The sequence below is a fragment of the Euprymna scolopes genome, chromosome 7 (genome assembly GCF_053919585.1).
Source record: "Euprymna scolopes isolate OS-2025 chromosome 7, ASM5391958v1, whole genome shotgun sequence".
In the NCBI taxonomy this organism is placed as follows: domain Eukaryota; kingdom Metazoa; phylum Mollusca; class Cephalopoda; order Sepiida; family Sepiolidae; genus Euprymna; species Euprymna scolopes.
In genome coordinates this window covers 138,269,080-138,413,258 of record NC_136488.1, presented here as the reverse complement: position 1 = coordinate 138,413,258, position 144,179 = coordinate 138,269,080, and the positions used below count along the sequence as shown (strand labels likewise).

Here is a 144,179-nt window from a genome sequence, read left to right as displayed (position 1 = left end):
GTCAGGAAGTGTGGGGGGGGAGATAGAAAGAGAAAGGGGGGATGGGAAGGAGGAAAAGGTAGAAACGGCAGATTGTTGTTTTTGTTTTTTGGTTCTGCGGAACATATTCAGTTTTACAAAAGGAAATAGAAAAAAAAAAGCATCAATGTTAGATGCATTTCATCTCAGGAAGCCAATATCTTCAGACAGCCTAATCTGGTAGCACCAGCTTTCACACAGGCTATCCTCAAATAATTCTCTATTATTATTATTATTTAGGCTTGACTCTCTCTCTCTCTCTCTCTCTCTCTCTCTCTCTCTCTCTCTCTCTCTCTCTCTCTCTCTCTCTCTCTCTCCGTAAACGAGGCATGGTTATTTTACACGTGAGTCTACTGTGTAAAAACGTATTTGTTTATTTAGAATGCCTCTATTGAATAACAAGAATTAAAAAAAAAAGTTTATACTAAATTTTGGTTTTGACTTGTGGTGGAGGTGGCGGAAAATCGGGAGGGGGGGTTAGAAAATAAAGGTGAATAGAAACAATGCTTTCGAGCCAATAAGTATTCACCCCAATTCAGTCAAGGCCGTTCACATAAATAGCCGAAACACTTGTCGACGGGTAGAGTCAAGTGACGAAGCTCGATCTACAACGATGACCTACTGACACATTTTTGTTTCTTTTCTGTTTTGTTTTATTTATTTGTTTTTTACTTATTTAAATTCTTTATTTTTAGTTAATTTTCTTCTTCTTCTTTTTCTTCCCCCCTTCTCTCTCTCTCTCTCTCTCTCTCTCTCTCTCTCTCTCTCTCTCTCTCTCTCTCCGGAAGCCATTTTGAATGATAAAGAGTTAACATCTTCTAGCTGATTGGTCACCAGCCGATGACGTCATCTCTTTGACTCTAATGAGAAATGGCGGCCCACATTTTTTTTTATTTGAGATACAATAACGCATCTCGTAAGAGAAGGGTTACCCTTTTTTGTTTTATTGGTGGTGGTGGAGAGGAGTTTTGTGTGTGTGTGTGTGTGTGTGTGTGTGTGTGTGTGTGTGTGTGTGTGTGTGTGTGTGTGTGTGTGTGTTTTATTTCATTTCAGTATAATTTTAGGACCGCCCTTTAACAAAAGTGATAAATCTCCGTCGTGCTTAGGTCACGTTGATCTTTCGGTGCGTTTTTGTTTTTATTTGAATTTATCTCTCTCAGAAAACAACAGCAGCAATGACGAAGGCGGCGACGTTCGATATACCAACACTAAAAACTGACTCTATCTTACCAAAATTGCTATTTTCGTTTCAAAGAGAGCACATGAATTTGATTCAGTCTATAAAAAAACATTGCTCTCTCTCTCTCTCTCTCTCTCTCTCTCTCTCTCTCTCTCTCTCTCTCTCTCTCTCTCTCTCTCTTTCTCTATGTATATATATATATATATATATTATAATATAAAGCTGAATGTGTGTGTGTGTGTGTGTGTGTGTGTGTGTGTGTGTGTGTGTGTGTGTGTGTGTGTGTGTGTGTGTGTGTGTGTGTGTGTGTGTGTGTGTGTGTGTGTCGGGTCACGAATAGACTCCTATATGGTTGACTATTTTAAAAAAACGGATTACATATAATGATAAAAGATGTATCGAGACACAGGAATGGGTATGATTGATCTGGCATAATGATGATTTATTAAAATTGTGGGGTTTGCGTAAGCGCCTGGTCCACAAAGTATGGAAATAAAAAAATTTAAAATTTAAAAAAAGACATTTACAAGTGTTTTAGATATAGATGTAAATAATAATACTTTGATAAGTATGTTTTAGCTTAAATAGGGATGGTATAATAAAATTGTGGGGTCTGCGTCCGCGCCTGGCCTCCATAGAATGGAAATAGGCACAAACTTTAATAAAGACTTTTTATATCTACCTGCGGAAGTATACTTTGATAATTATGTTTCAGTTTGAAGAAATATGGTATAATAAAATTATGGGGTGTTCGTTCGCACCTGACCTCCATAGAATGGAGATATGTCACAAAGTTTAACAAGGATTTTAATATAAATCCACAGAATATTGTGATAAGTGTTTCAGTGTGAACAGGTATAATAAATTATGAGGTTTATCTATTATATTTTTTATTTTCATCATATTTTGCTTTGGTTTTGATACCCCCAAATTCAACCCAAATTTACAAGCCTTCCTTTTCATAACCTATCATACTTTCATAAATCAGAGTCCATTTTCTGTAGGCTGTTTTTGAACCCAGTCAACGACGGGTACTTTTGCTAGTATATATATATATATATATATATATATATATATATATATATATATATATATATATATATATATAAACATATCCAAATTTTCCAATAAAAAATTATAAACCTATAAGCAAGGTATACAAATTTTTAATTATGCAACAAGACGTATAAATAAACAAGAACAACCTTATTCAATGGAGTTCCGAAAAATGCAATTCTTCTCATAAGAGAGAAGAGTTTTGCAAGTTAATGCATTAAAGGAAACTACAATTATGAAATTAATCATTCTTTCATCCAAAAAGTTATTTAACAGTTAGTGACAGTTTATAGGGATTCAATGATATTAAGAAAGCAAGAAACGTGAAAAAGGGAGAAAAAATGAGAAAGAAGGTAAAATTCAGAACAGGATAAATCCGAAATGAGTCCATTGAAAATCCATTGGTAATCCATAAGAAAATAGAACTATCAATGTCCAGGGTAAATTACAGATCCCAGAAAAAGCATCAGATCACTGAGAAGTGAAGTTCCATTTTTTATATAAAACTTTTTTTTTTTTTAATAACGGATAAGGCAAATGGAAGTATTAAAGTGAAGATTCAAATTGAAATTGAAAAACGGTGTGGTAAGAAAAAGAGAGGGAAAATGAAAAAGAGAGATAAGAACAGTGAAAAGGAAGAAAGAATATTAAGAAGTCGAAAAAGAGGTGAGAGAGATAGACATAGCTGAGATAGGAGGAGAGTAACAAAAAGGGAAAACATCGTTCTAGTCAATTTTTAGAACATAAATATAGGTCAATTGAGGTCAAGTTGACCCAGACAGGAACATAATTGAGTAAGGACGATAATTCAGATTTATTTACTTTAAATTTGGAAATAAGTTGAAATGGATGAGACGTTTACTGATGGTTAAATAAATACATGTATAATCATAATTATAATTGCACGCATACACATACATACATATACAAATGTATAAATATATATACACACATATATCGTCTTGGGGAGGCTCCATGTTTTGACAAGCTTCTGGGTTTGACCTTTACTCCTGACCTGAAATGGAACACGTACATCAAGTCTGTTGCCAAGGTCGCTGGGAAAATGGTGGGGTCCTTCTACCGCCCCGGAAGATATCTCACTACTCATGCAATTCTCTATCTATATAAAAGCCAAGTACACCCAAAGCCTATCCTGCCTTGAAAGAGTACAAAATAGACTTCCTGGCTTAGTGGGGGGTGCCCTTTTCTCTTCCCTGCAACCTCTCTCCCACAGAAGAGACATTGCGAGCCTGTCTTAGTTTTATCGTTATTTCCATGGCATGTGCTCGTCTTAGCTTCAATCTCTGCCCCCCTCACCAATCTTTCACGAAAAACACCTGTCTAGCTGAAACCACTGTGAATAATTTTCCCCACTCTTTATCTGTGCCTAAATCAAAACGTAGATTCCATGAACAAAGCTTCTTTCTTAGAAGCGCACGGCTGTGGAACTCTCTTCCGTTTGCCTGTTTCCCACCTGACTATAACTTGGATGTCTTCAAGTGCAACATAAACAAATTCCTGATGAACCGCCTTCTTAAGTAAGGCACTTTATCAAAACTCCAATACTAACGATTGCTACGATACTATCCCATTGATTACTGTACACGCAATAACACATATCCCCAAGTGGCTTCCGGGCCTTGATAAGTTGTGACCTCCATGTAAAAAAATATATATATATAAAAAATAAAATAAAATAATTTAAAATAATATAGGATAAGTAGTGTGACTAAAGGAGCCAACTCAGTCACAAGCGACACACACTTGCAATTATACAAACGTACAGACGCATGTATAGATGCATATCTATACATGCATAATGCACATATACACAGAGTGTATATAATGCATACATACAGGAGTCTTGAAGATGAGGTGAATGACCGAAAAGGATGGAGATCAAGGTGTTTTGATGATCTCCAGAGGTTTCAATCTGAAAGCTTAAGGCAACTGAAAGAAAACAGAGTAAGAGCAAAACGACTAGCAGCCGCACCAATATCTTCAGCGTTAAATCCACATTCATGTTCTATTTGTGGCCTTGTTCGCAAGTCCCTTGCTGGAATAAAAAGTCATCAGAGGCAAAAGCATAAATGAGTTTTAGAAATATGGGTTATCCGAACCTCATACGTCGAAATCGACGGGAGAGTCCATCACACAGATATATGCATACATATACACACATACATTCACTCACACATTATGTATAATGTTGGAAATATTCTTAAAATAATTTTTAGGGCAATTTGCATAAGTGACTTTATGCAAATTGCCCACTGTTACTTGAGGGGAGGCTATATATAAACACTAAAAAAAAAAAAAAGAAAAAAAAAGAACCTTGGCGAAGAAAAGGTCGAAAAGGAATGAAAACAGTTCCTCTTACCTCTGTTACCTAATTTTTTTTTCAACAAGAATGGACGTTCTCCAGAACAACCGTTTTGGAAACTATCAAACTTCAAACTGACATAAGTTTTACCTTCAAACTGACATAAGTTTTACAGATTTAATTTTCTTTCTCTTATAATAAGCTCTACTCTCTATTGTGTATTGAGCTTTTTTATTCGGTTGGAATTAAATTATCTATATATAAATACTGTTATTTATATTAGATTGAAGTTTATATCAGGTAAACACTACATCTTTTGAATTCTTTACTATATATATATATATATATATATATATATATATATATATATATATATATATATATATATATATAATGCTGAAATATATTTAATAAATTATATTTCATCTTTTATTTATACCAATTCTTTACTTTATGAAGTCCGATGTAATTAATAAATAAATGATAAAATCTATATTCCAAATTTCCAGATGTAAACCATCTTACTGTTTATTTCTTTAAGTAAGTTGACCATATAGAATAAACGGTAAGATGATCAACATCTTGAAATTTGGAATATAGATTTTATCATTTATTTATTAATTACATCGGACTTCATAAAGTAAAGAATTGGTATAAATAAAAGATGAAATATAATTTATTAAATATATTTCAGCATTATATATATATATATATATATATATATATATATATATATATATATATATATATAGTAAAGAATTCAAAAGATGTAGTGTTTACCTGATATAAACTTTTGTCATCTTTTTATAAAAGGGATCTTCAATGAATATGTACTACCTGTCATGATCTACGATATTGAAACATGGGACCTGGCAACTCGCCAAAGTGAAATCTTGGCAGTGGCACAAAGGAAGATTAAGAGGATAATGTTGGGCATCACTCTACAAGACAGAAAGACAAACATCTGAATCCGCCAACAAACAAGGGTTATTGCCATAAATGCTGCCATCAAAACATCCAAACACAGATGGGCAGGGCACATAGCCAGACAACATGACAACAGATGGTCCATCAGGACAGTGAAATGGACACCTCGTAAATATAAGAGGCCAAAGGGAAGACCAAGAATGAGATGGAGTGATGACCTGATACAGCACATGGGTCCCACATGGCAGCGGATAGCTCGGAACAAAGTTAGAAGGCTAAAGTCCAAGGAGTCCCGGAACAGTGTTTCATGATAAGCAATTGATGATTGTTTCCCTCTTTCCCTTCCTAGCTCATCCCTACCATCCCTACATGCATTTGTGTTGTGGTGGCACCCACTCATTTACATATGTGGATAATATTACACATAAATAACAAGACTTGGTTAGTCTGAGTGTGTGTTAACCAGAAGCCACCGAAGGCCGAGCCGAGAGCAGATATGTTCTCCAGCCAAGACTCTCTTACCTGACAACCATTATGTAAATATACTTTTCCTAATACACTTCTTATTGATCTACCATTGTTTGTTGAGTCTTCATTTGTATTGCCTTATACGTTATTTGTTTCAATCTGCAAACATAACAGTTGGCGACGAAGATGATCGTCAAACATAATAATTTGTAAAGAGATGGGGGGGTGAAAGACGCAAGGAAGAAAAGAAGAAAAGAAAAAAGGAACTACATGTTTTTATTTTATTTTTTACTCTGATTACATTATTATTATTTAAAATTTCATTGTTATGGATATTTTCTTATTTCTTCCAAGTTATTATAGCAATTATAGCTTAAATTAATTGTATTTTTATCAAATATTTTGTGAAGGATATTGTTGGAGGGAAAGTGTAGCTTAATAAGATTTAAGAATTTCTTCATTTGGTTGGTTTTAACCATTTGAGTGAAGGGGGAGTAAACCAAATGATTTTCCTTTTACGGGATTTTTTTATGTAGGCGTTTTCTTAACAGGCTCTATATACACTAATTTAGTTTTTTATATCCATTGTTTACTATGAAATTATTGTAAAATAATTATGTTTATCAAATATTTCTTTGGATTATGAGTTAAAGCTAATTCTTCTGCTAATGGATTTGGAGATATGTTTAATGATAGCTTTAGGGTGATTGGAGAGAGAATGGACATATATAGAGTTACTGTTATCTTGTTTAGATTTAGCGCAACATCTAGGAAGTGAACTATTTTTATGTTCGTGGTAATTTCCACCTTAAGATTTATTCTTTTGAATTATTTTATGATAATTTTTTGGATGGCTTTCAGCATTTTTTTTTTTTTTTACTGGAAGAAAACTATCATCTCTATATAAGCCAATCGTGCCAACTTCTATATCTTTAGTAAGATTGTACAGGATATATATTCCGACTTAGTCCCTAATTTCTGCAGAGTCCAAATTCCATAAAAATATCAAATGATTCAGCTTGATCTGTCGTGCACTGTTCAGGAGAGTGTTTCTGCGTTTTCTAATGATATTAATCTCGTTCTTGCAGACGTCAGTAAGGAGAATTCATTTCAATTTCATTGCGTCATTGAACAGTTCTTTAATAATAGATGGGTAGTAATTTGCGATATCAAATGGTATGAATGAACGTTTATCCTTGTTTTTTATCTTAGAGAACCAACTAATTGCATCAGCCGTATTGATCCATTGGTTTAGATTATATGTGTTCTTGATCTGAGAATAAATCCTTTCCAAGATTCTTTTACTGATTTTTTCCGATTTCAGGTTTTGTATGGTTCATGAGTCTTGTGGTTGGTTTGTTGTTGAAATTTTGTTTATGGTCCTTTACGAGAAAGTAGGCGTCCATATTTACTAATATGTTGACTCTATTACTAATTTCTAGTTTATCACATATGGATTTGCTGTCCGAGTTAATTTTTTCTACTAAATCAAAATTTTGATATAGTTACATATGTATATCTATATATATGTTGTAATGTAAATTTATAAATTAATTTTAAGAAAATTATAAATTCCATACCATTTTGTAAATCACACTTTTAAACCATTGTACATTTATTTTAGTCAGGTTCTTAACACGTTAAAATGTATTTTTTACACACAAGACTCTTCACTATTTTAAGTAATTTAAATGCAATTTGAACTGAAGCATATAAAAGCATACAGATTTCAAAGGAAACAATAATCAAATACTGCCTGAAGAAGAAAATCAGTTGAAAGTACTTGTAAAATAAACTAAATGGACTAAAACGACTATGGAACTTTCTTACACAAATTCAACTGAAATATTAGAACGACCATACGAAAAATAGAGAAATTAAAAAAAAAAGACGATTAAGCAGAAACACTTCGTACTATTCAACAATGTCTGTCTAATATATATATGTGTGTGTGTATGTGTGTGCGCGCGTGTGTGTGTGCGTGCGTGTGTGCGTATGTACGTGTGTGTGTGTGTGCGTGTGCGTGTGTGTACTAATAAATTACAAAAGTCTATCTTCCAAATTTCAAGATGTTGGCCATCTTACCGTTTATTTCTTCAAATATGTTGAAATGCATTTCACTAATCTTACAAAGTGTGTGTGTATGTGTGTGTGCATGCGTGCGGGATTTACCTACGTATGTGGGGGGGGGGCGTTGCGTTTTTTGCCAGCTATATTTCTGTACGACGTATCCAAGCTCCTTTATTCGCGTGATCTAATTTGCCTTGAAGTCGGGAGTCACGACAACAATTGAACGGTCGGCGTCTGGTCACTGCCGTTGCCATCCAGGCGACTTCATTTCTGACTGCATTCGTTTCACCCGGCTTCATTGGTTTCTCGATAGTTACCGAAGAGATAAAGTGCCACCAACGCGACACCGACCGACACACCAACAAATCGATTTACGCTTGGAAATAATTTTTGGGTTTTTTGTTTTGTTTTGTTTTTTCTTGTTTTGTTTTATTTTGTTGTTGTTTATTTGTTTGTTTGGTTTTTTTTTGGGGGGGGTTAATACTCACGATCATGTTTACTTTTGGGGCGATCGAAATCGGTACAATGATTTAAATGGAAAAGGGTCGCTTTAAGGTGTTGCGAGAAAACGAACTGAACGACAATGTTCATTTATCAGTTCTGTCACAAAAGATATGACACAACCAAAATCAACGGCCGATATTGCGCTTTTGTTAATATGACATGTTCTTTACAAGAATTATCAGAAAAACATATCGTTAAATGACTCAGCATACATAATAGCAATATATCACCTTATGGTAATGTCTTAAATTAGCGTCGCTAAGAATTTTTCAATTTTAGGAAGGGCAAATAACTCCTACTCTATCCTAAAATAGCGTCGTTATTTTAAATCAAGTATTGTAATACTAATATATAATTTATTATTTTTCTTTTCTTTTTTTTTTCATTCAAAATATAAGGTAGACTTCATTTGAAAAATACTAAACTTTTCAGTAATCTATTATTATTACTGACGAATTATTTAAAAGGAAATATCGTTCAGAAATTATTTGTAAACAATTTTGTGTAACTTATGCAACTTGTTTTTCCTTCCCATTTGTGACCTATTTGTGTTCAAAAAAATGTTTTATCTCTAATAGTTAAAAGAAGTTTTACGCATTGAATACAAACTTTTATTTCTATAAAAAGCAATCACAAAAGTTTGAACAAGATTGTAGCAAAAAGTTGACTATAAACATTAATTTCTATAAAAATCAACAAAAAAATGTTTAAACAGAATAGGATTGTTTAATACAACAAATAAACCGTCCAAGAATGTTAGCATTTTATACATATTTCGCCATAAAAACTCAATTATGTAAGATTGGAACAGATCGTCTGAGATTCCATATTGTCTTTCACTATCCTATTTCAACTTTACTTTGCTTGAATTTAAACCCGATCCTAATTTAGGACAGACAGAGTTATCTGCCCTTCGTAAAATTGAAAATGCCTTAGCGACGCTAATTTAGGACAATACCTACCTTATTCAATGAGTTTTTTAAACGGTGGTCTATTATTATTATTATTATTATTATTATTATTATTAGCAGGACCCGTGGAAATTCCACGAATGAGAAATATAGTTAATCAACAAATCTGTTTTGATTAAAGCAGATATTTTTCTGCTAGGGCAAAACGAAATAGTCTTTTGGACAGAGAAAACAATAACACGTAGCCAATAAGTTCGGTAGCATTTCGATGCAACTAGTGTCCATTGTATTATAAAATATACAACTGACCCAAATAAGATAAATTGTGTTTTTGTTAATATGACATATTCTTTACAAAGGATAGAGAATAGGTTCTATAATAACAAGCCGCGCGTGTGCGGTCCCCCTCTGGTGCTGCATGTGAGATGACGCCACAAATAATAGTGAAGAAATGATGAATGTGAGAAGTGTGAAGGGCCAACGTTGCCTTCACATTTTCGCAAGTTTCAGAAAAATCTAATGAAAGGGGCAAAAGTTATGGGGATAAAAGGTGTCATTTTTTTGCAATTTGGAGGCATGTGTGACCCCTTTTGAGCTCCTGGGAATGCCAAATCCAGTGAAAGTGGACAAACGCTGGAGTTTCACGCCTTAATACATGTATATTTGAATTCAGCACTATGGAAACCCCTCTGTATAGACATACATATCAAATTTTTGTGTAATATGAAAAAAGAGCTCCAAAAAGGTATGTTTTTTAGCCCTAAAAGTCCCAGAGGGGTGCGAAGCAGAATTTTGGCAGGCTATCTGCATTTATATTAAGCACAATGGTCTACACATTTTGGCCAAGTTTCAGGAAAATCTAATGAATGAATCAAACGCTGTAGTGCAAAAAGTGTCATTCTTTGCCATTTGGGGGCATTTTTTACATCTTTTGAGCCCTGGGGACGCCAAATCCCAGTGTAAATGGATAACGGTGCAGTTTCACGCCTTAATACATGTATATTTGAGTTGACCACCGTGGAAAACCACTATATAGTCAGACATATCAAGTTTTTGTTGAGAAATATGAAAAAGAGCCACAAAAAGGGGCGTTTTTAGCACTGAAAGTCACCGGGGACGCGAACCAGAATTTAGCCAGGATCACCAATACTGGATTTATATTAAGAACAATGGGATCTACATTTTGGCCAAGTTTCAGAAAAATCTAATGTATGGATCAAAAGTTATGGGGCAGAAGGTGTCATTTCTGGCCATTTTGGGGTATTTTTAACCACCTTTGACCTCCTGGGGACACAACGGGAATTTTCGAAAAAAAAATTTACTGTGCACATCTATTTAATGAAATACAATTTGTGGTAAAATTTTGAAAAAACTAATGGACAATTATCTTGCAATCGTTCGGAATAACGGACGCACGGACGGACGGACGGACGGACGCCACTGAAAACATAGGTCCCTCTCCGATAAATCGGAGGACTAATAAATACATTCTGACTAGAAAAATATCGGAGAAACTAATGTTAAACGACGTTTAATACTTCAATAAAATAACTTTTTTATTTTATTAGTACCAATAAATACTCAGAAAGTAATATTGTGCTACATAGTTGGTGCAAAAAATAATGTCGTTTTTTTTACGTGAAAGTCAAAAAACGACATTATTTTTGCACCAACCTAATAGTTCAACGTTGTGTACTCCTGCTTCTTTTAATTCGTACTTGAAAAATTCTCCTTGTACGAGGTACCTCCAATAAGTTTCCATACTTATTTCGTATAGGCACTTTTATTGATAGTACATACATGAAATTCTAGTCCTCTACCAAGTAATCTCCTCCGGCTGCAATGCACTTGTACCGTTCCAACAACTTCTTGAAGATCCAATAGGAAGTCCTCTTGTGTGAGCGTGTTAATGACCCTCATTACAGCGTCTTTCATCTCCTCGATTGTCTCATAACGACAAGACTCTAAGGTTTTCCTTGAGTTTGGAAAATAACCAAAAGTCACAGGGAACAAGGTATGGACTATTGGGAGAGTGAGGAACCGTCTTGATGCTCATCTTGGTCAAATAGTCTGTGAAAAGGATGGAGTTGTGGATTGCACCCTTGGGACAAATTCGCGCAAATCTTCCGCATCTTCACTTCCTCACGAATAATTCCATGTAAAGTTCCCACACTGATATCAAACTGTGCACTTATTATCTCTATAGACACACGACATCCATGAAATTATTTATTTGGTAAATCAACTCTGGTTCTCTGACTTCCTTACTCCTCCTCTCATTATCCCTCACAGACTCCCTGCCTCCCTTGAATTTCTTATGCCTCTCAAAAATTGATGCTCGATTCGTGCAAGATGGTCCAAAAGCAGACTGAAGCATTCCATACGTTTTTTTTTTTTTAAATTTAAAACAGAATTTTATTGCATATCGTTCTTCTAAAGTGTCATCATGTCCAGATAGCATTTGTGAAATTCACCAGCTGTGACAATCAGGCTTTAGTAGGGTGTATTCTAATTCTCACTGTAGCTGTTCATTTGAACCTGAAATCATAAAAAATTGGTCCGTCATCTCTTAAGATGTATAGCAACAAGAGACTGGATTTACAAGAGTCTACGACAATTTTAAATGCCAATACAAAAAGAAAAGTCTGGAAACTTATTGAAGACATCTAGTACTTTGTTTATATCAGTTGTTTTTATTAAGTCCCAAGTTCGTAATAAAAACATTAGAATATGTTCCGAGACAGATTCAGAGTTAGTTAAAATCAACAGAGCTTAGAGCATTCCTGTAATGACTTGTTCCATGTTGATTGCGGTGTAATGCTAGTGTCCTGTTCAGTTCTAGGAGGTCCACCTTCACATGCGTTGCCTTCTCTGATTGAGAAGGGATTAGTTTATTGCTAATCGCCTGAGGAACCTATGTCGCCAAATGCTGATGAGGTATCCAGGCATCATTTGCAGTGTCAGAGTGCCCTTCCTTCAAGAGCGCTGACTTGTCACTCCCACTTTCCGACCCTTGTGTCACATTTCTCGCGGTGGGAGAAAAATAAATACACCAAAGTTGAATATATGAATGAGCTTGAAGTATTTTATTAACTGAAGCATTTCACACCACTCGTAGGAGTCTATCATCTTCACTTCAGTGTCAGTATTATCGGCAGTAATGTCTCTAGCATTGTTCCTATTCCTTTCCACGAGGACAAAGTGAAACATAAGGATGAATTTTTATGTGTGTGTGAAGGGGGGTCCAGCTCCTGGAAAGGGACATTTTTTGACAGGACCAAAAATTTAAATTGCTTCAGTCTAGAAAGATTTCTCTTTCATTGATTGGAGACAGACGGACTGACGACCTGAGGATCCCAAGTTCGAATCCAGCTTGTTCCACAAAAATCACTTGCACTGAGGATGTTGGCAACCTTCATGTGGTCTCTCTCGGAATCTTCAATGTCTTTCCAGAAAGAATTCTGACAAGAAAAATATCGGTGAAACCAATGCCAACAATAGAATATTTAGGTACATTCGATATGATGATGATTACAAAGGAGTAATTTTCCTAGTAATTCACTCCTGTTCCTCTGTTCATCCGTTCGCACTTTTCTCAATAACTAATCTTTGAAAATCTTTTTAAATTTTGCACAAACATTAGTCATGGTGAAAGTAAATTTTTGCCAGAACGGATTTTCCGGGATAACTCTGGTTGTCCCCCAAGATGGCGTTATAGGGGTACAATTGCCTCCAAGTCGTTCATTTGTTCGTATTTTTTCTCAATAACTACACTTTGGATTTTTGTTTTCAATTTTGCACAAACATTAGTCATGGTGAAAGTAAATTTTTCACTCGGCTTGTTTTTTGAAACGCCGTTTAATGACGTGTTTATAAAGGGGAATGATACACTGTAGGGTTTTTATCTGATATTTCATCAACAGAATATAAATCCATCCCTTCTATCTAATAAGAAACCGAAGCAGTAAATGGCAACGGATGCAGAAGTACGAAGAAATAAAGACATTACATGGAAGATGAAACGAATCCTACAGAGAGACAAGGTAAGATAAGAATTACATAAATACAAATGTACCCTCCACCTCCAAACGAGGTCCTGCGAGTGATGCTAACTGACTTGTCTGCTCTGGTCTCGGGTGTCCGCTGGAACTATGCTCTCTCTCTCTCTCTTTGGCGAGGGTCCTGGCTAATAAGACGATTCAGTCGCATATGTTGCCACTCTCCCCGCATTGCTTTTGATAGAGTGTTCAATTCTTTCAGCTCTGGTCTCCAAAGTCAGCATCACTGGAAAATCGAGGACATTTCAAAACAAAGGAAGAAAAGAAATACAACTCGACAACTCGGCTTATTGTATAACAAAAACAAGATAATTATTCAGGGGCAGTTACAAATTCTGGCCGTTTCTGACTCCACGTACAAATACTCGGGGACTGGTGGCTTTTGTAAGTAAAGTCGGGGCGACAAACCCTAAGTCTGAGGGGTATGTCTCTTCACAGTGTGGACTCAGTAATTTGATGCAGAGAGAGGCCCAAGTGAAATATGTTTTCTCTCAAAGGACCGGGTATCCCAGCGGTCGGGCCGAGGTGTCCTCGAGGCTATTGTTGCCTTTCATTATATTCAGAACCAGATAGGCTTAGTCCGCCGCCTCCTGATCAACAGAACTTTATTTCACTATTCTCCATAAACCAATCTCAAAAAGGATTGTATTTCTCAAGCTTTGAGGTTTCCCCTCCCTCTTTTTTTATCCATACATGGGAGATGAAACGAATCCTACAGAGAGACAAGGTAAGATAAGAATTATCTAAATACAAATACGGATTTCTGTTTTTCATTGATCCATCCGTCATAACATCCAGACTCGTCCGGACATGATGTTTTTCGAATTTAGTGATAAGAGGTAGTATTAGTAATTATTTTAAATTCCTGGAATTTTAAAATTGTGGAATTTTCTGTCGAGAATCTTTCTGTCGAACCTCGGAAAATCTGCACGGAATTATCTTACCGACAAGTAAGAGGGGGAGGGGGAGAGAAAAGGCGTTTAATCTTGCAACAAAATGGCGTCGCTGCTTAAAGCAATCTTTTCTTGTAACGGTAATAAACTGGTAACGTAGACGAATTTAATACACACGTCTTCTGTCTAAAAACCAAAGAAAATCTTACCAAGAGAAACCGAGTGTAGTGCGTGCTATGTACTCAACTTCTCGTTGAGCGAGATTTGACGAGACTAGAGACTATAATCCGAGCATTTTGCCCCCAAAATCGTAAGAGCAATTTAATTTGAACCTTAACGCATCGTGTCCTTATGATTTATTCAAAATCAAAATTGGATGAGGAATTTAATATAATTACTAATACCCTACACAAGAAGGGGTACCCTCTTGATGTGATTAGGTCGGTTATGCAAAGGAAAATAACTGTCAATTCAAACAGTAAATAAATGTCCAATATATCTTCGTTTACCGTGGCTGGGGACAGTAAGTGAGAGAGTCGACAAACAAATCAGCTCAACGGTGCAAAATGTTATTTCGCTTCAAATGTGCGTGTTGCGTTCTCTACAAAAACTTTCATGCAATCCGCTCGAAAATATGTTCTACTCCCCTCATCATTATAATAATGTAATTTAGAATTTTGAATGTAGTTGCGGTGCCAACTTCGTGAGTTGAACAACATTGAGATTGGGTGGAAGAGTCCAACAGCACGTACCTAGCAAAATCATAAATGGGGCATACCGAGCAACAAACGTACTTGCCAACACACTCGGGTCATCAATAACTGACCATCTCGTTAAAAACTCGTTATGTGCTGCGAACTTCAGCGCGAACTCATTTTCAATTCTGCGTCGTGCTCACTCAATATTCCATTTAAAGATCTCGGGGACCGTTCACGTTCGGTGAAGAAGACCTTCTCTCTGTAAACAGAGGGAATGTCTCTTAGGTTTGAGTGTGATTAGTCTCTAGAATCTTCGAGAAAAATATCATAATGTTGCTTTATTTTAATCGTTTCCCCTCCCTCTTTTTTTTTTTTATCCATATCGAACGCAACGTAATTTTATTTTATTTTAAATGTACATATTTTCGATTTCACCTTTTAAGTCCCTCGATGCAGCTTTGGGGGGGGGGGGCGAGGGCGAAACCGGTCAGCTGATTCACCCCCTCCCTTTATTTTTCTTTCCTCTTCTTCGCCTCTTTTTCCTTATTTTAAAATGCATTTTACTTTTAATTATGAATCATAAATTATAAAAGTCTTCTCTTCATTGCAATATTTAAATTCTGTAGCGCCATAGAATCATGAGATTTTGGTTTCGTTTCCTGAAACAACATGTGTCTACCAAAAAAGTGCTCAATGTGTTAACAGCGATATTCTTGGCCTGACGACGTGATTTCTCTGAAACGAAAAAATTACAGAAACATGTATGCACATATGTAGCCGTTTGTTTGATCTATATATATTATTTGTGGTCTGATGGTGAGAGCTACCGACTGTCAATGCGACGGTTGTAGGTTCGATCCACGACTGGGGAAAGGTGTCTGTCTAGCCGCACTGATGAGTTGTGATACAACGAAACAGCAATGATGAGTTGTGATACAACGAAACAGTACTGTATGTGGATGACAATTAAAAAAAAAAACCCTCTTTGGGTTGAGCACTTTGTAAATATATTTTCACCCGACGCGTATTTAAACTATTAAGCGAAGCCCACTATTAATTTGTTTGTAAACAAACTGATGGTTAGAGCACTGTTGCGACGGGTGGGTGTGGATTTAATACACACTGGAGGAGAAATATTTATAGCACTGATTCGTGGCCTCATGGTGAGAGCTGCCGACTGTCAATGCGACGGTTGTAGGTTCGGTGCTAGGCATTCTGTGGACGTTCAATGTGAATGGAGATTACTGATATTATTGTAGCTCTTTTGTTAAAACCACAAAAGTATCTAAGCTAAAAAATCATCTAAGCTAACATAGCATGATTGTAAAATACGCTTAAATATGATATTTTAATTCATGCAGATTTCGTATATATTATTTTAAAGTCAATATATATATATATATATATTATATATATATATATATATATATATATATATATATATATATATATATATATATATTGAGGTTTTGAGAGTTGAGCACGCCACTATAAAGCGAGCCTTACGAAAGCGAGAGGATACAAGGGACTTTGATCTCGACCCCGCGTACTCGTGTGGGATATGCGGCAGGGTGTGCCTGTCAAAGGCAGGCCTCAAGAGTCATGGAACTACGCACGCGGGACATGAACTGGGAGCACGGGAGGGAGGGGGGCGGTCACCAACAAGGTTATCCTGCAGAATATGCGGCAAACTGTGCAGGCCGGGTGGGGCTATGTGGAATCATATGCGAACTCACTCACACGCCATCGCATCGTGAGGGTTGGCCGTCTTCTGTAAAGAAGTGGCAGTCACCATATATATATATATATATATATATATATATATATATATATATGGTGACTATATATATATATATATATATATATATATATATATATATATATATATATATATAGGTGTCGTAAATTAAGGTTTTTATTATGAAAAAAATAGAAACTTTTGTTTTTGTTTACTTTCAGATATGGGAAAGTTTCTAGAAAACAGGGTGACAACAACAGTAATTCTATATCTTTATTAAAAAAAACAAAAAAAAACGGTCCAGTTGTATAGAGATAATTACTTAAAATTTGAAAGAACCCGCCATGAAATTTCCACACGTTCCGCTAGTAAGAAGAGTAATTTACTGCAGATACCGAAGTATTAAGAAACAACAATTTACAGTTTTGAATGATCGGTTACCTGCGTTGGAAATTGCAGCAACCGGGGATATGGTTCGAATGAATTTAAATGCAATACATGCAGCAAGATGAAAGCTTCATGGGATCGGAATCAAAGAAAAGAATTTGTACAGCAGAGCGCAGATGCAACAGCAGCAATAGCCAACGCATGAAAATGACCGAGCCGTGTTTGAGGTGACGTCACAACGGGGGAGAAGGAAAGAAAAAGATTATAAAAAGACAGATGGAGAAAAATAACCGCGTTACACACGTGGCCCGAAAGCGTCAGGGAAAGATGTTCTTAAATATGGCCGGACAAAAACAGAGTACCATTGTTCAACATGGCACTCTCGTTAAGCATATTACAGTACGAAAAGACTCTTGATAAGAAAAAAAGCGTTGTTCTGGAAGCACTTGTAAATAAATGTCTGTTGTTTCAAATGAAAAAAAGTGAGTCGAATTCTTTCCTTGTTGTTTTCTTGCGACTGTCTGCATACAACGTGTGGGTCCCGAGTGTTGACATGCAGCGACTATGTTATATTTGGAGAGCATTGAGATATAATGTAAGGGTTTATGCGGATGAACGGGTTCGTGACAGGTGACTGTGTCTACTATGGACAACAAAACCACAAATGATGGCGTGGCCCTGCTAAAATGTTGGGTAAAAAGGGTCAATGTGTATTGATCAGATATGGAGGATCCGTTTGCATAATGTTTGATGAAGGTAGATAAAGAATTGTGAAGTCGAGAGAATTAAGAAAATACGGGGTGGAACGATAAAATTGTCGCCATAGAAAAGACGACGATTCAATTTCCGTTTGATGAAAACCGTTTCTTTTTTGTTTTTGTTTTTTTGTTATTTTGGGTTTTTTTTTTGGTTTTTTTACACAGTGGTCACCACTTATCAAGGCCCGGAAGCCACTCAGGGATAAAGGTTATTGCAAGTACATTACGTTAGTGTGGAGATTTGATGAAGTGTTTACTTAAGGGGGCGGTTCATTAGGAATCGGTTAACGTTGGACTTGAATACATCCAAGTTGTAGTCAGGTGGGAAGCAGGCAGACGGAACAGAGTTCTACAGGCGTGCAGTTCTAAAAAGAAACTTTGTTCATGGAATCCACGTTTTGATTTAGGTACAGATAAAGAGTGGGGTAAATTTTTCACAGTGGATTCAGCTAGACGGGTGTTTTTCGTGAAAGATTGGCGAGGGGGGACCAGAGATTGGAGTTCAGACGAGCACCTGCCATGGAAATAACGATAAAACAAGGATAGGCTCACAACGTCTCTTCTGTGGGAGAGAGGTTGCAGGGTAGAGAAAAGGGCATCCCCCACTAAGCCATGAAGTCTATTTTGTACTTTGTCAAGGCAGGATAGGCTGTTTTTAGCAGCTCCTGCCCAGATATGGCAGCAGTATTCCATCCTTGGACGTACTTGGCTTTTATATATGTTTTGTTTGTTTTTTTGTTTTGTTTTGTTTTTGTTTTGTTTTTTTGTTTTGTTTTGTTTTTGTTTTTTTTGCAGACGATCTACTAGTTGGCGAGTTGTGTACAAGTCCTAAGAGCGATAGGAGCCTTCTATCATGTCTGAAAGTGTTTTTTACCTATCCAAGTTATGATAACAGGGCCATTGCTCAGAATGTATCACTGGATTGCCACGAATAACAGGGACGTGCCCAGGGTTATGAAAACAAGGTTCCGGCTACGATTATGATCTTTGGTGTGGTTTCAAGTGAGGGTCACATCATGCCACCTCACATCTTCAAAGTCAGCTTGAAAGTCAATACCAAAGTGCTGAAGAGTGTGGTCACCCCCTGGTGCAATCAAATGGCCGCTGGCAGATTCTGGGTGTAACAGTAAAATTAGGCACCGGCCCACAAGCCCTAAAAATCCCAGGCTTGGCTTCAGAAGTGCTACGACTTTGTACCCTTCTCTCACTGGCCCCCTCCTCTCCCGACCAGAATTCGTTGAACTACTTAGTTTGGTCATACGTCAAGAACATCACCAACATGACCTCCCACAACTCCAAAGCCAGCCTAATCATAGCCATCCGCCGAGTATTTGCTGAGCTCCCGCCGGCGCTTGTGAAAAAGGCATGCTCCAAGTTCCGAGCCCGTATCGAGGCGATGATTGAGGCTGAAGGTGGCTACATTGAATGGATGTCAGCTCTACTGCGTATTCAAGTTACCTGAATTGATTTTTTCAATAAAAGTTTTAAAATAAAGTTGTAATGTTGTTTTCTTTGGGGTGACAATTTTATTGTTCCGCCGTGTACAAATTCTTCAAGTGAGATGAATGAATTTAGAGAAGGAAGATGAAGGGCAATGCAATAAAAATATCTAATAGCAATCGAAAGGAAGTGAAAAACAACAGTATAAAGTCAAGTGCGAAGTTGTAGAATATAAATTGAGAGAGAGAGTAACGAGTTGAAGAAAGGAATTGTTATGAACACACAACCAGAGTCAAGGGGGAAATATGATTATTGGCTGAATATTAAAACCGGAAGCAGAGGATGAAGATCATCTTTGTATCAATTGGGATCATGGTGATCAATAGAAAATAATATTCTTGCAGTTCGGTTCACTTATAATGAGGAAAAGATGTGATGGGACTCTGTCTTATATTTACACCTGTTTTAATTTCATGAGTCGATGATTTGAATGGATTTTTAAGGGCCTTTTAAATGGTCAAAGTTTAATTCAAATCAATGAAACCATGATACGTCTTTGAAATATGTAGCATAGTTTTTCTTTGGGGGGGGGAGGTTGTTTGTTTGTTTGTTTTTACCTCACATTTGCAGTCGAGCACTTTATTGATTTCTTGACGCTAATCTCTTTGTAGCCTAGTTTTCGAATAGATGAAAAGATGTAACGCAAAGAGAGAGAATTGGAAAACATGCAAATTCATGAAAACATGCAAATTCATGAAAATATGCAAATTCATGAAAATATGCAAATTCATGAAAACATGCAAATTCATGAAAATATGCAAATTCATGAAAACATGCAAATTCATGAAAATATGCAAATTCATGAAAATATGCAAATTCATGAAAACATGCAAATTCATGAAAACATGCAAATTCATGAAAACATGCAAATTCATGAAAATATGCAAATTCATGAAAATATGCAAATTCATGAAAATATGCAAATTCATGAAAACATGAAAATTCATGAAAACATGCAAATTCATGAAAACATGCAAATTCATGAAAATATGCAAATTCATGAAAATATGCAAATTCATGAAAACATGCAAATTCATGAAAACATGCAAATTCATGAAAATATGCAAATTCATGAAAATATGCAAATTCATGAAAACATGCAAATTCATGAAAATATGCAAATTCATGAAAATATGCAAATTCATGAAAACATGCAAATTCATGAAAATATGCAAATTCATGAAAATATGCAAATTCATGAAAATATGCAAATTCATGAAAATATGCAAATTCATGAAAACATGCAAATTCATGAAAACATGCAAATTCATGAAAACATGCAAATTCATGAAAATATGCAAATTCATGAAAATATGCAAATTCATGAAAATATGCAAATTCATGAAAATATGCAAATTCATGAAAACATGCAAATTCATGAAAATATGCAAGTTCATGAAAATATGCAAATTCATGAAAATATGCAAATTCATGAAAACATGCAAATTCATGAAAATATGCAAATTCATGAAAACATGCAAATTCATGAAAATATGCAAATTCATGAAGTATATGAATGTGTACCCGAAATGGGCGCAAAAAATGTATGTCTACATGCACGAGTGCGTATTAGGTTTACTTTTTTCGGACTACTGTTCTCATCTTGAGCATTATTTTGTCAACATTACGCCCGATGTAACCTCAGGCCTACTTCAGGTATATCTTGTCGAACTCGGGAATCTGTCTCTCAAACTCGAGAATCTTTCTGTCGAACTCGGAAAATCTGCACGGAATTTTGAACAAAACCTTTTTATTCAATCCGCAGCAGTAGCATGCTCTCATTTCGTCAGCCATGACCAGGTAGAAGTCTTAAATACTTCGTAATTGTATTCTTAGTATCGCTTGCACTGAGGATTGAACATCCAATTCCCCAAAAAGCATTACTCAGAACTGAATTTTACTAAGTATTTTATCCGTTGCGCCTCGGCTCCCTGCGAACAAGATATAGCTGAAGAAAATTGGAGGTTGCACCGGCGGAACGCTGGGAGAAGAGCACTCAGGATGAGAACAGGTGTTCGAATAATCCAAATAATACGATTATCAATTCTCATCCCAACATTTCAGAAAAATAACAAAATGGGTTCCATTATAAGGTTATCATGAAAGTTCTTGTGGTTTTAATTATTAAATTCAAATGAACATATCTCGGTTCAAGCAAAAATATTATTGCTCGAAATAAGCACCATCAGAATCAACACACTTTTGCCAACACAAAACATATGTATTTACACCAGTAACGTGAAAATCTTGCGTTCTGGTGGCGATGAAGTCGCTGAAAGCGTTTTTTTTTTTTAATTATTTCGTTTATGTTTTTAATGCATTTCTTACGCAGAAAGTTGTCGAGATGCTTAAAAAAAGTGGTAGTCAGTGGATGAGAGGTCTGAAGAGTATGACAGATGAAGCAGAGTTTCGTAGCTCAATCTGTTCAATTTCTACAGGGTCGGTTTAGCAACGTGCAGTCGTGCATTATCGTGGATGGGAATTGGGCCTTTTCTGTTGACTAATGCTGGGTGTTGTTGTCGAAGTTTCTGATGCATTTCATTTATTTGCTGACAGTACTTCGGCGCTGTAATGGTTTCGTCTGCATTAAAAAAAAATGATGGATGAGACCGGTTGCAGACCACAAAACGATCAGCATGATGCAATTTTGGTTTTGGAAGTGTCGTGAGGCTTCGTCGACATCTAACCACTGAGCTGAGCGTCGACGGTTGTCATAAAAGAACCCACTTTTCATCGCAAGTAACAACCTCGTCGAGAAACGGGTCATTCTTGTTGCATAAAAGAAGGGACGAATGCACTTCTTTTGGTTGTTATTCAATTCGTAAGGCGCCATCTATCAAGTTTTTTGTCTATCCAATCTCTCTCAAGTGGTTGGAAATCGTTGTATATGTTACGTCTAATTAAGAAACAAGTTCTTGAACAGTTGTGCATGGATTGGCTTAGACTAAGGCTCTTAAGTGATCATTGTAAACATCTGATGGTCGATCTCTTAAATCACCATTGTGCTGTGCGTTCAGTAGTGGTTCCTAGGTCAAACGCTTCGTTGATATTGCATGCTGCTTCAACAGCTTTTCGGCCTAGCTTGAATTGAAATAAGAAAATTATGCGAATTTACTTTTTTTTCTATCTTGTATTAAATGTTCTGAAAAGAAGACAGAATTGTTTTAAAACGATTGTCATTTAAAAGATTAAATAAGGCGAAAAACGCTCTTTAAAATGATATATAAAGTAAAGGTATTATAACAAAAACTAATTTGAAAATACATCATTTGAAATCAAAATTAAAAATTGCGCAAGAACTTTTTCGTCAACTTATATATATATATATATATATATATATATATATATATATGACAGATATGCTATATACATACATGCATTACATAATACAAGCTATAATCCTCCTATATAACAGAGATCATTATAGCTCCCCCAAGCAGCCTCAATATTTTATTTCGCTCCTAATGTAACTATCGCTAGACGTCGCATCCCTATTATGCTACCTAGCATCTTCTCCACTCTTCTGTTGAGAAGCATCAGGCTTCAAAATACCATGATATAAAGAGTCCTCACTTACCCAACACTCCTAATAGGTGTATAATAGCCTTATTGAATAAATAAATAAATAAATCTCTATATATTAATATATAGTTTTTATAACTTTATTTCCCTTTCTTATTTACTTTAAATTTAATAAAAACCCTTCAAAATTTGCTGACGAGGAGACCTTGCTTATTAAAAAACTATATGTAATAATTATTTTACGTAACTTGATGTTTACCACAATAAAAAGCATTGTTTTCCGAAACGATCGTACAAATAATTGATTTTGTTGTTGTTCCTTCTTATGAAACGGATTTTTAATCTAATTATAATTTGATTTTTAAATTTTAAATTATCAATCACATTACTTAATATTGAATTAGCTCTAGGATATTTACCTATCGAGCTTATTATATATCTAAATTACAACGAGCACTTTCTCTTTCCTGTATTTTAATTAAACTAGTAATTTCAGTTACATTGAAATACACTCAGCTCTTTAGACTATTGTTCTAATCTCCTTTAAATTATATAAGCAGTGTTATAACTGCAGTTGCCAATAGAAAAATACATGCTTCATCGAAGACAAAGTGAATTATTGTTGGCTGTAAGCATACTCTCTCTCTCTCTCTCTCTCTATATATATATATATATATTAGTCATCCATATAAGATAGTTTCGCTGTATCACAGCTCATCAGCGCGGCTAGAAAGGCAACTACTTCAACCCAGGATCGAAACCCGACCGTCCAAATGAGTCAATGCTTCTTACCATTACGCTATTCGGCTGCTGCTGTGCGAGTAGTGAATTATGGTGTCTTGACATCGACATCTGATACTGGTGCATACGATGCTTTCTTATCCAAATTAGATTATCTACTGGATTAAATATGGAAATCGGCAAAATCGATCAGAATTTTTTTTCTTTTAGAACATCGTCGAAAAGAGATGAGAGGTCTATATCAGAACACATTTAAATTATAAGCATTGTATGAAAAAAAAAAAAAGCTATCAAAACGCATTAAGTTTTTAAAAATGACTATCGGAGGTACCCGGCGTTGCCCGGGTGAGAAACACGGGGGGGGGAGATAAAAAAGTTTTCGTATGTAGGTAGGATCGAACCCGAAGCCCTGAGGTGAAGAAGTTGAAAAATAAAATGTGAAAAAAAAAAATGACACGTTAACCAATCGACCAGCAAGAAAGCAATACTGAAAGATGTTTGAATTTATTTAAGTAGGAAGAGAATTGACAGGTGCCCACACTTAATGACTTAATGAGATCAAGTGGAAATCGTGGAGTTAACATATTCTGCGAGCGTTATGACGATGTAAACAATAGATAGTCAGCAGTTAACATTTTCTGCGGGGCAGTTTTTAATGAGGTCAATAACTCGGTTTGTTTGTTTTTACCCAACTTTGGGGAAAACCAGCTCCCCATTTATTAGAGGAGTGTCCAGACGAAAGCAATTATTTGATATGACGCTCAAAAGCCGACATTGACCAAACATTAACATCGCTTTCCGGAGACCACCGAATCCAGTTTTGCTTTTTTTTTTATACTGAAAAGCGAAAGATACACGCAACAATCTAAAAATCTGGAAAAAATAGCACGTGAAAGTCGGGCAAATTAAATACACATGCGACCCCCGTTCGTAACTCTTAGATATTATCATTTAGACGTGATATAAAAAGTTTTAAGAAGGAATGAGCCAACCGAGAAGTCCAGCGAAAAAAGCCTTTTACAGACATACACTAAAAGCGAACATACATACATTTTCGCTTTTATATATATATATATAGATGATATCTCACGCACAGTCCGCATGGGGAGACAAGTAAGTAATAATTGTTAGAAGTGATTATTACTGATGTGACCGTGTCGTCGAAAGTGGCGCCATCAACTGTTTATTGCATAATATTGTATCACATATTTTTTAAGAAGAATCATTTAAAGATTTCATTTTCATTTTCATACAATAATAACTACGATAAGGATCTCCGTTATTTTTGTCGAAATTAGAAAGTTTTTCAAATTTTTACCAGCTAGGGGCAAACAGCTCCACTGCCTTGCGGATGCCTTGGGAAAGACAAAAGCTAAAGGGAGTAACCCTAATTGGAATTCATTATTGAGATGAGTATTATTTATTAACTTATTTTATTGCGGAGTTTTATTCTCATCTTTCTGGGATGTTGTTTCATGACGTTTCGGCAAACTATTCCTCTGGCCTTTGTCAGGTGGTAACCGCGACGGAATAGCCACCTGACGATGGCCAGAGGAATAGTTGGCCGAAACGTCGTGAAACAACATCTCAGAAAGATGAGGATAATAGTCTGCAATAAAATACATTTTTTAAAAATCCGGTTTCGAGTCCCAAATGATGAAGGTGAAGCACTGCAAAACCGGGTTTAGTATCATTATATCTTGATTTAAATCTTTATAAAGGGACTTAAGTGATGCAAAAATGTTCAGGGAAGTAATTTTACTCGTTCTGTCGCAGATATTCTTTCTAGTGATTAACAGTAAAACCCACCAAAAAAATACGGTTTGGAGTCGCGATGGGCAGACAGTGAAGCATTACAATACCTTTCCAGCAACAAAGTTGGATGGTCACATTCAATGCTGTCAAGACTAAGCTTGTTTCCTTCAATAACTACAAAAAAACCTTCTCTACCACCAATAGCAATGGCCAAGAACACATTGCCTTAAAGTACTTCTTTTAAACTTCTCGGCCTAACGTTTACAGTGAACATGAACTGGAATAGATACACTGAGAGCACTGCCAAGGCTGCTGCAAAAAAGGTGGGCTCTCTCTACCATGCTAGAAAATTACTTACACCTGAAAGTATCCTGTACCTCTATAAGACCACCATTCGCCCATGTATGGAATACTGTTGTCACATTTGGGTTGGTGCATCTGCTACTAGTCTCTCATTACTGGACAGAGTTCAAAAGAGAGTCGCCAACCTGATAGGTCCTGAACTGTCATCTAGGTTCCAGCCTCTGTCCCATCGATGAAATTTTGCATCCCTCTGCCTGTTCTACAAGTACTTTAATGGTGAGTGTTCTGACGAACTGCAAGCACTTGTGCCTCCTCGACGTGACTACCCCCGACAAACCCGACAAGCAATTAAGTCCCACCCCTTTACAGTAGAGATCCGTAGGAGTAAGAAAGCCTTTTACGCCAATAGTTTCTTCCCCAGAACTGCAAGTCTTTGGAACTCCCTTCCGGGATTCTGCTTTCCCAACTGTACTGATATGCAGAAGTTCAAGTGTAATGTGAACAAACATCTTGCTACTCATCTCCTTTCATAATGCCTCTGCAACTTATGTCCCCGATAGTAGCCCCCTACTTCAAAGTGGATCTTTGCCTTGTTTGGGGTGAAAATTGAATAAAGAAATTTTTTTTTAAACTCCTGGACTTGCTCTTGCTTTGACTGTATAGGTTTGCCTTTCCGTCGGACTTTGTCTGCAACACCAAGAGGGGGATTTTGGTAACTGGGCAAACCTAAGTCTCCTTATCACCCGCCTAGGCTTGCATCCAGAGAGCAAATTCCAGCTTCGAACTGTATAACCATAGTAGCTGCTGCAGTGCACCAGACCAGATGCAGAATGCTATTGTCTCATTAGACAAGGTGGCCATCAATTGTATAAGAAAAATGCGTTTATTTATTTTTTATTGCTACGGTTAAATAATGTCAACTGATTAGTCATGCACTATCAGGTGGAAGTTTGTAACAACAACAAAAAAACAGAGAATGACACTAGTAAGAGAAATCACGTAAAAGAGAATTAAATGCCTACGACTTTTTTAATCAAATTCGCTGGAAAAAATAGTCAGTGCTTGTTTACTGTCATATTAAAGTGGATTATTTTTAATATATCCCTTTTAAGCAAAAGCAGTATTAATTACGTAATTGTCATCTCGAAAAACTAGCTATGCATCCAAAAATTACAAAATTGGATCAAACATTTACTATTAGTATTTTTTGTGCATGGTTATTATTGTAAGAATCGATGACCGCCATTAACGTTACGAGAACCGCTGAACTGTCACACACGTAAACCCAACACGTTGTAGCAGAGTACGTCGCAAGGAACATAGGACAAGTAATGACTTGACTTTTTTTTTTGTAACAACATTTAGATCCTCATTCTCCAGCCACGTGTGACTTCTCCTTATGGCCGTGGTGTCACCCACGTCTCTAACATGATCTCGGAGGTCATCCACATCTCTAACGTGATCTCTAACATCACTCACGTCTCTAACGTGATCTCGAACGTCGTTCACGTCTCTAACGTGATCGTCTTCTCTAATCTGCTCTTTCTCCTTTTTGTAGTCTTTTTCTTCATCGGCGACATCATTTCGCGTCCACGCTCTGTTACACTGTGAAAACAAGGGAGATAATTCAATTTTTCTGTTTTCAGCGCTATTCTGTTTATGAGTATGAACACAACACAATAATATGCTTTTTTTACAAAGAAGTCATCATTTATAAAGGCCAGGAGTCCACTCGAGGATAAGGGTTAATGAGTATATGGTAGTCAATGGGACAATACCATAGTAATCGTTAGTAGTGTAAATTTAGTAAATTGGATTACTTAAGGGGAACGGCTCATCAAGAACTTGTTTACATTGGACTTGAAGACGACCATATATTATTAGTAGGGAAAGAGAGCTCCACAGGTGTGCAGTTCTAAGAAAGAAACTTTGTTCACGGAATCTAGTTTTGGATTTAGGCACAGATAAAGAGTGGGAGAAATTACTGACAGTGGTTTCGACTAGGCGAGTGTTTTTCGTGAATGTTTGGCAAGGAGGGACATAGATTGGAGCTCAGACGAGCACTTGCCATGAAAATAACGATAAAGCAGAGATAGGCCATAACGTCTGAGAAAGAGAGAAAAAGAGAAAAGGGCATCCCCCACTAAGCCACGAAGTCTATTTTCAACTCTGTAGTACAAAATAGACTTCGTGGTTTAGTGGCCGATGCCCTTTTCTCTACCCTACAACCTCTCTCCCACAGAAGAGACGTTGCAAGCCTATCTTTGTTTTATCGTTATTTCCATGGCAGGTGCTTGTCTGAACTCCAATCTCTGGTCCCCCCTCGCCAATCTTTTACAAAAAACGCCCGTCTAGCTGAATCCACTGTGAAAAACTTCCCCCACTCTTTATCTGTGCCTAAATCAAAACGTAGATTCCATGAACAAAGCTTCTTTCTTAGAACTGCACGCCTGTGGAACTCTGTTCCGTCTGCCTGCTTCCCACCTGACTACAACTTGGATGTCTTCAAGTCCAACGTAAACAAATTCCTGATGAACCACCCCTTAAGTAGACACTTTAAATATCCACACTAACGTACTGTACTTACAATAACCCTTATCCCTGAGTGGCTTCCGGGCCTTGATAAGTGGTGAACACCTTGTAAAAAAAATTTAAAAAAAAAAAAAAGGCAGCATAGGTGCTTCTAGCAGCTCCGGCCCAGATGTAGCAACAACATTCTTGAACGTACTTGGCTCTTATTATACGGGTAGAGAAATGCATTCAGCGGCGATCTTGGCAACGGATTTGATGTACGTGTTCCATTTCAGGTCAGGAGTAAAGGTCAGATCCAGAAATTTGTCAAAATATGGAGCTCCAAGACAAGAGCCATTCATTTCAGTTGATGCCAGACGGAGATCAGCGCGTTGATGATGTAAAGATAGAATCTTGGTTTTAGATGCATTGTCAAACTGGAACAAATATCAAACGCAGACACTGCTACACTCTTACAATACTAATCACACGTGATCAGGTTTGGTGGAACTGTATCTTTGTGTCTGAAGCATTTATATCTGTTCTTGTATTCTTTGAGGGGCAAGTTTGCTGCATTCGCTTATTGCGTGACTTATCGTTTTGTCTCTGTCCGCAGAGTTTACATTTACTGTTTTTCTGGGTTCTGTCTATCTTAGCTTTGATATAGTTAGTTTTAATCGCATTGTTTTGTTCAGCTGTTAGTATTTTATTTCGTTTCTCTGTTGTTGTTGTTGTTGTTGTTGTTGTTTATTTATTAGAATTGTCAAATGTCTGAGGCAGGGCTATACACCTTCACAATCCTGGTTCGCTTGCGCGTTTTATGACCAAATTTTATCAGGTTTGACGGAATTGTATCGTTACTTGTTAACCAGGGAACACACGTCGTTTTTCGTCGATAAATATGATTGATTACTTCTAAGTACAATTTTTAAGAATCAATTTTGGAATATCAATAGAAAATATTTCATTTCTTTTTGAGGTCGTCTGTCACATCAAACGTTACTATCTCAAGTGCACAGTTGAGTGTGACACTTTCTTCTTCTTCGTCCTCCTCTTCTTTTCTTTCTTTCTTCTTCTTCGGTAAGATCACAAGAAACGTTATTTTGTTGTTGTTGTTGTTGTTGTTGTTGTTGTTGTTGTTGTTGTGTCGTCGTCGTAGTCGTGTTAATATTGGAGAGGGCACTCTTACTAGCATGTTAGCTTAATTAACGATTCGAATTTGATATCTTTCTTCTTCGTCTTTTTTTTATTATTATTATTAATTATCTTCTCCTTCTGGTCTTCCTCCTCTCCCCTCTACTTCTAATTCTTCAGTACTTCCTCTCCCCCTTTCTCTTTTTCTTCCTTTTCTTTCTTTCTTCCTTTTCTTCGTCTTCTTTGCATTCCCCTTTTGTCCCTTCCAATATGCTTCTTTCGGACTTCTCTTTTTCTCCTTCCAATTTCTCTTCTTTCTTCTTCTTCTTCTTCTTTCAATTCTTCTTTTGTTCTTGTTTCATTCTTCCTCCTCTTCATCTTCTAATTCTTCAACAATAATCTTATTTCTTCTCCTCCTCCTCCTCCTCCTCCTCCTCTCGACCTTTTAAACGTTTCCCAATCTTTACTTCCATTTCAACCTCTCATTTCAACACCACCCTCGCTCCCCCACCACCAAAAAGATTAAAAAAAAAAAAACCAATGTCGTTCGAATCCTCATTATTTATTACCTGTTTTTTGTTGATTCTTTTTTTTTGTTTTTTTTTATCGAAAACACTGAACTATCATCCATTTACTCATCTCGTTAAAACTCAATACATCAAACGGTTAACATGACGTTTTGTCTGATAATGCTCCCTCTCTTCCTCTTCCTTCTCCTCCTCGTCATCTTAATCAGATGGTCATCGCGCACACATTTTGACGAGGACAAAATGAAGATATAATTTTCATAGCATTTTGCTTCTCTTTAAAAAAAAATAAATAAATAAATAAAAAACGGTGCTTATTCAGATTGGCACTTATGGCAGCATTTAAAATTAGACGAGACGAAGGTGAAAATTTCCAAAAATCACGTAATTTGATCAAGTAGTTTTTTGCCTACAAGAAGCTTTCACACAGGTCATAAAGGATCTCTCCTTGTAAACAGCCTGTGGTGTTCTCTGGAAGCTGAGTGACAACAAGTTTCCCCAGTTTTCCAGTGCTCTCCACCTCTTCTGATAACATTTGCAAATGAATTTGCATTATTGCAACAGTCGCTTACTATCGATTTCTCACCAATGCGGCCATTTGTCTCCACTGGAATTTGAGTGGCAACAAGCCTCCGTAAGGTCCCAGTCCTCTTCGCACTTATCCAGCGGAGGTCTAGCCATCCTCCTTGATCCTTCTCGGCTATTTGGCATCATTCTTTGGGGGGGGGTTATTTGGTAATAGGAGAGGATGATGGAGGGGATAGAGAACTTATCTTCAATGTTCTTGGTTCCATGTAACGCTTCATGTTTTGTCTCTGCATTAATTCGTCTGGTCAGCGCATGTGGCTCATGTGTATTAGTCTCCACATTCAAGAGTTTTCCTAAATATTTCAGCTGTTTTTACTATTGTTATCCATTGTATCTTTCCAGTCATTCCTCTGATTCGAATTTCTCCCATTCTTTTTACAAAGTTTTTCGAAATTGTTCCTAGTGCTCCTAGGTATTATTTTGATTTTTTTTTTTTTTTTATCATTTATATCTCTTTCAGTTCTCTGGCTATCTCTGTGTATTTGTTCCATTTCTCCTTTTCTATGACATTTATCCTGTGGTCAGCTGGATTTGACAGAATTTTTCTTTCTTGTTAATTATTACGACATCCGGTCTTCTTGCTTGCATGGGTTTTGTTAAAATGTTTTCGACCATAATGAGGGTAGATATTTAATTACATCACCAATATGTGACACAAGGTCAGAAAGTGGGACTCTAAGCAATGCTCCCCTAAAGGAGGGGCACCCTGGCAATTAAAAAGATCGCCTATTCCCGTTGGCGTGCCTCAGTCGACAAGCAATTAATTTACCCCACCCGAAAGCCTAGTGGCAAGGCCTGGGAGGGTGGACATCCTGAGTAATACCTAGGCAGCGTACCTCAGTCCGACAGGTGCTGAGCCGGTTCCTGGCCCCTCACCTGTCAGGCTGAGTGTCAAGAATGGATCCGTGACGTGTATTCTACCCTGCCTCCCTGCAGCCGAAATCACTAGGAGATCATCCTCACCATAATGAGAGTAGTTATTTAATTAGTTCCCACATCACCAATATTTGACACAAGGTCTAGAAAGTGGGGATCTAAAGCAAGCTCCCCTAAAGAAGGGGCACTCTTGCAATTGCAAAAAATTGCCCGAGTAACCCCGTCGACATTTCCCGATACAGTTGCTTGCCATTGATTTCTCGTTGGCAGCAGCTATTGGTCTTTGCTGGAATTTGAGTGGCAATAAGCCTCCCCAAAGTACCAGTTCTCTTCACACTTATTCGGCTGAGGTCTAGTCAGTTCATCAGTCTTTCCTTTCTCCTTGACTCTGCTTGGTTATTTGGTCTTGCTTTTTAGGAGGGGGACAGTGATGTGGCAATAGGGGGATGGGGATAGAGTTGGGTTAGAGAACTTATAGATATGTAGTTTCAGTGTTCTTGGTTCCATGTAGTGTTTCATGTTTTGCCTTTGAAGCAGTTTGTCTGGCCGCGCTTGTTGCTCCTGTGGGTTAGTTTCCACATTTCCATATATATCTTAGTATTTCAGCTGATTTCATTATTGTTGTTCATTGTATTTTTCAATCATTCCTTTGATTCCAATTTCTCCCATTCTTTTTCAAAGTTTTTCGGGATTGTTCCTAGTGCTCCTACTACTATAGGTATTATTTTGATTTTCTTCATCTTCCATATCCCTTTCAGCTCTCTGGCTAGCTTTGTGTATTTGCTCCGTTTCTCCTTTTCTTTGATATTCACCCTGTGGTCAGCTGGAACAGCAAAGTCTACGATTTGACAGGATTTTTCTTTCTTGTTAATTATTATGACATCCGGTCTTCTTGCTTAGATGGGTTTATTAGTTTCTATGTCCATGTCCCGTAGGACTTTGTGATTCTTGTTTTCAAGTACTGTTGCCGGCTTATGTTTGTACCACTTGTTTGTGCATTCGAGATGCAGTTATTTTTATTATTATTATTATTATTATTATTATTATTATTCAAGAAATTCAAATTTTATTCTGTTTTGATGAGAATGAAAAAATATGAAATCAACGGATCGGTGGACAAGAACAGGCAATCCTAATTCACGTGGAAACTATCAAAATAATCACTGATTACCTCCCCTTATGTTCTCTAGAGAAATATGGCCTCGTCTATTACTTCTTGGGGAAAAAAAAAAAAAAAAAAAAAAAAAAAAACGGTAAATTTGTTTTTCGTAAAAAATTTAAAAAAATTAAAAATAAAAAATAAAAAAATACTTAATGAATTTTTGTGATTTTTGGAATATATAATCTTCATTCTGTGACAACCAGATAAATTTTTTTTTTGTTTTTTTTTTTTTTTACATTTTCAAATTTATCCCGAATGGATACAATAGTTCTGCTATACTTCAAAACTGCTTACTACAAAAAACAATATTTTTTTTAAATCGGCGCCGATCGTTATAGACTGCGCAGGTTTAAATAAAGTATATTTGAATATACTACATTTAAAAAAGAAAACGTGACTATATTTGGGGGAAAAAAAAAAACGTAAATATACTAGAAAAAATATATTAACAAAAAAGATCTTAATATTTTGCCCAAATATATAATAAAGCAGTTTTGAAGGATAGCAGAAGTATTGTATCCATTTTGTGCTTCCATACTTCAATTGACAGACATGCCGCCATCTTTGAAACTTAGGGTATCGTTTTATACACCATTACACTAATTTTATACTATTTTAAATACATTTGAAATCTAATTTAAAATGTGAGGTTAGAAAGAACGATCGCGTGCGAATTTGTATTTTTTAAATAAACAGATATTTATTTATTTAAAGTTTCAAATTTTCGACTTATAAGAAAGCCTTCATCAGGATTAAAAAAAAAAAAAAAAAAAAAAACAATACAACATTTTTTTTTTTTTTCCTTTTCTTATGTACCATGATGTTGTTTAGCAGAGTGGTTGTGTATTGTAAGTCCAGTGATTAGCGCTGTTCGTGCGCGAATGTGTAGTATAAGCCACTTATACTACACATTCGCACACGAACAGCGCTTATCACTGGACTTACAATATACAACCACTCTGCTAGACAACATCATGGTACATAAGAAAAGAAAAAAGGAATATATATATATATATATATATATATATATATATATATATATATATATATATATAAATTCCATTGCCCCCGTTCTTCTTAAAAGTATAATTCCACTTTTAAGAAGCACGGGGCAATGGAATTTAAAATGTGAGGTTAGAAAGAACGATCACATGCGAATTTAAAATACAAATTAGCACGTGATCGTTCTTTCTAACCTCACATTTTAAATTCCATTGTCCCTGTGCTTCTTAAAAGTGGATTAATACTTATACTACATATTTGAAATGTATTTTGTGAAAAGAATTTACGGTGCTTCTATATTATACAAACGAAAAAATATCGAATTTCAAGTAAAACAAATCGTACCTACAGAATTCTCATGTCTCAAACAGTAACATATCCAAAAAAATTACGTAAAACGAAAAGGTAAAAAAAAATAATTATTAATGAAAAACTTGTTTTTTGATAAAGTTTATTTGGAGAATCAATTTTGTCCGACATTTTCAATTGCATTCATCACATGACGTAAGCAACAGAACTTAATTATCTCCCCTATCAACTTATCTCTTTTTTTTTTAGTTCAATATAATTATTTCGCTTCCTTTCACAAATTTCTCTTTTTCATTAATAATTATTTTTTTTCTACCCTATCATTTTTCGTTTAGTTACCATAAAGGGGGTACATGGAGTTGAACACACTGCATCTAGGAAAGGCAGGGACAGAGACTTTAAAATTTCAACCGGATATAAAGAACTCATTGACCATGTACGGCAATCTTCAAGTGATGGTGTCACCAACAAAACACTTCCAATTTATCATGAGCCAGGACAGAAGTAGTAAGGTTTAGAAAACTGTCGTAAGAATGCTCATGTCAATGTGTAATCTAGTCTAACTGAAGATCTATCTATCTATCTATATCTGGCCAGGCTCTTTGCCCAGACCAATGTGACTCTCTTTCCAGATTTCGCTATCTTCCATCAGCCACCGCAGATCTTCAGGATCACAGTTGCCGTCATGTGCAATTTGCTGGATACATGGATGCACATGTGTAGTATTGGGAATCCCAGCTTAATTGCTATATAGGTAGTTTTAGAAATAGAAAGTTATGTGAGCATATTTTCATTTCCCATCAGCGAGTTGGCAGGGTCACAAAAGGTCAGGTTTGACAGGTATCAACCTAGAGAGAATGCACCGGAAATTAGGGGTGACACGGGAATTGTGGTCGTAGGCTTCCAGTTGACAACCACATCGGGGAGAGTGGTTTAGGCAGCAGAGGAATGCAGATCGGAGATCCGGCTCTCCACAACCAGGGTTCGAGATGATAGGCTTGCATTTAATAAAAGATTGAAGCTTCAGTCCATCTTGTTGTTTATCGATGCATCTGTCTGCAGTGACCACTCCCCATGAGATAGTGTATTGATAAGAACACACACACACACATAACAGTGAACTGCACATAAGATATGTAAGAGAATACACACACCCATATATGTAAGAACACAGACTCTAAAAAGTACCCGTAAAAGTAAAAAGAAAACGAAGCAGAAGTAAGCGAAATAGTAAAGTGAACAAATAAATAAATAATAATAAATTGGTAATAAATAATAAATAATGATAATAAATAATAATAAATTAAATTGAATAAATAAATAATAAAAAAATAATAAAAAAAATAAATAAATAATAAAAAATAGTAAAGTGAACAAATAAATAAATAAATAAATAATAAAAAATTGGTAATAAATAATAAATAATGATAATAAATAATAAATTAAATTGAATAAATAAATAATAAATAAATAATAAAAAAATAAATAAATAATAAAAAATAGTAAAGTGAACAAATAAATAATAAATAGGACGCAAAAGCCTTCTTTTTTACTCGTGGATCTAGGTTGTCCTATGCTCATGCACCTGTGTCATGGTGGTCCTGGATATGACCTTAAACTATATCCAGTGGTGAGGCCCCAGTTTGCGGGCTTTGGGGAGTGTGGAGCCACCTTTTAATTGTCATTGCTCCCAGGTCCACTCTGACCCAGAGTGGTAGTACCTGTTAGGGTCCCAACTATGGGTTAAATAGAAACCGACTTGAAAACAACAAATATATTCTATTAAAAACATTTTCTTCAAAATCTTTGGATTCGGCATTAAATAACCTAAAAAGGGTTGATATGCCGTAAAACAAAAACAACCAACCAACCAACCTTTGCCATGGAGTCCAAACAATACAGTTCTCACCAGCTCTTGCTTGCTCTTCTGACAGTGACTGATAAATCATAGACATCGCTCCCGCTTAGTAGTAGATATGGCAGGTAGGTTGCCATAAAGTTGCTGCTTCGTGAGATGACCTTGCCAAGATATATTTAACACTGTAGCATACAGGTGTACATGCCGTCAAGCTTTTTTTTTTTCCTCCACTGCCCTGAAGAATAGCCTTTTCAGTTTGTCTGTCAGATTTGAAGTCCCTACTGACCGCGGCTTATCCAATGCAGCCCATGCTTTTGAGATGCAAATTTCAATATCTCTCTCCGTGGAATCTATGTTGCTGCCGAGGTACGTAAACTCAGTAACTTCTTTCAGTGGTGTGCCATCTAGAGCTTGGATCTCCCCCACGGCATTGTAAGTCATAAACTTTGTCTTATCCACATTAACATAAAGACCAATGTCATTTGCAGACCTTTCTAGCTCACCTAAGCAAAATATAAAACATTACCATGCCGACTTTACTTGGTTTGGAGATGATTAATCGGAATCAAAAAGAGGAAAAAAATCAGAACATTTTGGGATATCAGAATCGGTATTGGAATCAAAAAAAAAATTGTGGATATTTTCCGATGCCAAAAACGATTCCTTTAATTATCTTTTTTTATTTGATTTTGTTTCAAACAAAATCTTCCACTGCTGAAGAATCGAAAAATCTGTAATTTTATCGGAATTGGGAATTTAGTATGAAATCGGTAATTGTTTCAGAATCAGGAAAAATACTGAAATCGTCCAATTACAAGATTATTCAAAGCAGCACATCAACTTGTGTGGTGTGTGAGAAAGAGACAGACAGACAGAGAGAAAGAAGGATATGTCCCTGCCTTTGGCATCATGCGCAAAACATCCTCCCTTGTTCAAGTCTTGCCAGCTAAGAAAATGAGAGGGTTTCCTCAGCTAATCTGCACAATTTCAATCCAGTGTGTCTCTCTCTCTCTCTCTTCTCTCTACCCCCTCCCTTAATCCTTAAACTCCCACTATCCCACTTCAACACTATCACAATGTAATACGGTTATATCATTAAAACAAAGTTTTATTCTTTGAGAAGAAAAAAAAAAAAAAAAATGGTGGATTAAAAGGTACCTAGTTTTCTGTCGCTGCAAAAACTGTGACACCAGGATAGGAGCGCTTTTTTTACAATTTGTCATTGTGGAGAGGGACACAACTCTCGTTTACTAAGAGATTCGTTCATTTTTTTTTTTTTTCATCTCATGTTCAATGCAACGAGCGTCCTAAATTATGAGATGAAAAAAAGATAAACAAATCTCTAAGAGATTCGTTCATTCAATACTGATCTTGTGAAAATTCGTCGCCTTTGTCAAAAGTTTAAGGCAGACATGCAAACATACATTTATATATTGGTAGCTCAAATTTTCGACCCAAACCAATTAAAAAAGCTTGCCCTATCTTTGAATACCCTTTATGTAAAATTTCAAATGTTTAAACCAGAAATTAATTTGGTAGAGACTGCAGAGGTCAATTTTTTTTTTTTTTTTTTTTTTTTAACTTTTTGACCCCTTTTTTATTCAATGTAACATGTTTATTCAGCTCGAAAACCATAGTATTTTACCGATGTATTGGAAAATTCAAGATGGCGCCTGACTCTTTTTAACACGGTAAGTTGTGGAAAAGGTGTTATAAATAAAAAACTAGACAAAATACTATTAAAAACCCGCCTAATATATGTCAACCTATGTCACGGTAACATATATTGAGCGGGTGTTTAATAGTATTTTGTCTAGTTTTTTTAATACAAACCCCAAGGCTAACATGACCCAGGCATGACTGCTCAACAATGTTTCTCACCATCGGTTGCTGAACTTGTGGCAACCCTCCTCACCCAATTGCAAATCCCTTGACCATCTCTTCTGGGGTATGATCTAAACTAACAAACGCGTACACAGTTAACTTTATAATTTTTTTTTTAGCGTTAGTTTGAATTATAAGTTTTATCAGGGTTTGGGGGAGGGGAATAACTAAACTCAATTTTTACTAATTGTCTTCGAAAATTGTTTACATTAAATAATTTCCGAACGTTTTTTTCCCCTAAGTTTTGGATATTTTAATTACTGCGACATAATTAAGTAGATACAATTGATTTTTCTTGAAATTCAATATTTCGATTTTTATTATTGAAAATATTTTCAAAGACAATTAGCGAAAATTGAGTTTTAGTTATCTCCCCTAGATAAAACAGGCAATTCAAACTAGTGCCGTTTTTATTTATTTTATTAACTTTTGTTTGCCCCCAAATGAGGCAGGAGACAGATTTATAGGTAGGCAACTTGGATGGGAAGTTAATCCGCAAGCTGTTGGTTTACATATCATTTAAATTTCTGCATGTTGGCAGAAAAACAAATTTTTGATTTTACTTACATTTAAGGGGAGGTAATTCATGTGGCACAACTTCATTTACTTCAGTTGTTGATTTCATACACAAGGCCCTTCTGTTTGGGTGGCGATAAAACTTCAAATGCACTTGTGGTGTTAGGTCAAAATGAGACTTCTTTAATTGAATGTTTTCGATTACCAATATTCATCAAAGCTATTCCAATACAAAACCTATCCAAAAAACACTACCAAACACAAAATATATTTGTGTAAAATTTAAATAAAAATTGGCCCAGCCGTTTCGGAGTTCATAAGGAATGAACTCGCGCACAGAGACAAAGTGACTTTTTAATATAAGTAGATATAACAAATTCAGTTAAAAATAGTAAATTTTAATTCAACAACTATTCCAGTATTTTTAACTTTTGGAGTGATTTTTTTTTTTTTTTTTTTTTTTTTTAAATTGTCAAACTGTGGCACCTGATCTCCCTTGGGGCAAGCTTTACACAAATCTTATGTACCTTGATAATAATTGTGCGCAGTTCCCACACTGACATCAAGATGTGCACTTATTGTCTATAGAAACACGACAGTCTCTATGAAATTCTTTATTTGGCCAATCAACTCTGGTGTTCTAACTTCCTTACTCCTCCCACACCTATCATCATACCTCAGATTCCCTACCTTCCTTGAATCTCTTATGCCGCTCAAAACCCGATGCTCGATTTATGCAAGATGGTCCAAAAGCAGTCTGAAGAATTCCATACGTTTTTGCATTTTTTGTCAAGTTTAAAACAATTTTATTGCATATTGTTCTAAAATGTCCTCACATCCAGATTGCATTTTTGAAATTCACCAGCTGTGACAATCGGGCTTAAATAGGGTGTATTCTAATTCCTGCTGTATCTGTTCATTTGAACCTGAAATCATAAAAATTGATCAGGCATCTTACAAGATGTATAAGGATAACTTACTGAATTTTCCAGAGTCTACAACAATATTAAATGACTGCACAAAAAAGTCAAGAAACTTATTGAAGGCACCTTGTACAGGCATTTGTGGAAATCCAACTTGTATAGATTACTTTTCTCATAATTCTAAAGCAGTCAAAACAATGAAAATATAAACAGTGAATATGGATTTGAATACGAGGCGTTCCAAAAGTAATGCCCCTTTTTTTTTCTTTTTAATTCCATCCAGATTGATTAGAAGGGATTGCAAATTGCATTGCTACAATGACTGAACTTATGCATTAAGTTTCATCTCTGTTGTAGATATTGATGGTGTGAGATGCTAAGAAAGCAACACCTGCCATGGACATGTGTCAGAAGCAGATATGTGTCATTGAATTCCTGGCAAAAGTGCCTTGAGAATGAAATTCTGGATTCAAAAAGTTGCTCATTTTAAATGGTGCCACTCCTATTTTTGTAGCTTATTTTTTTTATTTTCTACTCAAAAAAAACTAAGTGGAGCATGCATGGTCTCCCGTGCATGCAGTGAACAAGGCATAAAAAAAAGACTAAGTTCAGCACTTGCGCCCCCCCCCCCTACCCACCCACCCATTTAGTCCCAAAACTCCCCAGGGTATGTCAAATCCTGGTGAAAATTAACAGTGCGGTTTTACTTAATGTAAATTTGAGTTCTGCACCACGCGCAAAAAAAAAAAAAAAAAAAAAAAAAAAAAAAATGACTAAGGTCCAATAGACAGATGAAACTTTTAGGCCATGAAATGATAGTCATAATGTAGTTCTGACATGAGTTTGTTTTTTTTTTAATTATAGAAAAAAAAAAAAAAAAAAGTGGGTGTACTGATTCAGAACTTGAACCAACGTCAAGTTGACATTTCCGGCAGTTTACAGGAAAAGCAGCTGGAAAAAACTAATATCATTAGCCAATTGGCAATCAGCTGTAAGTAGACAAGTTTCAAATCAATTTCATTGCAAAAAGAGGATGTTTACTCCCCCCCCCCCCCAAAAAAAAAAAAACTTTCAAAAGAAAATTTTTAAAGAGAAAAGATTTTTTGGTCATAAACTTACGGCCAATCTTATTTCACTTATTTATTAGTTTTGTTTTCAACATTTATCAGAGTGTTTGCATCAGCTTTTTCAAGCAACTTACTGCAAACTGCCCGAAGATGCAGATGCAACCTTGTGTCAGGTTCCGGATCAGTATGGTGAAAAAAAAATTTTTTTTTTTTAAATTAAAAAATAAAAATTCTATAAACAACAAGACAAAAGATATAGATCACATACCAGCAACTTTATTTGGGGGATTTTTTTACTACACAAGTTACAATGATAAAAAACAGAATATTTCATATTTTTATTATTATACAACATGTACAATTAAGAAAAAGCTATACTTGACAACTACAAAAATCTACACCCTTGATTTGGCCAAAACACAATAGACAGAAGAGCCTAAAAAGTAGTTAATGCGTTGATGGCTTCTCAGTTGAAATCATAAAGTGTGAGAACTTCAGCCTAAACGTTAATCCAGCACAGGGGCTATTTATGAATATACCCTTTTTGTACAGCTGTAAAATGATGAGTGATAAATACAGTTAAGTAAAACCTTGATAAATATACAATGGGAAATGGGCAAATATACACAAAGGCTAAAATCCATTACATATCATACACAATGTCAATGATTCAAGGTGGGAGAGCTGACACTGACTCTCACAGGAACTACAAAATAAGTTTTTATATATAATATATATATACCACTCCGCAACCTAATATAGCTGGTTGAAGGAAAATAAGGAGGGGGGGTGAAAATAAAAGTGGGTTCAAAATCAGGCAAGTTTAATTTTTTGCTTTTTCTATTTTTTTTTTTTTTTTTTTTGCAATAAGTATTAACTTCAGCAAGCAGAGAAATCAAACAATGTACATAATTGTTTTTTAAGGGGGGGGGGCAGAATATTATCCAAAATTTCCAAAACATTCTTCCCTTAAGGTTACCACTTATGTAAAACTCAAACGTTTTAAGTATATTATTTCAAAAACTTAGAACCTACTTTTGTTCATTTTTAAGCTTAGAGCAGCACTTTCTTTTGCGACAGATGAAAAAAAGAAAAAAAAAAAAAATTAAAAGAAAAAAAACAGCAAAATAACCCTTGCATCGGATTGATATTATCTACACATGTATTAAATAAAACCATGTGAGGATTATTTGGGGAAACTTGTAAAATAAACTTGAAAAGAGGATAAACTTGTAACATATTTAGATATGGTCTGGGTTTATTGTTTATAATAAAAACAGCTTGATACTACCATTCCCCCTCCTCAAAAAAAAAAAAAAAAAAAATTTTTAAGTAATAATATTAGGACCACTAATGTTGCAAGTGATTTCTATGTCGGTAATTCTTCCTCAGGTTGACAAAACTTGAAATGAATTTGTTTTGTTGTTCTTTTTAATGCTAATTATATTGATATTATATTGGTTAATACTCTACAATAATAATCAGATGCTTTTAAGCTTGAGCATAAATCACTTAAAAATAAAACTTAATTCAATATAAAGTTACAAGTAAAACAATTTTACATTCCACAATGAAAACTTGAAAATATTGAAATTACATTACGCGAGCTTCAATCTATTTTAAATCCCATTTCAAAGTTGTCCACCTGCTGTAAATATAACATGAAAACAGTTTCCAACATTGCAACCAAATATTAAATGCAGGAGTAAGACAAAATAATGGAGACATCTTGTGAATTTTGCACCAATTGAGTTTTTTTAGATATTAAAATTGAAAAAATTTTAAATGTTTGTTTCATGTTTTCAGCAAGTCTTTTTGGTACGGTCTCAGAAATATCTACAAGACCCTTGACCAGGAAAGCGGGATAGAAAAGGTATTCCGCCAGCACATTTTTTTTTCTCTCAAGGGCCCTATAGATATTCCTGGGACCATACCAGAAAGACTTGTATCTTGCCGAAAATATGAAATTAACATTTTTGTAGTTTTATTTTTATACGTTTAAAACACCTATTAATTGATGCAAAATGCACAAGGGGTTTCCATTATTTTGTCAAACCCCTGTATATAGATATAAAGAAAACTGGACAGTCACAAATCAAAAATGCAGTCAAATGGGGGAATAGATATGGAAGCATTTATATACTAAAAATATTTTTTTTTTTTACAACAAATTAAATAATCACAAAGAGAATTTTGTAGAGTGACCCCAATCTAGAAGCCTTGAGCAATCAACTAGGACTTGTTGCTATTAAATAATTTAAGAACCAGAACTTTGGCTTTAAAAGTTCATGCCATACAAAATGGTGCCACTACACATCTATATTGAGTGTTGCAATAAGTGGTTAACATATCTTTTAGTGTCAGTAAAAAGAAAAAGAAAAAAAGTATAGAGAGGCCCCTGATGCTAGTCAAATAAAAACTTTAAACAGAATTCCCAAAGATTAGAAAAGATAGTAAACACTTCTTCCAAGTTGTTGCATCCTATATCTCCTTAGGAAGTCCTTGGAAGTAGAAAAATAAAAATGTTTAAAAATTGAGAACATTTAATGCTTATTTAGACTCAAATTAGAAAATTTAAGGATTTAGTAGAAAAGTCAACAAAAAAAAAAAAAAAAAAAAAAAAAAAAAAAAAAAGCATATAACAAATAAATGTTACCAAAGGCAAGATAAGTTACTCGTCTAACTACCTAAATAAGTTTTGTGTGTGTGTTTAACTTATTTTAGATTTTAAAGCTTTTATTCAGTTAGAAAAAAAGAACTAGTGCCAAGTTGATAAGTTAAATCAACAACATGGCTGACCCCAAACATGCCATCTTTGGAGAGTCAGTAATGTCTTAAAAGTGCAAAAATCAACAAAATACTGATGGAAATCCAGTAAGTGTCACGACAACATTTATTGGGTCAACTTCTACCAGTATTTTGTTCATTTTCGCACTTTTAAGACATTGACTTTCAGAGTCAGCCATGTTTGTGAGTAACTTACCAACTCGGCACTAGTTCTTTTTTTGGACCGAATGAAAGTTAAAGCAAAACTTATCCAAATAGGTAGAAGAGTAACTTATCTTGCCTTTGGTAACATTTGTTATATATTTGAATTTTTTTTTTACCTTTTGTGTTCAACTTCTCTGCTAATACCCAAAAATATATCTCTCCTAGGAAGAAAGCGCAATAAGGTTTTAGTGCAATAATTAGGTTCATAATTTTCTATGTATAAAATTAAAAAAAATTTTATAAGTGGCTGCAGAAAGTATCCTTTCATAGGCAAATAAAGGAAAGTTATGAATGTTGGGGGGAGGGAAAAAAAATCTAAACTGGAGATACCGAAACGGCTGCAAGAATTGAGCAGATAATCCGCAAAGATAATCAGTAAATAGTTTTCAGAAAGCAGAAACAGTTTGATTCAAGAGCATAAGTAACACTGCAGAAAACTGTATAAATACACTGGAATATGATTAAACAAAGATTTAAATTGACAGCAGTTTTCATTCAGACATTTTAGGCTTTAAGACTATCAGAACCAGATAAGACCTAATCACACAACAAATATTAAACGATTACAGGAGAGAAATATTTCAGTCAAGCTTTTTTTTTTTTTTATTTGGACTAGTTCTAAGTAAAAAGAAAAAAAAAAAATTGCAGCTGGGTTTTAATTTATTTACTTATCTTTTTTTTCTTTAGCCATTAACAGTATCTCCTGACTCCAAGGTTTGGCCAGGTCCGATAAAACTGTACGTTTTGATTTGTAGAAGAATTGACCCATGACAAAGTGGATCTCTGAAACCAGAAGAGACGACAATACCAACATTTGACAGTTCTTGACTGCACGTACTGAAATTAGCTTACAATTGCCAGAGAGAAACAAAAATACTTTTTATAATTTTTTTTTTTTTTTTTTGGTGGGTACTTATTTAGAATTACACTTGATTAAAAAATAACATACAAATCTTCATTACATTCACATCCAGAACGAAGATGTCATATTCCAAAAATCAAATTGATCAAGTACGTTTTTTTTTTGTAACTAAGAAAATCAAATTACAAAGTGAAGCGCTATTTTCAGAACAACCATTTTTTTTTTCATCCACCATAAAACTCAAGTCAAACTACCAAGCTTTCTAATGGTTACAATATACTCTTATAATCGGTTAAAACTGTAAATGGTTCTGTATATTTGAAGAAAAAATTTTTTTTAAAAGTTTATCAATGTGATTTTTTGGAATATGACATTGTACCATGACAAATACATAAAGATTTGTATTTTTTTCTTTTTTTTTTTTTTTTTAATAAAGTGTGATTCTAAATAAGTTCCCCCACCTTTTTTTTTCAAAACTATTTTCGCATGAATTCTTTTTACAGTACAAAAAGATTACAAAGTCTATATAGCAATAAAAATAGTTCAATTTTACAAAGTCAACAAAGCAAGGAGCTGATGCTGTCAGTTCTAAATACACATAGCCATCGAAACAACACCTATATATATATATATATATAATATATATAATTATTTTTAAAAAAAGAAAAAAAAGAGGGGAACAATATGTAAACATATCTCCCACATACATACACTTCAAGTATGACTTGTTCATGAACATTCTAAGTACAGGAAGACAAAGCAATCATATTTACATAATGATTTTTCAACGACTCAACCTAATTTTAAATAATGAAACCCACATGCAAACATGAACTTATAGACGCTTAAAAGTTCACATAGAACTGAAGACATTAAGGATTTGTTCCCTCGTCACCATTTTTATAGTGGAGTAGCAGAATCATTTTTTTCTTTTGAATTATTTTTATCAAAACAACTTTCATATGAACTGCCATTTTATTAAATGACTGAACTTGTTAAAATTTGAAATCAAGCCCTGATTTGGGTGGGTAAATAGAAGTTTTAGTATTCCTATTTAGAACTTAATATGCAACCATATACTAACATTTTTTTTTGTCTAAATGTTTTAGTCTACGTTTTCATAAAGTTTATTTTGAAATCATTAAGCAAAATTGTGTCAGCTTAAAAAAATAAAAGAAAAAAAAATGAAAAAAAAAATGCAGTACACATATTGACCAAAGTCACAAAACTATGGTGGCAGATTTTATAGTTCAACAACAGAAAGGTGAAACATTCAAACAACATGCAGGGTAGATTAATTGCAACTAATATTCAAGGAATTGTAAAGAAAAGAAAATGTATATATATGTATATATATATATATATATATATATATATATATATATATATCAAAAGCTGTAACCAATTACAACAAAGGAATTAATAAAAAATAAAAAAATAAAAATAAACATTAAAATTAATTACTAACACCAAAAACAACCAACGAAAAGATAAAAATACAATGTCAACTAAGTTAATTTTATGCAAATTTTTTTCTCAACAGCAAAAACTAAGGTTTAAATGGGTCTTATTTGGACAGGTTTAATAGAATTTAAAAAAAAAAAAAAAAAAAAAAAAAAAGTACACTTAATTTAATTTCTACACTTTAAAACAAATTTCAAGAGGCAGCTACATAGAAACTTGAAAAATAGAAGAGTTTGCTTAAAATCAATTCTTGAGGATGGAAGATGACATACTTAAAAATTTTTTGCATTTAATCCAACATTTTTTGTTTTGTCTGCAAAAAATAAAACCATAATTGCAGACAATGATGAAATTGTAGAATGGGAATTGTCAAATAATTTAGCATTTATTATTGATTGAATACAAACGTGGAAAAGATATGAAAGAAAAGCAGGCAATCCAGTGCAGAGAAGGTCACCTGCGGTTTCATTCGCTTTAGTGGCACTTTTTGTTTATGTGCTAAGATTAATCCTACAGATTCCTAACTTTAATTAAGAAATAGGAACGACAATACATTAGGATTAAGACATGAGATCCATAAGAACCAGCTCAATATCTAGGGGTTCCGCTTTGTTAAGAAAGGCCAGGGTTTTCTGTGTAGGGGTGGAGGGGTATTTATTTATATGAGAGGTAGATATAGAGATATAGAAGTGAGGATAGATAGAGAGGTAAGAGATAGAGAAATGAGGATTTCGAGATTAGATGTCAAAAGAAATAAGGATAGATTTAGAGAGGTAGATAATATGAAAATAGGGACAGATATAGAGATATGGATAAAGAGAGAGAGGTAGATATATATAGAGAGAGAGAGCGAAATAAGTTGATCTGAACCGAGGTATTATTTTTCTATATACAGGGGTAAATTTACTTATTTTGTTCTTATACAAATGAAATTGTTTTTTTATATATATATAAATCTATACAATATTGTTCTGATTTTTTGTTTTAGATTCAAAAATAATTATTGTATCCAGAAAAGATACAAGCTATATATTGCAACACATCTGCTGCCTCTGCTTATAAATATACATAGTATACAGATTTTTTACAGAGCAATCGGGTGGTCAGAAAATTACATACTTTATACATCATTTACAGAATACTACATGAATGGTTGTCTATATATATATATGTATAGATGTGTATGTATATTATGTATATTAATTAGGGAAGAGATTGTGTAATTGATTATGAAAGCTGAGAAACCGTTGAGGATGCCAAACCGTTGCTCAGTCAGCTGCATTGAAAGATTTTATAAAAAGAAACCTATGGACTTGGAATTTGAAAGGATTAGCCCGGAGAAATAAATTATGGCGAGACAACAGTTTAGCGGAGTAAAAACAAAAAAAGGGGAGATAATTCTGCCATATTTAACATTTAAGAATTTATATTGTAACACAGCTGAAATATGGCAGTTCAACATAAAACAGGAAATATTATGAAATATACTCATCAGCTGAAAAAAAATAAAAAAATAAAATACAAAATACCAAAAATTATTTAGAATTTTAATAAATTAATTTACTATTTGAACTCTGAATGACATTCACATTAAACCAGTGTGACATAGTTTATCTTCTATTGTAAAACACACCATGCTAGGAGTTGGTTGACTGAATAGTAAATTTATTCATTTTTTAATTAAAATTCAACATGTTTATTTTCCATAATCTTTTGTGTACACTAATATTTTCAGCAGATGGGTAAATATATCCAAAAGTTTTCCTGGTGTTTTATTAGGAATTGCCATATTTCAATTGCGTCTCCTATATAAGCAACCTTTCTTTTTAATGAATAGTTGCCATATTTAGGGTCTCAACCAATGAACACCTTAGCATTATGAGGCAAACCTGAATTTAAGGGTTTGAACACAACTCCCGACATTTGACTATCACCCTGAACTTTGAAGATGAAAACATACCCCTCATTAATATAATCTTAAATTTAGCAGAATTATCACCGATGCCTTCTAGTTCCAGTAAACCATTATTCTATGCCTAAATTATCTTGCTTCTTTCAGGAGGAGGAGGGGGGGGGTCTTTAATCTGTGAAATTATTTACAGAGTTTAATCACAAAAGAATGAATTAGCCCAAAACGGAAAATGTACAAAAGAGTATACAAAGGGCACAGTTTGTTTGTTTGTTTGTTTGTTTATTACTTTAGGTACAAGATTTATAAATTACATGTACAATTTGAAGTTTTAAACCAAGTTATAAAAAGGTGGAAGATTCGATGGCTGAAAACAATTTTCTCACAGGCACACTTTTTTTTTTTTATGTCTTTAATGGACTTAAAATATTAATTACATAATAAATGAGGGAGAAAGAAAAAGTGTGAAGAGGTGAGCAGGGTGTAACTGTAATAGAAGGCTTAATACAGAATTGGAGACAAAGTATAAACCCTAAAAACTGACAGACATCATTAGCTCGCTAGATTGTTTAGACAACAAAAATATGGCGGAAACTGTACAGTGATATCAAAATTAAGACTTCATGATACAAACGTAGCACCGAGTAGTCTGTACAATACTCTTGCCTCCTATAATACGATAGAGAATCAACCCTAGAACAATGTACAGTCAAGATGCATTTAGAAACCAAAATATTTCCCCGTGAAACAAAACTCTGAAAGTAGGCTAATGTTCCAAAGAGGAATACATTGTGGAGAGAAAAGTAGAACCAATTTCAGTTCTAAATTCAGTATTATGAAATTTTCATCTCTAAGAAAAAGGAACCATAGAGTCAGCAAGTTAAATGCCAAAATTCATTTTTAAATTTACAAAAATTGTTTAAAATAAAATGAGATTTGAAAATACGAAAAATATTTAAAATCAAACTAAAAAAAAAAAAAAAAAAAAGGAAATAAATTTACAAATGTAAAAAAAGGTTAAAATAAGATTGAAAATAAAAAAAAAAATAAAAAATAAAAAAAATTTCATTTTTTTTATTTTTTTTGTAATTCAAACAAAATTCTAAAACAGAACATGATCAGTCTATTAAGGTTAGCAGAGTTTTGTTTCAACCAGGGAAGGTAGGGGAGGAGGATGAAAGAAAAAGTGATGACAGCAATTTTACAGTTGTTTACAGAATATCAATTTCTTACATTTTTTTTTTTTTTTTTTTTTTTTTTACGTAATAATATTTTCTTACATCAGTTACAGAATCTGGTGAATACAACTAGGGTGACAACGATAGCGGCAAAACAGAAAAATCATCTGTGATGGATGAACAGCAGAGACGGTGATGGAAGATTCTGCCATCACTGTTCTGTGTTAACGGCAGTTAGAGAGAGAGAGAGGAGGTAGGGATAGGGGGGGAGGGTAACTGAATCAGCTGCATCACCAGATACTACACTTCCATCAGGTGTTGATATGACTGATTATTAATGTGAATATACAGATGGTACCTGTACACACATATTTACATTTTACAAGAAAAAAAAAAATCATTCACAGCTGCTGCTACAACCAAAGTAATAAAAATGCTTTCAAGTTAAAAGGTTAAGAGAAAAAAAAAGGCTGGGGGGTAAGAAAGAAAAAAAAAGGGGGCGCCAAACAGAATTTTTTGAAAGAGGGGTTAGGCAGTAAATTTCACCAATTAACTATTTAATAGGCTAATACAATAAATGCCCAATTATTTTTAGAGTATACATTATACAAAAAAGATAATAGTTGTACACAAGAAAATATTGAGAGGTGAGGGAGTAATTTTCAAGAGGGTTGGGGTTGTTTGGCAAACCCCAGCTCAGCAGCACAGTAAACCAAACAGAAATTATTGTCACAAAAAAAATTCAAGTATGATACATGTTCAGTTTTTCTTAAAGAAAAAAAAAATTTGCTATTTTAGTTTTTTTTTTTTTTTCAGAGCAAACTGCTTTAAAATTATAAATTATCAAGAATTTTTAATTTTTGTTTTAAAAGGTTTTCAGACAAAAAAAAAAAAAAAAAAAAAAAAAAAATCTAAAATGTGGAAATTATTTTTCCCTACAAATACAACAAAAGTATATTAAAATCCTTATCAGAGCGCTCATTTTTATTAGAAACACTGATTTTATTTTATTTTATTTTTTAATTATCTTAATTTTTTTATTTTTGTAAATACACTAGTTATGTAACAATGGAAAACGATATGACAAAAAATATCTGCTGCTGTTAAGCAAGGTGTTACTGTGCTCATAAAGTAAATTTTATAAATCAAGTCTTTTTTAAAAAAAAAAAAAAGAAATTAAAACGCTCAATTGTTTAGCTGATCTGTTTAGCTTTCACAGGATGACATTTTTTTTTTTTTTAAAGGTGGGGGGGGGGGTAAATGCTTTCAGTTTATTTCTTGAGTAAAAAAAAAAAGTGATCAATTCAAAAATGCTTAAGTAATATACTTCAACCTAAAAAGCAAGGCTCTTATGAATTGGCAAGAATTACCAGTTTTCGTAAAGAGAGATTATTGAACTTGGATTCCTTACCTATTTTAATGAGGAACAAGAATAGACTAGAACTAGAATAGATATTTGAACAAATCAAATAAGGTTTTTTTTGTTTTTTGTTTTTTTTCAGTGAAACAGAACAGCTAAACAACAACAATGTCCACAAAAAGAGTAAGGAAAAAAAAGTGCAAAATTGAGAGCTGTAACCAAATCATAATTCACAAAGTTTTCTGGTGCTGTGTAAAAGATGTACGAGGCATGAAATTTTAAAATAAACTTCAAATTAACTAACATGAAATCTGATCATATTTGATAAGAACTCTTTGAGAAAAAAAAAAAAAAACTAATGAGAGTACCGCTTTAAGCTTAGAAGTCAGAAATAATAGAGTGAACTCATTTATTGCTTACAGATTTCATTCTTTCTTAAATCGAGAAAATCTTGTACAATTTAAAATGTCAGCTTTTTTTGTGTCAGAGGCAAGTTATGCTGAGATTTCAACTTTAATATACAATATATACATAAGCTGAATTATAATAAAAAGGGCAGTTACTTTATAATAGAGCACAAGAAACAAATCAGTAAAGTGAATCTGATATGGCTAACAGTGAATCTCAATATCTGGGAAAGAGAGGTTAGGGAGGAGGGGAATATCATGAGAATATCACAACAGATCCAAACCAGTCAAATGGAGAAAATATGCCCAGATTAGAGCCGTTGTAATTATTCTGGTTTGATTTGTAATCAAATCAATTCATTGTAAATACATTTTTGGTTAAAAATCATTTTCCTTTCTTTTCGGAAGGGATGGAGGGGGTAACGGCCGTTTATTTAAATATTTTTTTTTACCTATTTAAATAGGTAAAAGTGAGATTGTCATCGATCCAAGCATAGATAAGACCTTTATCAATGACAATCCACACTTTTTTTTTTTCCTTTCTCCAAATACATCATCTTTCTCTCTGAAGATAGAGTATTGTCTCTAGACATTTTGCCAGTCAAATGGCAATAACCAAGGTGATGATAAAGCCTGGCAGAGACAAGTACGCCGATTTGACACTTTCACGGAAGGGCCCCATTCGGTGCCATACTAATTGGATTCATATCAGAATTGGCCTTCATGAAAAATTTCTCCAATTTAGCCAGGATGTGTTTCCCGTAGGTGTACTTGCGCAATGTGGCAATGTGTGGACGGATCTTATGCATCAAACTTTTACGTTGAGGCGGTTCAGCCACATCAATCATCTTCTGAACAACATAGTTGGCAAATTGGTCCTTCATCATTGTATACAAGGCACTGTGGGGACTGAAAACGGATAAACACAGAAATTATTGAAAAAGAAAAACTGTATGGGGGGGGGGGTTATGGGGGGGGTAAAATTTACAGAGGGGGGACTACAGGGGGGGGGATTACAGAGGGGAAAAAAATTACAGGGTGGGGGAATTACAGAGGGTGGGGGGAATTACAGAGGGGGGGGGGGGGAATTAAAGAGGGGGGAAAAAATTAAAGAGGGGGGGAAAAAAAATTAAAGAGTGGGGGAAAAAAAAAATACAGAGGGGGGGGAAAAAAATTACAGAGGGGGGGGAGGGGGGAAATTACAGAGGGGGGAAAAAAAAAATTACAGAGGGGGGAAAAAAAAAATTACAGAGGGGGGAAAAAAAAAATTACAGAGGGAGAAAAAAAAAAATTACAGAGGGGGGAAAAAAAAATTTCAGAGGGGGGAAAAAAAATTACAGGGGGGGGGGGGGGAATTACAGAGGGGGGAAAAAAATTATAGGGGGGGGGAATTACAGAGGAGGGGGGGATTACAGAGGGGGAAAAAATGACGAGGCCTTAAAAACTTAAAATTCTAGGAATTTTGTTAATTGTTATTTAATGACTAGAACAATGCAAATTTGAAATATTTGAGTTTTCAAATGGGGCATATGATTTTTTTAAAAGTACTCTGTACTCCAAAGAAAGCACAATTTGTGGATTAATTGAAGTATAATACCTGCCGTTGTTAAATATGGTCCCAAATAGTAGCCCTTTTATGTTTCCAGTGGCAATATATTAGGGTTCATACATATCATTGTCCATTTTCCATTTTTCTCCAGACAAAATTCAAGTTTTAAAATTTGATATATATAAAAAATGATATATAAAAAAAACTAATAGTATTTATTTTGATTTTTACTTTGGTTACATCCGTAAAGTATATAGATAACAGTTTTGTGATAAAGGGGCATCACAATCGACAATACCGGAACTATGATGCCAGAAGATAATATTTTGATTTTATGTTTAGTTAAAAAATATTTTAATAGTATTCGTTTCAATTTTCTTTTTTTAATATTCTGACAAAGTTTTACTGAATATAAATACAATTTTGAAGTCTTTTCAAGGAAATAAAAATAAAGTCTTTCTTTTATTGCCTGTGCGAACCCTGAATATACCTTATTTGGGGTGAAAAAAAAATAAAACACTTGTTAAAATTTTAGAAAAAAGTTTAACAGCTTCAGTATGATCAGTTAATTTAGGAGTGAATCTTGCATGTACATATTCCTTCATTTATCTTTACATAAATTATGCATAACTCAAATGAAGCCAATCTTGAATAAAAACTTTAAAAATTGGGTTATAGATAGCTAAACTACTTCCTAACTTCAAGTGTAGCTGCTACCAAAAACAGTGACACGGCAAATCAGTTTCTTTAGTATTTCTATTGTGAAGCAATTTACTGAAATCAAATATGACGTAATTGAAAAATATACAATAAAAATTAAAATCATACAGATAAAAATAACGAGTCTTTATTTGCACTTTTGATAAAAAAAAAAAAAAAAATTTAAGTTTTTATAGGAAATTTTATGTTTATGAAATTATAAAAGTACATTTTCTTTTATATTTTAAAAATTAAATTCTTATTTGAATTTATATAATGTGAAAGGATATAAATTAAAATCAAAATAAAATTTCGAAATTATAAAAACGTATCCAATGCATAATATTCCCAAAATAGTTTTTAAAAGGTTTCAAGAGTTTTCAATAAATCTTTAAAAAAGGTGTAGTGTTTGCAAAAATTCTTTAAAAAAAACTAATTTCAATGATTCTTAATTAAAATAAGACAAAAACTTTTCATTGATTAAATAAAATAATAATAAAAAATAAAAAAAACATGCACAGAAGAGATAAGCTGGAGAAAAAAACAAAGCAAAGGAACTGATTTGCCTTGTCACCGCTAATGGTAGCAGACACACCGGAAGTTAGGAAGTACATTAGCTGCTTAAAACCAAAAAGTTTTTAAATGGTTCTTTACTTTGTCACAATTGAAAATTGCATTTAAAGTGTAAAAAAAAAAAAAAAAAAAAAAAAAAAATCTTTTTTAAACTAATATAAAATAACCAAAAATTAGAATAAAATAGATTAATTATAAAAAAATTTTTTTATAAATTGGTGTTATCATACTGTCGTTCATTTACACTTGCTTTAATGAAAGCATGGCTTATCTCCCCTACTCCAATTACTAAAGACTAAAGTTTCTTTTTAATAAAAAGTGTTACGCAATCTTTACCATTTTTCGTAATTTTTTTTGTAAGGATACTTATTTCTGCATCATCATAAGTACATCAAAGTGTTTTACTTTAAATGTAAAGTTCAATTGTAACTAATTATAAACAAATAACTTTTTAAATTAAAACTCACCCATCATTCATTGAGCAAACTTCTTCAATTAGAAATGCTCTTTCTTGTCTTGAGGAATGAGATACACATTTCTCCACCACATTGCTTTGAAAGAGAGAGAAAGATGAAAAGATTAGATTTTTCCAAGTTTACATACACACACACACATATATATATATATATATATATATATATATATAGCAATAGAAATTGTATTTAGTTTATCTTGCCATATACTAAAATACTGAAAACAAATTTAGAAAAAAAAAAATTCTAAATATTAATGAAATTATCTCACTACATAAAATATTCAGTAACAATTTGAAACCACCTTACAGTTTATAATAATAATTTGGAAATTATTATTAAGGCTCACAATAATAAAATATTAAATGATAGTAAAGATAAAACGACAAAAACAAATGAAATAGTAATAATACACATGGAAATGAGTTATAAATAAGGGGGAAAATGTAACTGTAAAATAAAGGCAAATTATCCTAGATAAAATAATTGCTTAACAAGCATAATCTATCAAGCTATATAATATACATTATAGAATAACAAAAATATTAAGTGAGAAGTTGAATGCATTTAAATTTAAAAAAAAAAAAAAATTTTTTGTGACCAATCTCTGGTAGCTAAAGGGAAAACGTAAGATGGATTAAGACATGTAAATTTTAGACAATCCACTGTAGCCCATGCATGAGAAAAAAACTAAGATTAAAAACTAAAAAGTTACTTGCTGTAAAAAAAAAAAAAAAAATAAAATAAAAAAAATAAAAATAAAAAAATAAAAAATAAATTAAAAAATCACCTGGCAAATTTGTGTTGGCTGAGATCAAGAACCTTGCCTCGAATCACACCAACAATCTTGCTCTTGTCTTCTGCTCGCCCGTGTTCCAGGACATGCTGCACAACATAATTGCCATACTGATCTTGGACAAGTCTTTCTGTGTGTTCGTGTAGCTCTTCTAGAATCGGTGTAGTCTGCTCATTAGTACAATGTTCCAGAATTCGTTGGATTACTCTACAGCCGTAAGGATGGGTGGACAAACTGAACACCTACAAAAGACGAATGACATTTGTGTTTCACTTAAATTATATACAAGTTATTTAAATAATTGTTTCACATTATAATATCCAATGTGTGTTAATAACTGGAATACTGTCAGAATCAGTTGCAGTTCTTGACAAGTTTAGCAAACTTCTGAAACGATATAGATATCACTTAAAATATTTTCAGTCTTACAGAGAATTTTGACTCAATCACAAAGAGCATAATTTAAAGCAAAGTTTTGATGTTGAATCATGTCAGGCCCATTAACGAATGCTTTATCTATTTAATATCTGATTTCTTATCTTCAAAAATTCTGGAGAGACAAGTCTCAAGAACTCTAGACTTATCAGCTTGGGCAAAGAATTTGTGCATTTTCCATTTCAAGTGGTTGTAAGCAGTTGTAAAAGCAGTGGTAGTTTCCAAGGCGTCTGTTGTGTTGATAACAGAAATAATGATTTTAGTGAACGACGGTAACACCCTCATGGGTGGACCATGACTGAATGTTTGATTTTGGTTGAATTTTTTCTTTTTGTTAGATAGAATAAAAACTCAGTACCAGCAAAAACTAATCAGATATATTAGGAAAGCGACAGATACTTTAAAAAAAAAAAATAAAATACAGACAAGTTTCAATGATTTAAAAAAGTTATTTCAATCAACCTCCCTCAACTTGATCTTAATGGAAACCAGTCATTGGAAGGTCCTATAGATGTGCACTGTTCAAGGAAAGTTGTCAGAAAAATGGTCAAGAAGGTTTACATAAGGTACACAAATGGGTTCATCACCGATCCAAGTAAATTCTCAAGCCAGAGAAAGTCATGAAGAAAAAAAAATATTCTCCAAGTACCAAAGGCTGCTGGAATATTGTCAATCAAAAAATATAAACATATCTACTTTACAATACATAAGAAAAATAAAAAATTAAATTAAGTATCTATTTAAACTTACATGACTTTTAAAGGCATCAATGATGAACTGAAGATGTTTTGGCTCAACACATTCAATACATTTCTGCACAACATGGTTCCCATTCTGGTCCTTAACACATTTCAAGACATGACCATCCAATTCCTTGACAATCTCGACCTGAAATAAAAAATGGATTAAGATTAAAAAGATTGTCCATACTTTTACAAATTTAAAACCAAAATAAATCTAAAGTAAAAACCATTTCCATTACAACAATTTGTATCTAAGCAGAAGCCTAATTTTCTTAATCCTACAAATAGGATTTTTTTTTTGTAATTCAAGTTTTATATTACACATGCAACATAGGAACTCATTTAGAGATAGTCTTTAGAGAGACCATCCAGTCTCTTAACAACCTGATCCAAAACACTTCAGTGATTAAAAATGTAGTGCTTATTCAGATTGGTACTTGTGGCAGCAATGCAAAAGAGTCAGTAGAATGTACATATCAGTCATGGAACAGGATGAAATATTCCAAAAATCACATAATTTCGTCCAATAGTTTTTCTATTTTTCTTTTTGGGGGAGGCGGGTTCTTAAAAAAAAAAAAAAAAAAAAAAAAAAAAAAAAAAAATCAAATTTTACAATGGAGTGAGAGCGAGTTTTCATCTGCCATGATTAAATCTAGTGAAATAAAAAAGGGGAGATAACTCAAATTGAAGTGTAGAGGTGGGGGGGGATTGGTTTTATGATCAATGCAGTTTAGTAGTACAAACACTAAAAATCATAAATTTGGATTTTCTTAGTTAAAAAAAAAAAAAAAAATTATTTACATAATTTTGGGAACATGACATCTTTCCGTAATGAGTACATACATTATACATACTTTTCTGTATTTTCTTTACATTTAAATGCCACCATAAGTTCGAATCTGAACAAACACCAAAAATGGTACTCTAATTGAAGGGAACTCACATAAACCCAAATGTTTCTAATTGTTATTTACGAACAGACTAGAAATGAAGGATTCGATTTCATTTTACCAATTTCAGGTTTCAGTCAATTAATCCCTTCTATACCGACTTTTTTTTTTTGCAGAATGCAAAAAGTTTGATCATTTTAATTTTACAATCATGCATTAGTAGAATCCACTTTTTTTTTTATGGATTTCAAATTTTATCCAGTTTCAGTTCTTTCCAGTTCATTTCATAAATTGCATTCAGAAACATTAAGATTGATACGAGACCCAATTTATAGAAAGACCTTATAAATCGTCATGGTGAGTTGAAGTTACGGCATAATCACAGTGACACTAGTGCTCGTTGCACCGAAGTTAAGCAATGTTGAACCTGATCAGTACTGGATGGTAACCATTTGGGAATAAAAGGTGCTGTTATGTAAGAGGGCACCAACACTTCTCCGCAAAGCTCACAAAAACTTAATGTCACCTCTGACCATCTTTACACAAAACTAGATTAACTTCTTTATTTTGATATTTTTATTCCGATCCTATTTTTTTTCTTCATCTTAATAGAAAGTGTTGAAAGCAAGAGTGATATCTTATAAAATAAGGGGGGGATTAAACGAAGGCTGCGTGAATAATGGAAAAAATTAATAGATAGATCACTTGGCAAATCCATTGCAAATTGTAGAAAGAAAGAAATAAATCTATGTATCTATAAAAGTGAAAGAGTGTGTGTGTGTGTGTGTGTGTGTGTGTGTGTGTGTGTGTGTGCGCGTGCGTGCGTACATTTCCCTACAAAATATGTCAATTTTCAGTCTACAAACTCGAAATTTGATATACAGGGTACTGAGATTTGAGAAAATCTTTGTAATTGGTTTTCGACCAGAAATTTGGCTGTTAAGGGGGTCAACGCTCAACGATTTGACCTTTGAAAACTCCAACAATTTTGAAATTTTAAATATAGGTTCTTTGGATATGGATCTAACTTAACTTGATTTGAGCCCAAAACAATAAATGTTAAGAGGTCAAAGTTAAAAAAAAAATTGACCTTTTTTTGCTCAACATACACCTACAAACACCCGGGCAACGCCAGGCTGAAATGCTAGTATATTATAAAACCTGCAGAGCAAGAGAATCATTTCCAACTAAATTTTGTGGATCTTATCCCATCATATATATATATATATGCGCCGAAGGTTTTGGTGTTTTTTTTGTTTTTGTTTTTTTTACATAGGCGTCCCCATTTATCAAGGCCGATAAGCCACTCAAGGATAAAGGTTAAAAGAGTGTACAGCAGTCAAAAGGACAATATAGTAATCGATAGTAATGGAAGTTCGGTAAATTTGTTAACTTAAGTGGAACGGCTAATCAGAAACTTGTTCACGTTGGACTTGAAGACAACCATATTATAGACAGCTGGAAAGCAGGAAAACGGAAGACAATTCCACAGGCGTGCAGTTCTAAGAAAGAAGCTTTGATCATGGAATCTTTGTTTAGGTACAGATAAAGAGTGGGGGGAATTATTGATAGTGTTTTCAACTAGACGAGTGTTTCTTGTGAAAGTTTGGCGAGGGGGGGGACCATAGATTGAAGCTCAGTCGAACACTTTCCATGAAAGTAACGATAAAGCAGAGAAACTCGCAACATCTCTTCTGTGAGAGGTTGTTACCCCTATCAAAGCTTTGTAATATATTTTTTATTTGGGAAATCACTTCAGACAAAGCATGAAGCCACTTGATGTAAGGAGCTTAAAAAAAATAAAAATATCAATGTCATAAACTAGCCAACGATAAGTATTAAATTCTGACTTAGAATTAAATTAGAAGTTATAGCACCTCATCATTTTGTGCCATGAAAATAGTGGAGGTTCGCAGAAATCTCAATATACAACTTAAAACCGAATACATTTTCTATTGTATTTGTTCTATTACTAGTTTTTGTTAACATTTCAGAAACTGAATCTGTGACATGTCTTGTATTAATTGTTGCTCTATTACTTTATATTCACTCTGTAAAATGAGTGCCTCTTCTCCTTATGTCCATTTGCTGCAAACTTCGTTACACTTGTACTAAACATACTAGTGATACAAACTCCAAAACCTAATTTATTCAAAGAAATTTTCTCCAATCTATAAAACCAGAGAAATTGAGAACATTTTTAATTCTTCGCTCATACCATTTCTACAAGTTTTGCATGATTTGTCTCCAGACTACCATTAATAAAGCACAAAATTGACAGATACGTGAAAAAGTTAACTTTTTAGAAGAGTGTATGTACACATGTTATGCAGGTCTGATTCTGCTTAATACTGTTTTGTCTTTGATCATATCACAGATGCCAACATATTTAACAGCAGCATGACACATATGCAAATGACCAAGTTGGTATGTGAGCTGACGTCACAGCAGAGGAAAAGGGAAAGAAAAAACACGATGTAGTGAGAGAACCGAAAAGTGCATGCCAGCATGAAATTCACATGTGACGGCATTAGTCTTAAGCAGGTGTCAAGACAGGGTTTTTTTTTTTTTACTAAGTGGCAAACTAAGAACGTAATGCATTATTTTATAAAGTACCATAAATAAATGCCTTTTATATCAACTAACAGAAAAATGTCAGTTTTTTTCCTTTGAGAGATTTATATACATCATGTGAGTCCATCTTAAAATGTAATGACACTTGAAGATTAACGGCCATGTTACGTTACAATTCCACATGTTCTTGCCCAACCGTTTTTTATATATATATATATATATATATATTTTCGTATAATTGGCTAATAGTTAAACTTTAGTTTTGTCATAGTTCTTATTATCTTTACTTTTGCAATTATGCTAGCCCTTTTGATTTTCTTTACTGACTACATGGCTGAAAAGTCTGGTCAAGAATACTCATTTGCTGGTGGTCATCTGAAATCTTATTACATGTAACAAGGATTTAGGATTCTTCAAAAGTTGCCAGATAAAAAATAAGCATTTTCCCTCTCTCGTGCTCTTAGCTATTTCTAACACCATTTTTACTTTTCTAATTCAATGCAAATGGAGGCATTATTTGAGAGTACAATTTATTTATAAGTATTAGGGATCAAAATACATTTTCATATTTAGAGTTTCTGTGAAACATTGTGACATATGTAGTTACAGCATTTCTGTTAGACAATTTCTATTATAATATAGAATCATAAAAATTAAACTATTGAGAATGGAGTTGTGTAAAGGACATATAGAGAGAACAGGTGAACTACTAAATGATTAATCATTTTATTTTCAGGCTCAAATTCAAACAATCTGCCCAGAAAATTAAGTAGCACTTAACATGTGAGGAACACAGAATCCAGTGGGATTATATGCATAAAGACTCAAATTAGAGCAGAGTGCAATTATGGCAGAAGGTGCTTATTTAGAATTATACTAATTTTGAAAAAATACAGAAAAATCTTTAAAAACTGATATATGTACCTGCCACAAAACGAAAATGTCATATTCCAAAAGTCAAATTGATTAGGTAGTTTTTGGCTTTTTTTTTTTTTTTTACTCAGAAAAACAAAGTTTATGATTAAGCTATATGTTAGGTTTTGATCCATGTTTTATGAATAAAGGGGAGACAACTCAATTTGAACGAAGTACCTAGATCCAAATTAGCCTTGTAATAGCTACAAAAAAAAAAAAAAAAAAAAAAAAAAAAAAAAAAAAAAAAAAAAACTGGATAAATTTACATGATTTTTGGAATACATCTTAAATCCATGATGGATATGCACATATTTTTCTGGCATGTAATTTTTAAAATTGGTTTAATTCTAAATAAACACCAATATTTAATATCAAGATATGATTGTCACATGAAAAACCAACTCAATAGTGGATTACGACAAATTGCCTTTCAAAAGGCTGTCTAATTATGAGCAAATTCACTTTCAATGATAATACTAGTTATTATAAACTGGAAAAATGGAGGGGGGGGGGGGCAGTGAAATGTAACATATCTATTTTTCAGATTATATCTATGAAATTAATATAAATTTTGGTACTTATGCCTTAAGTGACTGATTTTTGTGACGTTGGCGCAGGCACAACCAACTGTTGACGAGAACCGATACCGAGCATTGATCAGAGACGCGACCGACAGCTGTTGAGAATCGCCGGCAAAACAATTTTTTTTTTAGTATTTATGTAATTTGGGGATGGGGATTTATTGTTCGAAATCATTTAATAGAGGATTTTTATTGGCAAATGAAAATAAGACTTTTGAAAAAGAAGCAGCAGAAGACTTGAGTTTCTAAATAAATTGGATGAAGAAGAAACCATTCGCTGAAAAGAAAATGGCGAATACTTCCATCATGAACCTTTGCACGTTAGAAAAATGCATCCGGTTTTGCTAAGAGCTGAATTTAATATCAGAGTTAATATGTCAGACATGTTTGTAGAAATGTTCCCTGAAGAAAAAGGTGTACATTAATGATTTTGCATGGAAGCGCACTAATGCTAAATGCAAAAAGTGAGCTTCCTTGCATAACTTTAAATTTACTTATATAGGGTAAGCAGGAGTTCATGCGTCCTCACTCATTCCTCAGTAACATCATATGTGCTATAAAATAGAAGATACAGAAAGGGATGCAAGTGGCCTATGACAATAGAAACAATAGAAGAATTTTCCAATTGCTCCAGGGTCTTTGATGAACCACAGTATTTTGCCTTCCATAGCCATTCTATGTCTCATTTGGAAGTACGAGGCAGATAAAAATAAAGATTGAGAGAGGGGGGGGGCACAAAGCGCTAGCGATTCAGCTAATATCAGATTTTGCTTAACATAAAATTTTAACATTTGCCTTTTCTGAATTCAAAGAAATCAGAATTTCGACTTTCTAGATTTACCAAAAGCTGAATCTCACAAGAAACTTTTCTTTTTTTTTTTTTTTAAATCAACAAATTTATAAACAAGGCGATTACTTACCTGCATGTCTGGTGGAATAGATTCAAGGGCTTTTTGAATAACCCGACAACCATACATTTGCAATGCCAAAGACAGAACATGACCTCTGACACGCTGGGCCAAGGTTTGTTTCTGCTCATTGATTCCAAATTCAAAGAACTTCTGAATAACGTAGTTTCCAAATACGTCTGTCATTAAACTGTAAGCAGCAGATAAAATCTCATTGAAGACCATGGCTTTTTCTTGGGAGGTTGCTCTTTCTAGTTTTTGTTGAATGAATCTGGAGAGAGAAAAATGAATACTTTGCAGTAATGTGTCATGTAAGTGTAGGTATAAATTGCTAGGTACAAGGGGTTATTAGGTATGATTGAATGGGTTTGAAACTGCATGGGATTAATTCAATAATGCAATAGGATTTGAAGCAGATTTCGGTAATAAAATAATTTATTAAAATGTAAGCAAATAAAACCTATCAAGATTCTGGAGTCAAAAATCAACTTCTTGCTTAAGAGCTTCAGCTGTTATATTGTAGTAAAAAAAAAAAAAAAATAAATAAATAAAAATCTTCACATTTAAGTCATCACATACTTTATGAAGAGAAACTCCAGTTACCCATCAAGAGTAAAGTTTTTAATAACTATGATAACACCCATGCTACTTCTATTTTTTCTCCATCCCCCTCCCCCCTCGGGACCTTAGAAAATTCAGCAATATCTGTAACTTACATTGATTACCTAATTATAGCCAAAAACCATAACCCATTTTAGGTGGGGTAGAGCATCACTAATGACTAGAGTTAGGACAAAGAATATTCTTTTCATTGTTTGGACTAGAGTGTGTATTTGTTGATTTCTTATATGCTTTTATATAGTGATGTGGTTCTCAGTTGATTAACTGGATATATACTAGAGATTCATGACAATGAAAAGGAAGTGCTGTTTTACAGCACTACATTACTTTTACAATCTTAAAGTGAGATTGATGAAACAGTGATATAATCTTCCTTTTTAGTCCATGACTAAAGTTTCCTTGTTTTTTTACGAAAATTGGTCCAAATAAGGCATGAAGCTAGTTGATGTTGGAACAAATTCGGGCCCTTCAGTAATAAGAATTGAATAGGTTGAATAGGGTAAATAAAATTCATTTAAATATTTCAGCAGATAAACAGAAATAGCAAGCACTGTATGTAGGAGGACATAGACACCTGCTTGCAAAAACTGCAAAAATTCAGTTATCTCCCCTGACAAGAATATACATGCAATTAGGGATCACGTGTGAATTTCATTCATACTTCCATGAAACTCCCTCCTTCGGTTCAATTCACTTAAGAGTGCCACTTTGGTACAGTAAATAGTTTGACAGGACTAACTTCTCTAATTTTCAGTTTATATTATCCAATAGGCCAGTCCAAAGATTAGTCTTGCTCAGACAGTTAAATTCAGATGTATTGCAGTGAATGATTACTAATGAAAAACGTTAGATTTATATAGGGTGACCCCCCCCCCACAAAAGCTAAATAGAGGCCATCTAGAACATATGCTGTAGAACAGAGAAAAAAAGGCCAAAGACCCAAGTGTTTTGATATGATGTTTTGAATATAATAAACTAGTTATGACCAAAGTTTCATTTCATTCGGACAAAACACTAAGAAATGGGGCCTAATTAGAGTTGGGGCCCGTTTTTTTTTGGGGGGGGGGGTCACTTTGTATATGTATCGGCATATGAATCCAACATTTTATATTAATGTGTTCCAGGCTTAAATTTTTACACTTCAAATTTAGAAATCATTAATTCATTTTCTTTGTATATTTCTTTATTAAAAAGTTAAATTCTATTTTTTTTTTTCTAATGATGCCCCCAGCCTCTTTCTTGGAGTCATAAAACGAACAGGCCACACGTGCATGGTCCCCCTCTTGTGCTGCATGTGACATGATGCCACAAAAAATAGTGAAGAAATGATGAATGTGAGAAGTGTGAAGGGCAACGTTGCCTTCACATTTTCGCCAAGTTTCAGAAAAACCTAATGGAGGGAGCAAAAGTTATGGGGTAAAAAGTCTTTTTTGCGATTTTGGGGTATTTGCAACCCCTTTTGAGCTCCTGGGAACGCCGAATCCCAGTGAAAAATGGACAAACCATGCAGTTTCATGCCTTAAGAAATGTATATTTGAATTCAGCACCATGGAAAACTACTATATAGATATACATATCAAGTTCTTGAGTAATATGAAAAAAGAGCTCCAAAACGGCACTTTTTTTTTAAGCCCCAAAAGTCTCAGAGGGATGTGAACCAAAATTTTGCCAGGGTCCCCCATACTAAATTTTAGCCAAGTTTCAGGAAAATCTAATAGATGGATCAAACGCTATGAAGCAAAAAGTGTCGTTTTTGGCCATTTTGGAGCATTTTTGAGTTCTTTTGAGCCCTAGGAGACACCGAATTCCAGTATAAATGGATAACTGCAGTTTCAGGCCTTAACGTGTATATTTGAGTTGACCACTGTGAAAAAACACTATATAGTCAGACATATCAAATTTTTGCTGAGAAATATAAAGAAAGAGCCACAAAAGGGCGTTTTTAGCACTGAAAGTCCTCGGGGATGTGAACCAGAATTTTGCCAGGGTCACCCATACTGGATTTATATTAAGAACAATGGCCTCCACATTTTGGCCAAGTTTAAAAAAAAAAAAAAAAAAAAAAAAAAAAAAAAAAAAATGGATGGATCAAAAGTTGTCATTTTTGCCCCATTTTGGGACTTTTTTTTTTTTTTTTTTTTTTTACCTCTTTTGAGCCCTTGTGGGTGCAACAGGAATTTTTGTAAAAAAAAAAAAAAAAAAAAAAAAAAAATTTTTTTTTACTGTGCACATCTATTTAATGAATTACAATTTGTGGCAAAATTTCAGGAAAAACTAATGGGCGGTTATCTAGCACTCGTCCAGAATAATAGACGCACAGACGCCACTGAAAACATGGGTCCCTCTCCGATAAATCAGGGGACCAAAAATGTATTTGATACTCGTTTATAATAATGCAACCTATTTTTTTTTATTTTTTTTTTTTTAATTTGGTTGCAAAAAAAAAATCTTTATGGTGCACATACTCATCACGCAACAAAGAAAAATGACATTTTATCAAGTTTATCATTTTTAACCATTTTTATATGAATTTGTAGCTATTATAAGGCTGTTTTTGATCTTTATAGTTCCAATGAAGTTGTCTCTCCCTTATTTATAAAACATGGAAAATGAAATTTGATTAAAAACACATGATCCCTTTTACACAATTTCTGGGAATACAACATTTGTTTTGTAAAGAGTACATATTGAATTCTTTAAAAAAAATTCTGTATTTTGATTACAAAAATAGGTTTAATTCTAAATAAGTAACATAAATTTCATTTTAGTCATGAAAACCAGACACATTGGCCGTACAAAGAACCATCAACAGGAGCACACAGGCATAATCGCCTCTGTGCTCCTGTTGATCGCGGCAATTACCAAATTAGAGAAAGAATGCCAGAACATCACTACCAATACATGTTCTTAGAATTAAATTAAAAAACTTTGCTATTTGTTTAAAATCAGTACAGGCTGTATTTAAAGCCTGTAATATATATATATATATATATATATATATATATATATATATATATATATATATATATGAAAAAAAAAAAAAATACAAGTTTTTTTTTTTTTTTTTATTACAATAACAACTTCAATATGACTCCACTCTTTACAATACAAATATTGATACATTTTGCAACATTTTAGTTAAACCCAATGCAATAAATCTACATGGCTTTTAATTTTGACACTTTCAATCCTTTTTCATTGAATCAATGTAATATTGGATTTGAGATCTTTACGAGTTCACTTTCTGGTGTTTATATTGATGACCAAGTGAAATAAAACTTGTTAGTGAAAATATTAGTGTACACCAAAAATTATGAGGAAGTGGGGGGGGAGGGTTAATGAAAGTTACTATTTTAATAAATGAAATTTATTTACTCAACAGCATTTTCAGCAAACTATCCCACCTTGAAAAATTATCTCCCTTTAAAATAAAGACACACTGGCTTAAAAACCGATTAGTAAGTGTTTATATTACTTGTTTTTATTGCTTTAAGTGTTTATATTTGATCGGACTATTGTTCTCATCTCGAGTGTTATTCGTACAACATTTTGGTTGATGTAGCCTTCGTCAGGCATGTTGGTCGCCATCTTGGAAAAGAAAGGAGAAAAGTTACTGGCTTCTGCAAATGGCTTTGTACTCAGAGTTGTTTTTGTTGGTTTTTTTTTTTTTTGTTTTTTTTTTTTTTTGCTGTGGTTTTGTATGTGTGAAAAAAATTTGGTTGACAAAAGGAGATAACTAATAAAGTTTGACAGGAGATTATCTCCTTTTTACGATTGAAATTTTAAGGAAGGGTTGTACAATTTTTGTTGTGTTTTTTTTTTTTATTATTAATTAATGGTCATCCCATACGGCATAATCACGTTGGCACACCGGTTCCCGCTGGATCACAAGTTAAGCAACACTGAACCTGGTCAGTACTAAATGGGTGACTATTTAGGACTTCCAGGTGCTGTATGTGCTCTCCGCTTATCTCGGCATTGTTTCCAATCGTCCTGGACTTTCTTTGCCACTGGACCCAGTGTCGATTCAGGAGAGGTGTGGTTAGAGATTGCGTGACCCTTGCCTCACAATTAGATGTGCAGATGCCCTTACAGTGGGTATCCTTTGTCTTTCGAGATTGAACGGAGGCATCGTAATGGTTCCCATATACTGTTGATCTCAATTAAGAACAATAATGCGATCAGAACGAGCGACACAATCAGCCTCATCTCAAATTCAGAACAGTAAATGCTTATTGAAATTCTTATTTTCTATAGTTTATTACATACACTAATATTTTCACTGAAAAGTATATTCAAAAGTTTTGTCATTATTTTGAACTGCCATATTTCCTGTGCATGTCAATATAAATAAGCACCCACTTATCTTTAACATACCCTAGGAAAAAAAAAGGGTGGGGCTAATATCTGGCGAACAAGGATTCTATGTTATGTGACGACATCTTCCAATCTAATTAGAGTAATTATCGTTCAACCACTTTTACAATTGTAATAAGCAAGGTTATGACAACAGCATATTTTTTCATGGTTTTAACTCGAGTATATATATATATATATATATATATATATATATATATATATACAGTTAATCAACCAAGAACTACATCACTCTATAAAAGCATATAAGATATGAATGGACACATACTTGAGTCAAAACAATGGAAAGAATATGCCGTTGTCCTAGCCTTAGTAATAAGTTATCTTGAATTTTGCGTACTTGTACAGTTTAATCAAGACATTAAAAAATGAAAATATCAAAAAGGTTATATTGTACATATCCGTTTGGAACTGAAGATCTCTGAAAAAAATTTCACTTAATTTGATAGAGTAGTTTTTTTTACAGCGTAAAAACACGTTTTTATGACAGCACATTGAAGGCAGACATCTTGGATTTTTTTTTTTTTTTTTTAAAGTTTTTGTTTGGATTTTAGAAACGCCACGGGGAGAGAACTCCAGTTAAAGCACTGACACTCCCTCCCCATCTTTAATACTAGCTTTTCTTCCTAAAAATACAACCTTTTGCTCGGTATCATAACTTTTTTTTTTTTAACAGCGAAAAACAAACTACTTGATGAAATTAAGTGAAAATTTTTTGGGGGGAACTTCATTCCATAACGGATACATACAATTTAAACTTTTCGATATTTTCATTTTTTAATGTCTTGATTAAACTGTACAAGTACGGAATTTTGTAATTCATTTGAATAAAAGGATAAAAAAATTTTAGATCCAATTATTGTTTCAAGAAAACCTGTATAATATAAAGCCAAATGTAATCAATCGAAAACAAAATTCTTTAAAAGCATGTATCATAATGTTTAAAACCATTCAAAAATCAGGAGCCATGAATTATTTTTTATTTTTTTTTTTTTTAAACAAATGTAAATACCTGGAGCCATGCTGATCTTGTGAAAATTCTACAACATGGTTGACAAGGTCTTTCAGGAGGAGATTTGGAATTCGGTTATTTCGGAAGTCCTCCAATAAACGGCTCCTTCCAGAAGCTTCTTTGGACAAGCTAGCACTAAAATAGAAAATGTAAACTTAAAAATATTTCTACAAGTAATAGTTATACAAATATATTGTATAATTATTTTTTAATAACATTCAAAATTTTTTAGATTTAAATTTACCAAAAAAATGTAACTGTATTACGAGTTCAGACTTGTTTCATTTGGCAAATAAATTAATCAATAACACTTCAGATTAAGAATTTCATGTCAAATAAATTTACTCCGTAATGCGAAGCTCTGCTTGTTTATAAATAAACAAGCAGGTCAAGCATCTAAATTAATGGATATTTGAGGTCGTTTATGAACACCAATCCCATGGGCCTCAAGTTAGAGCTGCTGACTTTCAACTAGATAGTTGTAGGTTCCAATCTCTAGGGATGGGTGCTAGTCTAACCGCACTGACGAGTGAATACATCAAAGCAGTACTGTATGTGGTTGACTAATTATATATATATATATTAGTAATATTTAAGTTTAATATTTGAAACTAATAAAACTATAGCAAGTGATAAGAGTTAAAGTAAAAAAAATCATTTCACATACAAGATTGTATCCATGAGAAAAAGAAAACTGTGTTTAAATGTAATATTAAGAAACACTTTTCAAAAATAAAGCCTTTATAAGTAAAATTTTTTTATTTTACTTCATTATTTTTAATTGTCTCATTAATCTGTCAATCTATTTCCTTAAGTGGTGACTCATTAAAAAAAAAAAAAAAAAAAATTAAAATAAAAATAAAATAAAAAATCTTGAAATGAAAATACCTTCTGTGAGTCCTGTTAAACAGTGCAGTACCAGTAAGCAAACCTCCACCAGGTGTAATTGGCCCATTTCGAAATCTGGTTTCAGCACCCGGTGCAGCTGAAACCAACCTGCCCGTGTTACTTAAGCCTAATGAAATACAAAACAAAACATCGGGTTAGACATTCGTTAAGGATGAAAAGAATTTCAACTTCTGTTTGGACTTTGTTTTACGACAACCTCCTACAGATTATTTCGTATTTATATTATATCATGTATTATAAACTGTCAATTCAAGGCAATGTTTCAAAGTTTTTCTTTTTTTTTTTCTTGGGGAGGAGAGGTCTGCTAGAGGGGCCCTTCTGGATTAAAAATAATCCAGATAGTTTATTACTAGCAGGACCTGTGGAAATTCCACAGGGGACTCATTCATATGTAATATATTGATGTTAGCATTCTGTGGATGTTCAGCGTAAATGGAGATGCCCTGATATTTTTGTAGTTCTTTTGTTAAAACTGCAAAAGTTTTTAACCAAGAAGGGAAGCCCGGCATAGCCCATGCTTAAATATTTGAATTCTTGCAGATTTCGTCCAAATATATCCATATATATGGGTTCATCAGCTTGAATCAAAACCGAAACTTATGAATATATATATATATATATATATATATATATACATACAGAGAGAGAGAGAAAGAGATAACTTTAATTCCTTCAATTATAATCAAAACTTATGAAGAATTTTTTATAAAATTATTTTTAAAAAATAATTTATTGAAGTGCCATTAGCTATAATCGAAACCAAAACTCTTGGTAAAATTATTTATAAAAATAGATGACTTAAGTGCCATCAGCTATAATTGAAACTAAAACTTCTGAAGAATTCTTGGTAAAATTATTACAAGAAATGGAAGTACATAATAATTAAACGACCCGGATGTAAACGTGACACAGAAAATAACACACACGCTATCGTATTAATATATAGATTTATTATTGCTGCAAAGACCATAAATTGTAGGAAGTTTTCACTACTGTACTTGTTTAATTTACTTTTTCACAATATTAGATACTAAATTAAGTCATTGCACTAGGATTACCGAATTTCAGCCCACAAAAACATGTCTGAGGAGCCCAGTCAGCATTCTCAGGCAAATGGCAATCGAACTAACCCCTTTTCAGAGAAGGTAAGCCTGAGAAAGTGAATACTCGAGAACGAACAGCATAATACCTCTATCACCATATCTGTTACACTTATCGATTTTATTTAGAGAGTGAAGCCAAAAAATATACTAACACGGATTGGGTTAGAGGACTGTAAATACAGTTAGATTTATTCAAATGATTGTCAGTAAATTTATAGGTTTTAACCATCTCAAAGAACATTTGAGATTTCCTGAAAACAAATTCTGTACTCCTGAACCTTTTAGCATTTCGATTATTTAATTTTATGAATATTTTAGTGCAAAGAATTGTATTTGTTTATTTTATGGATGCCTGGCACATGTAAACTCGATATCATCCAATCCCTTTTCATCAAAATGAAATATACTTATTTTTATACATTGCATAAAATAGTTTCAGAAGTTGTGTTCTCCGTGATACAAGTGTTATTTACATTTTAAAATTAAATGTTATACATATAAAAGCCAAATTACAACACACGGATTTTGTAACACATTTGTTTAAAATTAATATTTTGATGAGTACGGCTTCCTCGGAATATTTTTTTTTTTTTTTTTTTTACCTTTCCGTGTCATGTTAAAACTAAATTTATTGGTAAAAACACGTTTTTCAATGGTGATTTCATTATATATATATATATATATATATATATATATATATATATATATATAGTGAGCAAGGGATGGGTCTACCTGCAAAACACTAATTTGTACACAGGAACTTCACTCAGCAAAATTAATCAAAAACTTGCTGTCTTGGATAATGGTTTTGCAATTATTCTTTTATAGCAGTTTTACAAATGCTTGGAAGGGAAAATTCACAGGTTTGCTTTCTTGGTGTGTGTGTGAGGAAGCATTGTTTATAATTTTAAATTTATAACAAAAGCAATTGTTGAAAATCATAAGTTGACATAAGTAAAATAAGATCAGAAAGGCACTTTTTCAAAAAAATTTGCATTCTAAATATCCAATATATAAAATATTTGTAAATAGATCAGTTATATAATAAAATTAAAACAATTACCGAGATATCCTTTTGTAAAATAATGTGGCACTTCTAATTTTGTAGTCAATAAATGGAATTTTTCTTACATTGTGTGAATTTTTAAAAAAAATCAATGTCTTTATCCCACTTTTAAAATGATGCAAGTACGGAGGAGCAGATATAGAATACAAAGTTTAAATATACTGAAAAAAAATGCAAGCATAAGAATGACATTTTAATATTTCTAAATAAATAGCCAGTTGTCCTCACAGAAACCCTTGAGATCGATTAGTTCAAATATCTAGGCTCCATTAGTGCAACAAGCCAAGGAACGAGAGACATCCTCAACCACATCAGCAATGCTCTTACTACCTGTCGACTTCAAACATGACTATCGTAAAAAAAATAAAAAAATAAGGCTGAACATCAAAATCAGAATCTACCAAGCCCTCATCTGCACAATTTTTTAAAACTGCAAGACTGTCTATGAGCAAAGTGTGGGGGGGGGGGGAGGTATTCAACATCACCGCTTGTGTCGCATCTTACATATCTCCTGGCAATAGTTTATCCTCAACAGTACAATTTGCACTTGTGACAAGATTCACTCCCTCCAAAACTGTCAGACACCTTCGTTGGTTTGGCCATGCTCTTCGACAACACTCAGGTGATTTCATCAACCCAATACCACCATCAAACTAGAAAAAATGTTGGTGGCCAACTGAAAAGCTGGTTCAGGACAGCAATGCAAGATGCTGAACTGATTCTGGGTCCTATGGCTTGTGTGGCACTATTTGTTAGGTGCCACTCTCAGCGTAGTAACACATTTTTGCCGCGTGATGGGGCATAAGGGTTAGACAATAGACTTCCCGTAATCACATTTTTACAGAACTTTTTTCGATTGACCAGCATGTAGCAAATATTTTGGTGCTTCCGTTGAGAGGCATAGGGGAGGAGGGCATCCCCTTCCTCCCGCGCAAAGAATTAGCTAAGCTAAAAGAAATTGTAATTTAATACTTTTTGTTTTATTAATGTATAATATTATAAAATAAAGTAATTTGTTTTTTTTCTACAAACCTGTATTGCATGTCATTTGTTACCAACCAAGCAGACATCACAGCCAGAGTGACCCAAGGAGGCGATGGTCTGGGTTGGACAGCAGCCAGATAGAAGTCCACACCACTGAGATAGGTCTTATTTTTTAATACCGTTTAATCACACAAGTGGGATTGATATCATTTGCTTGATAAATCGAGTAACTTGCCCCAGCAAACGATCGTTTGTTCACACTGGTGGAGCTAGAAACATCCCCACAACAATCAAGTAACACCCCACTGGCAAACTGATGGGTTATATACTTGCACTCATAATGGAAGCCGATTTCGATCTTTGGGCCTGGTCAGTCAGCATTCGGAACACGGAGAGCTTGTTGGAAAGAGTTGAATATTACTGAATTATTAAAAAAAAAAAAAATTTTTAATTGTTAGCAACCAATCTAGAGTGAATGCCACAACCAGGACAGAGGCAAAGAAAGAGTCTGTAATGATATTACAAGTATTTACAAAACTCCAAACAAGAAAAATTTTAAATCTAATTTTTTTTTTTTTTTTTTTGGTTAATTTAAAAGAAAACTTACCTATTGAGAGGTTGGATGTGGAGCCAGATAGAGACGGTGGAGGAGTAACTGACTGACCCGGTTGCACCAGTCCCATTGGTCCAGCTGGAGTACCAGACATGCCTCCAATGGAATTATAATACTGGTTAAATAACACTGAAGTTGGCTGTTGCCTTTTAAAATCTAATGAATCACGGCGTTGGCTATTTAACCCTGAAAAATACAATAGTTTTAACAATTTATTAAACTGTTTAAAATTGACTTTGAAGCTTTTAAAATAGAAATATTTTAAATTTAAAAAAAAGAAAAAAATGTGGATTCTTGTTTACAATTCAACTCAAAAAATATAAGAAAATATTGTGAAAGTAAAAAAAAAAAAAAAGTCATGTAAATTAAGATATTTTTAAAAAAATTAATTCCAAATTTACAATTTTAGTGATTAAAAAGTTTTAATTTGAATACAAACAAAATCTCTAATCAAATTGAGTTGTTGCTTTCGAACTCTCAGCTCGCTTTGTCATAAAATTTGATTTTTTTTGGGGGGGGGGCGTTACTTTATCAATTTACGTGGTTTTTGGAATATGACATCTTTGCTCCGTGATGAGTATGTACACCATAAATTTTTTTTTTTTTTTTTTTTTTAAAAAGCAAGTTGAATCCAAAAAAGAACCAAAATCTATAAATGGAAACCATCATACTAACCGGAACCAATTGCACCTGGTGCAGAACCACCCAAATTGGCAGTCGGTCCATTGTAATTATTTTGCTGTTGTGCTGAAAGACCCAGATTGGCACTAATAGGTGTGAATAAACTGGATGTTACTTGTGTATAACCAGGCAAAGTACTTGAAGGTGTGTAACCTTGGAGAAAAAGAGAAAGAATATTGAATTGCAACAGAAATAATTTAAGGTTTCATTAATATTTTTTCAAAGGAAATAGTTTAATTTTTCATTTTTATTACAATTTTAAATAAAATACTTTAAACACTTGGGAAACAATGTTAAAAAAAAAAAAAAAAAAAAAAAAAAAAAAAAGGATTTCTATTTGATATATATTCATTTGTAATAAAAATTTCATCAAAACAATTGGGGATTTTTAGGTGACTGCAGTGTTTTTAATTAAAAGAATCTAATTCAAAGCTTTGTCAAAAAGAATAACAATCGATCACCCTTAAAATAAAGCAGAGCATAAACCTTAAGTTAAAATGGAACTTATAACTATTTTTATTTAACTAAATAAATTGACAGTTTAAATTCTGAATTTTAAAGGGTTACAAGATTTTTTTTTTTTTAAACTATTAAGCTTAAAATGGCCAACTTCATAAATAAATATCTAAAAAAAAAATTTTTTTTTTTTTTTTTTTTTTTTTTTAATTGCATTTTATTTTACACTCAGGAATTTTTTTTTAATAGACTAGTAAAATAATTCAAGTTACACCGTTATGAGAAAGACGATCTTATGAAAATAGATTAGAAAACTTAAATACTTACCACCACCACCCCCTCCACCAAGTGTATTGTTTTGTTGAGGCGTGGCACTGTTACTGGAGTAGATAACAGGAGGAGTTTGAGCTTGTTGAGCCTGGGTCGTTAATAGGCGCAAAGGATTGTTTCCGATGGAATTTGCATTGCCTGATGAAGAAAAGTAAAAATTACATCCAAGTTACGATGCAGATCAATGGTACAAAAACCGTAAAAAATGCACTTTCATTAAAATAATTTAATGCTTTCCACAAAATTTCTTGGATATGATTAATTAAAGAAAAGTTACTTTATTAATAGCTAGAAGGAAACAGGTTAATTACTAGTAATGGGACGATTCAATACCCACCATCCATCCATTCCAATACAATTCCATTTTAAATTCCTGGCTTTTTTTAAATTTCTAAATATTTGGATTTTTTTTTTTCTATTTTCAGATTACTGTGAAAATTTACATAACGTGGTCATATTTTCTCAAATGTAAAAATACACTGGTTGGAGGTTGATCAATAGATTTTAGTTTTACTGTTAGTTTAAGATCAATTTTAGAAGTAGCAATGGAATGTTTTGTTAAAAAAATTTTAAATAAGTTTAAAGTAAGTTGTGTTTTCCGTGATAGAAGCATTGATCAAATTTTAAAATGAAATATGTATGAAATACATTTGAAAGTCAAATTACAATATTATGAAAATAAATATTCATTTGTTTAAAATTTATATTTCGGTGACAGACGCCATCTTCAGAATCTTATACTTTTTTTTTTTGACAATGCAAGGTTTACCTATATATGCAGTTTCATCAAGTTTAAGAGGCTTTATTTACTGAATACCCACTGTATGTTGGGCTTGATAGTTGACAAATTAATATAAAGGATCCACTTTTCGCTGAATGTGGGGGACATGACAAATAGGTAGATTTTGGTCATACACCAATATTTTTTTTAATGTTTTTTTTGTTTGCAACTAAGTTTTAACTTCAAAATAATTGTGTGTTGTCCCCCATCCTCATTTTCACTCCAAACAAGGTATTGCTACTTGAAAAACAAGAGGCTACTATTTGGGATCATGTCTAATAGGGGTCTGTCTAACAGGGGGAGTTGAGCAGTAAGAGGTCTGTTCACGTTACAGACCAACTTGTGCAGTTCGGGAAACAGAAAACTAGGAAATTCTAAAATTTGGCAGTCTGAAGGAATAACTATTAGAGCAGAAAGCTTTCCAGCATCTATGGAAGTTCAGTGAAAGGGTGAGATTTTGCTGCTTGTCTTGCATCAGGTTTTCTTTAATAAACTGACTATGTAGGGAAAAAAAACTAATAGTATTAGAAAGGGAATTTTGCACTTTCAAAAATATTCATAGGAATTCATTTCAAAATGAAGAGGAAAATATGAACAAAAAAAATTTTTTTCACCCAATGTATTTTTAAGATAAAAATACATTGGTTTAAGTATATTATCTTAAAAATACATTGGTTTAAGTATATTATCTTAAAAATACATTGGTTTAAGTATATTATCTTAAAAATACATTGGTTTAAGTATATTATCTTAAAAATACATTGGTTTAAGTATATTATCTTAAAAATACATTGGTTTAAGTATATTATCTTAAAAATACATTGGTTTTAGTATATTATCTTAAAAATACATTGGTTTTAGTATATTATCTTAAAAATACATTGGTTTTAGTATATTATCTTAAAAATACATTGGTTTTAGTATATTATCTTAAAAATACATTGGTTTTAGTATATTATCTTAAAAATACATTGGTTTTAGTATATTATCTTAAAAATACATTGGTTTTAGTATATTATCTTAAAAATACATTGGTTTTAGTATATTATCTTAAAAATACATTGGTTTTAGTATATTATCTTAAAAATACATTGGTTTGTGTATATTATCTTAAAAATACATTGGTTTGTGTATATTATCTTAAAAATACATTGGTTTGTGTATATTATCTTAAAAATACATTGGTTTGTGTATATTATCTTAAAAATACATTGGTTTGTGTATATTATCTTAAAAATACATTGGTTTGTGTATATTATCTTAAAAATACATTGGTTTGTGTATATTATCTTAAAAATACATTGGTTTTAGTATATTATCTTAAAAATACATTGGTTTTAGTATATTATCTTAAAAATACATTGGTTTTAGTATATTATCTTAAAAATACATTGGTTTTAGTATATTATCTTAAAAATACATTGGTTTTAGTATATTATCTTAAAAATACATTGGTTTTAGTATATTATCTTAAAAATACATTGGTTTTAGTATATTATCTTAAAAATACATTGGTTTTAGTATATTATCTTAAAAATACATTGGTTTGTGTATATTATCTTAAAAATACATTGGTTTGTGTATATTATCTTAAAAATACATTGGTTTGTGTATATTATCTTAAAAATACATTGGTTTGTGTATATTATCTTAAAAATACATTGGTTTGTGTATATTATCTTAAAAATACATTGGTTTGTGTATATTATCTTAAAAATACATTGGTTTGTGTATATTATCTTAAAAATACATTGGTTTGTGTATATTATCTTAAAAATACATTGGTTTGTGTATATTATCTTAAAAATACATTGGTTTGTGTATATTATCTTAAAAATACATTGGTTTGTGTATATTATCTTAAAAATACATTGGTTTGTGTATATTATCTTAAAAATACATTGGTTTGTGTATATTATCTTAAAAATACATTGGTTTTTAGTATATTATCTTAAAAATACATTGGTTTTTAGTATATTATCTTAAAAATACATTGGTTTTTAGTATATTATCTTAAAAATACATTGGTTTTTAGTATATTATCTTAAAAATACATTGGTTTTTAGTATATTATCTTAAAAATACATTGGTTTTTAGTATATTATCTTAAAAATACATTGGTTTTTAGTATATTATCTTAAAAATACATTGGTTTGAGTATATTATCTTAAAAATACATTGGTTTGAGTATATTATCTTAAAAATACATTGGTTTGAGTATATTATCTTAAAAATACATTGGTTTGTGTATATTATCTTAAAAATACATTGGTTTGTGTATATTATCTTAAAAATACATTGGTTTGTGTATATTATCTTAAAAATACATTGGTTTTTAGTATATTATCTTAAAAATACATTGGTTTTTAGTATATTATCTTAAAAATACATTGGTTTTTAGTATATTATCTTAAAAATACATTGGTTTTTAGTATATTATCTTAAAAATACATTGGTTTTTAGTATATTATCTTAAAAATACATTGGTTTTTAGTATATTATCTTAAAAATACATTGGTTTTTAGTATATTATCTTAAAAATACATTGGTTTTTAGTATATTATCTTAAAAATACATTGGTTTTTAGTATATTATCTTAAAAATACATTGGTTTTTAGTATATTATCTTAAAAATACATTGGTTTTTAGTATATTATCTTAAAAATACATTGGTTTTTAGTATATTATCTTAAAAATACATTGGTTTTTAGTATATTATCTTAAAAATACATTGGTTTTTAGTATATTATCTTAAAAATACATTGGTTTTTAGTATATTATCTTAAAAATACATTGGTTTTTAGTATATTATCTTAAAAATACATTGGTTTTTAGTATATTATCTTAAAAATACATTGGTTTTTAGTATATTATCTTAAAAATACATTGGTTTTTAGTATATTATCTTAAAAATACATTGGTTTTTAGTATATTATCTTAAAAATACATTGGTTTTTAGTATATTATCTTAAAAATACATTGGTTTTTAGTATATTATCTTAAAAATACATTGGTTTTTAGTATATTATCTTAAAAATACATTGGTTTTTAGTATATTATCTTAAAAATACATTGGTTTAAGTATATTAAGATAATATACTTAAACCAATGTATTTTTAAGATAATATACTTAAACCTACCCAATTTTAATATTTGACATATTTCTCACCTTGTTGATTTCCAGTGTTAACCAAAACGGGGGCAGGGGAAACTAGCCTTACAGGAGTACCAATACCACGTGGATTACCCATGACCAACTGGCCATTTTGGTCATAATAGGCAGTAGCCAAAAACTGATAACTTGCAGCATCTGGAAAAAAAAAAAAAAAAAAAAATGCCATTTACAAAAATGGTTAATAAAAATTCTATAATCATTAATAAGGAAAACAATATACCATTATATAACACTATGAAATAGAAAATCTGCAACCTCAATGTAAAAAGAACAAGTCAAGCATGTGGAGTCCCCCTCCCCCCACGAGTGGAAAATTTACTTCCACCATGACTAAAATACAAAATGAATTTAGACTCACAACTTTCAGCCGAGTTTTTCGTTTTTTTTTTTTTTTTTAAATTAAATTTTACAAGTGACATTTTTTTAAATCTGAATTTTGTAAAAATAGCAACGTAATGCTAGAAATGCTTTTTTTTAAAAAGTAGAATATATCCCTGAAGACTGAAGCAATGTTTCCGATCCAGTGTGCCTTTTTTTTAGGGGAACTAGTTTTCCCCACATTTAAAACCATGCTCTCGTAGGGAGGCAAGTAAATAACTTTTTTTTTTTTCTTTATAAATAATATTGCATAAAGTTTCATTTTTATGATAACGCAACTATGGTTCATATATACATATATATATATATATATATATATATATATAAAAATGTCAATGTGCTGTTTGTCCAACCTGCAAACGGTGTTTATCATGGGGAGCTTGTGAGTGGTAATTCCGAAAGGTATTTTCTTATTTTCACCCTCCCCATGTTGAACGGCTTTCGGAATAAACACTATTTGCAGGTTGGACAAGCAGCACATATTGGCCTTTTTTATTTATATAAATAAATAAAATGAACTCGTTTTTTCCCCTGCGATTTTGACCTTAATAGGATTTAAAATAAAGACATTTCATGCAAATGTAATGTGCACACACTGCAGCACATTACCTTTGGTGTGTTATAGGTCTATCATCTATCCACTTACTCGATAAACTTAGATCCCTATTTTTTTCTGCTGAGAGTCCACGGCCAAATTTGGTTACAATCAATGGAAGTAGTAAGATCTTTTCCCTCTATTACATTCATACTCCTCCCGCACTCACTTATCACCGGTGGGGATACGTCCACAAGGGACACTACGAGGAAGCACCGGTTTCAGTTCATAGTTGCTTTAAAAAAAAAAAAAAAAATGGATTGGCATTTTTCTGTCGGTTGAAACGCAACTTTCGATTACCTCGAATCCAATGTTTACTTATGCCATTTCTTCCTTTTCTTTTTTATTGTATTTATATGGGGGGGGGGTACTGATGCCATCTTTTTTTTTTTTTTTTTTTTTTTTAGTTTTTATTTTGGTTTTTATTTATTTTTTTGTTTATTTCATTTACATGGGGAGTGGGGGGGGGGTACAGACCAAAGAGTCACTGATGCCATCTTTTGCTTTGTTATCAGACACTCTTAGTCCACGTTCAATTTCACCTTGTTTAATTTAATAGCAGTCTATTAAAAATACAGTTTACACAGAAAATCATGTTTATTACATAAATAAACAAATGAAACTAACTACCATTGGATTCCCAACTGTATTTATGCCACGTTCCTTTTCGACATAGCCTCATCAATTAACACTATCCAACCAACATTCAGGTGAATACAGTTCAGTTCTCTTAAAGAAATCCGTTCTCGGCCGCATTCTACACTTTACACATAAACAATTGCGTTTATTATATACACAAAAACACGAAACGAACTAACATTGTATTCCAGATTTTACATCAAACTATCCGTCTGCAACTATTAATTGTGTATCCAACTGTATTTATATCACGGTTATTCCTTTATCGACCTAGCTTCATCGATTAACAAATCCCAGCCAACATTCAGCTAAATTTTTTTTTTTTAATTCCTCCCCACCCCGGAAACAAACACCCGGGCAACAATTTTTTTTATTCTTTTGTTTTGATTTACCCAAAACCACACACCTCAAAACACCCCGCTAGTATATAATAATCTTATATCAATTACTGCTAGTTTTTTTTTTTTTTTTTTTTTTAAAATTAAATTAGAGTAAAAAGGTTCAAACTAAATCTATTATATAAATGACAAAATGTGTGTGTGTACGTTTAACAAAACCTTTCAACACACGCGATGGATTGGAGTCCGAAGATGATTTAATATAAACATATGCAAGGAACTGATCAGCAGGAACAAAATATAAACAAGTACCGTATTGCATGTCGAAGAAAAAAAGTGGTATTGGTGTATATTTACTTGGTTGATTGACATCACTGAGCAAAATGTTTGCTTGTTGCACAAGAAATGTGGTGGGGAATTGACAGTTTGAATTCAAGAAACGAATTGCTTAGACATATCTAACGAGGTTTGGTACAGAACTTGAGGGAGCCGGAAAGACACCATCACACCCAACAAAAGGTGAAAAACTAGTGTTAGATGATATTCGTTTTGATAGAATACAACATCACCTTGTTTAAACTCGAGAAAACAAAAGATATGCAGGGAAGGATGTCAAACCTTTCAACAAGTGCAGCAAATGTGATGCAGGTCTGCTTGACATGCAATCTCATTCCATACTAAATGAGGATGTTTTCTACATTCTGATCCATATTGCTTTTTCTTACATTACAAATATTAGTCCAACTTGAGAAAATATACGTGTTTGAACATAATGAGATTAAATCAGTTTTTTGTAACTCACGCATTCTTAAATCTGTTTCAGTTTTGTCATTTTACAGCATCCATATAAAATTTTGTTAAATAAAAATAATTTTGTTAAATAAAAATAAATATTTGTATTAATTTTTGATTTACACTAACCGTAAAGTGGAAAAGAAAAGTCTGCCTTCATAAATATAAAAGTGTACTTCATATAAAGTCGTTTTTCTTCCAACATATAAATTTTGTACTTGAATGTGCCTAATGGTACATATACGGCACAACATGTTGTAACATATTGCAGAAACATGTAAACTAATGCATTTTTATTTTAATTGGAATTCATTGAGATGAGTATTTTTTTTTTGTGGTGAGATGACAGCAACTACGGAAGGCAGTAATTGCAGTTAGGAGATTCAGAGTTCCTATCCCGTCGCAGTTACCACCTGGCCAGAAGAATAGATGGCCGAAACATTGTGAAACAACTAAGAAAAGATGAGAATAATAGTCCGCAATAAATAAAATTAATGCATTCTTCTAATCAATTATATTGAGCCAACATCAGAAAAAGTTATGTCAAAATTATTTTATAAGAAATTAATTCAGGCAAAAATGGGTTAATAGCTTTCAATGTTTTTAATGCATGAAGATTCACTAACAATTTTAAAGCCAGAATGACAATTTCAGTTTAAATGCTTTCACGTGTTCAAATTTTGAAGGTCAAAGTAATTGTTACAATGCATCTTTGTTTTTAATTTTATATTACACTAACAGGGGGGTACCCGGCGTTGCCCGAATGTGTGTAGGTGTTGTAGTAAGGACTCCCCCCCCCCGAGGGGGAGGAGAATCAAAACAACAGTAGGCAACCCACGTGGAGAGGGGTGTTATAAAATTTTTTTTAAAAAGTGGTAGTAGGCAGGCAGGCTCGAACTCGTAACACAAAGGAGTAAAAAAAAAAAAAAAAAAAAAAAAAAAAAACGGAAGTCGAACGTTGAAATTAAAGCTAGTTAATCGAAAGAAGACAATGTGCGAAAATGTCAGAGAAAAAAAGCAACCCCCTCCTTGTAAAAAACTGGCCAGTTTAGGCTGAAGGAATGAATGTTTTTGGCCATTTTTTTATATTTGTCGTCCGAAAGATCAAGGTTTAAAATTATACCAGTTTCGTCATGTTCCGACGCATCTGTCAGAAGTTTTTGCGAGATATACACACACACACACTAGCTGGGGTGCCCAGCGTTGGCCGGGTGTAGGTAGGTGGTGTAGTAAGGAACTTGGGGGGGGGGGGCAGTAAGCAGCCCAGGTGGAGATATATATATATATATATATATATATTATATACCAAATCAAGTAATAGTAGGCAAGCTCTAATCAATCCAACTAAGACGATGACTTTGTGAAAATGGCGCAAAAAACGACCCTTCCTTGTAAAAAATTGCCCAGTTGAGGGTAAAAGAATTAATTTTTTGGTCAATTTTTCAATATTTGTCATCCGAAAGATTGAGTTTGAAAACCATACTGCCCTGGTCAGGTTCCGTCACGGGTGTCAAAAGTTTTTGGCAGGCATAAAAACACAGATTTTTTATTTCAATAACTAGTAAAAGAATTTTAAGTTATGGTAACACAAAAACCAGACACTCAACTCAAATGTTATTGAGAAAAGCTATTTCAGAATGTTATCCTTTTCATAAACTGTTCAAGTAAATTAAAAACTCACTTTGTGTTTGAAGAGCCTGAGCTTGAAGAGCTGAAGCTGGAATATTTTCATTCTGTTGTTGCGGAGTGACTGGTCGACCCGACTGACCACGCAAAAGCTGTTGCTGTTGTTGCTGAGTGAGAGCTGCAGCCGATTGTGGAGCCCCCGGATGAGGTTGTTGTCCCTGCTGTTGTATTAAGTTGGCTGGATAAAGTCCCCAAGGAGTTGGTAAACTGTAATATTGAGGATGAATCACAGCAGGACCTAACAAATTTAAGAAAAAGGTTTCAATATATAAATATGCAAATTTAAAAAAAAAAAAAAAAAAAAAAAAAACAGGAAGCTAAGTTTTATAAATTAGGGAAAGTTTACTAGCCATTAGTGAAGGGACGATTTAAATACCCCCCCCCCCATTCCGATACAATTACCAATTCTCTTCTAAATTATAGATTTTGATTCTTTTTAGATTTCTAAATATAAATTGGGGGGGGGGGGGTTACAGTGAAACTCATGAAATATGTTCATATATTTTAATAAATGTACGTATGGGTATGATCTGTAGAATTTAGTTTTACTTGTAATTTAAAATCAAATATTTCACCAATTAATAGAAGACGTGGAAAATTAAGTTTTAAATGAAAGCAAAAAATACAATAAAAAGAATTAATCAGAAAATAGACCACAGTTTTCCGATAGCCCCAAAAGTTCCGATTTTTTTTTTCTTTCAATTCCCGATTCCGATTAATCGTCCCAACACTACTAGCCACACATGAGACTCTAAATTCAAGATTTAATACGAATTCTAAAGGAATAACCAATTGAAAACGATGACAATTTATGCATACAAATTGTGATTGACAAATCTCAAATATAACATGCAGAGAAAATTTTAAAACATTGAACAAGACACCGAATAATCAAGCAGAAAATGGATAAATTCTTTTAAAACTTGTAAATTTACAGTTTATTCAAATTACGATAACAGTGCTTATTTAGAATTAGTTAAGTTTTTATGATGCACGTACGTCACAAAACGAAGATGTCATATTACAAAGATCATGTAAATTTATCAAGCTTTGTTTTACTAAGAATATCAGGATTTCGAGCCAGCCATGCTTTTTGATCCAGCATAAATGAGGAAGTAACTTAATTTGAAATATCGAGATTTCAATCAGTCTTATAAGGGATACGTTTAGTATTAAAATCATTTTTTTTTTTAAATACAAAAATCGCAATTTTTATTTTAGTTAAACTATGATTCATTTTCACTAGCAGAACCCGTGGAAATTCCACGGTAGTTGAGAATTTTTAAAACAAATAAAATGAATAAAAAAAAAAAAATAAACAATTAAATTTAAAACAATTTTTTTTAGCAAATTCTTTTTTAGCCTTTTAAAACTAAAAAGAATAAACTTAAAAAATCTATATTTTTTTTTTCAATGAAAATTCAACACATTGTTTTCAGAGTAAAGTTTTATATAAATAAAACATGTCAATTCACTGGCACATTTTTTTTTTTTGATTTTTAAAAAGAAACTAATAAAAAAAAATAGAAACTTAGTCTCCTCCCAACATGACTTTATAAAATAAAAAATAAAATAGCTAATTTGCAACCGTAAAGAGACAGCCATGTTTTGTTGTTTTTTTTAATAAAGATTTTGAAAGGAAACGGTTTGAATGATTTTTAACTGATAGAGAGCAACTATAAAGGGAGGTAATTCGCTTCTTATTAAATAATGTTTGCGATGTTTTGTGACACTGAACGTACAGACAAGAAAATTAATATTTAGATTTATATATATATATATATATATGGCCTCTTTATTCTGTGATGAATACGTACAAAGATTTTTCTGTATTTTTTTTAAGTGTAATTCTAAATAAGCACTAATTAAACTTTAAATTGTTAAACCAACTAGTCTATATATTCTTTTCTAGCCATAACCACTGATTGGTCTAATAATCATGGAAACTTAACATTACAAATCTTTCTCACATTTTACTTATCAAGAAAACCTCTTTAGGAATGGAACAAGAGTTAAAAGGAGAGGGAAACTTAGAATTGTAAAAAAAAAAAAATTAAATAAAAAATAAAAAAGGGGGGGGGGTGACAATGAAAAAAGAAATTAAAAATATTGAATAAGCTTGCAGGAAAGGAAAACGTGTGACAAAATCTTTTTTCCACATGAATATACCTTGGAGGCTGAAGTGCTGGTGTTCGACACCAGAGCTTTCTCTGTGGGCAGCATATGTGCCGTCAGTCGCTGAAATCATACCAAGATACCAATAAAAGTTGGGGGTCACATTCGGAGCACAATAACAAAAGAAACATACAAGTCTTCAGCCACTATGACTGATATTTCACACTAGAAATCCACGACAACTACAACATAATTACACCACTTAAAATACATAAAGACGACACTTTACAAAAAAAAAAAAAAAAAAAAAAAAATCAATAGAAAAAAACTGTCGGCAAAAAAAGCCAAAAATCACATTTACTTTAGCCTTATAGCATTATACAGAGAAAGAAAATAATGAAAGATCAACTTAAAAACGAAAATATAGACAAACATTTTAAAAAGATCAGTTTTTGTTTTTTTTGTTTGCATATACACTTTAATTGTAAACTATATCTTAGTTGAAGGCGGGAAAAAAAAGGGATTAACAAGATTTTTAATTGTATAAGAGAAACATGCTTTTCCCTATAATCCAAAAATATTTTGATCTTAAAATAGTGAAAACGTTTATTGGTAAAATTCACCTTTCGTTTTCCTTTGTTTACAAAGCCATTTGGCAGAAGTGACGTCCAACATTTTTAGCTACGGATGACCAAAACTGTATAGATTGAACCTCTTTTTTTTTTTTCTTTCTTTCTTTAGAAGTTTCATTCAGTCTTTATCTGAATTTAATGGACTGTTTTGTTTATGAACCATGTTTTCCTCATTAATATGTTTATGAACGTTTACCCAACTTTTATCAAAGTTACGTAAACGTTGATATCGAAATTTTAAAATTAATGAGTGTGTCAGCCTTAACTGCAAGACTGCCATCAATTTTGAAAACTTAAGTCACGTTAGAAAAAAATCTCATTACAAAAATCTCATTTCGAAAAATTTGTTTTTTTTTTTAATTGTAAATTGGTTTATCATTTTATTGTTGAATAAAATTTCAAAATGATAAATGGAGAAAAAAAAAATATCCCAAAGAAAAAAAAAAAACAAACCTTTTTTAAATAAAACTTTAATTTTAAAATTTCGATGTTTGGAAAACAGTCGATATTTCATTATAAAAGTTTTTTGTTTGATAAAAAGAATAAAACAATCCATTAAGTTCTAATAAAGATTGAATAAAAAAAAAAGTTCATTCTATAGTCATCCGTAGCTAAAAATGTCGGACGTCACTTCTGCTAAATGGAAAAGGAAAACGAAAGGTGAATTTTGCCCGTTATATTGCCTTTATATACAGATACACCATCAGTTTACTATATATAAGATAAAGTGTAAAGTTACATAGAAACATTATATTATCCAGTCAATAAGGATTACAGAACGAATGAGGGAGAAACCTCTTAATTCAACATATATAAATTCATGAAAATAAAAATTGAATTATAATATTTGTTAATTCATCAAAAATTCAAACAAGGAATTTAATGTAATTTTCTTTTTGTTCATTAGCAACAGCAGCATGGTAATTCTGCTGCTGTATTCAAATTCACTTAAGTGATAACACTTTCACTCTTCCATACAGATGCATTATTTTTATATATAGATATGTAAAAAAAAAAAAAAAAAAAGTTATCCATGAATGCAAGTTTCTTGCTAACTAGCAGTCATCAGCATGGCTTGACTTTAACAAGGATCAAACCTACCTACTTATCCATGAACATACATTTCTTGCTAATGTCTATTTACCTAAAATAGACATATATGGAGGGGGGGGATCGAAGTATTCATAGATTCTTTGAATGAAGACTTACAGATAACAAAAAGCTCTACACGTAAGGTGGAGCTCGAGGAAAAATATCAATATAAAAATTTATACTAGTGCATAAATTTTTTAATTATCTATATTTTTCTTCACGTATGTGTATACACACACATACATATACATATTAACTTCATAAATAGCTATTTTCACCTAGAAATTTTCCAAAGAAAAAAAAAAAAAAACATTAGCACAGTAATTTATACAAATAACCAACAAAGTGAAAAGATGTGGCAATGTTAAATGATTTTAAAGCAACCGCTGCCATTGCACACAGTGTGTGACTTTTTCTCTTTTTCTCTCTTGTAGCGAGGAGCCAGCGATTACAGACTGCCAGGTGTAATTTAATTCTGCCATCTTCAGACAGTGTGATAATCACATTAATACCATCATTATGAACAGATGGTAGAATATTTTGAATACAATTTATAAGAACATACTGACATCATACGATAGCTTATGTGATTTGATTACTAATCAGAAAAGAAAACATCCCTCCCAAAACATCCTCAGACATGCAGGTCATCAGATTGATCTGCTTTATGAAATCTGACTAAACCAAAAACATCCGATCAGAAAATTTGCTAAAAAGCAAATGTCTTGCCCGTCATGAAGGTTATTCTAAAAAAATTAATATTACGCTGATATGGTTGTGTGGAACTTTGATCCTCCTGGATAAACTGTTGCAGAAGCATGGATGCATTAAATCGCATGAAGGTTAACCAGCCAAAGAAAACTTGGAAACAATAAGCGATTAGGCAAGATCGTATACAGCGGAATTTGGAGACTGCTAACCCACTGAACCAGAACCCGAGAACGTGTTTGCTAAACATCGGAAAATGTCTGATCCCTGTACAAGGGGGAAAAAAATGACAAACAAATAGAAAATACATTATTTGGGTCATTTTCTGATGGGGGTAGGGAAGTAATGCAAGCCTCATTCTATCTAAAGTTTGGATAGTGGTCATTTGATAAATTAGCTGCTCACTATTGTGTGACCCACTGTCAAATGTTGTTCAAGATTAATAGGATACGGATCTTTAATGTAAACGGATTAAAAGATGGACTACAGTTAGTGGCATCCTGGATGAAACCAGAAGTTTTCTAACATTGTGGCAACACAAATACAAATGCATACACCATCCATCAATCAGGCAGCAAATCTACAAACTAAGCAATACATTGCCACCATAAATTTGCTGTTACTGCCAAACAAAGTCATCGTGCCATGAATCTGATAGATGAAGCATTTGCTGCATATGCAGTGAGGTGGGGGGCATTTATTCTCTTCCAAATCTGGCTTACACTCTTCACCAAACTGTCTGCATACAGAAAGAGCAGCACCATCTCATAGAAGAATTTTGTCAAGTTTTTAAAACCAACCCAATATTCTCAATTCACTAGGAATTGAATGTTTAGTAAACACTGAAGAGTTTTCAGCCATCTCCTAAAGATATAGAAATAGTTAAGACAGGAAAACTGATAAGAAAATAACCACTCTTAGCGGATATTAAACACTGATGCTGGAACAAAACTTCACATGGTAGACAATTCAATTGTAAAAAGACGCCCACTGACAGTCAATCAGTCAATACAAGGCTTTAAAAAAAATAAAATAAAATAAAATAAAATAAAAAAAATTAAAAAAAAAAAAAAAAAAAAAAAAATCTATGCCTTTTTCCCAGACCTCAGCCTTCCAGGAAGAAAAATTTGCATTTATTGCTTGCATTAGCTTTATTTTGGATAGTAACATATGCTATATATTTCCAACACTTGTCTGATTGAATTCATATCACATTTACAGCAACTCCAGAGACTAATTCTCTTGATCTAGAGGTAGGTCTCCAATAATATATACACCTATAAAGTTGTTTCACTGAAATGGATATTAAAAGTCTACTTTTTCTATTTAAAAATTAAGATGGACATTTTAATACTGTCATGGATATGCGAGCGACTACATGAAGGTCAACTAATTTTCATATTAAAAAAAAAAAAAAAGACCTTGCCCTATACTCGTCTTTTTTGCATATTTGTTAATTAAAGTTAAGTTAAACGTTATTTTTTGCAGTTTTGTATCCGTATAGACAATGCTGGAGAGCTGTAGGTTTTGGTTTAGTTGATGGCACTGAAGTCTTTATTTTTTTGTACTTAAAAAAAAAAATAAATTAAATCACTGCTATATATTAGCTGAATATAATAATCAATAGAGAATTGGCTCTATAATACAAAATCTACATGAATGAAAATTTTATGACTGGGCAATGCTGGACAGCCTGCTACTGTGTGTGCATATATATATATATATATATATATATATATATATAAATAAATAAAGGGGGTTGTATTACTATTATAAGGTAAGGTATATAATATAAGGTTAATGAATCTTGCTTTCCTGCCTGCTGGAAAACTGCTTCTGTAGTGCCAGTTTTCAAGAATTCTGGCGAAAGAACTGACCCAGTAAATTATCGCCATATTAGCCTCCTCCCACTTTTTGCCAAAATATTTGAGACCATAATTAACCAAGCTCTAGTCCATCACCTTACAAATGCTAAACTTCTGACTGACCAACAATATGGATTTAGGCAAGCTCGTTCCACAGCAGATATCCTAACTAATCTCAGAACGTATATACAAGTCACTGGACACAGCGGGAGAGGGTAGAGCGGTAGCTCTAGATATATCTAAGGCTTTTGACAGAGTATGGCATGAGGGTCTTCAAGAAAATTAGATCATACGGCATCACTGGAAGAATACATAACATAATTAGATCCTTCTTAGATAAGAGAAAAATCCAAGTTATCCTCGACGGTCGTACATCTAAACAATGATATAAATGTGGGAGTGCCTCAGGGGTCTATCCTTGGACCTCTGTTATTCCTAATATTCATAAATTACCTCCCTGATAAAATTGTCTGTGAGATGGGTATGTATGCTGATGACACCATGCTCTATAACAGACACGACAGGAAAACAAATTGAACACATATCTAAAAGAAATGGCAGAAACACTAGAGGAAGACCTCCGATCCGTAGTGGAATGGGGACAAAAATGGATGGTCACCTTCAATGCTGCCAAGACTAAACTTTTTTCCTTCAATAATTACAAGAAACTTTCCCTACCGCTAATAGCAATAGCGAATGACTACCTGAAAGTACATCTTTTAAACTCCTCGGCCTAACATTCACAGGAAACACGAGTTGGAACAATTACATTGAGAACAATACCAGGACCGCTGCGAAGAAGGTGGGTTCTCCCGACCGTGCTAAAAAGCTACTAATGCCTGAAAGTATCCTATATCTCTATAAGGCCACCATTCACCCATATATGGAGTATTGTCATATTTGGGCTAGTGCATCTGCCACTAGTCTCTCGCTCCTAGACAAGGTTCAAAAAGTCGCCAATCTGATAGGTCCTGGACTGTCAGCTAAACTTCAGCCTCTGTCACATCGACAAAATGTTGCATCCCTCTGCCTGTTTTACAAGTACTTTAAGGATGAATGCTCTGACGAACTGCAAGCACTTGTACCCCCTCGACAAGCAGATAAATCCCACCCCTTCACAGTAGAGATCCCTAGATGTAAGAGAGCCTTCTACTCTAGTAGTTTCTTCCCCATAACAGTTAGACTACCGACATCTTGCTGCCCAACTTCCTATACAGTACCCCTGATGCTTATGTCCCTGATAGTAGCCCCCTACAACAAAGTGGCAACGTCTCTTGTTTGGGGTGAAAATGCTAAAAAAAAAAAAAAAAAAAAAAAATTCATTAAAGTGATATTTCCTTCACAAACAGCAACAAATTTGTCAGCTTCAAAGTTTGATTATTACGATTGCTAAGTGACAAATATCATCCAGGGTTTGAATCGGAGTTGATGTGATTGTTGCGATAAACCAGATTGACATGTTTTGCTAAACCGAAACGACCACTTGGATCATTATATTTATATATAGTTCAATAAAACTACACAGACGAGTCTTCAGAAAATGAAATGTGCCTATGGATGTTAATATTTACATAATTTACTTCACTGAACAGAATCATACGAAGTCGACTAGCATAATTTAATTTATGCAACATTTTATTAATTAACAAGTTGGCCGAAACAGCTTCGACATTGGACCTTCAGTCAGTAGTGACTGAAGGTACAAGATTAGAACTTTAAAGTCGGTAGGACTAGCTTTTATAGGTACTAGAACGTACTTGACTATACTATCAGTACGTTAGAAATCATTTATGATTAACGGTAATTTAAAAAATAAGCGTTAGCTTTGTTGTTATTTAGACAAAGCACATGTATATATGAAAAACTAAATTATAGAAAACCATGGAAACAAAAACATTTTTTCCAAGAAGCTTATTAACTTTTCTCGTTAAATAATTTGAACAAATAAGTCATTCCTCTATCACGTGTGGAGTTTCAACTGAATCTTTGTTATTCATACGTATTGCCCAACAACAGTACATGCAATACACACGTGGAGAACAATTTCTGCAGAACCTTGTAACACTTGAGAACAAATTTTATTTGTTGTCCCAAAAAAAATGGGCACAAAAATGAAACAAAAAAGTGAAGTTGCACACGTTTTGTCCTTTAGTAGCCAGAAAGGTGAAGAAATATGAAAAGATCCCTATATTTTTTTTTTCTTGTATTACGAAATAATGAAACAAAATTGAAGTAAATTATTTTATTTTAATAAAGCTTGTTTTAAAAAGTAAAATCAGCAATTTTAAACCAATCAGGCATGAGAAAGACATTAAGGAAAAGGGTTTTTAATTAAAACGAGTACAAATCTTATCTAAGCAGCCATTTGTGAATAAATAATTTTTAAAAAATAAAGCTGAAGCTAATTTGCAGAAAATGAGTTCCTGCATTTATTAAGAAATGGTAACGCACTCTACAGAAACGGTAACTACTCTATTTTGCAAATTATGAATTCATTTTGTAATTACTATACTAAAAGAATATGTATTTAAAAAAATAAATACATATGTCAGTACCCTAGTATGAAAAATAGACTAACTGGAGATGTCAGATTGATTGCTATTTGAATCTAACTTTGAAAAAAACAAATGACAATTTGATACAAAATGTGCGTCTAAAAAGACGAGGTGAAGAATTTTTTTAATACATAGTTGAACTCTTATGATGTATTTGCATATAATGCAAATTTTTTAATTTTATATAAATATGGATAGAGGAAAAATGTGTTAGTGTTTTCAACATGCAAAAAAAAAAAAAAAAAAAAAAAAAAGTGATGGTTAAAAAGCAAAGCAAATAAAAAAAAAAAAAAAATTACCTGTAAAGCTAAGCATTAAAACATTTACATTTTTTTTTAGTTTCACTACTATAGTGAATTAAAATATATTAACTCTTTTTGCTGCAGAAAGCAGAATATAGTTTCAAAATATTTTATTGTTAACTGTAAAAAGATTCATCTACAAATTTTAAAATTAAAAATTTTTAAACTTCACCATGCAAGAAGCAAATAAACTTAAGTTAGAAACATCTTACCAACCCTAATCAACCCATTTTTTTTAAAATCTATTTACAAAGCATGAAGCCAACAATTTTTGTAGTAAATATGAAAAAGCGTGGCAGAAAATTTTTTAATGCATAATTTATTTTGCCTTAAAGGCAAATGATAAAATTTCATTATGCAATTAAAACGTTATCATTAACTTAACCCAAATAGTAAGTATAAGATTAAATCCATTAATATATATACGAGGTGCCTCCAATAAGTTTCCGGACTTTTATACAGACATTTAAAATTGTCGTAGACTCTTGAAAATTCAGTATGTTATTCAAGAGGAGCCGAAGATGCAGAAGATTTGCTCAAAGAAGATCAGAAAGACTCCTGGGCATCAAAACAGTTCCTCATCCTCCCTATAGTCCAGACCTTGCTTCCTGTGACTTTTGGTTATTCCCTAAGCTCAAGGAAAACCTTTAGAGGCTGTTGTTATGAGACAATGGAGACGAAAGCTGTGATGAATGTCATTGACATGCTCACATAATAGGCCTTCCAGAACTTGTTGGTATGATTCAACAACTGCATTGCAGCTGGGGGAGATTACTTTGAATGGGATAATTTCATGTATGTACCATCAATAAAAGTGCCCATACGAAAGTATGAAAACTTATTGACAGCACCTCGTGTGTGATGTACTGAAATAAAAAGTTCCATACTTTGCAAGTTTATTATAATTAAATGTTTAGATAAAATGAGGCCTTTTAATTCATAAATTGAGAATTTACTTTTTTCCTCAGAAAGAAAAAAACATTTACTAATTTGAAAATTCTACAAAATAATTATGCTTAAAGCAAAAATACTAAAAAATATTTTCAATGAGCAGAAAGTCATTAAAAAAAAAAAAAAAAAAAAAAAAATTTTAAATCATTTTATTCCTTGTTTAAATATTTTAAAAACTTGTAAAATATTTAACTTTACTTTTATTTCAGCATTTCCTATAACAATGCTCTATGCCCAATATAAATAGGATCCAATTCATTTTTTTTATATATATATAACCGATATGAATAACAGAAATTTGAAGCAATTTGAAGCAAGAAAAAAAAAATACATTCAAAAGATTTATTAGCAAATTAACCTTTTTTTTTATAAAGAGAGCAAGAAATTAAAATAAAATTGTTCAATTTTAACATTACAAGCTGCGGTCAACATTAAAAAAAAAAATTGGCTGTTAAATTTGGATGAAAACTAATTTTTAATTCTATCAAAAATTGTTCCATTTTAAAAACACGAATGTTAAAATTGAAAAGTCAGTAGAAAGCTCAAAATTGATTTTAATCAAGCAGGATTTAAAAATCATTGTTTTAAATTTGTTATATTTGGCAAATATTTAGAACCTTATATTTAAGGAAGTAAATTCAAATTTTTTTTAAATGATTATGTAATATACACATTCAATTTTATATTTGTCACATCGATTTAATCTGTACAACTTTTGTTTATTAAAAAAATTCTAAATTAAAAAAAAAAAAAAAAAAAAAACACTAAGTATTTATTTCATGATTATAGAAAATTCTGTTAACTTTTTTTTTTTTTATCTTGAATGAGGAAATGATTAAAATAATTCCGATTTAAACCAAAGTGAACTTTGCAGCACTGGGAAGTTTTGAGCAAACAAAGAACCTGTTCAAACTGCTCCAATGTATCAATAGAAAATAAAAATGTAGGGAAACTGGGTCAATTTTACATGCACAAACGCTGTTGAGATCATACAAGATTTAGATCTTTTAGTTAACTTTGAAAAGGAGGAAGGGGCCTATTTTAAACAAACATTTGCCAATTTTTTTAAATATTTCAGTCAAATATTCATAAAAAATATTTAAGAAATTACTTTTTAATGAATATTTTAATTTCTGTCTTCAATTTTCAATCATTGAAAATATAAACTTTCTATCAATAACCATTGACCTCCACCCCACAACACCCAGTTTAAGATTGTGGTTTATTTTGTTATACAAAACTGATTTAGTTTGTTCTTTAAAGACTTAATTTTCACCTTAAAAATAGGGTCCTTTTAAAGCAATTGCACAATACTTTTAAATTAAATACAAGAAAAATTCAAAGGTTTAAAAGCACTTAAATGTTATTGCTACTGGCAAAGATTGATTTTAAAACTTTGGATATATATGATATACAAAATATCACTTCTAAAATTTAATATTGATACCTCAGATCGAAAGAGAATATATATCACCCTCAGTTCTTGTTAAGAGATGCATCTAGGAGAAAGAAAAACTTTGATATAAAATCTCAAGGTCTACCGTCTGCTCTATCTGTGGCATTCAATTCCACCAACTGAGAGTAGCAATTGTAAAACAAAAAAAACAAATGATTCTAGGTAAGCCTCCACCACTATAAACAATTCATCTTTGAGGATTTTAATTGCGTGAAACTTGTACATAGATATACACGCACATCATCCACAGACATAACATTTTGTTGTATCATAGCTCTTTAGTGTGGCTAGACTAGCACCTATCCCAAACCAGTGACCGTACTTACAACCATCTACTTAATAGTTTGCTGTTCTACCCTCTGGCTAATATATACAAAAATAGGGTTTTTTTTTTTGGTTTTTTTCCTCCATAGCAAAACTATAATAATGTAAGAATTTTAAACAAGTTTAAACATGTATATACAAAAAAAAAAGGGGGGGGGTCACATGCTCTAGTTTTATTTTAGGAAGGGCAAAAAAAAGGGGGGGGGTATTTTTTGTGAATAGCAGTATAGAAAATTTACTGTCTTATTAAATTGTAGCTATTCGGCATAAAGAAATTATCTTGTGTAAAAATATAAAAAAAAAAAAAAAAACTTGTATAAAAACATAATTTTAATTTCACACTTGCATTTAAATAGCTTTTCAAAAAAAAAAAAAAAAAAAAAAAAGGGGGGGGTAATTTATTTAAAATGTCACAAATTTTAACATTTTAAAAAATTTCAATTGTCCTTACTTCCCCCAAAATATAATTTTAAGATTTTTTAAACTGGCCTAAAACTGGCTTTACAATAAAGCCGGAGTTTAAAATAATTCAAACGACGGTTCAAATCCTGTATCTTAATTGCCATTGATGATCACTTGTAAACGTGAATCGTTACTTTTGACCAAGCTTGTATTGTTACAATGCTTTGTAATACATACCTTTGTGCAGCAAAATAGCAAGGTTAATAAGGAAAAACTAAATGGTCTAACCTGCAATCTGAATCCCCATAGCTGCATAAGGATCCTGTTGTGAAGCGGCTGAACTGACTACGTAAGGATTTGGAGATGTGATCGCGGCGGGAGGAGGAGGAGGAGGAGTCAAGCCTACATAAAGAGGAGCACAGCACACGCCATAAGCCATGCACATCAACATCATGCAATAACAGTTAACATATATGCTCCAAGATAGCCCCGACCCCCACAACAACAAAACATGTGGCCAACACACAGCTACAACAATACACATCACAGATCTAAAAATAATCGTTTTATTAAACAAACATGCAAAAATGTAGACTTTTTATTTTAAATGAGGATTGATAATTTGTATTATTGAGACTATTTGGTTGTTTACATTTCAGTTATGTAACCTTTACCTTTCATGTAGATATTTTTCAACTTTGAAAGCTATAGAGAATTTAGAGTTGAACCTTTTAATTCACAGGGATAGAACGAGAACATTCTGTTAGTCGTGACTAGGGGTAGAAATGTTAATTCATACTCGAAGTATCCATATGGATCCACGGTTTAATGGTTAGTAACTTTGTTAAAAATTCTTCTAGGAGGTTAAAATTGAATCTTTACGGGTGATAATTAAATAAAATTAACTCTCCTACAATCATGACTGGCAGAATATGAAAACACTACGCATAGATTTTATAACTGGTTGCATCTGAAATTTTGTAACGGTTCAGAGTTTAGCAAATAGGAATAAAAAGACGATACAATCTTTTTGTTTTAATAAATCATTTATTCAAAAATCAAGTTTTAATGAGATGACATTTTCATGCAGAGAAATTTTCTTTATAGCATAGGGTCACTAGAAAAGTTTGATGTTCAACCCCTTTTTTTTTTTTTTTTTTTTCTTTCTAATTTTCACGGTTCAATAGGACTGCGGTAAATAGAAAAATTCTATGTTTTATTGGTTTCTTAAACTTACAAATTCAAAATCCACACAACACTTACATTGAGAGGTGGGTCTAATTCATTTCATGTGAGCTAGGACAATACTGATCAGAATATTTGGAGGAAAAATAATTAAGAAAAAAAAAAAAATTGTTTAATATCATGACCGTTATATGTCTAGGGGCATAAGGAAAAAAAACATTTCTATGTCTGAAGATGATACATTGTCAAAATCTAGTTGATTTTAAATAAATGAAACTTAGAAAAAAAAAAAAGACTTAAAAATCAAGTTACATCAGCTATAATGTAAACAACCAAGATGAGAATCGTACAAATAAAATCATGCAAAAATTAGAATGTCAGTTTATTTCCTAAACAGCTTTAAGTTTTTATATTTCAGAAAAAAATTTCAATAAATTTAAATTGATTAATATTTATATTTTATAAACAGTAATAGTTTTACTTTTTGCTTCAATCTATTCAATACAAAAACAATGAAAGACAACTTATAGAAGCTATTTTTGACAAAAGCATATTTAATAGTAAAAATAGGAAAAAATTGCAACAATAAAACTAAAATTTGGAATTATTAAAAGCATATTTAAAAAAAAACTAAGTTGCAAGATTTACATTTAAGAAATGAACATCACATTCATCGAAATAAAAAATGGAAATTATTCACCCATTTTAAATATTGTTTTACAGTATTTCAAAAAGGTTTAAATTTATAAAATGAAAATACTAAAACAAAGTATACTTAGAACTAGTTTGATCAGTTATTTAACATTTTAAATTTAAAGAAAATTAGCTATTCATTAAATTTATTTCCACTAACTAGAGTACAAATTCAGTTAAAATTTGACTTTTAATAATTATAATTTTTATCAAAGATTTAATATTTACATTTATTTTAAAATACAAACTTGTTTCTTATTCAAAAGAAATATGAACAATTTTTAAAAATTTCAAAATATAAAGCATTTTTAATTCACAAAAGTTAAACTAGTGTAGGTTTTTAAATCCTCAATGTTAAAATTTGTACATTTTTTTTGCATTTCCTTTAAAGCCAAACTATTGGCACTTCCATCCAGTTTTACTCTAATATTTAAAAATGCTTGTAAAAGAAAATGGCAAAAAAATTATTAGCTTTTAAATAATAGGTTTAAAAAAAACCAAAAATGATGCAAATTCATCAAGAACTTTTTTTTCCAAAATACTGGATGATTTTACATAATTTTAGTGTACAGCTTTTTTCTTAAACCTAACCTTGTATAAATGTTCTTGTTCAATTATAATTTTTTTAAATATTGAAGTAAAACTGGATAAGTACCAAACTTATTTTAACAGGTTCTTTCTTCCCTCTAGTCATTTTGAGGATGTTTTTTTTTCTTTTCCAAGACAAGTTGTTTAATTTCTGTACGATAAATTAAAGTCAGCTTTCTGAGCAATAAAAAACCAATTTGATTTAGAAATCTAGTTCAAAATAAAAACTAACACCGAAGCAATCCCCTACCCTCTTTCAGAAGATTTTTAAATCTATACATGCTAAAACAAAAGTCTAAAACAGGCTAAAAATCAATATTGTCAGGACATGAGGTTCTTCCTATCAGATACCATTCATAACCAATAGAATGAACATGTTTACTTATAAAAATCTGAAGAAAATCTATAAAAATCAAGTTCTGTTCATTTTTGGTTCCATGCTTGTCAGCTGACAATTCTGCTTCACAATGAATGGCCCCTGCAAAAGTCCCTTCCGATTAATGCTTACCAGTTTTAAAAAAAGCAGAACAATCAGCTGACAAAGGATTTAAACAAAGATATGCAAAAACATAATTTGCATATCTTTGTTTACATCCTTTGTCAGCTGATTGTTGTTTCACAATGAACGCTCTTGGAAAAAGTAATTTCTGATTAACGTTTACCATTTTAGGAACATTGTTATTCTGAAAGACAGTAAAGTTTGTTTGCTTATTTTAAAGCTGGTAAACATTAATCAGAAGGGACTTTTCCAGGGGCATTCTACAATCATATCTTACATCATACATTTTTCCAACACTAACCCAATCTAAACAAGTATTGACAAAGACCTATGTATATCTACACATTAATTCAATCCTTTTTATATACAAAAGCTAACAATCTTAAAATTCTATTAAACTTGTAGCAAATGATTCTGAATTTCTTTTAAAAGAGTTCATAAAATTGTACATAAATTTTAAATGAGAATTATTTGAACACTTCAAATCTCTTGAGGTAAAAAAAATTTTGCCGAGTGCAGCTATACAATTAAATCATGTTGAAATTGATATTCTCGGTAGAATTTCCGCAATAGTTTGAAAACTTTACACCAGTTCAATAAAATTATAAAAGGAAGAGTAATCTCCAGAACACTGATCATGCTAGTATAAATTGTACTATGAACACATTTTCTAATAGCATAATTAATTTATGAAAATTAAGAGACATCTTTGTCATAGTAAGAAAGTTAAGCGAAGCTTAAACTATTAGTTAAGTTGTTGAAAATATACTTGCAAAGACAGGAAAAGTACAATTATATTAACTATAGCATAATATCTAAAATCATTTAAACCCATTTTATTTATTATTATATATATGGCATATTTCATTAAATAAAATTGACGTTTTTTTTGTTTGTTTTTTTTGTCAATTCTATTTTGAATCCTTTCCAACTTCCGAATAAGTCTTCACTTCTGGCAGGAACTAGCTGATGTAATCACCATATTTATCATAATCCAATTTAACTAATGTAAAAAAACTTTATAAATTTGTTCAAAACCAGTTAGATTGATTTATCCCTGATGATAAAATTGGAAAGTACTCTGACTTATAAATATGGTGATTACATCAGCCAGTTCCTGCCAGAAGTGAAGACTTATTTGGAAGTTGGAAAAGATCAAAAATAGAAGATAGAGAAAGAGAGAGGAGGGGAAAAAAAAAAAAAAATCTATTCGTCTATTTTATTTAATGAAATATGTCAAAAAAAAGCATATATATATATATATATATATATTATATAGACATGGTGGCTTCCTTCAGTCTTGACAGACTATGGATACCCATTGTAAGTGTGTGTGTGTGGAATTGTGGAAAGAGTTGCGCAATCTCCAACCACACCTCTCCTGAGTCGACATTGTTATACTAGTAGTAAGTGGAGGTTCAGGACAACTGGAAACAATGCCAAGATAAGCAGTGAGCACATACAGCGCCTAGAATTCCTAAATGATCAACCATTTGGTACTAGCCATGCTCAACTTCGGTGATCTGACGAGAACCAGTGTGTCAACGTGATTATGCCACACACACACACACACACACCTATAAAGTGGAGATGTTTTTTATTTTTTCTCGCTTGATATCGATATTAAAAGCCTAATTTTTCTATTTAAAAATTATTAAAAACGAACTTGATATACTCAGTCACTCGCATCTGACTACATGAAAGTTAATTTGCATACTCCTTTAAAAAAGAGTGTTATATGTTGATTTCTATGTATAGTTTCTACATAATTACATAAAATTTAAAATAAAACCGTTCTAGCACATGGAAATATTTTTTATATAAGTGCCATAGTCTGTTCGTTTGCAAAAAGTCTAAGCTCCTCTTTGATTATTTGGTCTATAAAGTTGAAATTTGATATATAGGGTATTTGGACATGTAGCACACTTTGATTTTTTTTTTTTTTGTTTAACTGGTAAAATAGCTGCTAAGGTGTCAAAATTGCAAAAACACATTCGCCTTGGCCTGGTCTAAATCGACTATAGCTGTTTTTTTTCTGCACAAGCACTAATTAAAAGTTATAGGCCAAACATTTTTAGTTTTTGTATAGGTATGGATTTAGGTCATACGCTAACAGATAAGGCTTTTGGTTTCGATTCTAGCTGATGGCAGTCTTGTTTTTACCTTTCAAATCACTACTACATATTAGGTACAATATAATAATCATATAGAAAACCAGCATGAATTAACATTCAATATTTAAGCATTATTTACGACTGTGGAATGCTGGGTGGGCTGCTAAAATATAAAAATTAAATATATTCATATTCAGTTTAATATTGGTTTTATAGTGTTAGCGTTTTAGAAATTGATTTCCAAACTAATTATCTTTGGTCAGGTCTTTATATCTTTTTTCTCACCATTTTTTCTTAGCTAACCACTGCCAAACTAACCATGTCAGCTCAACTGTTCTACATTAAATGAAAATATTCATGCATTCTTTCAACATGACCAAATCAAGTCTTCAGTTCTACACACCTCCCAGTACTGTCCAGAATTAATCTCCGATCACAGCTAAGCCTGTCTTGAAGATTTGTTACACATATTCCAAAGAAAAACATTTCATTAATAAAAAGTAAATAGCTAAATGTTTTTAAAAATTCCTTCATTTTGTAAAGAGTAACCCAATCAGTTGCCATTAAAGAAAAAAAAAAAAAAATTTGCATAAAAATTCAAAACCACATCAACTCAGAAATACGGAAGTCAGAGAATCTAATGAAAAATTCATGTTGAAATAAAAAAACAGAAATCTGAAATTTAAAGGGCAGTTAGTCAAGTGAGAAACTAATCTAAATTGGTTGATCGTCTATAGAAATATTTCCAGATTAAAAAAATATACCTGAAACATGCAGGAAAAAAAAAGGGGGGGGGGCAATAATTATCACAAGCGAGATACCAACTAAAAACCCACAAAAAGTGATATTCATGCGATAATGCAAACAAAATGAACCACAGAATAGAGTAGAATACAAAAATCAAAAGGGACATTCAGGGGATCATGGTATTACAAGAAATCAAAATTAAACCCTAGGGATGATCCATGTCCCAAATACAAAAATAAATGCAACTACTTTTTTTCAATGCATCCCCACTTTCCCAACTGGATAATGAAAAAGTATTCCTATCCCTTTTTCTTATAAGCACAACTTGTCAATTTAGAAAAAGAATTTTTTTTCAGTAAAATCCTATTTTAGTTTGCAGACATTAGTATTAACTTATAATGCAAATAAACATGTAAAATTTAACTCCAAAGATTGTTCAAATTTTGGTTTTGAACCTACCATATATTTAGACTAATTTTTTTTTTTTTTTTTTTAGTCAATTCTAACTTTTTTTTTTTTTTGAACTGTGATTAAGAGACCATTTTAAATTTTAAAATGTTATGTCAATTTAAATCTATTTTTTTTTTTTTTTTTTTTTTTTTTTTTAAATAATAAATTTCAAGTTCTACTTTAATGAAAAATTAAAAACAGATTTTAAAAAGCAAATTGTTATATCCTGAATTATCAAAACTGGAATTAATAAAAAAAATTTAACCCGATTTGTAATCCAATAAAAAGTTTTTAAAAAGGTGATATTTAATAAAGTAAAATTTTATTTTTTTTGTTAAATCATTAGTTAATATTTTTATACATTTGTGGTAATTAGGAATATGATTTAAAAGAAATTCTATTGAATTACATTAAAATCATATTCACATCAACTATATCAGTAAACTACACATTTGTGGTTTACAATTTCAATTATAAATGCATGAAATTTGTAGCATACTCACCTAACTGCTGCTGTTGAGCTGCTAATGCATATTGCTGCTGCGTAAGAACTGCAATTGGCTGTTGTTGACGCTGCAATAGCTAATATTTACACAATTTCAGATTCATATAAACAAAAAAAAAAAGAAAAAAAATGAGAAAGGATTATGACTTACCTATTATAGAATTTGAAAATCTTAAGTTTAATATGAACGTTTTAGAGAACGTTTAAACTTTCTAATAAGCCAGCTTAAAGTCTCTTCAGATAAAAAAAAAAAAAAATTGACAATTGTACGACTATAATAGATAAAATTATTCATTGAGGATATGAAATCAAGATTCATAGATCACATCGCCAGTTTAATGAATAAAAACTGGCAAATATTCTTTATCCCACAGAAAAATTGATTCCAATTAAAAATAAAAACGAGTTTTGTTTTTAGTCTAGCTAAGTTAATAAAAGTAACATACCTTTCAGAGTCATAAATTAAAATGCAGTGAATATACGAAACAAAGCAAACTCGATGTGAATGCTTTTAAACTTTTTTATTAGGTCAAGAAGGATTTCATTTTGAAGCCAAACTGTTGGGTTGAAGAAATTTGTTCTTAAATGGTAATTACAAGATGGATGCACGTACATGAAAACAAAAATAAAGTTCTTTGCCATTCAGTGAAGCAAGATCCCTAGATATCTCAATTTCCATCTTTAGCTTCTACAAAGAAACATTTGTGATATATATAAAATATTTGAAAAAAGTCTACATTCTCAATTTCATGAGCTTCATCATCTTACAATTTATTTCTTTAATTCAGTCGACAATTCTTGACAGTATCAGTTTCATAGCACAAATTCAATCTATTATATCAATCAGTGAATCTATTATGCCCTTAACTCATCAGAATAACAAGCAATCCAGCAAAGGAAATAAAATGCGTTTGGACATGATTAAAAAATCTGAAAATTAGAAGTTGCAAATACTTTCTAGTTTTCTTTCATTATGTTATTTTAAATTTAAAAATGGAATTAAAGGAATTGTAAGATGGTCAACATCACAAAATTTGGAATATAGACATTTGTCAATTATTCATTATATGCTCTGTAATTACATTGAGCTTCTTAAATAAGGATTGATATATATAAAAAGGAAATATAAGTGAATAAAGCATATTTCCAGAAATATATATATGCTATTTACCATTTGCAGGAAACTAAGTAACTACAATCAATGTAATTGTCTGTATTTTTGAGATGAGGTGTTTTCATTGATTGAGATTGTCGGACTGACTTCCTCATCTTGGTTGTTATTGTCAGAACGTTTCGGACGTTTTGCCCTCCAGCCTTCATCAGGTGTTTTGTATCGAACTGGGGAACCGTTTGTTAGGAGTCTCAAACCCAACCCTTTATTATTATTACGGGGGTACCGTGTTCGGACTCCAGCTAGGCTCTGGGACATAGTTGCTGATTCTCTGTTTTGAATGTTACTTTTTCACTGCCTTCGTTCAGGATTGATTACAATCAATGTATTTACATATTTTATTAAAAAACATTAGAAATTGCTTTTAACCACAAAGAGAGTTGAATGCTCTTTATGGATACCTTTTGGGGTATTGAAAAAATAAAAAAACACTTTATGTAGTTTCCTTTATATTAAAATCTTATTTATAAAATCTTGTTCAGTTAAGATATTCTTTAGACTTACTTATGTTGACATTGTAAAAACTATTGCCTTAGTATTCTTTTAGTCAACAAATTAAATGTTCCTTTGTGCATACGAGTAAACTCCATAGCACCATAACTTTAATACTATATAGATGTAAGAAAGCTTATTATTTTGGTGCTTATGCAAAGAGAGGAAATAGATGGATTTTTTTTTTTAATTATTTTAAACACCTGGGTGTTTTTATTTACCCAAAACCACACACTTCCAAACACCCAGGCAACGCCGGGTAACCCCCCCCCCCCAATATAATAATAAATACGAAATCTGCATTAATCAAAATATCATATTTAAGCATATTTTATAACCGAGCAATGCCGGGCGGCCTGCTAGTTGTAAATAAAGGGGGGGGGGGGGGGAATCACTGCTGTTTGTCCATACAAGCACCATTATTTTTACAAAACTATCCGAAAGAATATTGAATCCTTTGCTTAGAAGTCTGTCTTTTCCAAATTCTAGAAATTTAATAAGTTTTCCAAAGAATACCCAACAGCATTAATTTTTGGTGCTTGTTTATATTGGTAATTTTTTTTTTTTTTTACACAGTGATCACCACTTATCAAGGCCCGGAAGCCACTCAGGGATAAGGGTTATTGCAAGTACATTACGTTAGTGTGGAGATTTGATGAAGTGTTTACTTAAGGGGGCGGTTCATTAGGAATTTGTTAACATTGGAGTTGAAGACATCCAAGTTGTAGTCCGGTGGGAAGCAGGCAGACGGAACAGAGTTCCACAGGCGTGCAGTTCTCAGAAAGAAGCTTTGTTCATGGAATCCACGTTTTGATTTAGGCACAGATATAGAGTGGGGGAAATTTTTCACAGTGGATTCAGCTAGACGGGTGTTTTTCGTGAAAGATTGGCGAGGGGGGACCAGAGATTGGAGTTCAGATGTGCACCTGCCATGGAAATAACGATAAAACAAGGATAGGCTCGCAACGTCTCTTCTGTGGGAGAGAGGTTGCAGGGTAGAGAAAAGGGCATCCCCCACTAAGCCAATTTTGTACTCTGTCAAGGCAGGATAGGCTATTTTGAGCAGCTCCTGCCCAGATATGGCAACAGTATTCCATCCTTGGACGTACTTGGCTTTTATATAGATAGAGAATTGCATCAGTAGTGAGATATCTTCTGGAGCGGTAGAAGGATACCACCATCTTTCCAGCGACCTTGGCAACAGACTTGATGTACGTGTTCCATTTCAAATCAGGAGTAAAGGTCAAACCCAGAAGCTTGTCAAAACACGGGGCCTCACCCAGACAAGAGCCATCCATCACAATTGATGCCAGATGGGGATCAGAGCATTGATGATGTAAGGATAGGAGTTTGGTTTTGGATGCATTAAAGGTAACCAGCCACATCTTCCCCCACTGAACCACGCGCTCGAGATCAGAGGAGAGAGAATCAGAGAGAACTTTGTCATTTACAGCCTTTGATGTGTTGCCGTAGATGGTCGTGTCATCAGCATAGATGTCAACGAATGATTTAAGTATGTGTTTAGGGAGGTCATTGATGTAGATCAGGAAGAGAGTTGGGCCCAGGATTGACCCCTGAGGGACTCCAGCATTTATATTGCAGGCCTCCGATACTTTAAACAAACGCATTTCAGGTGAAAATATTATGGGTCATGGCAAAATTATAAATTCTAAAAAAATTTATAAAAATGATCCAGTAGAATAATTATGAGTAAAACAAGCCGCGCGTGAGTGGTCCCTCTCTGGTGCTGCATGTGAGATGACGCCACAAAAAAAAAAAAAAAAAAAAATAGCGAAGAAATGATGAATGTGAAGGGCAACGTTGCCTTCACATTTTCGCCAAGTTTCAGAAAAATAATGGATGGAGCAAATGTTATGGGGTAAAAAGTGTCATTTTTTGCAATTTTGGGGCATTTGTGACCTTTTTTGAGCTCCTGGGAACACAGAATCCCAGTGAAAAATGAACAGTGCAGTTTCACACCTTAAGGCATGTATATTTGAATCCTGCACTATGAAAAACCAACATACATATCAAGTTTTTGAGTAATGTGGGGAAAAAAAAAAAAAAAAGCTCCAAAAAGGCATGTTTTTTTTTAGCCCTAAAAGTCCCAGAGGGATGCGAACCAGAATTTTGCCATGGTCACCCATACTGAATCTATATTAAGAACAATGGCCTCCACATTTTGGCCAAGTTTCAGGAAAATCTAATGGATGGATCAAACACTATGGGGCAAAAAGTGTCGTTTGTGGCTATTTTGGGACATTTTTGACCTCTTGAGCCCTTGGGGACGCAACGGGAATTTTTGCAAAATAATTTTTTTTTTTTTTTTACTGTGCACGTATTTAATGAAATAGAATCTGTGGCAAAATTTCAGGAAAAACTAATGGCAATCGTCCGGACTAACAGACGCCACTGAAAACATAGGTCCTCTCCAATAAATCAGGGGACCAAAATAAGAATATCAAATGATCAAGTTTTGTACATTTTAATCTGGAACCAAGTTAGTATGACAAATAAGGGGTATAACTGCAAACTTATGGGTTTGCCTTTTTAAAATCAACACATTTCAGAACATAATTGTGACAGATTTTATTATTTTGTTAAAGAAATACATCTAGCACATCTACTGGATCATTTTTTGTAATTCATTAATTTCGCCATGACATGTAATGTTTTCACCTGAAATGTGTTTGCTTAAACAGATCGATGTAAACAATCACCTAACTTTTGTATTGTAAAAACTGAAGCATAATTTTATTTTTAATCACCCAACTTTTCTATATTATATGCATTTACAGAATCAGTGTTTTGTCCTATTAATGAAGATCATTTCCCAAGAATAAGAATTTTCTACTCTTTAAACTTGACTAAATATTGTACAATTCAGAGACAAATGAAGAAATACTTACTTGAGTATAGTCCATATTGAAATTCGGACTATCCATCGATGGCATTAAATGATTTGGATAATCAAAATGTACAGGATCAATTGCAACAGGTTCAAAAGTGTTCGGATCAATTTGAAATCCTTGTTGAGTCAAGGACTGCTGGGCTTCCAGAAAATCTGCTTCCGCTTTCATCAGCTTTTGGCCATCCACTAGGATAGTAGGTTGATTCAGTTTGGCATCTTCTGTGGGCGAGTTTTGACGGCTTCCACTAATAAACCCATAAATGGAGAAAAACAGAAACTAAATTAAAATATCTATCAGTTTAGTAGCATACATATAATATACTTCATGTAGAAAACTAACTTAACACACATGCTACAACTAAAGATGATTTCTCTATGAAAAGAATAGTCGCGTATGGATATTAGGACAGCAGAAATACATACCGATAACCATCATCTTCGTCCAATCCATTCTGAAGAATTCCATTCGTTTGTAAAGTATCTTTGTTCTCAATATCATTCCGATCTCCATCACCCCCCTCAAATGGAGATGGAGTCTTACTATTCTTTTCCGCATTTTCCATCGAAGAATCAGGTGCAACCTGAAAGTGGCAAAACATGTTTTTATTTACAACTTTAACCACGATATTTACTAGTAAAAAAAAAAAAAATTTTTTTATAAAAAAAAAAGTTCATCTTTAGAAACACTAGATACCGCCTCTTTTTGTAAGACCTGTCCAGAAAGTATAGCAGCTTAAGGATCGTGTAGTACAACCACAGCTCTCCTAAACCAGCATCGCTCAAGTCCAGTAATACAGAGAAATCCAGGATGATTGGAAACAATGCTAGAATAAGCTGAGAAAGATTATTTCAGAGTTCTTGTTGACCTTTCGACCAAAAACAGTGTAGCATCTGTTCTGATTCTACACTTCATCTTTTATGTCCTTGCTCAGTGAAAAAGATCTCAGATTGGAGCAATTTTTTTTTTATCCCAATCCAGAGTGCTTCCTTTTTTAAAGAGTTGAATTTTTCCACATTAAAAATAGACCTTATTGAACTCTGCCCTCATAGAGAGGCAAGTAAATAGGGACTAGTTACACAACCAGGGCTAGAGTCTAGTTTTCCATACTATTTAATCCATAGCTGGAGGGAGAATATTTAGATTCATACTCCCAAGGACATTAGTGAAAATGATTCAGCAGACCCTACCACTAATTCAATCTAATTACACAATCACTACCAAGAGAAAAATAAATTTAAATAAAATGCTAAGCATTAACAGAAATTGACAAACTTGTTATTTGAAAGAAAAAAAAAAAAGAAAATAAACTAATAGAATTTAACCTACATAGCTTTTTAATCGATTAAGCCGTGGATCCATGTCTTTTCCAGCAGTTGGTGAGCTACTTAATACATATTCCACCATGTTAACTCCAAGAGCGTTGGTTTCCGAACGTGGAGACAATACACTGTTTACTTCATTATTAGGAAAGCTGCCAGCTCTCCTTTGAACAACGGTAAGCGGTTGTGATACCCCATGATCTGGAAAAAAGAAAAAATTTTGACAAATACGATTTCTAAAAATTCGCACAGCATTTTCAGATGAACTTCCAGAAAAGTTACGCATTTATGGTAATAATTCACAAAGTTTGACACGATAATTCCCCTGACACACCGGTTTCATATTAATGAAACTGCTGAATAATAAAGTATGCTATGGTTTGAATGATAAAAGAAATAAAAAAGTATTTGCTTTCTTCCAATACGATATTTGTTTAATAATATTTTTACTTTTTTAAACACGATAGAAAATTGTGGGTTCATACCTTGACAATATAAATGCCTAAACAACCACAATAGATACAAAAGCATTTAAATGCAGTAGACAATTAGATAATTGACTTTTTTCTTGAAATTTATTTCCTCTAAACAAAGTATATTACCATTGATAGAGCTATTGTGGTAGGAGCCAGATTTATAGAAAACAAACTTTCGTTTTGAATTCGGACAGTAAGATGTTTGTTTACATTATATTTAAAGGTTTGTATATTGGTATGGCCAGAAAAACAGAAAGGGAATTCCAAAAACAAGCAATCCAAGTATGGGAATAGAAAGTATCTAGAGTGTGATATAGATCAAATAGATTTAAGAAATATTTTTATTTGGGAAAGTAAAGTGCATAGAACACCCTAGAAATACTTATAAAACAAGTCCAAGGATCCAACAACGGCTAAAACTGGGCAGATACTGTAAGACCTATTAAGTTACAAAGTCTTTTTACACTGATCAAGAGTGGCTAGTGGTTGGTGCAGTAGACCAGATGTAACCGTACTTCATGCATGGGCAAATGGTGGCCTTGTAACTCTATGGGGAATAATGTTAATCCAAATAGATTATCCAGATGGCAAGCAGTTAAAATCTCGTTGCATAGACATTCTGTAGCAATTCATTCCTCCTCTTTAGTTCTCTTTTCATTATAATATAAAAATCGTCAGAAATGTTAAGTTTTCTGAGGAGTTAAGGAATTCTTTTGAAGTATATAGTATACGTCGTTCCCACTACAGAGGAATGGGAGAGGTGTAATAAAACAGACTGCTCTCTTACAGAGAAAAAAGATATCCAACTGCTTATTTGTTCAGATCTCTGGACTTCATGTACACATAAAGGTCCAACTTCTGCTTTATTCTAAACTTACACAGAACATATACATTGACACAAACGCACAGCATCTAAATAATGTTAAACAGTATCCACTGTCAGTCATGCACACCTCTTCAATTGGAGAAACAAAAGTCAAGTTCTACAAGAGCATACTTTGTCTAACTGTTCATAGCAAAATAAGGAGGGGGGGGGACAGTCAAATGTTGGCAAAACTAAGCCTTTTTTTTTTTTTTTTTTTTAAAAGCTTTGAAGGAACCAAAAAACAAGTCATTATGCACATATTAGATCATAAAAACATTCATGTTGCTGGGTGAAATACCATCACTATTGATTTTAATGGCAAACTACTTTTTTTGCAGTTTTCCAGAAATTCGATATAAAAAAAAAAAAATAAATAAATAAACAATTTCAACAAAAACAGAAAATGTTTTTCAAGTTCCAATAAAAATTATCATTTGAAAAATATTCTGCCATGTCAGAGTTTTTATTTGTCCTTAGCGATATGTACACTTGTCACAATTTTGTATAGAAAAAGTGATAATTTTAATATTTTTCAAGTAAAAACAATAGAAAAGAGGCAAAGTAATGACAGACTACATCAGTAAAAATCCCAAGATTTTTACTGATGTAAAACAAGCTCATTATCAATCATTAAAAATTTGGATTTTTTGAAAATCCTGTTCAAAAAATTCTTTAATTTATAGTTGACACTTTACCCAAATACAATTCTTTAAAAACTGAAAATATGCCAATGTATAAGAAATTACTGTAACTGACAAAGTGATGTTTGTGAAGTTGATTGATTTAAAATTTTCATTTAAGTAGTTCCATCAACAGATTTTAATGCAATAATTTTAAATACTCTAATTTAGAGTCCAGTTAGTAAAATAAGCTATTCTAGACTCAAAACTAAGAACTTTAATAATGTATAAACAATAATGTTTGAAAAAGGAAGAAAAATAAAGACTACTTTCTAAGTACTCTTATTTGATAATTTAGACTTACGATTAGAAAGGGGTTGCATGCTATTCATGATTTTGCTTCTGAAGATTTCCAGATTGGCTAAAATAAAAATCCAAATCCCTTTAATTTAAAAAAAAAAAAAAAAAAAAAAAAAAAGTGCATTTATTACATGATAAGGGCTGTCCCCTTTTCATGTAAGTATAAAAATAGAGAGATTTAGTTAAAATGAAAATGAAATAGAATAGACGAAATTCGAACCTCGTAATTTAGGTTTAGAAATAGATTACGAGAGAGAATTAGCAATGGAATGTGAAAACAAACCATTGTTTAGCTTAGAGATAAAATAGTTTCAAGAAAAGAATGTGCGTTGTCAATTCTGTTATGAAAAATTCAATTGAGGAATGCAACTACAAGATAATTTAATAAACATGTTTTTAACATATTGGAAATATAGGTTACTGGGAATATAGGTTAAAATTCCCTTTGTAAACGAAGGAAAAAGTTTTGGACACGCATTTCCAGAACACGTGAAAGACATGTTTTAACATGTGTATGACGTCATGGAAAATGGGAAGTTCTCGATATAGTTAGAAACTTTAGAGAAACTGAGGGAGAGTCAGAGGGAGTTTGAGGATGACAGACGATAGTCGGCAGTTGGGATTCGAACGTCTAGAAGCGAGATGGTCACTTTTGAAACTTAATATGTGAAGCTTTGAATTCTTGATGAAAACCACGACCGGTCGGGAGAAGAAATAAACCCATCATGTGTTTTTATAAACGTCGTCTTTGTGTTGTAATTCTACCAAAAGGTAGAAGTGAAAATTGTTATGTCTTATGTATATCATGTGGTTTAAAATGTCTTTACATACATATCTTACATACACAATATGAACACTAAAACTGTCTGAACACTGTCTCCTCACTCTAAGAGCTTCCATTACACTTCTAAGTATGAACATTTAATATATATGAATATCGTCATAATACGAACAATCTCTCTTACAACATCTAAGACACAACAAACACTTAAGACTAAGAACCTCTTAAACAATAATAATAAGACTTTATATAACATAATATATATGTATAATAATAAAAATTTATATAACATAATATATATGTATAATTAAAAATAAAATTAACTTTATATAAAATCTTTCAAGCAACAATAAATGCTAACATGACTGAGTGTTTCATGCCATCCACACTTCATGTTCGGTTTAACGTCCGTTTTACATACTAGCATATATTGGAAGCTTTTTAAACTAATCTATCTTTAGTCAGGTCTTTTTTTTCCTTCTGCCTCGGGTCTATCTTTATCACTTCCATGTTTTCCTTGGTCTTCTCATGCCACCTCAATTGTCCAACATTTAATCCAAGAATTCTCATCCATTCTTTTAACATGAGCATACCATCGAAATGCACTCTTGCACACCTCTTCAGGTTTAATTTCACTCTGAAGTTACTGGAGAGAGAATATGAGTGTCAAGATATGGCAGGAGGACACTTTTCCTGAAAGAAAACCTGGACTAAATATTACATAGTATTCACGGTCCAAATAAGATCTCTACATGGCTAACCGACACTGGCTTTTATGAGGAATGGTGCACCTTCTTCAAGTGATGTTACCTCAAGTAGCAACAAAGATACTCCAGACTAGATGAATTCTGGTCCTGAAATCCAGCAAGACCAAAAAGATATAGTGCAACATGAAAATGGTCAATTGAAGAGAGATACCACCTTTTTTTTCTTTTTTTTTTTTTTACTAACTCAGCATTTGAAAGATAAGGAACTAATGGCACACTCGAATATCTATGCATCTTACATAGAGTTCAAGCGTTAGCCCCAGGTGGGGGGGGGGGGGGGGGCTTGATTTCCAAGAACTTCAACTGAAGTAAAATAAAGTTATCAGATCTAAGCCAGTTTTTAAGAAACAAACAAAATTCTCAATTTTTCTCCATGCAATACATTTCCTTGACTTTTGCTGGCTAAGTTGCATTTCCATAGAGGACACTGCATACAAATGCCCGAGAGAGATTTTCTTTAGTAGACCATGACAACTGTGCTGGTTAATAAGAAAATCTTGCAATCACACTAGCGCCTTCTTCATTGGTATAAACAAGGTAAAAGTTAGACAACTTCAATAGCTTCACCACATAAATATACTATCTTCACATTACAATTCTCGTCCATCTCAATTGTCTTATATTTTTTGCACACAAACTGGTTATCTACCATTCAAGGAAACATGTGAGAGAAAGCATTACCGATATATTCAAATGATTAAGGACCTGTTTATTATTCAAAATTAGAAATTGGCCTTGTAGTAGTTAGTTATTCTGATCCCAGAAATGCAGTTATTTGAGCACGAATCTCGTGATATTAACTCTTAGGAGTTTAAAAAATTATAAAACTTGAGCATTGCCTTCTCATTTCAAAATCACTATATTAACACTAATAAACTGAAATATTTGACACTTTAAATTTCTTTCAGCGCAAAAAAAAAAAAAAAAAAAAAAAAAAAAATGTAAAAATTTTTTTTTTTAAACAAATTTCAAAGATTCTTCAGAAAAACTAATTTTCAAAAGAAATCTGTTCTGCAACAAATTGTTATTCAATTTTAATCAATTCAAATATTTCACAAAATTTCAGTCTTCACCATCACTCATTTAATAATAGTAGGGACTAACGGAAAACTAAAAAGCACCCATGTATTCTGGCTCCTAGTCCTTAACCTCTTATTTTTTTTTCTTTAATTTGCAAGTGATGTTTACACTCCCCACCCCTACACATTAATACAAAATTAGAATCACTATTAAATTTCAAGTAAAATTTAATTTGAGTGTAATCTTTTAAATTGCATTCTCTCAAGCGTAAATATCATTTCCCCATTTACATTTGGAGGATATTAGAATTGAACTATTTTCAGTTTTGTTTTTAAACTTCAATTTTATTCATTTTTTGAAATTCATGCCAAACTGATCCAGTTATAAATTAAGCAGGTAATAGTTTTGAAAAATATTCATTGTTTATTAAAAGTCAATTTTTTTTTGTTAAATATCTTGTAAAAAGAAAAAAATATTACGTCATTTTGAATATAGTAATATACGTTTACTAGCCAAATCCACATGATTTTTAGAATATGACATCTTTGTTCTGTGACAAGTATGGACATGATAAAGATTTTTCTACTTTTTTTTAATTTTTTTTAATAAGTGTAATTCTAAATATACATCGAATTTTATGTTGATACTTGAACGTATAAACATTCTAATTTCTTCAGATATTGTTTTGAACAGCCTTTGTTAAAAAAAAAAGAAAAAAGTATATTGTTCTATTAAATTTTTATTGTTTAATTTAACTTTTTTTTATATAAAAACGGACAAAGTTGAAAGTAGTGAGCTTCGGAAAATTGTCAGTGAAAGAAATACAATTGCTAAAAGATGAGCATTTCATTATTTTTAGTCGTCACTTTGGAGAAAAAGAAAAGAAAAAAAAATCACTCACAAATGCGACTGTTTCATTCGCAATGTAGAGTCTTGGTTATTCTTAATTTCAGTATTTCTAGAAGTATTCACATAACACATAAGCCACAAAAAAAAAAAAAAAAAAAAAAAAAAAAAAAAAATAGTACAATCCAATGACATTAGTCATCTGTAGTAGTAATGATGCTAACCAAGAAAAAATAACATCTATAGTCATGGCAGACTGAACAGGAACACTATGTATTAAACAAGGAGTTTAGTTTGAAGTTTTATATAAAGTCAGTCATAAGGTCACAGATTACATAGACTTAACATGGTTTTATTTAAAAATTCTTCCATAAACAAAACTCCCCCCCCAAATAATTAATCTACAACACAAGTTTAAAAAAAAAAAATAAATACAAAATTTTTTAAGTACTCGTCATTAATATGAGATCCTGTAATTGCTAAATTATCAGCATCAGATGGGAAAGTTCTGTATTTGCAGACTGTTATCCTCATCTTAATAGTTGTCTCACCACATTTTGGCTAACTAATCTTCAAGCCTGTTTTGGGTAGCACTGAAACCGTTATCTTCAGTAATTACTAGGGATACAATTACAAGACACAGCATTCCTATCCCGTCGCGGTTAATTACCTGAAGAAGGCTAGAGGAAGAGTTGCCGAAACAGCAACTATGAAGATGATAACAGCCCACAAGTAAATATCAGCATCAGGTTTTGCTAAAACTTAAACATGTCTGTAAATCCTGTGCATTTATAATAAGCAACTTCTATCATTAGTCAAACCCATAGAAATTTCATAGTTGTATTCTTCAGCTGCTGTATATTGCTGCTGGACTGAATATACTCGTTTCATAGACATCTGACATGCACATTGTACCACGCTTGTTTAAACCCGAACCGTACTTATCTAAGTACTCTGATTAAATGTTTGATTTTTTGTTTTGTTTATTGCATTTTCACCTCAAACAAGACACAGTGCCACTTTGATGTAGGAGGATACTATCTGGGATATAATTTGCAGGGGTACTATGTAGGGAGTTGAGCAGCAAGATGTCTGTTTACATTACACTTAAAAACTTTAACATGTCAGTACAGTCAGGGAAGCAGGGACCCGGAAGGGAATTCCAAAGTCTAGCAATTCTAGGGAAGAAACTATTAGAATAGAAGAATCTTACATCTAGGGATATGTGTAGGGGTGGGATTTTGCTGCTGGTCAGGTATATTTCTGTCGAGGGGGCACAAAGGCCTATAGTTCGTCAGAGCATCTACCATTAAAATACTTGTAAAACAGGCAGAGGGATGCAACATTTTGTCAATGGGACAGTGGCTGAAGCCTAGCTGATAGTTCTAGAATATATCTGGTAGATCTTAGAAACCCTTGCAAGGTTCCAGATATATTTCCATTTCATGGTGAGCGTGCAGATCCAAAAATATTGTATCTTTGATCCTATCCCAAAAGCTCAAAGTCAATTTTACGTTTGATAGAACAGTAACAAATGAAATTTTTAAATAATTTTTTTTTTGCATTGCATCGATCGATCAAATCTTTAAAAAGGGGTAGAGGGTGATAATGTATATACAACCATAAAATTGCTTTAAACACCATACTTTTTGCAAGGATTTTTTTTTATATTTTACTGGTGAACAAATTTGAATTTGGGGACTGAGAAATAAATGATCATTTTTACAATAAATTTATATGCAAAATCAATTTTCTTTGTTTTTGCTCTTTTTTTTTCAATTACACCAAGACTTTTCAGGAGTTCACACATAATCACCTGAAAATGGATAATTTCTTTCTTTTTATTGATTGCTAGTCATTTCCGACTAGAATTAAAATTTGAGAGTCAAGTACATTTTGAAAATCAGCCTTTCTAGAAGAATTCATATAAAATATAAGCCACATTAAGTTAAATTTAAAAAAAAAAACTTTTTCAAGTCCAGTACTAAAACCTATACTTAGTACAGATTAGCAGTACTTGGATATGTTTTACTGACCTGCTGTACTCCAGGTGTCATCACGAGGTGTCCAAGGATTGCTGGAAAATATACCTTTATTTCCATCAGGATTTTTGCTACCATCATCTTCAACATCCCATAATTTTTTATGTGTATTCATCTAAAAAGGATTGAGAAAAGAAAAGTCAGACATACAAAAAAAAAAAAATTAAAAAAAAAAAAAATTAACAAACATGCTCCCTCCAGTCATATTTGCTAGATTATAAAAAGATTGCATAATCAACAAAAAAATAAATAAAAAGATTGCATAATCAACAAAAAAATAAATAAAAAGATAATTGTATACAATAGTTAAAGAGAAATGAATTATTTAGGACTATTAAAATAATTCATAACGCTTTGGTAATGTTTACCTAATCATTTTTGTTTTATGAGGATCAAATGTTTCAGTTACCCGCTAGTGTGATAAGTGGTGATACCGTTACAAGAGTCAAACTACGTGATAACTATTTCCCCCTTCCTTGATACGATTTTTATTTGGTCAGTGAAAAGAAAAGCAAATCATCCATGAAGCCCATGTGTTACTAATGAAAATGGCCCAGACAAAAGGTCTCTCCACATCACATTTTTTTTTTTATTCCCTTACCCTCCCCATATTTGTTCAAGTTCATAAAGAGAGAAGGAGGAAGGGAATTTGACAAAGTTGGCGCACAAATCAAACTGCATGAAGGAAAAAAAATAACTTCTGAATTCAAGTCACAGGGGGTAGGCGCAGAATGACAAAATTTGTGAAGAAATTGTTAAATTCGACACACGCCTCAACTCAATTTGGAAATAACTGCACAGCTAACATGTCTATATGTATTTATAGTTGCAGGAAAAAAAAAAGGCGGGGAGGGCAGACACCTCAAAGAACCATGAGTAAGGAACGGCCATATCACGATTATCAAGGAACTGTTAAAATTCTGAGAAGCTTGGAATTTTACGATGACTTCTTTTGAAAGTTTTATTTCTATGGATCATTCATCTCGTTCAGATTATACACTTGTTTTGATCCATTGGGACATTGCATTCTATGTTTTCTGTTTATTAAATTTTATTGCACAATAGTCAATGAATATATAAATACACATGACATGTATAATCTTGTTATGTCCGGTCACTTCTTTTTCTTGTCGAAATGTGCTTTGGGTTATTTCACAATGGTACTGATCAAAGAACCTTAGGATTACCTAGGCACTTGGGTTGTAACATTCCACAATCAGCATATTACATTTTATTTTTAACACATAATCAGGAATAAATTCCAGTTTGGAATCATTGATGGCATATCGTAACACACTCCCTACTTTTGTTATTGAAATCGGTGAACCCCCCCCCCTTTTTTTTTTTTTTTTTTTTTTAAATCAAATAGATTGATTGCCTGCTCTAATTAGGGACGCTTAAAACTCCAGACATTTCATGCAAATGTAATATGCACAAACTGCAGCAGGTGTGTTATAGGACTATTACCTCTACACTTGCTAGATAATCATACATTCCTATATTTTTTCTGATGAGAGTTCACCGCCAAAACCTGTAAGAATCAATGGAAGTTGTAAAATCTATTTAATTCCTCCTTTGCCTGTTCCCCATTTACACCGTCACTTCATCTTTCGCGAGGAATCAAAAACGAACGCACATCGATTTCAGGTTTTGCTTTTGCATACAAAAACTGAACTACTTTCTATTGCAGACAACGCACCACACCTAATTATACATTGCTTATTTACACTTTACTTCGAAACATTATTACACGAGGAAAAAAATAAGTTCTCTCCTTTTCTGAGCGATTCCTTTTTTTTTTCCATTAACATACAATATATCGTTTCCTTTACATTTAGTTTCGTTCAATGCTTTCTTTTTCTGTTCCTATTTCTCTGATTACAGAGTTAAATATTATTTTTCCCCTGTTATCGCAGTACAAAATGTACAATGTCAAATTTTCACTTACAGTGATTACGAACAAAGCAATCTCGATTAGTAACAAATCATTTTATGAGTGCTTTAAAATATTTACCAACTCAGATCGAGAAATACTACATTTAAAAATGTAAACAATGCATTTCTATATGCATCTCGAAAAACCTAAACGTCGTTTTACTGGGTTTCGTATGCTTTCGTTCAGTTTCTTACATGTTCCCATTTTTCCAATTTCATTGTGATTGTTAACATCGTTAAGCTATAAGTCCTAGCAAAATGAATTTCATTACCGATGCTATTTTTAGCACAAACGTGTTTTCTTTTTTGTAATATTTACTACATTACCTTAGGACTTTACTAATTATCTTTGAATTATACCAAGAAAACTTAGATTTATCTCTAACTGGATTTTTACATTGGATTTAGTGAACTTCATTAAACTGCATTGGTAAGCTCGCCGTAAATTACGTAGACAAATAATTTTAAAACAAGAATTTCGTTATGCAAGCAACATCAGATTTTTATAAAGTATTTTTTCTTTATTTTTCCTACAACTAATTTTTTGGATACGTTTTGTTTTTTGTTTTTTTTTTTAAAGCAAATTGGAAAGGTCAAATACATTTAACTGAGTGGGTTGTTTTATTCATTTATTCCTTGTTTTAACTGCAATCGTTCTCCAGTTCATACTTTATTTTTATTTATTTTATTTTTATTTTTTATTTTATTTCATGCTTCAGCCATAACTTTTTTCTTGACCTCATGTGTACACACACTTTCTTTCACTTATGGGAAATTTGGTCCTTAATCTTTCAATTCCTATTTCAGTCACCTAAATTACTTAGTGTGACAGGAGTTTAGGAATTTACTGCCAAACCTAATTATTTATAATTAAATATTATGAACATTATTAAACTATGTTAGGCAACATTTGCATAGAACGAAATGCTTTACAGTTGTGGTAAAAATGCAACGGAATTCGAGTTTTACTTACTTTTTCAATTCGGTACATTATTACATTACGTCAAACTCATCGTTCACATTACACATGTCAACTTCATTAGGTTTTCGGGTACGCTGACAAGATCAGGGGTATCTATTCCGAAACCCGTTTCATTGGAAAAGTGACATGACATATTCATCATGGTTTAAACTGGGTGAGCGCCATTTGAAAACCAAATAAGTGAATAAAGCAACATTGGATTTTTATAAAATAGTTTTTTGTTTTTGTCGAACAAATTTAATATTTGGAAACATTCATTTGAATTAAAGCAACTTTGAAAGGTACAAAAATTAATTTTGTTTTCTTTTTTTAACGGGGAAGTGGGTTTTTTGTTTTTTTTAGTTATATTTTGATTTAACGGCAATCGTTCTACAGTTTAAATTTAACCAGGATTTGCACAGAAGGTGCGGAAAATAAAATGGCGTCTCCAATTTCGGCAATAAAGTGTAGAAGCACCGTTATTCTCTGCATTGTATTCGTTTGGGGGGGGGGCAAAATTAAAAAAAAAAAAAAAAAAAAAAAAAAACTTTCCTCTATTTACAGTGTTCATATAAAAGCATTCATCTTTTTATAATAAAAATTCCGTTTGCAAAAAGAAACGTCTACTGCCAATTTTCTTAAAAAATAAAAATAAAATAAAATAAACCGTTCCCCTAACAATTTATAAAAAAAAATTCCTTTTTTGGAGGAAAAAAAAAAATTGCAGAAAATATTAAAAGTAAATAAACAATAAAAAAATGCTATTTTTCGTGAGGAATGTGTTCCATTTTAACAAACCGAGCCACAGCAACGCGTGGCCGGGTACAGCGAGTACCAAATAAATGACTTGGTAGAAACTCAAACTAAAGACCAAGGTTTTGGTTTCAAATCATGGCATCCGCTTTATAAGAATCTATTTTTGAAAGTTAAGAGCTGATATTTCAAAATAATATCACATTGTATTTATTACGATTTCAAAAATTTTGACAGAAAATAAAATCTATAAAAGGTCAGTGTGTTTTGGTTGGAAAGTCGATTATCTCCCTTTTAATACATGATCGCTTGTCAAGCAGTGCAGGTACTCTGAATAGTTCAGGGTTTTTTTGGTTTTTTTTGCGCTCTTCCTCATTACTTTTTTTTCATTTTAGCTTTTCGATGGATTATTACTTAAAGATTTTTAGATGGTGCTCAATTTCTAATACAACGTCCTAGTAAATCGATCCTTCATATTGGAACCAATCGACAAAAACAAAACTGAAGATTTAGAGGTGTGAGGCGGGGTTACCCAATGTTTTTTTTTTGTTTTTTGTTTTTTTTAAATTTAATTTTTTTTTAAATAAAATAATCATTTATTAAATTCAAAAACTATTTTTGGGAAAAAACACTCCAAACCTCTCCCGGTTTAGTGTTCTCATTAACTAGTTCCAATATGGGAGACCGATTTACTAGACCGTATTAAAAAATCTTTAAATATTTTTGCATTGGGGAGGGGTAATCTAGTAGATGAAAAAAGAAATTTGAAAAGACGAAAAAATATAATGCATTGTACAGGTCAACCATTTTTTTTTTTTTTTTATCCTACTTTTATTTTCCCGTAGTTGTTTTACGGCATATTAACCATTTTTTGATTAAGGGTGAATCCAGTAATTTGGGAAAAAGTTACTATGTTTCAACAATTCATAAGTGAAGGCTTCAAAATTTATGTTACCCTCACCTTTCAAAATTTGTCAGTAGTCTGGATCGAATCTTGAAATAATTACAATGTTTACATTTTTGTTTAAAAAAAAAAAAAAAAAAAAAAAAAAATCCAGTATACGAATAAAGTAGTAATTCTTTATAATAAAGTAAATATTTTCCCCCTTCAGTCAAGCAGATTCCTTACTATATAAAATACATTTTTATAATCTATATTCAATAGCACATAATTATGATGTTTACTCTTTAGTACGGTTATTTACCTCCTCTGCAGAAAGTGGAACATCTCATTTAATTAGCTATTAAATCAAAAGGGTTGCCTGAAAGAATGAAGCCTCTACGACTGAACAATCATAATTCAGGCTAACAGAAAAGTCACTGTTGAGCTGTCTCTTAAACCTACCACTAACCCTAAGTCCATGTGAAAAATAAACATCCAATAAAAATGAAAACAATTCACGAAAGTAAAAAATAAACTTGCTAAATACCATACATTGGTACAATATAATCCACCAATGTCATAAAAGAAATTAGTATCAACGACAAATTACTTCAAAGCAAATATACTTGGGATATTCGTCATTATTTTGAACCTATCTACCTGCAACCCATTTATATTCAAATATTTAATATCAGCTATGAGCCTTCTATGGTTGCATAAATATTGATTTTAAGCTTTAAGTTTCTTTTATTAAAACGGGTCTATAAATAAATCTTTAAGACTAAGGTTTATAACCTTAATTAAATATTGATGCAAGTAGGTTTGTATAGGTAAAGCCAAATGATTTAAGTAATTTCACAAGTGAATTTCATTAATATTTGCAAAGTAAAAACATTTTACACAACTAATAAGGTGTAGTATATTGTCCTGTCACTGCTTGCAATCAGACAAAACTAGTCACTAAAATTTGCAACAATTGTTTGTGCTATTTTGCGTGATTGAAAAAAAAAAAAAATGGATACATTGTTTTTATTTACCTTTATATAAAAAAGCATGGCTAAATCCTATTTTAATCACCTAAATTACTTAGTGAATTTTTTTTCTTGCCCAGAATTGATACTATTATTTTTTTTTTTAATGTTGTTCTTTTAGATTTCCTCCAGGTAATACTATACAATACAAGTTTCTCAACCATGTCAGGATTGAATTGACAATGATAATATATAGAAGGTTCACTCTAAATGAAATGAAAAACTGAAGTTGCCAATGGTGGAAAAAGATGAAATCAAGGTGAATTTCTCCACAATCTGGAGGGTTACAGCACCTATCACTAGAAATAGAAATCTTTACAGCAATACCATTTAAAAGTTTTTATTCATTTTTATTTACAAGTTTACATTCATTTACGACAATTTAGCTTCATTTATAGTCAATGTTCACTCCATCACCGACTAAAGGTAGAGTTAAACATGTTAACGTTCTAACACATGGACAGTTAGCGCCCCAAAAAGCACTCTAAATTGCCTCAGTTTAGAAGGATCTTTTCTGATCAAGTAAAGACAGAAATATGAAGTTTAGTATGAAAATAAATATTACACTTTGCTCCTTAACAAAAACAATTCTAATTAGTTTCAACTGAGAAAGTAAAAAATTAACTGAAAGACACCAGTGTGTAAAGACAGGGAAGGGAATCTTTGATGAAGAAGTCAAAGATCCCTATTCTCATCGTCTGAAGTTTAGCTTTTACTACAAAACTTAGTTTTTATAAACTGAAATATTAGGGGAAAAATAAGGCAAAACAGATAGGAAGAGAAAAAAAAGATAGCCAAATCCTTGCTGCTAAAACTTTTGTAAATAAAGTAGGGTTCTAACAATTTTGTAGGAAAAAAAATAAATGGATTCCGAGCAAACAGCAATTTTGCTATTTTTGTTTTCCGAAAAAATATGGAGAACTGTGTGAAATATTTTATTAAAGATCTTGAAATCATTCCTTGTGCTTCTTTAAGAAATTTAAAATTTTTCACAAATAATCCGACCAAAGTCAAAATCCCTTATCCTAAATAATGCTACAATGAATAAATGGATTCACCCAAAGAAAATTCCAATAGTAAAAATAAAATTTAATCCATTTTATCATTTCTGATATGTTATTCTACATTTTCATCAAAATCTTCAGATACATATTGCCCAACTGAAAATTTTTCAATCAAACAAATCTGTATGGATCTTCAACCCTTTATTTAATCCATGGGGATAGTTCGTTAAGTCTAAAAGTGTAATTACTTTAGTCTCACTCAGTGAGACTTGAAATTATAACCACCAGAATAATAGAACCGTATTATTATTGCAGACTATATATATATATTATTGACAGGCAATATTATGAATGCAATTACAAATTCTACCCAGTCATTGCTGACAGAATGAAAACAAGTCACGGATTAAATGTAACAGTGTGTATGAAAATAGCAGCAGCAGCGAAGGACGGATAGCAAGTGATTGTATTAGCAGGAGCAGCATTTGAACGCAAATTGGCAAGCATGTTCAGGCTTGGGTCTGAGGAAAAAGAAAAAAAAGGACACCATGTGGTCGGGAGAAACGAAGTCGATGCCGAAGGAGATGGACATGTAAAGAGAAGGCGAGAATGGGCCAGCTGTGGCCAACGTGTGATCGGAAGAAACGCGTGCCAGGTTAGATAGACATATGGCAACGAGAGATTTTTGAAGTGGTGTCGAGATGGGAGAGTAACAGTAATAAATGCTTTTGTTAAAGAAAAAAAATGCTGACACAAATTTTTATTTCCAGTTTTTTTTTTTTATGAATTACTTAAAAGCGTAACAGCCACATTACATAAAGAGTTCCAGTTGAAATTGCATACAAAGTTTGACAAGATGCACAAAAAAAAAAAAAAAAAAAATGGTTCCAGCGACCAAAACATTGCAAGAAAAAAAAAGAAAAAAAAACTCAATGAAAAGAGTAGCCCAAATAATTTAAATTACCAATCCTCATCTTAAACTTTGAAATAAAATTCAATCCTTAAAGCATCAACAATTATCTACGAATTAAGTTTAGTTAAATTCTTAAGTTTCGCATCCAGAATCTTTGAGAGAAGTGCAGTCATACCAGTATTGGTGATGCCATACAAATAGTTGTTTAAATGTTAAGGATGGAAAGAATAAAGAGCACCATCCAGAAACTTCTCTTGGAAGAGCACAGAGAGTACTACAGTTATGAAGAGGCTTACTGCTAGTCAAATTCTTCATAAAACCAATAGCATTATCACTAAATAATCAAATGGTAATGAGATGCTGCAAAAACGAAGATATTTGGAACAGTTATTAAAAGTGCAGAGTATTGGAAATCTGAGGAGACAGTATCAGCTGTAATCAGTGTATGATCACTTATTTTCTATATTTTTGCCTTAGCAGTGTAACAAAGCAAATAAACTAGTTTGATGGATTTATATAAAAATCCATTCGAGAAATTATCAAAAGTGCTCAACCATTTTCAATTAAAAAAAAAAAAAAAAATGTCTGATGTTAATTTTAATGAATCTAAACCATCCTCGTTTTATGTAGGTAATACTAAAACCATTTTATAAAAATAGAATTAATTCCAGAGTAAAAAAAAAAAAAAAAAAAAAACTGATATCATTTGTAAATAGTCCAAATAATATTAAAATTAAAATGCAAGACAGCATAGCTGGTTAAGTCAGTAGAATACAGTATTAAGCTAAAATAGCTCCTGGAGTATTTGATAAAAAAAATATTAAAAATTAATTATAGTTCTTTGACTAAAAGAATACAAATATTTTATTTTGGAAAATTTATTTGCAAAATATTTTTTAATTAAAATTAACGAAAATGATTTTAACTCAGAAATATAATTAAAATTCATAAATTCCAATAATATTTTAAGTGTTTTAGTAAAGAGTTGTTCAAATTTTATTCATCAATATGCACACTATTGTACAAGATGTTCTCATCACTGATGAAGTTTGTTTTCTACTTCGTTGCAAATGTTAATGGAGACTGATGAGAAGGAAAAACTTTAGAATGGTTAACTGCAAATATGCAAAATTATGACATTTGTCCACCAATTAGTACAACAAGTTGATGCATGCAGAAGCGTCCAATAAGAAAGCCAAGTTTGTTCGGGTTGGATCGTTCTTCGAAGTTTCTCATATCTCACTAAGGCTTACGAATCTAGTATAGGAGGTGTTTGCATAAAACAAAACTGTCAACAAGAAGATAGGTGTTAGAACCAGAAGTTTACAAAACCAGTTCAATTAATATTTACACAATATTAACAATTCCATTGATTTAAATGATCCAGGTAAGACTGGAAATCAAAGCTAGTTTAAAAACAGAAATATAATCAAGGAATAAAGGACGTTTTTTTTTTTTCTTTTTTGATACAGCAGAGCAAGAAATAAATGTGACAGAGTAAACAGAAATGTTGAAACAGATAATTCAGCAATTTGCAAGGTCTGACACAAAAATAGTCACCCACAGATGGCAGGCATACTATGGACAACCTAAGCATAAAAATAAACCATAAGTACAGTTTTGTGGATCTTAAAGTAGAATACGCATGAAAGAACCATATGAAAAAAAATTCTGGTCTATGAGGGATTAGTGCTAAAAATTTAAAGTTATTTGGAAATGTTACTTTGGCGTTAAAGAGTAAAGGAAAATTACTTTAGCCATATGTGCAATATGTCAGTATTATGATTGTGCATTATTTTTTGGGGGTGGTTTTAAAAAATGGAATGGAAAATAAATTGTTCTATTTTAATCTTTTTTCTAGTCCCACATTTTACTCGAGAAATGATGGACAAACTTTTTATAATTTTCCAGTAAAGAAGTTTAGATTTCTATATATAAAAAAAAAAAAAAAAAGCAACACCACATTCAACTTCTCTGTAAAAGAACACAATGTTTGGCACATCCAACATATGACCATTTTGGGCAATGCACCATGTTCTATTAGAAACCTATTTAAATCTTCTTGCCCCAAAATTTTGCTATTGTATAAAAATTTTTATATTTGCAGATTGCGCACATATCGGTTGCCGTGCTGTACATTTTTTAAATTTATTTGTTTTAATTATTTTAGCGATTATCTTCAATTTTGTTGCCATATGCACAATTAAAAAAAAAAAAAAAAAAAAAAAACTGATAAGGAAAGTATAATTATATCAGGAAGCTATTTTGGCCTAACACCGGTTTCTGATTTTGAGTAAACTTAGTTATACTCTAGTTTTTAAATTCAATAAAAAACAGGTGATAATCAAAATACTCAAATACATACTAATTTCTTAAAGGTAATCAAGTTGGCATGAACACAAGTTTTTCAAAATGAAAACGGTGTTGCAATATTTTTTATTCATAATGGGATATGATCCCACACAGTTGGGCGATTCTATTTATAAACGATGCTGTTAGGAACTGACGAATCAAATTAATTCACGTTCTGCTACCAACCAATCAGACACCAGAATTGCTCCATAAATATTAAACCTTTTCTGTAGCAATTTCGCATGTTTTTTCCGTCTCGATACTGTAAGAATCTTTTGCTCTGTGGAACAACGAACCATCGGAAACTGTTCTATCTACTGCAAACCAGTCACCTCTCAAGACTTGTTTAGAACAACGAGCCATCGGAAATTGTTCTGAAACTAAACATGGCTTACACTTCTAAACAATGTGTGCCTAAGCTAAAGCTATCAGATATGTGGCTCTAATTTCCATAAATTAAGTAAATTTCAGAAGTAGAAATAAAATTAAACAATCTGCTAGATACAAAATGACAAACCAGTCTCCTCCGAGAGGGGAATGTTAATCAGCCAAAGACAAGACAAAAAAAGTAAATCAAGATTACTAAAGATAAAACATTTTGTAACAGTGATAAAATAGGGGATGTCTTGCATGAAAAAAAAAAAAAAAAAAAAAAATTCTAATATATATATATATATACACACACACTCTGGATTATTTATCTTCCAGACTATCCATTCATGTGTAATCACCTTTTTCTTCAACATTCCCTCTGCTTCACTTTTTTGTTATCAAGTAAGATCTTTGTTTCATCAAATACTTTTGCATGCAAAATCCGATCCTGCATTTTGCTAATTCCTACCCTCTGATGAGAAGGAAAGTATTTCTTCGAAACTCCGCGGATTAAGAACTATCCACTTATCTAGTGTTTCCTTTTCAGATTAAATATGTTTATAACTCTTTTTCAAAGTGTTTTTTTTTAACATGTTTTATTAACTGTTTGCTCCTATTTATATTATATATATATAGTGGAAATGGTAATTAATAAAAACTGAAGAAAGTGCTCAATACTGTTGTAGAGCAAATATGCGTTTTATTTTTTTCTGTAAAAGTTTGAGGAAGCTACAGACGGCCAAAAAACCGGCCGGGTAGCTGAAACAATGTAACTTAACAGAAAGATACGGTAAAAAATAAAACACGCGCGTGTGTATGTATGTATGTATATATATATATATATATACACACACACGTGCTTACTGTAAAAGTTTAAAGTTTCATAAAATATCAATTACCTTGGAAACTCTCCCTTGTGTCATATACGGTGGTGCCATTGGACCAGCATCTTGTGGATATCGCATCACCTGAAAGAAAAAGATTAGTTTGTTCATTATGTCCATTAATATTTTGCATGTTCATTTACAGCATCACTCACAGAATAACTGAAACTGCAATTAATCTTCTATATATTACTAGCGGGGGGGGGGGGGTAAAATAAAGAAGTTTCGGCAGGTAAGTATGAAGAATCGAACCCGAACCCTTGAGGTGAAGTTGGAAAGTGTGAAGTGGAAAAAAAAAAAGAGCGACGTTAACCACTGGGCCACCATGAAATAGTAACGGAAACAGGTTTGAACTTATTTAAGTACTAAGGAATTAGCAGGTGCCCATAATGACTTAATGAGGTCAACTTTGACACTATTTTATTTACTGCAGGTAGTTTTTTATTTTTTATTTTTTTTTTTTTTGTTTCCCCAAGATGTTGTGGGGAAAACTAGCTCCCCATAAAAAGGGGATTGTCCAAATTGAATAGCAAAAACTCCACATTGATCAAAGCTGATTGCTTTCGGACGTTTCCGGAAAAATGCCACCAGAATTAGTTTCGCTTTTATTATACGAAAAAGCTTAATGCACATGGGGCAATCGAAAAATGTTGAATATTTATCTTTTCAAAGTCGAGCAAATTAAATAGACAGGTGACCCCCATTGTTAACTCGTAGATATTATCATTTAGATGTGATATAAAAAGTTTTAAGTGAGTCGACCGATCGCTTCTCGGACATGCATAAAAAGGCGAACATACATACATTTTCGCACCAACCCAATAATATGATAGCGTGTTATTTTGTGTCACGCTTACATCTTATTTTCTGAGCGACTTGTTATGACCTTCCATTTCTTGTAATAAATTTTATCAAGAATTCTTTGTTTTGGTTTAAGCTGATGCACCTAAGTCATGGATATTTTTATTTTTTTAAATAACTTTATAATATATAAGAATAAATTGAAAATTGACTATAATAAAATACAAAAAAATCTGCATTAATTAAAATATATTTAAACGTATTTTCTGACCAAGCTACGCCAGGCATCCCTGCCAGCTTAGATAAATACTTTTGCAGTTTTAAAAGAGCTTTAATAATATCAGGGCATCTCCATTTATGCTGAACACAGAATGCCAACATCAATATATTATATGAAAGAGTCCGTTGTGGAATTTCCAGACTCACTAGTATTAAACTTTACCAAGAAAAAAAAAAAAAAAAAAAAGATTTTCCTATAAATAGAATATAAAATATCCTGAAGTTTTTTTTTTTGTATAAATAAAAAAATTTTTAAAAGTGTACCATCTAATCATTCACATTTCATAAGTTAATTTTAGGAGCATTCTGGGTTTGTTTTGAACGAATCACATTTTAAATTGTCATCGACATAGCTTTTATATTAAAACCTTTATAAAATGTATTCTGTAAGGTTTTCTATGGTCGCCATTTTGTTTTTAACTCACAACAATCACCAAATGTGCATACAAACGAAAATATTAAAAATTGGTGAGTTTAATGAAAATTAAGTAAGGTTAGTGTTAGTTTCGTGTCAGCCTCAAAATTGTGTATTATTGCTGATAGACTTAAAATGTTTATAAGAAAATTAAATACTGAAAGAATTTTTGGTAAAATTGATTGTTTTGGTTAGTTTTGTATCATCTGCAATAAAAACAAAATAGTGACCAATGAAAACTATTACAGAATAAATCAGATGATAAAAACTACTTTCCTGCAGCAATTTTAAATGTGATATTCACACAACAAAGACCTAAATACACACACAAAAAAAAAAAAAAATTTTAAAAAGGTGAGTTGGTACTTTGACCCTAAAATGAATAACTTTCAAATATAAGGATATGAAGCTGGAAAAACAAAAAATGCAAACTACAAAAAACATTTCCAAATCCTTAGAAATTAGAGATCAAATAAAAAAAATTTTAATTAAAAATTGTTGAGACATTTAATTTTGGAAAAATCCATCTATTATATAAAAGAGAAAATGTGTGTTTGTATATCTGCCAAAAATTGACACAGGCATCAGGCCATGACAAAATTGGTATCATTAGAAAGATCAATCTCTTGGATTAATATCTAAAAATTAACCAAAAAGATTAATTCTGTGCTGATCAACTGGGGCTGTTTTTTTAGCTGATATTTTTGCAAGTAATACACTTATCAATCTCAACGTACATTTCTAAAACGTTATTTCAAAGGCCTGTGACATCATAAGTCATCGTGATGGAGACAGCTAGCACATTAGCTTTTTTCACCTCCTTTACTCTTTCAAGTTATAGATTGGAGCCCATCTGCGGCTAATTTCTTTTTCACATTTTTTCACATCAATTTAAAACTATCCAATAGGGATGACTTTTTTTTCTTTTAGAAAATTATGTGAATACTCTAAAATACTTAGTGAAAAAAAATAATTTAGCATTTAGAGTAGAGGGGGATCAGTTTTGCATATCAATTTAATGTAAAATTATTCCCCAACCATTATTGCCTTTTAGAACAGTTAGTACTCCAAATTCTTGATATTTTTCTGTGTTAAAAAGTAGTATACATATAAAAAAAAAGTTATGCTAACACTAAATGTAGTGGCTGAGCAACAAACACATCTAAAAGTGCTTCTCTTGAAGCGGTCATACCATTAACCTTAAATCTGAGTAACAAGCTCCACCCTGATAAATCTCCTTAAACCCTAAGTCTGAATATCATTTCAAAATAAAAGCCCTTCCATAAACTTATCTAATCCTAAGGCAGAGTGGCAAGCCCCTATCGTACAATCTTACAAAAACCAAACAATAAAAAAAAAAAAAAAAAAAAAAAAACACGATCTGTCTCTGAAAAAATAAATTGATCAACTGCCCTAAAATGCTTTGAAAAACTGTGAAAGTAATCCTCCATTCTAAAATATTTTCAGAATGTTCATACCCCCTAGACTTACCACTAACTATTAATTGTACATAATTGTCATTAAAATAAAAATAAAATGCACACGATTTATTTCCATAGATAAATAAAAAATGGTTAACCATTCTAAAATGTTAGAATGGTCCTAAAATCCAAGATCATTTTACATTAAATTTTTATATTCATTTATTTTTTGCATTTCTGCCAAGTTGAAAAAGCATGTTCATATGTTTTTGTTTTATAGAAAGGAGTCACCACTTATCAAGACCCAGAGGCCACTCAAGGATAAGGGCTAAAAAGCGTACAGTGGTCAATGGGACAATGTCATAATAATTGTTAGTGGAAATTTGGTAAATTGGATTACTTAAGGGGATGGCTCATCAAGAACTTGTTTACGTTGGACTTGAACATGCTCATATTATAGACAGCTGGAAAGCAGGTAAAAGGAAGAGAGTTCCACAGGTGTGCAGTTCTAAGAAAGAAACTTTGTTCATGGAATCTACGATTAGGTTTAGGCACAGATAAAGAGTGAGGAAATTATTGATAGTGGTTTCAACTAGATGTGTTTTTCGTGAAAGTTCGGCGAGGGGGACCATAGATTAGAGCTCAGACGAGCACTTGCCATGAAAATAACGATAAAGCAGAGACAGGCTCACAACATCTCTCCTGTGAGAAAGAGGTTGCATGGAAGAGAATAGGGATTCCCCCACTAGGCTACAACGTCGGTTTTGAACTGTCAAGGTAGGATAAGGTCTTTCTAGCAGCTCCTGCCCAGATGTGGCAACAGTACTCCATCCTTAGACATACCTGACTCTTATATAGGTAGAGAATTTGCATTAGCAGCGAGATATCTACTGGATCAATAGAAGGATCCCACCATTTTCCCCAACGTCCTTGGCAACAGATTTGATGTACGTGTTCCATTTCAGATTAGGAGTAACAGTCAAGCCCAGGAGCTTGTCAAAACATGGAGCCTCCTCAAGATGAGAGCCATTCATTTCAATTGATGCCAGATAGGGATCAGAACATTGATGATGTAAAAGACAGAAGTTTGGTTTTAGATGCATTAAAAGTAACAAGCCACCTCTTTCTCCATTGTACCATATGCTCAAGAATTGCCTAAAGGGAGAATCACATTTGGGGGCAATTTAGCAGAAGGTATTAATCTACAATACAAAAGAAATCTATACAGCCCTATTACATTTCTGAATTTTTAAGATGAGGAATATTATTTGGATTCTTCGGACTACTGTTCTCATCTTGAACATCATTTACACGTTTTGGTAGATGTAATCTCTGACCTTCTTCAGGTGTATCTTGTTAAACTCTGAAATTTGCACCAAATTTTGAACAAAACTATTTACTTCACGATGGTAGCATGCTCTCATTTCATCAGTCAAGACTGGATGGAAGTCCTAAGTAATTGTATTTTTTGGTTGACCACAATGAAGATTGAACCTTCGTATGTTAGCGTCATATTCCGATTTCTTAAACACAAAGCACATTTATATAGCAAATCTAATTGCTTAATCTTGTGATTCAAAGATCTAGCATTTTTACTGAAAGAGTGAGGTTAAAAAAAAAAAAAAACGACACACCTCGGGTCAGAAATGGCAAGGAAGGAGGGTGGGGGTAAACAAACATGCGAATCAATCATAACTTCCTTATTTTTGGCGAGATTTTTAAAATTTAAAGATTCTTTCCGAGATCAAAGCCTTTTCTATATATGTCATGTCGATATTTTGATCATTTTCAATTTTTTCATGCATGTTGCTAATTTTATATGCCAGACCCTTCTGCTTGTGCACTAATAAAAATTTGCAAATGCACTTGTGATATTAGACGGCATACAGGTGTTCGTCAAAATCCAACTGTTCTGTTCCTTCTTTGAATCAGAATTTTTTTATGATTTCATACTTATCAGAGGTATTCAGATACAAAGCCCAATAACACGTGAGGAAAATAAAATTTTACAAAATTAAAAATTAGTTTCGGAGTGCATAAGAAAACAAACCCACAGACAAAGTGCTTTATATATATATATATATATATATATATATATATATAAGTAGAGATATAAATAAAATCTGAACTGCCTTGTATTTTACTAAAATATTCCATTAGTCAAATACATACTTCGGTGTAGGGATATTTTGCCACCAAGCAAAACTTAGTCAAATTATTTGGTTCTTATGTAGAATTCAACTCTATTATTAAAACAAAAATACAGAAAAAAAAAAAAAAAAAAATCGTTCACGTACCCGTCACGAGACGAAGAGGTCACATTCCAAAAATCATAGTGATAAGTAGTTTTATTTTTAAGTTTAGAAAATAAACTATGATTTAAAAGTAACCGCCTTGCCATTAGGAAAAAAAGTCAAACCACAACAATAATTCAGTTATAAGATTTGTTATAATGCCGACAGATTCCTATTAATTGTTTAAAATAATTTTTTTTTTTTATAAGACAACTAGTTGATCAATTTACATAATTTCTGGAATATAACAGTTCCATTCCATGACAGGTACGTCCAAATGTTTTCCTGTAAAGATCTTTGAACTCTAAATAACAGATTGTTTTAAATTTATGAGAAAAGTGAGAAAAAAAAATCTTAACTGAAGATCAGTCAAAATATTTGCAGAGTATTGATTTAAGATTTGCATTGTTTTCTCAAATTTCATTAAAATGGAAGAACATCCAAGACGTTAGCTTCACAGGAATGAAAAGTTTCAAAATTTAAAGAGCTTTAGTAGAGGACTAGTGGGAGGGCTTGGCTTTGCCCAGTCGTAAAATATGCTAAATATATTTTAATTTATCTAGTATTTGAGTACCATCAGCTAAAATCGAAACTGAAAACAACTGTAGCATTCAAAGTTGGTGACATTAGACTCACATGACACGCATATGAACTGATTAAAAATAAACTAAGATCAATGTACAAAATATATAACGATTTTTTTCAATTTGACCCCCTGAACTATTTTAACCGGCTAAAAGACCCATAAAAGAATGGTCCATAAAAAAAATTTTTTTTTAAATCCAATCATTTGAGGCTCCTATCGCCACTCTGTGAGTTAGGGGATAGAGTTTGAAAACATGGAGACAGCTTTTTATAGATTAAGATTTGAAAATTCACAGAAAATGGATATACTCATTTTCCTAATAAACTTATGCAGAGGAATTAATTCATTCATGGAAGAAGTCTGAAGTTGAAAAGTTGGTGTTTTTGTTTAAGTCATTTATGACTTAAGAACGAAAACACTATTGCACAATTTAAAACCACAGCAAAAAATATTTTTTGATGTAATAGAATGACAATTTGTACAAAAATACAAGTACAAAACTGATCTCATTTTTAAATTGAAAATCTCCAAAATAATTAAACTTAATAATTAAAAAATTAAGCACTGATTAGTTGAAGGAGAATTAAATTGAAGACTCCTAAAATTAAAATATATTTTTAAAAACAGAAATCAATTTCTGGTCATAAAAATTAACAAAACACAGTACAGTATATAATACACATGTATATAATCAAATAACAAACACCATAAGGTGGGGGCAAATATCATAACCAGTGTCTGGAAAAAACATTGTATTCCCCATCATAAAAAGAAGCGTATCCTAGGGTTCTACTGTATTTTAGACATCAGATAAAAGGTTATTTTGCAGAAAAATAAGTTATGGATAAAAAAAGTTCTCATTAATAAACTACCCCAGCTTTATCCGATCGTAAAATATGCTGAAAAATATTTTAATCTATGTAGATTTTGTATTTATTACAGTGCAAATTGTCTATTGAATATTAAGCTGTACCTAATATAGTGCGGACTAGAAAAAAAAAAAAAAACTAGCACTCCAACCATGTTCTTTACCAATTGAGCTTTCAACAGATAAGCTTTAAAATTAAACCACTTCAAGCTATGAATGAATTTGCATACTCCCAAAAGTAATGGAAATATGTTGGCAAGTTAAAACGAACATTGCCAACATTTCTGTACACATTCATCCAAAGATGTCACTAGTTACAAACCATCATTGATGTATAATTATTAGGGCTAGGACAACAGAATATTCTTTTCATTGTTTTGGCTCTATAGTATACATCCGACAATCAACAGAGAACCACATCACTATATAAGATAACGGATGCACACTTGAGAGTCGAAACAATGAAAAGAATATGCTGTTGTCCCAGCCCTAATAATTACTATTTCCTGTTAATTTCAGTGTTATGTGACCAGTAGTTTACCAATCCAAGTTTCAGATCCCTAGAGTAAGATGGATCTGCAAGTTGAACTTTTTCAGCAGAACAAAGTCATTAGGATGGATGTTACACACGTCTTAAGAATACTAAATCTCATGGCAAAATCACCCATATATCATTTCTAGTAATATATGGAGACTTACGGAGAGTATCAACCAGTTTGTAAAAGACATGTTCAGTTTGCTGGGCACTGTGCACGTGCCACAGATGAACTAGTTTCATCATTTGTACAGTGGAGATACCTATCATCTCGCAATCGATCACGAAAGTTAACTTTTCCAGATAGGATACGAGATACATTTATCTCCAAGGAAGATCTTTTGGGTGCTATGACAGAATACTGGAAGGGTGTAGCGAGTTCAATCTTGGTTGAGGCTGCAAAATGACGAGTTTATCAGTTCATCGGTGAAATATTCCCAAACACACACTCGCCTGTTTTATTACTAAATTTCATAAATAGAAAAATTTTTTAAAAATCTAAGTTTTCATTAATAAATAAATAAATGAAAATGCAATTTGGAGAAAAATTTATTTTATGCCTCTGGCAATTTCTGGTTTTGAAAGAATCTCATTTCAGCTTTTAAAAGAAACTAAAATCTCACAGAATATTAATTCTAAATTCATCAGACAGACCCAAAAAATGTCTATGTGACTCTTGCAAATAAGTTCTGTATGTTTTTATTTTTGAAATTATCCAGTTTATCATTAAACTAGCAGGCCACCCCGTATTTCCCAGTTGTAAAATATGCTTGAAGATATATTTTGATTAATGCAGATTTCGTACTTAGGTTAGATCCAATATATAGTAACTAGCAAGGGGTACCCGGCGTTGCCCGGGTGTTTGTAGGTGTGTGAAAAAAAAAAAAAAAAAAAAAAAAAAAAAAAAAGGTGCGTGTTTTTGATTGACATGATGGCGATAGGTATTCAGCAGTTAGCATTTTGTGCTGGACAGTTTTTAATGAAGTCAATAAAAACGCGCTCCCCCGTCTCAAAATGAAAACTACATCTGATATGTAGAAGTCGACATTGACCAAACGTTACTTAGCTCTCTAGAGACCACTGACTCTGGCCTGTGATTAGAGTAGAGTTTCGCTTTTTGTTTATACCGAAAACCGAATGTAACGCGTGCCGATGCGGGAAATGTGGAATAATTAACGTTTGAAAGTCAATAAAATTAAATAGACAGGCGAGCTCCGTGGTTAAGTGTGAGATATTACAATTTATAGAGGATATAAAGTTTTAAGAAGTTGCGAAGCGAGAGAGTGCTTCTCTGAAAGAAGCCTTTTGTGGACATCGAGGAAAAGCGTACATACATACATTTTCGCTTTTATATTTATAGATGATTAAAAAAAAAAAAAAAAAAAAAAAAAAAGACTCGTGCGCCACTACCAAAAACCCAAACCAAAACATTTAGCTAACGAATTTTTCCTTTATGTTAATGCCTGAGCTTTAAAGATGTTTGCTGCCAGACTAAAGATTAAAACCTGAACCAATAACTATTACGTTATGCCTGCCTATTTGTAATGCCGTTGTTCGACTTTCAACTGGAAAATTTCATTTTCTTAATTTTCACCAATTTTCCCAACTAAAACCCAATTATAAAGTTCCACATGGATTCAAATACTTTCTCTTTCTCATATATATATATATATATATAGTATTATGTCTGGAGACTAAAAACTGACAGGAGTCTGGTAGGCAAAAATTTTTTAAACAAGTATATATATGCATAAATAAATATAGAAAGACGCGTGTTTAACCTTTTTTACGCAAACATAAATCATGTAGATTATCTATAGAATATAATTACACGTAATAGTTAACTAAAGATGATCATTCCATAAGAAAACCGAAAAAAAAAAAAAAAAAAAAAACTAATAGGGAATTAAAAAATGTTCAAAAGAATATGCAAATTAGCCAGATCTTTTAGAGATGAATGCAATTCCATGCCCCGTGTATAACAAAGTTGTATTTTCTTTTTAAATAAACAAAAAAAAAAGTTTTTTTTAAATGATTATCAATAGACACAGAACAAAAAAAATTATAGGAAGTATAGATATTAGAAATTTTCTTTTTCACCAAAAACAAGGTCTATTGCTACTTGAACATAATCAGCCCTGTTTCACGGTTTCATCTGCAATTCACAAAAGAAGCCATCAATTAGGCACCATGTCTGTTCACATTACATTTAAACAGCTAAAGGTTAGTAACCTTAAGAGCAGGAAATGGAGAGGGAATTCTAAAAACTAGCAGTCCGAGTAAAGAAACTATTAGAGTTGAAGGCTTTCTGGAATCTAGGGACCTCATTGAAAGGGTAAGATTTTTTTTTCTGCTTATCGAAAGTGTGTATGTCAAGAGGGAACAAGTGCTACAAGTTCAGAACACATTCCATTGAAGTACTTGTAAATCAGGCACAAGGAGGTGACATTGCAATGATGAGACCGCGGTTAGAGCTTGACCAACAGTGAGGGACCTATTAGATAGATTCATTTTTAGACCCAGTTCAAGAGCAAACGACGACTGGTAGAAGCACCAGCTAGACGTGGCAACAATATTCCATGCATGCGCAAATTGTGACTTTGTAAAGATATAGGATAATCGGGTGCAAGTAATTTTCTAGCATAGTATAGGGAGCCTACCTTTTAAATAGAATTAATGAAGGAGTTATTAAAATGTTAACAGATTTTTTATTCTTTAGAAACGGTGCTAAAAGCAAAGAAAAAAAAAAAAATGCACGACATGAAATTTTGATTATAAATATTACTAGCTGTATTGATACAGTGTTATCCAGGTGAAGGAATTCAAAATAGTTACGTTTACATTTCCTTTTCAATATTTAAAAAAATTTTAATATTCAATAAACAGTAAATAAAATGTTTATACCAACATTACATGTAGATTGGTTGGGTGTTTTTGTTTTACGGCATATCAACCCTTTTTAGGTTATTTAATGCCAAATAAAGTGATTTTGAAAAAAAAAATATTTTAATAGTATTTGTTTTTTTCTTAAAGTCGGTTTTTATTTAACCCATAGTTGGGACCCTAACAGGTACTACCTCTCCGAGAGAGAGTGGACCCGAGAGCAATAGCAATTAAGGGTGGTTCCACACTCCCCAAAGCCTGCAAGCTGGGCCTCACCATCGGGGATAGTTTAAGGTCATATCCAGGACCGTTATGTAAAGAGAAATTTTATGTGTTTCTAGTATTGCCAACAAAACGAAAAATTGGTCAAAAAAACAGATACAGCAAGTAATGTTACCAAACGCAAGTTTAGTTACTCTTTCACCAAAGGTGTGTTTTTTTGTTTTTTGTTTTGTTTAAAAAAAAAAAAAAATTCTTAATTCGGGTAGTTTATATTTAAATTGCCACCTTATCAGATTGTTTTTTTAATGTTTTTGAGAAGGGGGAAGGATATATTAAAGATTTAAGAAAAAATATAGTAAATTAAAAATAAAAAGTGCCTAGTTTATAGACTTTTTTTTTTTTTTTTTTAAGGATTTTCAAGTTTACGGAATCTTGTTTATTCAACCGTTAAGAGTACACAAAATAGTTAAAAAGCCCCCCCACACACACACACACACACTTTCCCACGTTAAAGTGTTTCTGAATAAATCATTTCAGTACAGGTCGTAAACTGCACAAGTACTAAAAAAAAAAAAAAAAAAAATACAAGAGTCGATAAATTTAAACAAGAAATGAAATTTAACAGAGCTGTCTAGACATTCGAATTTACAAACGACTTATTTTTTATACAAAAGTATAACATCAAATAATGATTTTCTAAAATAAAAACTAAGAGGAGGGGGGGGGGTCTTTTTATTTATTTTTTTTTTAAATTATAAACCAAAAAGGGGAGGGTGAAAAATGAATCCGCTTTGATAAACGAAAAAAAAAAAAAAAAAAAAAAATGTTGAATCAAAAATAGAATGAATGGAGAAAGGGAAATAGTAGAATGGTCTTAACTAAAATAGTTTTTTGTCGGGAAAAGGTTAATTATTTGTTTGCAAACGGCAGTTTTAAAAGTTGATTTTCAGAAATAAAAATAAAATTCGATACAAACACGTGTCACAGAGAATTTTCGTAGATCATTTTTAATCTTTCATGGGTTTTAAGTAATTTAGTATTGAACTATGAACAGAGTACTTGGTACGTCTAAAAACGTATAGAATTGCACAAATTAGACAACCTTAAGATATACATGTATACATATATCTTATAGTGGTATTAAAGGATTTCAGAAATTTAAACCATGTTAAAAATATTTAGAATAAAAATAACGAAATAATTAGGAGGGGATAAAAAAAAAAATAGATTTTTATATTTATATACTTTTAATGGTTAGAGCCTCATGGAGTATAAATAAAAGAATTCAGATTTTTATTTTAGATTTATAAAAAATAAAAACTAAATGAAGTAAATAATATAAACAAGGTAAATGTTTACTTATATAATTTAAAAGTTTATTTGGGGAAAAAAAAAAAATTATTTCGAGATTTAAGCGAAAAAAAAAAAAAATCGCATTTCGAATGTCGAATCGTGAAAAATAACAAAGAAAGGAAATAGATGTCGCGGTGGGAGGAATGGTGGCAGTAGGAAATAATAATGAAGGGGGAGGAGGAGCTAAGGGGGAACAAGCTTGTTCATTTCCTGCTAGTCGCACGTAACCTTTGTTTAAAAAAGTGTGCGCATAAAATAGACCTAATGTTGTGATTTAAAAATAAATAAAATATTCGAACCAGAAAAATTTTTTTATCATTCTATAAAACAAATTTAAAAAAACAAAAAAAAAAAACATAAAAAACAATATACATTATATGTAGATAGATATAGATACCTCTCTTTGTTGACCAAGGCTGAGCGCATGGAACTCCCTTTCCAAATCCTGAACAGCTATCCCACGACCCTAGTAAATAAATATTTAAATAATTATAAATATTTTTTTTTAAAGTCTAAAAACTATATTTTTGTTAATATAGAACGGTAAAATAAAAAGAAAATCGTTCGAAATTGAAGACATTGAAAAGAAACATGCTAAAACGACTGGTTTGTTGTAGTGTATGTGTATATATTATATATATATATATATATATAAAACACCAACAAACATTAAGAAATTTTTTTTGTTTTTTTGGAAACTCACCTGCTCGATGATGCTGTCGTCGCCGGGCGCCCATCGTTTGTTGGCGTAACTAGCGAGTTCGGCGTCCGTCTGCGGCCTCTGAAAGAAATAGCCGACCCTCGCATCGTCTTGGGATCGGGTGGCCGCAACTGCGTGCTGTCTAAGGGCCGCCATGTCTTGACCACCACCACCGCCTCCGCCACCGTTTGTCAACATTCCCCGATTGGTGTCCCAGGCAACTTCAGACATCCTTAGAACGGGCATCTAGTTTTCATTATACAAGAGTACGCAGTCTAAGGAAATAAAAATAAATAAAGACCAAACAAAATTAAAATTTAAAAAAAAAAAATCCCAGAACAGACGCAGCGTCAAATTTCACTCTCTATCAAGCGACACGGAGAGCGAATAACTCGTCTCCTATTCGAACTTTACTAAAAGCAACAAATAACAACATGGCGGGACAGGCTTACAGTGAGCGTCGACACGCTATTTACAAACGAAGATAAAATCCGTATTCGTTGAATATTTCAACAAAATATACATCCAGAACATTTAAAAGTTAACTACGATCTCTGAATTCAAATGAAATATAAAGATTTGATGGATAATACAAACCGTGATGACATTGGATAAAGATAGCGCTGTATAACCACCAATTCACAACATGGCGAACGACATTTGCCAGGCGCAATGCATTCTGGGTACCATGTGCTGAGGCAAGGGCCGCAAAATAAAACATGTCAGATCACATGATACACAACCCGGGAAGTTCGATTCATATTTAGTCTTTGTTCATTATTAATACTGAATAAAATCTTTAAAAATTATTTCGATAAAAAATTACGTAATTAAAAAAAAAATTATTGCTACGTTTAGTTCATTTGTATTTACAGCAAACAATAAATGTATAGAAGATCATTCGTGACCCGTTGAGTCAGTATTTGTTATATATATATACATTTTTTTTATTTTTAATAAAATATAGTTTTATATATTTTATAACTTTAACATTTCGTTAATCATTGTGTTTTATTTTACAAGCATCTATTTATTTTTTACGAATGACGTCATAAAGGATGAACGGTAGATTTTGGAAATTAAAAATGAAAACATTTTGAGATGTAGTCCATTTTCAAGTAAATATATATATTTTTTTCTTTCTTGATAATAACTACTCAAGTTTTGTTATCCGTTCTCCCCCTCTCTCTCTCTCTCTCTCTCTCTCTCTCTCTCTCTCTCTCTCTTTCTCTTTCTCTCTCTCTCTCTCTCTCATCTGCTCTCTCTCTCTTCTCATCCCTCTCTTCGCTCTATTTCTCTCCTCCTCGCTTTCTTTCTCTCTCTTCTTTTTCAATCTCTCTTTTAATTATTTACTACTTTACCCTCTACTTTTCTTATCCGTCGTCATTTATTTACCTTTTTCTGACGTCATCCATTTTCAAGTGTATACATATATTTCTACCTTCTGCTTTCCTTGTGCTTGTAGTGAATTTTTATCATACAGACGAATCCACTATTTCTGAACAGTCAAAGGGAGATAACTTAATCAAAATTATTTTTAAGGCATCAGTTTTAACAAGAACGCTGCTCAGCTTCGCCCATGTAAAACAAATAGTGTAGTGTTCAATGCGTTCTCCGTGTAAATACTATGTGGACTAATTTTTGTTTTTGCGCATATGGATACTGTGAACAGGCCAGAAGTTTCGAAAACATTGTGGTCTCAACTATAAATACCGTTTCGCAGGAAAAACAAATCAGTTAGTGATTTTCTTTCCTTGTTGCTAGCTCCATTGAAAGATGTTAAAGGTTTTCACCATAGATTTTGCACACACTGAGATTAATGCACATAAACAATTACCTTACCAGGAATTTCTGCCTTACCAAGTAACTATGAACAATTTTCTTCAAAATTGTCCTTTTTTATCCTGACACAAGATTTATTTTGAACTGTCTTCACTAAATATTTATTAAATATATCTAAGGTAATGGCCGAAAACCTAGAGGAAGACCTTCAGTCTGCAGTGGAATGAGGTCAAAAATGGATGGTAACGTTCAACGCTGCCAAGACAAAGCTCGTTTCCTTTAATAATTACATGAAACCTTACCAACCACCAATAGCTTTGGCTAGAGATATTTTACCTGAGAGCACTTCGTTCAAGCTCCTTGGCTTAACGTTCACAGGAAACATGAGGTGGAATAGGTACATTGAGATTATTGCTAAGGCTGCTGCAAAGAAGGTGGGCTCTCTCTATCGTGCTAGAAAGTTACTTACGCCTGAAAGTATCCTGTAACTCTACAAAGCCACCAATCGCCCATGTATGGAGTACTGCTGTCACATTTGCTCCTGGAAAGGGTTCAAAAGAGAGTAGCCAACCTAACAGGTCTCGAACTGTCATCTAAACTTCAGCCCCTGTCCCCCTGACGTAATGTTGCATCCCTCTGCCTGTTTTACAAGTATTTTAATGGTGGATGCTCTGACGAACTACAAGCCGATGAAAATACCCCCGACAAACCCGACAAGCAGCAAAGTCCCACCTCTACACAGTTGAGATCCCTAGATGTAAGAAAGCCTTTTACTCTAATAGCTTCTTCCCCAGAACTGCAGGACTTTGGAATTCTCTTCCGGTTTCCTGCTTCCCCAACAGTACTGACATGCAGAAGTTTAAGGGTAATGTAAACAGACATCTTGCTGCCCAACTCCCTACATAGTACCCCTGCAATTTAGGTCCCTGATAGTAGCCCCCTACATCAAAGTGGCAATGTGCCTTCTTAGGGGCGAAAGTGTAATAAAAAAAAGAAAATTTTTTAAAAAATATTTCTGGACATTCTCTAAAAAATATGTACTTTAATTACACATTAATGAAACGATATCCTTATTAACTTCATAATGGTCCGACCAAAAAGAGGGTTTATACTTCCCCTCTATATCAAATAATTACTGTCTTAAATAAAAATCATTGTTTATACGTGTGAAAAAGGTCATTCGAGTTGATCGCTATTCGTATTATTTGGATTCGTCTGACTACTGTTTCATCTTAAGTGCGATTTGCATATTTTCACATCGATGTAACCTCCGACCTTCTTCAGGTGTATCTTGTTAAACTCGGGAATGTTTTTGTCAAACTTAGGAATTTGGACGGAATTTCGAGCAAAACCCTTTATTTACTTCATGACTTGATAGAGGTCCTAAGTAATTCACAATTGTATTTTTTGGTCGACCGTACTGAGGATTGAACCTTCAACCTTCAGGAGAATATCACTTTTTGCAATTGATTTTTGACAAGTACTCTAACCACTGCACCACGGGTCCTTGCGTAAAACTTTAGGAGCCTTAAACCTATTTTTATTTCTAATTGTAAATATCACTATTTATTACTAATTATTACTATATATTAACGTATATCTATATATCTCTATATATTAATGTTTTTACTTATTATTTATATATATTATCTATTGTTTATAATTACTGGTTCCCATATCGTATTGAATTCTATACTAGGTCTACTTAGTAATTGGTTATTACCCAGCATATGTGCTGCTTCTTTCAGTGCTGTTCTTGACTGTTGTGAATCATTTTTATGTTAAAGGTTGTCGTTGGCACCTCTTCGTAATACTCTTACGACTGGTGACGTCAACCTCCCCTTTACAAAATGCTAATGACTTGCCTCAAATGGAGGCTCAACCTCGTGTCAAATCCATCCCTCATGAGGAGGTTGGTGGGTAGAGACAAGCAATGATGACAGAATACAGACCTTAACATATTTTGAAAAAAAAAAGTGAGGGTACAATAATCGTGACCACAGGATACAGACCTTCAAGTTTTGGGGAGAAGAGGATTGTGGCATGGTCCCTGCCTTTCGTAGATGCCATTTTTTGTAGTGTCTTTGTGCATAGACAAGAATCACACCAGCATTTAATATGAACTGGGGTAAACGAATCAAGGCTTTACAAACAACTTTATCATTTACTTGTCCTTTAACAACTAAATATTTTCGTTTACTCGTCAAATAGAAAAGTTGGTAGCCAAATACATGTGATTTTTGGAATATGGCATCTTCGTTCCATTACAAGTACATACATCATAAAGATATTTTTATATATATTTTTTTTTAAATAAGTGTAATTCTAAGTATACACTGAATTTTATGTAAAGACTTGAAGATATAAACATTCAAATTTATTCAGATGTTTTTAAAACAACCTTCGTTAAAAAAAAAAAAGAATACATTGTTCTATTAAACTTTTATTATTTAAAGAATTAGAATTTGCTCATTTTATTTTTAAAAAAAAAAAAAAGGGTTGAAAAGACATTTTTCATTCACCAATATGCTATGGAAGATCGCCAAAAGACCAATATCTTATTATCTCTAGTTGCCACTTGGAAAAACCAATTGCAAAAGCGACTGTTTCACTCACAACGTAAAGCCCTGCAAATATATATATATATATATATATATATATATATATATATATATATATATATATATATATATATATAAGCGAGATAAGACACTGATAGAATTCAGATGAAAAATCCTGATAGATATTATTGAAGTAATACTTTCAAGGAGATCCACAACCACTCAAAAAACTATTTTCAATAATTGTGCTGAAAAGCAAAATAGTGTCCATTCGCAGCTGAACATTTTGCTAACTGCATTTCATTTCCTCTTATGATATGAGCCATTGTTGAAAATCCATGGATTAAGGAAATTAAAATAACCCCTTCTATATATTCCTTTGTCAAGCAATAAATTCTTAAATCGAATATATGTCTCTATATGTTGTTTTTTCAGAATTTAAAATTAAACCACACAACTTATAAACAGGCATGCATAATTACTTAAGACTTTAAGCCATGGCTGATGGAACGAGAGCCTGCTACTCTGGATTAAATAGGTTCCATTTCAAATTCCATGCAGATTCCCAAGTTTGATAGAAAGATTCCAAAATACACTTGAAGAAAGCTGGAGGTTACATCGATCGAAACATTGTAAAAATAATGCTGGAGATGAAAACGGTAGCCTGAAGAATCCAAAGAATACAATTCAATCCTAATCTTAAAACTTTTGAAACATAAAATTTAAACTTAATTATTTTTGTGTGTCTATTTTTTTTTTTTTTTTTTGCAAACTGTTATCCTCATACTTGTTTCACCAAATTTCGGCCAACTGATTCTCTGGTGTCCTTCAGGGTTCGTGGCACAGTGGATAGAGGCATTGAGTCTCTACGGCTTAAGGTGAGAATTGTCTGAAGATAGCAGTTTCAATCCTACCCAAAAGCAGGCCAGAGGATTAGTTGGCCAAAACGTGGTGAGACAACAACAACAACAACAACAACTATGGAAGGCAGTAATTACTGGGGATACAGTTACATGACTCAACATTCCTATTCCATTGTGGTTAATAGCCTGAAGAAGGCCGGAGGATGAGTTGGTCGAAATGTGGTGAAACAACAATAACTATAAAGATGAGGATAACAGTTTGCAAAAGAATACATAAATTATGAAGCCTCATCTCGGAAACAAAAGAAAAAATATAATTACTCTCCTCCATTCTTCTCTGTCTTTTATTTGTACATAAAGGTAGATGGCTTCCTTTTTCTCGCCATATAAGGTCAACTATACCCGACTTTTTGATCTCTCCATGTATTACGGCTTTTCTATGTTATTCTAACCTTACTTGTAGTGGACGACATGTCTCACCTTTGTATGGTTTTCTTCATTTACATGGGATCTCATATACACAGTTCTTATTCACGATTCTTTCCATAGGGTGATTGACTTGCGTAACATGTTTCCGGGGAGTCAAATCGCTCCTGAATACTGGCCTAATGTCGTATTGATTACATATTCTTGAAGTTTTTCTGACAAGCCCTTTACGTATGAT

General features: G+C 32.4%; 1 protein-coding gene across 14 annotated transcripts; it reads right to left on the bottom strand.

Moving 5' to 3' along the window:
• Positions 1-50,315: 50,315 nt before the first annotated feature.
• LOC145280000 (pumilio homolog 1-like) lies at positions 50,316-139,031 on the bottom strand. Of its 14 annotated transcripts, none has more exons than XM_080131612.1 (24): positions 138,907-139,031; positions 138,313-138,584; positions 138,007-138,075; positions 125,968-126,036; positions 114,859-114,979; positions 109,413-109,469; positions 107,095-107,288; positions 106,191-106,348; positions 105,766-106,012; positions 101,192-101,270; positions 94,701-94,814; positions 84,180-84,248; positions 82,006-82,248; positions 77,577-77,717; positions 73,624-73,764; positions 72,835-72,993; positions 72,154-72,345; positions 68,373-68,499; positions 67,485-67,619; positions 61,487-61,745; positions 55,614-55,751; positions 54,423-54,670; positions 53,627-53,710; positions 50,316-51,247 (listed from the first exon to the last, which is right to left on the bottom strand). In XM_080131612.1, exons 2-24 carry the CDS (start codon positions 138,553-138,555, stop codon positions 51,004-51,006), a joined length of 3,531 nt encoding a protein of 1,176 aa, XP_079987738.1. In that variant the 5' UTR covers positions 138,556-138,584; positions 138,907-139,031; the 3' UTR covers positions 50,316-51,003. The 14 variants fall into 14 exon arrangements, with proteins under 14 accessions (XP_079987738.1, XP_079987737.1, XP_079987739.1 ...); XM_080131611.1 differs by having other exon boundaries at positions 105,766-106,022; positions 106,192-106,348; XM_080131613.1 differs by having other exon boundaries at positions 101,192-101,261; positions 105,766-106,022; positions 106,192-106,348.
• Positions 139,032-144,179: the final 5,148 nt, after the last annotated feature.

Excerpts from the sequence above, each read along its gene's own strand:
- LOC145280000 (XM_080131611.1), bottom strand. The coding sequence starts at position 138,555 with ATGCCCGTTCTAAGGATGTCTGAAGTTGCCTGGGACACCAATCGGGGA. Across the intron at positions 107,289-109,412 it reads CATGCAACCCCTTTCTAATC|ATCATGGGGTATCACAACCG; the intron begins GTAAGTCTAAAT and ends TCTTTTTTCCAG. Across the intron at positions 94,815-101,191 it reads AGCTCAACAGCAGCAGTTAG|GCTTGACTCCTCCTCCTCCT; the intron begins GTGAGTATGCTA and ends CTCTTTATGTAG.